Source organism: Toxotes jaculatrix, chromosome 2 (assembly GCF_017976425.1).
Source record: "Toxotes jaculatrix isolate fToxJac2 chromosome 2, fToxJac2.pri, whole genome shotgun sequence".
Classification (NCBI taxonomy): Eukaryota; Metazoa; Chordata; class Actinopteri; family Toxotidae; genus Toxotes; species Toxotes jaculatrix.
In genome coordinates, this window is record NC_054395.1 from 6,150,892 (window position 1) to 6,295,070 (window position 144,179).

General features: G+C 39.6%; 1 protein-coding gene and 1 long non-coding RNA gene across 2 annotated transcripts; both read left to right on the forward strand.

Annotated features, from left to right (window-relative positions):
* The first annotated feature begins 27,129 nt into the window (after nt 1-27,129).
* LOC121194853 lies at nt 27,130-53,165 on the forward strand. Its single transcript, XR_005895411.1, has 5 exons — nt 27,130-27,201; nt 28,109-28,193; nt 29,425-29,552; nt 52,210-52,264; nt 52,377-53,165. It is a non-coding gene; the product is annotated as an uncharacterized LOC121194853 (long non-coding RNA).
* Nucleotides 53,166-55,173: 2,008 nt separating this feature from the next.
* Nucleotides 55,174-98,995, forward strand: ntsr1 (neurotensin receptor 1 (high affinity)). Its single transcript, XM_041057931.1, has 5 exons — nt 55,174-56,337; nt 79,235-79,436; nt 88,585-88,669; nt 96,607-98,471; nt 98,519-98,995. Exons 1-4 carry the CDS (start codon nt 55,669-55,671, stop codon nt 96,860-96,862), a joined length of 1,212 nt encoding a protein of 403 aa, XP_040913865.1. The 5' UTR covers nt 55,174-55,668; the 3' UTR covers nt 96,863-98,471; nt 98,519-98,995.
* Nucleotides 98,996-144,179: the final 45,184 nt, after the last annotated feature.

Below are 144,179 nucleotides of genomic sequence, written 5' to 3' on the forward strand. Positions count from 1 at the left end.
GGCCATCAGCAGGAGGGTCCCCCCATTTGAGCCAGGTTCTGCTCAAGGTTTCTTCCTGTTAAAAGGGAGTTTTTTTCTTGCCGCTGTCGCTTTAAGTGCTGATCTGGGGTCAGGCTCTGGGTCTCTGTAAAGCGCTTTGAGACAATTTTGATTGTGGAAGGAGCTATATAAATAAAGTTGAATTGAATTGAATATGACATAACACAAGGCAGGAAAAACAAACAAAAACAAAATCTCAGGTGGCCAAGCATTGTTCAAACCCACACAACGGATTTACAATTTCTGGGTTCTTTCCTTCCTTCTTCCTCAAATCAAGAGCCGTAAGAAGCAGATACAGTATAAATAATGTTGTTACAGAATGTTAGCTGATATTTAAGGAGAATTTAAAGGAAAGATCAGGTTCAAGGAAGCTGCATTTGTTGAAACGTCTGTTAAAGCTGGATGCAATGTTCGACACTTTTATGGTCAGTCATTTTCTCACTCCTCCCCTTGTTCTTTTACCTGGATCGCTGACCAATGATTATTGCTTATACTGGCCCACAATATTGCTCTGTGCGCCACCAGTAAAGAACACTCAGAAACTGAAGACGACAGAGCGAAGAGGATGTGTTTCCATGACAACTGTCAAATCACGAACCGTCGAGTTCCACAATTGCTCCCCGAGTTCCTCGCTGACATGTTTTATGAAGCCTGCCTGCAACACACTCGCACACAGACCACTGAACACCACAAGCACACGGGCATCATTAAGCCACACACACTCGTGCTGCAGCTCATCAGAAAATAACCTACACAAAGTAAACATTTGGCCTGAACACAGTGCAAACAGATGAGACTGTTCTTCTACATGACAAGAGAAACAATAAAAAGGTTCATAGTCAGCTGCACATTAATGTTTTTACAGTGTCAAAGTCTCATTATCACAAACTCTGTTTATTCTTTCGTTTTATCAAGGTAATGCTGTATATACACAGGCATCACGAATTATATACTGTATATTGTAAACTCTTGGACAACAATTTGATTTCTTAAGCAGAAGCACAGAGTAAAGAAATTACAACTCCTGCATCTCACACTGATGACTTGCTATCTCCTAACTGCGAAGAAACTACTTCACAATAATGAGATCTTCTCTAGTAATTATGAGAACCAGATGTCTTAACTAGTCAAACCAAACTCTCAACTACAAGCAGATTTTTATGTACATGTTTTACAGTTACATCCCTGCAGTAATTAGTATGCTTTAATGAAATTGAAAACTACAAAAGTACAGAAAGTTTATGAAAAGCTATGTTATACTTCAACTGAATTGAATTGAATGATGACAGCTGTGGAGAAGAAAGAAAAAAATCCAAAGGAAGAGGCAGATGTTGAAGTACAAGCTCAGGCTGTATATACCTTTACAGACCCACATGTCACATATTACATATCAGAACCAATGTCAAAGGGTTGAGAGATGACTCATGACGGGAAATAAGAAAACACAAATGTGTGTCCATTCTGTTGTCTTTCCTCTAAGCTTTTTAGTGAAATATCATTTGAGATCATTTGATGTCTTCAGGCCTCCAACAGCTATTTAAACAAGCCCATGTGATAATTTTATTGTGTGTGTGTATCTCTGGTTGAACTGCTAACAACTTTATGACTGATCCCACACTAGAACAGTAATCTACCACGAGTTTAATCTAATTTAACATGTTATCTAAGAAAACATGTCAGAATAAACTATGTCACTTTAGTGGAGTAAAATGTACAAATTTTTTGTTTGAAACACAGGCGAGTATAAAGCATCACATGAAATAGAAACTACTCTAAATTGTAAAGAACTTACTGTAAATGTATTTATTCATTTTCCACCACAGAAGGTGTTTGGGACTCAGATCACTGATGTCATGTTCACATTCATGATGGAACAAGATAAAGATTTTAAATTGTAAAAAACTGTAGATATGATTCATGGTATGTGTCTTTGGTTTGTTTGTTTTTTTTAATATACATGTAGCTCATTGTCTTCACCTGTTATTGTCCAGTAATTGCAGTCACCCAGTCCTAACCACTAGGTGGTGGTAAGTCCCAGTGTTTCAGCAGCCACTGTCCCATCAGTGTATAATGCATCTCATTCCTCACAAAATGAAACCATTTCAAGTTGTTCAGAGGAAGTAAGAGAAAAAATTATAAACAAAGCAAAGGTGTCCAAAATGTGCTGAGCAACCTGCAGTGTGTACCTGCTGTATTGCCTCTGATGGTGCCATAGATCAAATGCTGCCGTTCAAAGGGCTGGAAAATCTGATGCGTGCTGTACAAACCCATGATGATGATGATGCATCTGTCATGAGTGGAGCAGTGAGACGTCTGCAAGCCCATTTTGGAAAAAGTCATCCTGAAGCATTATAAGTGCACTGCTATACACAAATCCTGTCCTTTCCAATGCATGATGTTTCTGAATCCACCACCTTTTTTGATCTGGAGACTCTTTATTCATTATTCAACGTTTCCACAAAATGCCAAAAATGCAAAGTGAAATTAAAAAACAAACAAAAAAGAAACAGCAAAATGAATAAATGACGTGGTTGTTTCCAGGGCTTGTTAAGATGCTCTCAGCCTTCTGTGAGTGGGAAGAAGGTACTCATTAATCAATGACCATTTCTCTGAGCGTTCGGGAAACATTTGATAACTTTAAGAAGGTCTGTAAAATGGATTTTAAAATCCGCTTAACCTTGAAAGAAGCGAGGCCCTGGTCTGTTGACTTCTCTTTGCTGCATTAGGATGAGATTTTGACAGGGTGAGGTTTTGGCCCATTTAAACCACAGTGGCCGAGGCCAGTCCTTCTTTTAGAGGAGCCAGTCAAACTAAATCCAAAGCCCTGGTCACATGAGGAAGTGTCACACCTACATTCTATATCTATAGTGTTGTGGCTCAAGTCCACACTACATAGTCATTTTAAGCAGAGTTTTAGTATGTAGTGAGTTGACACTGACAAAGCAGTCACATATAGTTAGTATGTGGTGTGGATTTTGGGACCAATCATCTCTCCTAACTATCTGGGATTTCACACAGTTTATTGAAGAGACAGAGTTGTACACTGACTCCATTTAAATTTTTTGTATCATTTACACTTGGACAGCTGAAGGTTAAATAAAAGTCAATGACGCAACACACCTCAGCAGTGAGTGCACTTGCGTATGAATGATGAAAATCTCTGAGAGAGAAAAACTAGGTCACGTTCATAGTTTCTCATGACAACAACAAGCCCTCTACTGTACTTTGTCCCTTTGTTTATTATTTTTCCTGCAAACCCAGCTGCTTTTACAGCCTCTTGAATAAGACCACAATAAAGCTGCTCATCATATTCACCAGCTTGCAGCGTGTTGAACTGTAGAGGGAAATACTGAGCCATTGTGAAGATAAGTTTGAAGTGGCTGGTGCTGTGCTGTTTTTTTCCTCCTGAGCCAAGTGGATTTGTAACTTCATATGCATCTTGGTGAGGGATGAGGGACAGTGAGGGACTGCTTTTAAGGAGAAAATGTATTATTATTATTATTATTATTATTATTATTATTATTATTATTATCATTATCATTATTATTATCATTATTATTATTACATCTTGCTTGGTTACACTGCATTTCAAACATCTGCAGCAGTATCTGCAACAGATAAATCTGTACTGGCTCAGTGTAATCACAATACTGTGTGCAGAACATTTTCCTTTGTCTGATCTCAGTGGTCCTTCACTGTATAGAGCAAAGAGATCCTCTTTACTGAGACTGTGAATTATTTCATCCGTCTCGGTTTGTGGAATGTCCTGTTCTAAAAGTTTCATTTTCAACTTGTCAAAGCAGGCGACCTGTTGTCAGGTAGCTCAGTGGCTGCCTGTTTGTTTTCTAGAAATATGCATGGCCTCTATAGTTTCTTTCCATCTCCAATGTGAATTCTCAAGTGAACAGACAAAGCTGAGAATCTGTCACAGAACATTATCCTTCATCCTTCAACTCTGCAAGCAAGAGAACCCCTAAACTGAGTTGTTTTTTTTTTTTTTATCTGTGGCTCACAGTGTCTGTGGTTTCTGTGCTTGTGGGATCTAAAATGCCCCCAGATTTTTAAAGGAAGTAGTGCGTTGTTCATTTCCACACACAAACCGATGCTTTTTCTCATGACTGCAGAATATTCTTAATTCTGAAGTACACAGGCTGCAAAACCTACACCTGTACATGCCTGCATGTGATCAGTTTTTTTGAGAGGTTGTAAAGTTGAACTTGTCATTAGAGGGTGGCTCCACAAGTGATGAGGGACTATGTGCTCCTAGTGGGCCCTGGGTCAGAGCTGCAGGTCCAGCTTCTACAGTTTCTTAGGTGTATTCCTCTCGTCTCTTCACGTCTCTTTGAGTTCACAGATTTTCTGGTCTCAGGTTGTTGTTTACATTTAAAACAATGAAATTTTGTATATATTTTTAAGCGCTTGCAATGAATTAATGTCCTTTTTTTTAATTGATGCTATATCTTGCAGTGGCCCAGTCCACATGTGGTTACGAGACACAGTCACAACAAGATAACTGCATGCTATGCATTAGTGATGCAGGCAGCACTTCTATTGTGGGAAGAACACATACTACAATAACTAAATCACACAATGGCACTTTGCTTGATACAGCTACTGCAGTTACTTCTTCATCTGCAGTAAACAGCAAAATACTGCAAATTCCCCTACACTGTAAAAAGGGATTTTGGAGGGTGGTACATATAATCCATGCACATTGTTTAAAGATGTCCTTACTAAACTAGACAAGTAAATTATAGTATTATGGGTAAACTGTACCTACACTACCCATTTCTAAACATTAAAAACTGCAACGTGCCAAAAAACTATAAATTGTACCCAAAAACCCTGTGCCTTGCACTGCAATGTGCGCATGCGTCAGGACTTTGAATCACTTAAACTTGGATGTTGGGAGTGTGCTCGATTTTGAACTGCAGCTATGAATGTAAGTAAAATGTGCACTTATTGAATGGTAAGATGTTTATAAGAGTTGCAGTCGGGACAGTAATATGCCGCGCATGCTGAAGCCTGATCAGCAGTTTGAATGGGTGACATCGGCGTCTCTTGGCTTCGTCGAGGACTTATATTAGGAGAGAAAACACATGAAGAAATATCATAGTCTTTGGGATTTCCGTCTAAAAAGGGAAATCAGTCTGTAAATTAGACTTACAGCAGAATTATATGCAGGTCGTTTCGAGTATTGGACAAGATGAAATGAACGTAAACTACTGAGCGCCGACTAATTGCTGGCGTTTAACGTCACTGACCCGGCCACAACGGCAAGGCGAATGTGTTTTATGACTCTTTTTAAACAATGGTGTTTTCTGGCCGAGGCCAGTTTTGTTTGAAGTGCACGCTATATTTAGGAAATTAAACTGGCACGTCTGTGTTGTTAAAAAAGATGGGGAAGTGAGTAGCGTTAACTTTAGTTCTAGGGAGGACACAGCAGTTTCAGGCCTCCCCAGCAAGTAGCCTTAGCCTTAGCTCTAGCTCGGACTGACTAACAAACACAGACTGGTACAGCTCACATCTACTGAAGGTAAAAAGTGTAAAAAGTTTGTTTCTGTCAGTGGAGTTTGGTTGCCGCTAGACAGCGCAGACAGCTTCATTTCAGTTAATAAAAACGCTGTCCTATAACCATGTTCCACAGATGACATGCACCTGAACCACTGTTATTTTTCCCTTTTTATTTCTTTGACATGGCATGGCGCTCCAATCTTGTCAGTTGAAAAGTAAGAGTAAATATGTTATGCACACAGGTAAAAGTATAAGTACGCAAAAGACTACTTAATTACAGAAAATTGATATTTATAATTAGATACTATATTAGTTACTTTTTTTTAGCATATATTTTTTTTAGCATATATTATGAAAAAACAGGGAAAATTATACCTTATACAGTAAGTGTTGCTCTTCACTGGAGCACATTGCAGATGTTGGACACACCTCTGGCTTTTGGGTATTCAAGTATTCAGAGAGAAAATACAAACTCTTTAAGACGACTTGGCTGAACTGAAGAGCCTGACCTGTGGAATTATATGGGAGTGCTACCTTGATGCAAATGAACTGGCTGTGCAAAAGATGTCATTTCACAACATCATTTCATCAATATTTGTCCAGGTATCACCCACAGACAACCAAGCCAGGCCGCCTCCTTTCCTTCACATGCCAAGTGTGTAATTCATGCTGTTTTGACACCAAAAGACAATATTTTAAGCACCTTGGTAGCCATTTAAAAAGTTTGAAACTGTGCCTTGTGTTTTTTGTGCCTGGTTTGTATTTTAAAGAATATTTTATAGCTGATGAGTTCAGGTCCTCTTTACTCAAATCATGGGGATGAAATTTACCCAAACAAAATTAATGCAAATTGTTACCTCAGATTTATTGGGTAGATTCTATAGGTTGTTTTTTCCAGTGTTTCTGCTGACTGATTAACAAGTATATGTCTTTTCTTTCTTCAACACACAAATTGAAATGTACACAAGATAAAGCATATTCATGCTGATTCCCTTATGGGATCGTTCCCTGCTTAATCTTTGCCTAACCTGGAAATTGTTCCAGTGTTCCCAAAGCATTACATTAATCTTAATATGTTTGTTTGTTTGTTTGTTTGTTTATTTATTCAGTAACTACCACTTGGTACAGTTTTTGTGATCAGAAAACTCAAACACCTTCAAATGTATTACAGTTATATTCCAACCCTTCATTCACATTCAGTGAAGTTTTGTCCTGTTTTTTTTACTTTTCTTTCCAAACACTTGTTTTTACAATAACCACTATTTGTGATCCGATCACGCTGGACAATCCTACATTCACGTCAGCTGTGTAGTTTACAATCATTATCACCATGTTTATTAAAACCTGTTTCTTACTTACCAGTTGTGATTATTACTAATCCATCACTCTTATTCTAGTGGTCAATCATCTCATTGGTTTCTCACAGTTTAAAATAATTTTCTTCTAATGTTTTTTTAGAATTTGTTTGGTTTTTCTTTTACATTAACCAAGATGTAACAACATCACAGGAGATCATATAAATTTATACTGATAATGTGAAATGAATGATAAAGCATATAAAGTAAGAGAAACTGTACTTCTCTTTAAGAGAAACAAGGTGCAACATTTGTCAACAACTTCTTTAAAAACTTGACTCTACAATTACAAGTTACTACGCAAGAAAGAAAATGATTTTTTGGGTTTTTTTATTTTTTTATTTTTTTTTGGGATGGGGGGGCAGGATTTAGAGTAGTCAATTAATGTGGATGTTTTGGGGATTGTGGGAGGAAACCGGAGCACCCGGAGAAAACCCACGCAGGCACAGGGTGACAGTGCAAAACACTGCACCACCATGCCTGCCCTTTTTTTTTTAGTTTTTTTCATTTTTGGGAGGGTGGTTATTTTAAATCTCCCCCTCACCCATGACATGACCTGACTTGATTTTCTTTTTTTTTTTTTTTTTTTAATAAATCAAGTCAGACCCAATATTCCCCCTGGAGCAAGCACTTGGCGACAGTGGCAAGGAAAAACTCCCTGTAACAGGAAGAAACCTTGAGCAGAACCGGGCTCTGGGTAGGCGGCCATCTGCCTCGACCGGCTGGGTTATCTATCATGTCATTAAATAGACATTTCTCACAGCAGAAAATTTTGGCTGTCATAGCTGGAAAAGCACACATGAACCTCTAGTGAACACATGTGCCTTTCTTGCCATGTCAACTTTACAGGTGTCCGCTGTGAAAAATATCAATTTAATTTTAGTGGGTGAGGGAGGGGGGGGGGGGGGGGGGGGGGGGCAGCTTAGTTGCTGCTGGTGGAAGCTGGCTCCTTCGACTTCTTGAACCTCTTTGGCTTTCTCAGACCTAAAAAGTGGCGAGTTCTCTTCCAGACTGAGGCTTTCTTTTTTGTCTCTGGCGCCCTAGTTTCATTTGGTTCAGGTTCGGGTTCAGGTTCGGGTTCAGGTTCGGGTTCAGGTTCGAGTTCGGGTTCAGGTTCGGGTTCAGGTTCAGGTTCGGGTTCGGGTTCAGGTTCGGGTTCAGGTTCGGGTTCAGGTTGAGGTTCAGGTTTGGCTTCAGGACAGGACTCCTCCTCCTCCTTGTGCACATCAGCGAGCTCATCCTTTTTTTCCTGATATTCTTCGCTGGTGTTTTCCTGGGGAGACTGGTTTTCTTCTTCCTCAGCCTTGAGCTTAGTGGAGAGCTCAAGGTTGAGAGAAAGCTGACGGCTGAGCTGAGTTTTCAGCTCCTCCAGTTCTCTCCGCAAAGCCATCTCTTTCTCAGCAGTGGTTTCCCGCACTAGTCTGAGCTCCTCTTCCATCTTCATATGTACAGTATCCTGCTCCGAGTTGAGAGAGAGCTGAACACTGAGCTGAGTTTTCAGCTCCTCCAGTTCTATCTTCAAAGCCATCTCTTGCTCGGCAGATTTTTCCTGCACTGTCCTGATCTCCTCTTCCATCTTCCTACGGAGGGTGTCCTGCTCCGCCCTCAAGTTCTCAATCAGGAGCAGGTTTTGTGACTCCCTCTCTGTGTGAGACTTGATTTCACTTTCAAGCTCACACAGAAGGTTGTCAGCCTGCTCCTTGACTTTGGGGACCTCAGCTTCAAAGTTCTGTTTTTCTTCCAGGTCAGAAGAAGCAGGCTGAAGGTTGTTAGCCAGTGAAGCTCTCAGCTCCTCAAGTTCCTCTTGAAGAACCTGGTTTTTCTTCTTCTCCTCCTCGAGCTCAGCTGTAAACTTCTCCTGGCTGGTGATAAAAGCCACCTTAAGTTCCTCATAATCTGTCTGAAGGAGCTTCTTCTTCTTCCTCTTTATGTCATTCCTAACCTGGGTGGAAATGCTTGTGGCGCTGAGGGTCTCTGCATTGCTGTACTTTTTCAAGTTCTCCAGCTCTGCCTTTACTTCTTTCTCCCTGTTGATGACCATTTCTTTCAGGGATTTCTGCTTCGCCAACTGTTGTTTAGTCTGCTCCAGCTGTTGTTGTGTCTCATTCAGCTGTTGACTCAGTTGGTATCTCCAATATCGCTCATTTGTGAGGGCAAGCCTCTCTTCACCCAACAGGGCTTGAGTGTTGAAAAGTTCCTGTTGGAGAGCTTCGTTGTTGACCTGATTCCTGCGTGGGCCACGTCTAGTGGCCGTCCTGTTTTGTGGCATAGGTGTTGAAGTTGCCATTTCTTCAGGGGTTAAAATCAGGTTGTTTAAAGTTTAAGCTTTTCTCTGATCAGATGTCGACTGGATCAGTGGTCTGCTTGCCTTAGACGCTGAGCTGTGGTCTTCCTTACAAAGGTGGATCGCTTGCTCAAAGGTGTGAAAGGTGTGTCTGCAGAGCTGCAGTGTGATTTATAGTGCAGGATGATGATGTCACTGATGGAATTCTTCCTTTGATGTTGGCTTTAATCTTGAGGACCAGTTTCTTGACTTCTTCCTCCTCTTGTCCTGTTGTTTACATTCAAAATCACAAACTGTGATTCAAATGTAAACTCGATGTCTGCCCCACTATCACCGTTCAGAACAGGTTTCAAAATTGCTTTTGATTCCAAACCGACTCACAGTCCTCACACAGGAGCAGCCTTTATGTTAATGATCAGCTGAGAACCACAAAATGCACCTTTTCCATCTAAAAGCATGTATTCACCTATTACAAGTCAAACTCCTGCACTGTGTTTAATGTGCACTGAAAATTGTTGATTTTCCAACATGTGCTCTCTGTCCTCTGGTGGAACTGTGCTCACTTGTGTGTGGCACACTACTGGTCTCTGTTGCCCAAAGCAGTCACATATAGTTAGTATGTGGTGTGGATTTTGGGACCAATCATCTCTCCTAACTATCTGGGATTTCACACAGTTTATTGAAGAGACAGAGTTGTACACTGACTCCATTTAAATTTTTTGTATCATTTACACTTGGACAGCTGAAGGTTAAATAAAAGTCAATGACGCAACACACCTCAGCAGTGAGTGCACTTGCGTATGAATGATGAAAATCTCTGAGAGAGAAAAACTAGGTCACGTTCATAGTTTCTCATGACAACAACAAGCCCTCTACTGTACTTTGTCCCTTTGTTTATTATTTTTCCTGCAAACCCAGCTGCTTTTACAGCCTCTTGAATAAGACCACAATAAAGCTGCTCATCATATTCACCAGCTTGCAGCGTGTTGAACTGTAGAGGGAAATACTGAGCCATTGTGAAGATAAGTTTGAAGTGGCTGGTGCTGTGCTGTTTTTTTCCTCCTGAGCCAAGTGGATTTGTAACTTCATATGCATCTTGGTGAGGGATGAGGGACAGTGAGGGACTGCTTTTAAGGAGAAAATGTATTATTATTATTATTATTATTATTATTATTATTATCATTATCATTATTATTATCATTATTATTATTACATCTTGCTTGGTTACACTGCATTTCAAACATCTGCAGCAGTATCTGCAACAGATAAATCTGTAATGGCTCAGTGTAATCACAATACTGTGTGCAGAACATTTTCCTTTGTCTGATCTCAGTGGTCCTTCACTGTATAGAGCAAAGAGATCCTCTTTACTGAGACTGTGAATTATTTCATCCGTCTCGGTTTGTGGAATGTCCTGTTCTAAAAGTTTCCTTTTCAACTTGTCAAAGCAGGCGACCTGTTGTCAGGTAGCTCAGTGGCTGCCTGTTTGTTTTCTAGAAATATGCATGGCCTCTACAGTTTCTTTCCATCTCTAATGTGAATTCTCAAGTGAACAGACAAAGCTGAGAATCTGTCACAGAACATTATCCTTCATCCTTCAACTCTGCAAGCAAGAGAACCCCTAAACTGAGTTGTTTTTTTTTTTTTTATCTGTGGCTCACAGTGTCTGTGGTTTCTGTGCTTGTGGGATCTAAAATGCCCCCAGATTTTTAAAGGAAGTAGTGCGTAGTTCATTTCCACACACAAACCGATGCTTTTTCTCATGACTGCAGAATATTCTTAATTCTGAAGTACACAGGCTGCAAAACCTACACCTGTACATGCCTGCATGTGATCAGTTTTTTTTGAGAGGTTGTAAAGTTGAACTTGTCATTAGAGGGTGGCTCCACAAGTGATGAGGGACTATGTGCTCCTAGTGGTCCCTGGGTCAGAGCTGCAGGTCCAGCTTCTACAGTTTCTTAGGTGTATTCCTCTCGTCTCTTCACGTCTCTTTGAGTTCACAGATTTTCTGGTCTCAGGTTGTTGTTTACATATAAAACAATGAAATTTTGTATATATTTTTAAGCGCTTGCAATGAATTAATGTCCTTTTTTTTAATTGATGCTATATCTTGCAGTGGCCCAGTCCACATGTGGTTACGAGACACAGTCACAACAAGATAACAACTGCATGCTATGCATTAGTGATGCAGGCAGCACTTCTATTGTGGGAAGAACACATACTACAATAATTAAATCACACAATGGCACTTTGCTTGATACAGCTACTGCAGTTACTTCTTCATCTGCAGTAAACAGCAGAATACTGCAAATTCCCCTACACTGTAAAAAGGGATTTTGGAGGGTGGTACATATAATCCATGCACATTGTTTAAAGATGTCCTTACTAAACTAGACAAGTAAATTATAGTATTATGGGTAAACTGTACCTACACTACCCATTTCTAAACATTAAAAACTGCAACATGCCAAAAAACTATAAATTGTACCCAAAAACCCTGTGCCTTGCACTGCAATGTGCGCATGCGTCAGGACTTTGAATCACTTAAACTTGGATGTTGGGAGTGTGCTCGATTTTGAACTGCAGCTATGAATGTAAGTAAAATGTGCACTTATTGAATGGTAAGATGTTTATAAGAGTTGCAGTCGGCACAGTAATATGCCGCGCATGCTGAAGCCTGATCAGCAGTTTGAATGGGTGACATCGGCGTCTCTTGGCTTCGTCGAGGACTTATATTAGGAGAGAAAACACATGAAGAAATATCATAGTCTCTGGGATTTCCGTCTAAAAAGGGAAATCAGTCTGTAAATTAGACTTACAGCAGAATTATATGCAGGTCGTTTCGAGTATTGGACAAGATGAAATGAACGTAAACTACTGAGCGCCGACTAATTGCTGGCGTTTAACGTCACTGACCCGGCCACAACGGCAAGGCGAATGTGTTTTATGACTCTTTTTAAACAATGGTGTTTTCTGGCCGAGGCCAGTTTTGTTTGAAGTGCACGCTATATTTAGGAAATTAAACTGGCACGTCTGTGTTGTTAAAAAAGATGGGGAAGTGAGTAGCGTTAACTTTAGTTCTAGGGAGGACACAGCAGTTTCAGGCCTCCCCAGCAAGTAGCCTTAGCCTTAGCTCTAGCTCGGACTGACTAACAAACACAGACTGGTACAGCTCACATCTACTGAAGGTAAAAAGTGTAAAAAGTTTGTTTCTGTCAGTGGAGTTTGGTTGCCGCTAGACAGCGCAGACAGCTTCATTTCAGTTAATAAAAACGCTGTCCTATAACCATGTTCCACAGATGACATGCACCTGAACCACTGTTATTTTTCCCTTTTTATTTCTTTGACATGGCATGGCGCTCCAATCTTGTCAGTTGAAAAGTAAGAGTAAATATGTTATGCACACAGGTAAAAGTATAAGTACGCAAAAGACTACTTAATTACAGAAAATTGATATTTATAATTAGATACTATATTAGTTACTTTTTTTTAGCATATATTTTTTTTAGCATATATTATGAAAAAACAGGGAAAATTATACCTTATACAGTAAGTGTTGCTCTTCACTGGAGCACATTGCAGATGTTGGACACACCTCTGGCTTTTGGGTATTCAAGTATTCAGAGAGAAAATACAAACTCTTTAAGACGACTTGGCTGAACTGAAGAGCCTGACCTGTGGAATTATATGGGAGTGCTACCTTGATGCAAATGAACTGGCTGTGCAAAAGATGTCATTTCACAACATCATTTCATCAATATTTGTCCAGGTATCACCCACAGACAACCAAGCCAGGCCGCCTCCTTTCCTTCACATGCCAAGTGTGTAATTCATGCTGTTTTGACACCGAAAGACAATATTTTAAGCACCTTGGTAGCCATTTAAAAAGTTTGAAACTGTGCCTTGTGTTTTTTGTGCCTGGTTTGTATTTTAAAGAATATTTTATAGCTGATGAGTTCAGGTCCTCTTTACTCAAATCATGGGGATGAAATTTACCCAAACAAAATTAATGCAAATTGTTACCTCAGATTTATTGGGTAGATTCTATAGGTTGTTTTTTCCAGTGTTTTTGCTGACTGATTAACAAGTATATGTCTTTTCTTTCTTCAACACACAAATTGAAATGTACACAAGATAAAGCATATTCATGCTGATTCCCTTATGGGATCGTTCCCTGCTTAATCTTTGCCTAACCTGGAAATTGTTCCAGTGTTCCCAAAGCATTACATTAATCTTAATATGTTTGTTTGTTTGTTTGTTTATTTATTCAGTAACTACCACTTGGTACAGTTTTTGTGATCAGAAAACTCAAACACCTTCAAATGTATTACAGTTATATTCCAACCCTTCATTCACATTCAGTGAAGTTTTGTCCTGTTTTTTTTACTTTTCTTTCCAAACACTTGTTTTTACAATAACCACTATTTGTGATCCGATCACGCTGGACAATCCTACATTCACGTCAGCTGTGTAGTTTACAATCATTATCACCATGTTTATTAAAACCTGTTTCTTACTTACCAGTTGTGATTATTACTAATCCATCACTCTTATTCTAGTGGTCAATCATCTCATTGGTTTCTCACAGTTTAAAATAATTTTCTTCTAATGTTTTTTTAGAATTTGTTTGGTTTTTCTTTTACATTAACCAAGATGTAACAACATCACAGGAGATCATATAAATTTATACTGATAATGTGAAATGAATGATAAAGCATATAAAGTAAGAGAAACTGTACTTCTCTTTAAGAGAAACAAGGTGCAACATTTGTCAACAACTTCTTTAAAAACTTGACTCTACAATTACAAGTTACTACGCAAGAAAGAAAATGATTTTTTGGGTTTTTTTATTTTTTTATTTTTTTTTGGGATGGGGGGGCAGGATTTAGAGTAGTCAATTAATGTGGGTGTTTTGGGGATTGTGGGAGGAAACCGGAGCACCCGGAGAAAACCCACGCAGGCACAGGGTGACAGTGCAAAACACTGCACCACCATGCCTGCCCTTTTTTTTTTAGTTTTTTTCATTTTTGGGGGGAGGTGGTATTTTAAATCCCCCCGTCACCCATGACATGACCTGACTTGATTTTCTTTTCTTTTTTTTAAATAAATCAAGTCAGACCCAATATTCCCCCTGGAGCAAGCACTTGGCGACAGTGGCAAGGAAAAACTCCCTGTAACAGGAAGAAACCTTGAGCAGAACCGGGCTCTGGGTAGGCGGCCATCTGCCTCGACCGGCTGGGTTATCTATCATGTCATTAAATAGACATTTCTCACAGCAGAAAATTTTGGCTGTCATAGTGGGAAAAGCACACATGAACCTCTAGTGAACACATGCGCCTTTCTTGCCATGTCAACTTTACAAGTGTCCGCTGTGAAAAATATCAATTTAATTTTAGTGGGTGAGGGGGGAGGCAGCTTAGTTGCTGCTGGTGGAAGCTGGCTCCTTCGACTTCTTGAACCTCTTTGGCTTTCTCAGACCTAAAAAGTGGCGAGTTCTCTTCCAGACTGAGGCTTTCTTTTTTGTCTCTGGCGCCCTAGTTTCCTTTGGTTCAGGTTCGGGTTCAGGTTCGAGTTCGGGTTCAGGTTCGGGTTCAGGTTCAGGTTCGGGTTCAGGTTCAGGTTCAGGTTCGGGTTCAGGTTCGGGTTCAGGTTGAGGTTCAGGTTTGGCTTCAGGACAGGACTCCTCCTCCTCCTTGTGCACATCAGCGAGCTCATCCTTTTTTTCCTGATATTCTTCGCTGGTGTTTTCCTGGGGAGACTGGTTTTCTTCTTCCTCAGCCTTGAGCTTAGTGGAGAGCTCAAGGTTGAGAGAAAGCTGACGGCTGAGCTGAGTTTTCAGCTCCTCCAGTTCTCTCCGCAAAGCCATCTCTTTCTCAGCAGTGGTTTCCCGCACTAGTCTGAGCTCCTCTTCCATCTTCATATGTACAGTATCCTGCTCCAAGTTGAGAGAGAGCTGAACACTGAGCTGAGTTTTCAGCTCCTCCAGTTCTATCTTCAAAGCCATCTCTTGCTCGGCAGATTTTTCCTGCACTGTCCTGATCTCCTCTTCCATCTTCCTACGGAGGGTGTCCTGCTCCGCCCTCAAGTTCTCAATCAGGAGCAGGTTTTGTGACTCCCTCTCTGTGTGAGACTTGATTTCACTTTCAAGCTCACACAGAAGGTTGTCAGCCTGCTCCTTGACTTTGGGGACCTCAGCTTCAAAGTTCTGTTTTTCTTCCAGGTCAGAAGAAGCAGGCTGAAGGTTGTTAGCCAGTGAAGCTCTCAGCTCCTCAAGTTCCTCTTGAAGAACCTGGTTTTTCTTCTTCTCCTCCTCGAGCTCAGCTGTAAACTTCTCCTGGCTGGTGATAAAAGCCACCTTAAGTTCCTCATAATCTGTCTGAAGGAGCTTCTTCTTCTTCCTCTTTATGTCATTCCTAACCTGGGTGGAAATGCTTGTGGCGCTGAGGGTCTCTGCATTGCTGTACTTTTTCAAGTTCTCCAGCTCTGCCTTTACTTCTTTCTCCCTGTTGATGACCATTTCTTTCAGGGATTTCTGCTTCGCCAACTGTTGTTTAGTCTGCTCCAGCTGTTGTTGTGTCTCATTCAGCTGTTGACTCAGTTGGTATCTCCAATATCGCTCATTTGTGAGGGCAAGCCTCTCTTCACCCAACAGGGCTTGAGTGTTGAAAAGTTCCTGTTGGAGAGCTTCGTTGTTGACCTGATTCCTGCGTGGGCCACGTCTAGTGGCCGTCCTGTTTTGTGGCATAGGTGTTGAAGTTGCCATTTCTTCAGGGGTTAAAATCAGGTTGTTTAAAGTTTAAGCTTTTCTCTGATCAGATGTCGACTGGATCAGTGGTCTGCTTGCCTTAGACGCTGAGCTGTGGTCTTCCTTACAAAGGTGGATCGCTTGCTCAAAGGTGTGAAAGGTGTGTCTGCAGAGCTGCAGTGTGATTTATAGTGCAGGATGATGATGTCACTGATGGAATTCTTCCTTTGATGTTGGCTTTAATCTTGAGGACCAGTTTCTTGACTTCTTCCTCCTCTTGTCCTGTTGTTTACATTCAAAATCACAAACTGTAATTCAAATGTAAACTCGATGTCTGCCCCACTATCACCGTTCAGAACAGGTTTCAAAATTGCTTTTGATTCCAAACCGACTCACAGTCCTCACAGAGGAGCAGCCTTTATGTTAATGATCAGCTGAGAACCACAAAATGCACCTTTTCCATCTAAAAGCATGTATTCACCTATTACAAGTCAAACTCCTGCACTGTGTTTAATGTGCACTGAAAATTGTTGATTTTCCAACATGTGCTCTCTGTCCTCTGGTGGAACTGTGCTCACTTGTGTGTGGCACACTACTGGTCTCTGTTGCCCATTTGGATAGATTACTTAGATTAATTACTAATTAATTAAAGCAATATGTTGTGGATTCTGTTATCTCTGTAGTGAATTAGGATTGAACATTTTTTTTGCAGATGATGAATTATTAAAATAAAGTATTAAATCTGTCAAATAAGTAATTTATTTGTATTTTTGTTCTATTTAACAGTTTTTCTCATCTAAACTCAAAGTGCTGCAGAACAAAACATAACTCCTTGGGGACATGTTTTCGTAAGTAACAATACACTTGTAAATAAGCCTCAACAGCATTTGACATAACAGCAAGGCAGATTGCTGTTATGTTATCATTGCTGCTTCCTCACATTATGTTGAATGTGTTGCTAAACAATTTCTTCTATATTGTACACAGATCAGATACAGGACAATGTTAATAAGTGTATGATTCCTATGATAAACTGATAATGTGGATATTACAGTCATGAACCATGAAAAAAAAAGTCTTATTGGGCGTTTTGCTGTCAGTAACTAGAAATCACAGCAAAGTATAACAGTGTATGATGACAACAGGACAATTGTTGCAGAAATTATTCTTAGGGTCAACAGCTACTTAGGTTTCATTATTTTATTTTGTCAACTCCTTGCTTGTCTTTTATTAAATACCTCTGCAACTCAGTTTGATTTTTCTTAGAAATAAATTCAGTATGGTAGTTAATTGGTATGGTAGTCAGCATTGAAAAAGACATGGTGTTCTAACAGCCAGTCATTCATTCTCTGTTTGCTGCTGCATCTCTCATCCACTGATCATCATCCACAGTTCATTCTGCAGAATCTCCCTCTGACTGTGAGAGTTGTTACGTGGAGGTCTACCTTTGACCAAACCTCTGTGACGCCCATTAAACACCTACAAATCCCCTGGTGGAGAGAAATGCGTGTTACAGTCCAAATAAAACCATTTAAAGCTTCAACATGTCTGTCTATCTCAATCTTTCTTTGTGTTTCTTTCTTTTATTATCTCTGGGTTCTACCAACACACACGCTGTTTACACATACTCACATTGAGAGTTTGCAGCTCTGCCCCAGATCAAGTCTTAACCACAAGCTGTGATCCTCTGATGGTTTCTCTGAAAGCTGCATCGATGGACATGTTTACTGTCACTCTCATGTTTAATACCAAGTTACAGCCACTGAAAAAAGTTGTGTGTGTGTCACAAACTGGCTCAAAGTCAGGAGATTTTTTTTGGCAAGAGACAAGAAAATTGACATCAGTCTCATGTCTGGAGGCCAAACATGAAGCGACCAGCAGCTAACTTCGCTTAGGAAAATGAAACAGGGAAACATCTGGCCTGACTCTGTTTAAAGATAACACAATCCTATTTTACATCACGTCTAAAGCTCAGAAATTAACATGTTGTATCTTGTTTGTTTAAATGGGTCTACACCAGTTGCTAGGTAGCGAGTGGATAGCTTGCTGAGCTAGGCTAACTGGTTGCTTCACCTTCATTGTACAGGCATGAGAGTGGTAACAGTCTTCTCATCTAACTCTTGACAAGAAAGCCACTAACTGGATTTACTGTGATCAACCGGGTGTTGTTCTTATACACGCCACAGCTCAGCACTGCAGCTTTGCCTGTCCGTCCATCACAAACTACCTCCCAGAAATGTAACACCCCCCATCTCTCCAGCCTCCTCCCATATTAATATTTAAGAGTGAATTTGGCATCTTTGTTTGTTAGAGGTCATGTTTATTTTATTGCTGTGTATATGAGACTTCAACCATTGAGGTTTGTGAGTCTGTGTCACAGGTTATGCCAGTCTTTCACGCCCTCAAAGCCACACTTCCTGGCTAGAACGTGTGGCTTTTTTTTTGTTTGTTTGTTTGTTTGTTTTTTTTTTGTTTGTTGTTTTTTTTTGCAACAAAAGGTTAATATCTTGATGAGTGTTCTGACTGAACCACAAGAATTTGCCCTTGAATCACCCACTTGCTGAGAGCAGAGGCACATTGTGCTACTTTCTTGAATGGGCTGAGGATCAGCCAAATACAAAATCAAATAAAAACTCAAATCAGTGTGAGAACTCTGCAGCAGAGACTTAAAGACATTGGTGTTAGCAAACCATCAAACATTTGTATAGTAATCGATGTATAGAAAGGTAGAGACACTGAACAGCAGAGGGAAAAAGCTTTTGTTTTACCTCAGATATTATGACTTTTCAAACATGTATCACTAATAACATTAACTGTCATCATTAATTGTATTAGTTCCACCTGTGCTTTTCTCTCTATGGTAGGCTGTGTGGAGGTGCCATTTACTGAAAATTTGAAAGACTTAAGCACAAAGGTGACAGAAAGTCCAGCAGCTTGTTTTCCTCTTTCAAACTGGACGTAACAGTTCATCTCAGAAAGCTGATAATGGAGAAATAGAGCTGGAAACACGAGCGCTATGTTGCATCAGTTTACTTGGATCAAAGGAAGGAAAGTCATCGTTTCCTTCTACTGGTCCTGTTCATGTTTACACTGGCTCTTTACTAACAAACCAAGAGCTGTGAACATGAATTTATACAGACTGACGGATCACACGGATTGGACAGTTTGGTTTCGTTTGGTTTAGGTGGAAGAAGCGAGATTTTTATAGACCAAGACTCTACAGATACAGTATGTTCTTATTTTAATCTTGTGTTAGTGTTTCACACCCGAAGTGTACTTTTGTGTTTCAAGTCTACTTTTGTGCATTTGATCTTCGATTCCTCTTTGACCTTTGTAATTGTGTTATAGGAAGGACTGTCACCACAACAACACATGGTATAATAGAGCAGAATTACTGCAGGGGTTGTAGTGGTTAATTTCACAGTGGTGTGACAGGAAAGAACAGAGGGCACACAGTTCTGTCTCTGGAGGGAACTTCCTCTTAGCCATTGTTCAGAGTGGCCAGTTCAAAGAAGTCAGCATCATATGAGATGCAATCACTTGCCTGTTACTCCTGCTAGATCTGACACAAAAACATAAAGACAAATGAGAGACATAAGAGGCAGAGGCAGTTGTGAGCATGTCCAGCTACCTTACTGTTTGCAGTAGTTATTTCCAAGGCCAAGGAGCACATCATCAGCTAATTACAGAAGGCTGTGGCGCTACAACCACCTGATATCCCAGTATCTGATACCCTGGATAATGTAATCTCTGTCAGATGCATCCAGTAGTCCTCATCCTGAAAGCCTTTTCTCTGGTGATGTTTAACGTGATACTGTACATATTGTTTGAAACTACAAACATGTAAGATAAACAGGGAAATAACCGGGAATAACAAGAACAGAGGTCCTCAGAGTTTCTATGTAACACACGCTCACGTATCTTTGACTTATTTTCAATGAACCAAACATTTTTTTTACGCAGCTGTGAACTTTTTTTTTTTTTTACTGATGATTTAATTGGGGGATTTCATGTCAAACCCAGCCATAGAAAAGCTCCAGCTGTGTGTTATGTGTCATTGTCAGTGAGGAAAAATATTGTCTAAAAAATTACTTCAGCCATCTGCCACTGTTATTGTTGTAAAACTGTATGTTTAGCTAAGAGTGGCAGGGCGTAACGATCATGTCAGGGTCATTTCCGACCTACAGCAATTTTACTAGCTCTTTTCAATGACACTACTCAACTCACCACCTGCTGAGCTCCTTGTTACTGAGGGAACATAGTGCGACTGTGGAATCCTGTGCGGGTCTCGAAGGTCAAGCTGAACTCCACAGTGGAAGAAGGACGAAAAGAAATTGAGAGGAAGAATAGTAGGGGGATGGGTGGAGGTAAAAAGTGAGAAACAAGAACAAGAAGTGTAGTGAGAATTAGGGAGGGGGCAAGCTGTTAGATTCCACTCACATATATTTTGTTCCTTTTTTTCCCCCTTTGTTTTTCTTCCAGCTTTGGTGAATCAACAAACAAGATGACTGTTATTATTTCTTTTATTTCTCACCAGCATCAGGTGAAATTACTTAGAGTGTCAGGAGCGGAGGCTTCTCTGAGAGTGCATTATGAGACTTATCACGACTTTCAGAGAGCCTCGCGGGCTAGGTTAAAAGTGATAGTTCATACCTGAGTGTAAAAAAAAAAAAGCAAAAATAATTACAATTCTACTCAGAGAGCAAAGGTTCAAAGGAACAGATTATTGCTTTCCTCCCAATTGATAAGAGGAGGAGGTCATTATTAAATTCAGCAGTGGGAATAAGGAAAATGGTTGTAGATAGTGTGCTGGAGATGTGTGATTTGTCACAACCTTGCAGGTAGCTCCCTGGGGTGAATGAGGCATCATTAGAGAAATATTACATTTGGTTATTATTACACACCACCTCAGAGTTGGCCTTCTGCAATTTCGTTAATAAGCCCTTTCAGACATTTAAAATTAAAGTTATTTTACAAATAAGGGGGCTGAAGAGCAGAGCACAGAGAAATTGTTGTAATATGTTCTTTTTTTTTGCGTCGCAGTGAAATGAAACAGCTCTGAGGAAATGAGCCTGCTGCATTAAACCTCATAAAACCTTATTAAAAATGGCTTAAGTAGATGAAACAAAGAAAAACATGATTTTGCGGCACTGCATTTGTCATTTTTAGCTATAATATTTTCATTTCAGTTATGATAACAAGAAGTACAAATGTTATGTTTTATGGAGTCTGTTCTCCACCCCTCTGCCAATGCTCAGCCAGAATGTGAAGGCTTCAGAGGTAAGACAACAAGCATGACGCATAATAGCGACTAACAGCCAATTTCACTGTCACAGTGAAGCCCTGACATCAATGCATCTGTCCAGCTCAAACTGAAGAGGACACTGGTCAGTGAAAATCCTTTGATGCTCGATCATATCAGCTCAGTTACTCTGTTTTACTCTGCAGACGAATAGATTGTGAATTTCCCAGGACACCTGGATTATGATTTTTATGAATGGAATTAGTTTTAGCTGATGTGTCTGCCAAGCTGCCAACTGTACATGCACAGGCTCAGCAACATTTTCACTGACAATGTACCATATTTCATTTGTTTCTTCTGCTTGTACTATTTAAAACATTAGTATTTTATATAGTGGTTTAGACACTCACACAGCAGATGGTTGAGGTTGGGAAAATTTTTAAATACCAAAAAAGGGTAGGGTTTAGTGTCAACAGTGAAATTAATTATAAATTGCATTTTTTAAATTTGCTGGTATAGCTACAATATAGCTTCTGGCCACAGGTGGCAGCACTGAGTGCTCTGCTGCAGAGCAGCACTACAGTGAACAACAAAGCAGTCCTTCACCATCTTTGATATCAGGTAGTTTACATTGACTTTTATGGAACAGACATGTCAAGCAACTTATGTCTTGCCGCAGGTAAGACATGAGTTACAGGACAGTGAGACATAGCGGCTCTGGATCAAAGCTAATGTACAATATTTCCTTTTACTGTGAAGTCAAGGTTTGACATTTTGGGAAATACATGTATCTGGTTTTTTTTTTTTCACTGGGAGTTAGAAGAGTACCACTCTGATATCTGTCCGTTAAGCATGAAGCTGGAGCCAGAAGACAGCTTAGAATAAAGACTGGAAGCAGGTTGCTCATCAGCCTGGAAGACTCCAGGAAGTCACTGCCTACAGCTAATAAGAAATAGTCTGGTGCTTCAGAGCAGGGAGTTTCAGATAAAGTGGTAATATCTGTGTGGATGGAACTGCTTTTGAGGACCCACTGTAAACTAACCAGGAAATTAACATTCTGAATATGTTTGTGCCAAATTTGAAGAAATTCACTCACAGTGTTCCTGAGACATCACATTCACAAGAACGGAATGGACGGAAGGAAAAACAACCTGAAAACACGCCTCTTGCCACAGCTGTTATAAATATATCAGCTGGCATAAAGATATCAGAAGAACAGACATCGGTGTGAGGTTCAGAGGGCCTTACAGGCCCCTTTAGACCAGATTCAGGCAGATTTACGTGCCTCAGAAATGGAGAAGCCCATTTCATAAGCCAGTCAAAATGGAGAGACAAGTCCACATAAGCCTGAGAGAGGAAGCCAGAGACAAGAAGACAGAACTTCCACAAGCCCACTCTACCACAGAGAATCCAGAGTGCTGGGAAGAATATGATAGTACCAGAAATGCTAAGAGGACACAGATGGCTGAGGAAATGGAACATACCTTGAATAAAAGAGTACGGTGCAGTTTATCATACAGAGCATAAAACTGATGTGCTGCTAATAATATAAAATATACAGCTTTCAGTCTCATTGAACCACAGTACACTACAGGTACAGAAATATAATCCAGCCCTTAACCTTTGTTGTGAAGGATTTTATGTCCGTAATTAATTTGATTTCAGTTGGTAATGTGTTCCAGAGTTGAGAGCTCTTTATGGAGGAAGCTGATTGTCTAAATTTAGATTTGCACTGTGGTACTTTACGGTTGCCATGCACCATGCTCCTAGTTGCTCTGTTACTGTCTTGTCTTTGGACATGTCTGGAAAGAGGCTCTGGGGCTAGACTGCCAAAACATTTGAAGACTAATTTGAGAAAACAAACATGGGTGAAGCTCTTCGAGCTAAGTAAATGTTATCTTTTCAGGATGTGACAGTGATGCCAGTGGACAGGCTATTTGTCCATAATTTTCAGAGCCTGATTGTATAAGGATGTGAGGTGTCTGATTGTAGATGGTGATGCTTGAGCCCATAAATATGAAAAATGAGAGAAAATCATAGAGTGCATAAAAACACGGTCGCCTGAGAGGCTCTGTAGTGTCTGATTAATATGTAACAATCCAGGTTGGTGTTTACTGTTCTTGAAATCCTCTTTACATGTTCATCAACTTTCAGTTGTGGATTTTTAAATTATTCCTAAGAACGTGAAATCATTCATCCCCTCTGTTTCATTCCATGTAAGTCCTGTTTTCTAATGGAAAACTGTTTTTTTTTTGTTGTTGTTTTTTTTATGTTGCAGCCACTGACAGACATCATCCAAGTATCTCTTCTAACTCCATATTAAATAGGTCCAAGAACAAAGTCCCCATACGTATGTGATCTTCAAAAACAAATCAAACAAAATTTGAATCCTTTGCAGTCTGACAGTATGTCAGTATGACAGCCTGAAGTCTCTGACCTACAGACATCAGCTGACGCTTTGTGTCTTCCCTGGTGATGCTCTCTCAGGCCTTCACTGCAGCAGCCCTCAGATCTTGCTTGTTGTGGGGTCTCTGCAACCTGGTCTCTCTTTTTGAATCTTGCAGGGGGATTCAGAGGTTATTGACAAACTGTTAAATTTGGTCCCAAAAGCAGAACGACAGCAGACAGCAGACAATTGACCTGAGACACAGCTAAACAGAGTTAAACGAGGTTCAGTCAAAACATGAGAAAAACAAAACATGAGAAAAGTATAAACTCAACCTCAGGTTTGGTCTCAGCATAAGTACAACTGAATCTGGTAAAGAGTGGAGGGTACAGCCAGCGAATAAATACTGCAGGAGCTTGATGAGCAACAATAATGATGTCATGTCATCATCTGCCACTTATCTGGGTCCAGGTCGCAGGGGCGACTCCCGCCCAGTCCACAATACACCAAAGCCCTTTTCCCACAGGTGGTGAGCCCATGGGAGGTGGTGCCGTCTAGAGTAGGGCTCAAACCCACGACCCTGAGAGATCAAGTCTCGTGCTCTACCAACTGAGCTAACCGGGTGGCACAATAATAATGATAATATTAATATTAATATTAATATTAATTTTAATAATAACAGTGGAAAACCTTTGGTTAGTTTTCCTGTGTGCACCTACTTTTCACCAAACTGATGATTTGGACAAACCATCTACCTTTGATATTTCTCTGTTAGATGTTTGCTTTTCTTTTAGCCTCATTATTATCTTCTTCACGTTCTTCCATCTTCCCCGTTTTGGTCTCTTCCTGTCAAATATTTCTTTTTGTAGCACAAAATCTCCCTCCTTAAAATTGTCCTCTTTCTTCTTTTGCACAATTTTTCTTGGCTTTTGTAAAGTGTTTTCTGTCACCCCATGGAATACAGATTGCTCTGAAAGCCTTCACACACCACGTCCCTGAGCAATATGTTATTGACTTTGACTTCTACAACCTGCCAGAAAACTCTGATTAAAGTGAAGAGGACATTGTTGGAATAACTGGAGATTGATCCAAATGTTTTTAATGATGAAAATGTTAGGGCATCTCACTTTGTGCTCCTTGAAAACAGTTTTTTTTATTTTTTTTGTAGCTGTTTGGTTTTTTTTTTTTCTGTGTGTGTGTGCAGAAACTAGATATGGAGGACTGAAGGAATATTTCCCAGTTTTTGGGGTCATCAGACATCAGTTTATTTAGGGACCTTAAATTACAGAATTGAAGAACAGACAGGCAGGATACAGATAGTTTGGGTTCTAATGTAGGACAGTGAAACCCATTTTCAGAAAGCATCATTACTGATACTTATTCGAAGCTATCAAATATTTCAATAATGAAAACAATCTCTATATAGTGCCTCTTAAATTCTCTGCAAGACCACTTTTTACAAGCCAGACCCTGAAATGTTTAGTTGGTCAAACAAAAAATAAGTGAGTACAGCCACTGTTGGGCTGTGTGTCATCCCTTCAGCCAAACTTTTCATTAAATGTGAAATGTATAAAAGGACAGTGATTGTGTATTTTCCTGTTTTCAGGATGATCTTATAAACTAAAAACCACTAGTCTTATTTCTGTTTTCCTGTTTTGTGGACGTCTTCACTGTGTATAATAGGAGCAGCAGTGTTTATGACGGGCAGTAACCTTTATTATCCATTTTACCAGTGTTGACAGACGGCCTCTAGCCTGTGTAATGATCATTCATTTACCAGAAACATCCGAAGTTACAGGCCGCGGTCTACGCTGTGATAATGAACCAACAACACAGAAAACTTACGGAAGTGTCCCATCACATAATGTTTTTGGGGGATGAGAGTTGTACCTCGTGCACAGCCTCTGTGTGGAGATCAGTGACATTTACATGCATTTGGTAAATCACAATATTTGCTTATTCCCAGAAGACTTCCTTCCTAAAATGATCCCCATGTGGACACTGCTAATACCGTGTGCAATTTAATCCCATAATCCTGTATTGTGTGGTATGTGATCATTATGCCGCCTATTTGACCCCCTCCACCCCTGATGAAGGTGAGGATGACCAGTAGTGGAGTTCAGGTGACATGATGAAGGACTCTGGATATCACACACTGAATCAGCAAAGGTTGACAGGCTTCCAGGGTTGATGATGCATTAATGATCTAATCTGATTAAATTACTGATGAAGCTGCTTTGGTGACCATGGCCACTAGATGTCGCAGTATGATGTGAAATTAAAGAGACAATTACAGAGACAAGAGTTTCATACACTATTTATTGAATTACAAACTGGACAGATCTGCATTGTGGTACATCACAGGATAACTGCAAACTCCCATGCTTAAAACACTTTGGTGAAGACAAAATATTTCATCCGTGTGGTTTAATAATTCAACACATTTGAATTATTAATTCAGGAAACCTTGAAAAGTTCGATTTATATTTCTGTGTGAGTCTATGTAGTTGCTCACTCCTATGTAACAGGTGACAGACTGTCATCACTGATGGACCTGACAGTTAAAGTTTTCCTTCCACTCTCTTTTAGCTCTGTTCCTGGCCTCCACTGTGGTCTCTGCCAAGTCCTGAGGGAACTATCTGGCTCTTTAGCTGCTAAATGCTCCACCGTGTTCACCAGCTGGTCTCTGACAGCGTCTGTCTGCTGTTTGCTGCTGAACAGGCAGTGTACAGTGGCTTTTTAGAGCTTCATGCTTCAGCTGAAAGCGACACTATGAGAGTGGTGAGAGAGAACCAAAACAGTACATTTACAGCCTGGACAGCTAAACAATGAGCTGAAATTCACTGTACGGCTTCGTAGAGTCAAGGGCAGCTGCAGATTCCAATATTTTGTCACATTGTTTTCAGTCTCTGTATGAAGTACAGTTTACCTGAGATGGTTCATCATATTGGATGAACAGGGAAACTGCCCCGGAGGAGACATGAGCGAGGGATACAGGAGACCGTCTTTTGCAGAGGTCCTTTATCAGATCCACACACTCCTTTATGTGAAATGAGTTAGTGACTGGACACTGCAGACACTGCAGATTAGACAAGAAAGGCGAAAAGGATGAGCCAGAAGTTAGTCCCACGTTTACAGTGTGGGAAGTTCCACTTCCTGGGATCATGACTTTACATAAGGTTTCAAGAGAAGGTGAAATAAAAGTTATTGTCCCATTGTGAGGTCGAAACAGATGATTAGTTAGTGTTAGACAGGTTTTCACATAAATGCCCTAATAATTAACCTGAATATTTATTCATGTTCCCGGGTGGTGATAAACACACAGTACATTTCCAGAGAAAAACCACTTAGGTTTATACTGTGTTCCCTGACAGTGTTTGTTTGTTCACCTATTTTGAATGTAACCTTATATAACCCTATATTATACATGAAAATGTAACGTTCAAGTGGCCTGCTGGCTTCAGGTGTTGTTACCAACTTTGGTCACAAGGTGGCAGTGTTATGTGAGAGTGTGGGTCTTTCGCCAAGAGTTCATCAGGTGACTCTCGGGCTGTAATTCCTTTTTTCTGTTCGCGGTGGGACAACGTGGGAGCTGCAGGAGGGACGGCGGTGGGGATCAGTTGTGTGTAATCATAGGTAAATACGCACACAACTTGTTGATAAATGTTGGATAAATACTCTTAAGAAGTTACCAGTCGATATTTTAACGAGACGGTGTAGTTTTGAAGCTGTTAGTAGGCCTGTGTCTGTGAGTGCTCCCTCTCCACGCTGTCCAACCTGTTGTTAGAGGAAAAAAAACGTGTCTGTAGAAATTGTATATGTATCATTTCACTGTATTTTGCTGCATTCTGGTTAAATATTGATGTTTCTGCCATATTTTTGTATTTTAATATTTTCTTATTTTCCTTTTTGAATTTTCTGGGTTTTGTAAAAGTTTTTTTTGTTGTTGTTGCCAGCTGTTAGCATTTTTGCTTTTGCCTAAGCCAGTAAATGAAGGCAAAAGAGGAAGTCCTCTTTTCATGATATTCTATACAAATAATTGTCTTTAAGGACATTAAAGTGCTGCAGGAATGCCAGTTATTGTGTCTTGTGTGACAGCTGATTCCCCCTGGGCTGCATTAGATAGATAGAGATAGAGATACTTTATTAATCCCCGTGGGGAAATTCGTTTGTAGCAGCAGTAACAAGGAGACAATAAATACACTCTATAAAGGAAAAAATAAATTTGTAAAAGAAATGCAATATATACAGGTACATTCAGGTTCTGCTCTGTATTTTCAAGGTATCTGCTGTTTGTGAATGTCATCCCTGATACCAGGCCTTTAATGCCAGTTAATGCTATAAAGTCAATAAATCTGATTGACAGTTTCATACATAATAATGTCAAGCGAGTTCATTTTTTTTTTTGTGTGTGTGTGTGCTGCAGTCTGGTGGTCCCTCCAGCTAATGCCATCCAGATACTCAGTCAACAGAGAAAATAAAAGTCACCCCACAGCCTCACCCCCACACTCAGCACACATCCTTTTTCCATTCTCATTCACAGTCCAACTGGCCATCAGGCGCACTGGAACAAATCATGGTGGGACCCTGCGTCATTGGACCGCTGGACTGTCAATACATCCATAAAGGTTCTACCTCTCAGTCTCCTTACACCCAATTTTGTATGAATTGAATGAGTTTTCATGATAGTGTAAAAATATTGTTGTGGTGGGAGGAGTATGTGGACATAGACACATCTCTAGGTTTTAACATGAAACCCCATTGATGGCAGATACAGATGTTTTACAAGTTAATCTGGGTATGTCACACTTTGCCACAACTTAGAGCTGTGTCCACACTGCATCATCCATTAAACTGCAGGCTGAACAGTTCTCAGACACTAACCTGTAACACCACCACCTTTAAAACCTGAGAGCTCATGTTGTCATCTGTGTTTTGGGCAGTTTTCCACCAACAGGGCTATTTTTCCTTTAACTGTGATGGTAAACCTGCTTAGAAATAAAAAAAAAAAAAAAGAAACTTCCTAATAACATTTTTGTTTTCTTCAGAATCAGAGTAATCCAGTGGTAGTTGTCAGTACATCCAATGGTACATAGCGTACAAGAACTGTTAGCAGCTAATTCAGTGAACTTCATTTTCAAAATGTGTCCAGATAGAGGCTAACAGATAGGACCCAAGTTGTAGCTACCTCACTGAATCCAACATTATTCCTCCTGTTTCTGTTTATTACAACAGCTGGGCTGCTTCAAGGGTCTGATTGGTCTGCTTTTTGTTGTGCTGTTGTGCTGCTGGTTTTGTGCTGTGCTGGTCAGCTGACCTGTAAGGTCACAGTTAATCCAATCCTTGAGGGAAAAAAAAGAAAAATACCTGTGTGCACATTCAAGCTTGAAGCTATTCTACAATATTACTTGACAGAGAATGTGAAAACAAATCGGCTCACGCAATTCCCCACCCTCAGAGTTTATGCTTGCAGTTGAGTGTAAGGGTCACTTCAGCATCAAGGACCACTCTAATAATGTTCTGAGCCATCCACACTTCCCCCCATTTCTCTTGTTGTTTTCACCCTCTCCTTTCATCTCTGTCTGTTGTTTTTTGTACATGGAGGAAAACCCGTGAATCTGCCTTGAGGGTAATCACAGGCTCTTTACCACCTGACGCTGATAGTTGACGCCACACACCAACGCAAACGAATTTTGAACCATGAGATTGAATGATCACAGACGGTTTATGTTCTCCCTCTTGTGTGACAGTTATCATTGCATCAGCCTACCTGATTTATTCTGCACTCCAGCTTTCATGTGAACACCCGAGATGCTTTTCAGGCTTGCGTGACCAAATGTCACTGTTCTTTCCACGCAGAGAGGACGCAGCGTCGAGGCACCGAGTCGACATCAGAGAGGATGAGAAATCAAGGTCTCGTCAGTCTGATCGTTGAACAGCTAACCATTACTGACGGCCTGGTAGTAGCACGCGCCTGAGGAATGATGGTAAGTCTTGAAATGACACAAACAAAAGCAGACGAACAAGAAACCCCTAAACAGAGTGGGTCAGAAACTTCAAGGTGACCTTTTCTTACTTAAATTACCTGTTTAGCTTTTGTTCTTTCAGTGCCACTAGATCTATAAGGTGCTATCCCCACTACTGTAATACTTCTTTCTGCTATTTTCTATTTCTACTACTTCCAGTATTCACCGTTGCCTTGCAACACCCCCTGACCACTAGTAATCAACTTGCTACCAATTTGAAGTTCTAAGTAATTTTGTTTTTCAGTAAAGCAGCACCAGCTCTTTCTAAGTGGGATATTTTGGTATTCTGGCCACACTTCAACAAGGCTAAGAGTGGGAGAAGAGAAGGAGAGCTTGATGGTTATGAGTGGTTTAAAAAAAAAAAAAAAAAAAAAAAACGTTAGGAAAAAATACCAGAAAGGACAAAAAACAATGTGATGGAAATGGAGATTTTGGAGCAGGCAGGAATGGTAAAGACAGAAAAGGTGGTTGAAGAAAGAGAAGCAGAGAAAACGAAGTGAAAGTCAAGTGATTTGTTGGGAGGATGGAGGGGGCATGAGAAGGGGAGGTTGAGCGGTTGAGAGTTTGCACTGGAGAGGTTGTTCATGTAAGTTCAATGAAGCTCTTAGTGTGTCAGAGGACGTTTCTCTGTACATTCATGGTGAGAAAGAAAAGGTTATCAAGACAAGTGAAGTGTGTTCTCTGAGCTCGGAGCCATTACTGGAAAACAGTAATTTGTCAAAATGTACAAATGTTTAGAAAGGATCACTGAAGAAATGTCTTAAATGCGTGTGACCGTGTTTTGTATACAGTGTGTGTGTGTGTGTGTGTGTGTGTGTGTGCGTGCGTGCGTGCGTGCGTGCGTGCGTGTGTGTGAGAGAGAGAGAGCGCTGACAGAGAGATTATGACATTTGGTAAGTTGTACAACACTGTACAAAACTAACATGAAATAAATGGAGAAAAAGGAAAATCAAGGACAGACAATGAATATAAGGAAGGAGAGAATGAGGGAGGCTCGAATGGAAAGAACACTTAACACTATTAATATAGTTTGTATCACACGCTGTGTCATTAATTGTGTATAATTCATCATTTTATTTGAACTTGTCACATCCACAGTGGTAGGGCACTCATGTATTTGATTGTGTGTCCAGCATGTTTCTGTATTTGGAATTAAAAAAGAAGGTTGAGGTAAAAATTTCTTCTCAGAAAGTGTTGTATATGGGATTTGTGAATAGTGTGTGATGTGGCTAATAAACATAGCTTGCACAGCATCAGACACATACAAGGACCAGAGGGAATACAAGAAGCTTTTGTCATCCTCAGAAGATGTGCCAGAGAACAAAGACAACACATGCAAGCCTCAGGAAACAGCACACAGAATACTTTTACATGCACTCAGCAAGGAAAGACTCAAACTGAAAGTCAAAACTTCAAAGATACGGAAAACTTCAAAGGAAAATAGGTTTTCTTTTACGCCGCACAAGTCCATGCTAAATTGTGCCTCCTCATATCTAATTCCTTTTTTGGCTTGAAGTATTACTGTTATTTAGCCCCCAGTTGACTACTGATGCTCCTGCTGTGTGGGTCAAATCAAACGACGTTGTGCTGTAGCGGCTGTGTACTGATGTTGACCAGGCAATTAGCAGGCTGCAACGCAAAGAGATCAAAAGCAGAGGCCAGACAGGAAGGACGGGTCTCGGATGGGGTGAAGCTCCATGGGTCTGGTCCAAGGCCAGCAGGAAAGAGAGGAAAGAGCTGGTGGTGACAAGGATGGAGGACAAGCGCTGTAAGATCAAGGCTGTAGCACAAGCTCGATGGGGGGCTGGACAACATGGGAATGAGTCGTTGGTATAAACATCAACATGGCAGATCTGTGGAAGATCCCACAGGAAAGGCTCAGTTTCCTTATCAGGGCAACATGCTACACACTCCCCTGCCCACTGAACCTGCAGCAGTGGTTTGGCCAGGAAGAGTGGTGCCCCCTCTGCAGCAGTCCAAGTCCACCGTATCTCGTCAAGTCCTGAACAGACCGACTGAGGTGCTGGAGGAACGGATGCAGGACACGAGCAGAGGTCGTCCTTCTCCAGCGAGTCATCACATTCAGTCGACTCTCATTCTTTGGTCCTGGGACCATATCCAGTTCCCCAGTGAGACCACCAACACAAACCTCCACCCTGATGTAGTGTTGTGGTCCAGTGGTGTGAAAAATGTGCTCCTCATTGAGCTAACTGTCCCAGGGGAAAGAGGGAATAGAAGCTGCCTTCAAGAGGAAGGGACTGAAGTACTCAGATACTGCTGAGTGCAAGGAGGCTGGATGGAGAATCATCATCTACTTCACCGAGATGATGAAGTAGGATGCTGCGGCTTTGGGAGTAACTGGAGAAAACCTAAGGAATGGCCTGAAAGATCTGGCTGAGGAGGTTGAGAAGAGCAGCTTTTGACTGTGATTGAAGAGTTAGAAGTAACACCCAAGCTGAGGTGTGCTTACAGGGAAGTGGCAAGCAAGTGGTCATACAGCCGTTGTGTGGCTGTGCTGTGCGTGTTAATGGAGACAAAATGTCTGACACGATGAAGCAAAGAATGGCCAATGCCATTGTCTTCTGGGGATATTTAGGTAGTTTAAGCAGTTTACGTGATTGGCCTGTGACTTTGTTTTGTGAGAATTAATTCAAGGCAGCAATGTGCACGAGAGACGCTGCTTTATGCACAGGGCTGTGAACCTTTCACAGACTAAACCCAGAGGTGTAAATTAAATGTGAATATGCTGGAATGGTGAATTAGATGGCAATGACCACTTCACGTTTAAGGTGATTATTGTAATGTGTACAACATAACTATGGAAAAAAAAAGTGCTTCCAGCCAAGGGCACTGAGCAGCACAGACCATGTGTAGGAGTTTTTAATTATTGGAACAGGAGCAGTGCAACATAAACGCTGTTTAAATAGGCTTTAGTGTATTGGGACGCAAACTTACAGACAACTTATAGGAATAAACATAACAGAGATAAAAGAGCTACAAGGCAGCTTATTATAAAGTATGGTGGTCTGTGTTCCAGGCCTTCATGCCCCTAAGGTCTACACATAATCACACTCTTGTAATTCCACAGGTTGCACACATCATCTGGATATTTATGTGTGAGGAATTTACCTGAGGATTTCTACCTGCTGCCTGAGGCAGGATAGAAAAGATTTCTGTAGTTCCTGCTGTTCTTCTCGGTGTTTTTCCCATGACATAGTGCCTGCAGTTGAGATTCCTGTTGAGAAACATAACCCTGAAGGCAAAACCCTGACTAAACATCCTCACACTGCACTGATAACTCTCAGCTGATTTACCTTAACAGAGGCCCAAGGCCTTTGTCTGACATCATTAAATAAACATGGCAAAGCGGAACAGGCTATATCTACCTATAAACACATTCATCACTCAGGTGGTTGTGATCTGCATGATTGAGAGGGAGTCTGCTCTCTACCAAAATTTGTATTGATATGTGCATCAGGGAAACCGAGACAAACAATTTGCACCTTATGTTAGCAGCCTTGAGCTCTCCTGCCCTGCCCTGTAACTGACCATGTCTGTGCATCAAAACACACTTCACACTTAGTTGTGCATATGTTGGTGCACTGTACACTTATTTGTCAATCTAAAAAAATATTTCCTGCACTTTTTCTCTTTGGAATCACAGCAATGGGCTGAACTGGCAGAAACATAAAATGTGTGTGACACAGACCACATGTTCTGTAGTATCAATGTGTGTGTGCTTTGCTTTTTATTGTCTTACCTGGTCCATGCAACCATCCATACAACCTAGTTTCATATATCTAGGCTTGTGCATGTACTGTAGCTACTGTGTACACTGATGTGTGTTTGATCAGTGACCCTTCATCTCTCGTTGTATTTGCTGTGAAAGTGATATTAGTTTATTTAAGGAATAGATTTTTGTCATTATTATGTAGATACAAGATTGTATGACGCGGTTTTGCCCTCCTGCACTGGGAGAACTGCTCTTCTGTGTGACGTGGAATGAGCTTGTCAGTGTGGTATGATATGTTTTACAGCTGTGGATGAGCAACACTTGGACAATGCCTATACCTGACTCACATTACTGGCCTAGTGAGTAGAAAGGCTTCAGCTGGCAATGCTCAACCATACATTTTCTAATCTTACGTTTTCTCGTGTGTGTGTATCCGTTGAAGTAGATATAAAATGTTTGCTCGTGTCAGGCTGGTTTTTATCGCAATATTAAAATTATTGTTGTTCGCTCAGATCTCAATCAAACAACAAAACCTTAACCGAATGCTTTTTTTTTTTTAAACAACCATTGTCTGCCATTCTGTTTACTAAAAAAACAGCAGTAGAACCCATATTTAAGCTTGTACAAACTGTGTACAAGCTGAAATACAATACAAAATACACACAACACAATTTAGAATATTAGAATTAATAATCCCTCAGTGAGTGGACAGGCCAGACCGCCCACAAGTCCCAGGCTTATTTGTCTTGAGAGGATGCAATGACTACAGATGTCTGCTCATAATGTAATGTATCAATGCTATTTTGTATTCACTGTAGCTTCTCAGTATTGCCTTTGCATTTTCAGACTGGAAACAGGAGGACCAATATTATTTTTCCTGTCATCTTTATGCTTTGGGGAACATAATATTTGCAGCCAGCCCATTTCCTGTACATGGATATAAACAAATCAGCGCAGTGCTATACTGTGCTGTTTCACAGAGAGGTGTGTCGTACTTAATGTTAAAAATCTTGTTTCATTTTGAATCTGTTGCATCTGATTTAATATTAACTTTGAGCACTACATAGGTTCTTTACTATATAGGTCATTTCATGAAAGAGAAATGATGCACAGTGTGGGTGAAATGAAAGCTTTAGAAAAACTAACAGTTTAAAATATTTTACCGGAAACTGCTGAACATCCTCTTACACTCAGCAGAGAGCTCAAATGTACACTGCTCAAAAAAATTAAAGGAACACTTCAAAAACACATCAGATCTCAATGGGAAAAAAATCATGCCAGATATCTATACTGATATGGGCTGGGTAATGTGTTAGGAACGAAAGGATACCACATCGTTGATGGAACTGAAAACACCTGTAAACCCATTCCTGTTTTGGGGGTTGTCTCATTGTTGCCCCTTTATTGCACCTGTTGTTAATTTCATTAACACCAAAGCAGCTGAAACTGATTAACAACCCCCTCTGCTACTTAACTGACCGGATCAATATCTCAGAAGTTTAAATGACTTGATGCTATACTCTGATTAAAAAGTGTTCCTTTAATTTTTTGAGCAGTGTATTTATCACCTACAAGCAAAACTGATGTGTAATCGTGCAACATTCAAAAATCTGGACAAGCTTGATTATGCTTGATGAGGAAGCTTGATAATATATAAAGAACACCATTAGAACTGAGCTGTCATTGACAGTCGTGGTCTGTTTCTTTAGAAAAGAACTGGCAGCTAATGTTAACTACGGAGCATATTACTGTTAGAGATTTTGCCAACTAAAAAAAAGACATGACATTCACACAGAAACTACTCATATGTTTGCTGTAGGACCTTATTAGGCACCCATGGCTGATGATGGTGGCAGACACAGGGAGGAGGATGAGGAGAAGGGGTGAGAGTGGAGGGAGAGGAGAACTTGTGGTAAGCAGAAGCTAATAAAGCTATTTTTTGGGTTATAGGGTGAATGTGTCCTTTTAGAACCTGGAAAAAATGTGCATGGGAGCCAGCTTTTTATGTGGGTACTGATGGACAGTATATAGAGATGAAAGTGAGACATCTATGGGTTTGTTTATTTCCTTTTACTTTTCGCACATCACTCTCAGGGAATCCAATAATTCTGGACCTGACTGTATCATTACGATAAAACTTCAGCCAACTGTGTCCCTCCTCATGTCAGTGTATCAGGAAGAGAGAGGAGATCAGAGAGCAGGAGAACATAGATTACTTTGCCTGTACTGAGCCTTCTATGTTACAGATATTTTTAGATTACCACATAGAAATCCAGTAGTGCAGAAGTTATTCACCTGTAAAGATGGCACCAGCAGGAAGTGGCTCTCATATTGCGAGGGACGTCATACATTGTTTTGTCTGGCATTTAGGAAGAGGACTGACACCAGCAAATTCATTACTGAAATGTCAGATTGGAGACATGTACGCCAGCATAGAGAGGAGCACAAAAACAGCATTATACACCAAACCTGTGCTGAGGCTTATTTCCTAAGGTGCTTGTGAGCAGATATTAGCAGCATGTTGGCCTGCTCATGGGTAACAAATGAGAAGGAGACATCCTGGTTTTGGAGCGTGTAGTGGATGTGGACAAATGCTTGAGAAGAAGGGGCTGAGCTACAGGCAGGTGGAGAATGAAGCAGCATAGATGCTGGTTTACAACATAATGGACCATGGAAACATTTTGGAGCTCTGCCTTTTGTTAGTAATTCATGATGTCTGCTGGAAAGAGATGGACACAACACAGGACTTAACCTGTCAGGATCAGTGTTCAGTAATCTAGACGTATTTTACTGAGGCTGTACTTTGTGAACTTTCTCTCAGAAGTCTTAAGAGTGTCTGAAACTGGACTGGGCCATGTGTGTAGGCAATGCAACAGATGGGGCATCTAATATGCAGGGCCAGTACAAAGGTTTGTCAGCACTGACCACCTCCCGGTCTCCCATGTGTGGTGCTGTGCTTGTGTGCTTAATCTTGTTCTAGCTGACACTACTTACACTGTCACTGAAAGTGAAGCGCTGTTCAGTCCTGATGTCCTGAATGACATAGCAGTGTTCATCAGGGAGTCCTATCAGAGGGTCAATCTTTGGCAGGCAAACCCAAGATAAAAGCCCCAGACGCCTCTCTCCAATTGGTGAGCCAAGCACGATGCTGTCAAAAAAGTGTTTAGACATTTTGGTGAACCGGAGAACGGCCTCCTCATCGATACAGAGCTCACACTGGCAGCCACAGAACAGCAGGCAACAGAAAGGCCAACTATACACAACTGCAAAGCTTAACTGGACAGTGGGACACACTTATAGCATCACATGAGGGGGAATACAAGACCAGAACGGTCACTGAGAAGAGTGAATTATTGAGACAGCTCTTGAATACTCTTTTAGCCTAATACGGTGTGATGAAATGATTAAAAGATAATGAAAATATTCATTGTAGTGTAGCGGCTGTCTATGTTTTCAGAAGATGTTGGTTAGCACTGGAAGATGTTAAAGAGAATACTGAAGAAATGCCAAAAAAAATTTTGACATTTACTGTCACCCCTAACCCTAACCAGATGTTTACATTGCTTCTCTTAGCTCCTGTGTGATATCTGTGGCCCCACCGACTGCCCACACTCCTGCAATTCAATTATGACTCATCATTCATGAGTTAAGTGTCTGAATGGTGCCCTTTTTATTCCTAAAACAATTTTCTGCTCACTGGGCGCATGCACCTAAATAATCCTCTGCCATGTTTCTGTGGGCTTCCTTGTGCTTCAGTGTGTTTGGGCCCACAGATCATGTGCACAGGTCCTTCTTCAGCAGAGCCAGTTGAACGCTTCTATGTCCGAGACTTCTGCTCGTCGAGCCATCTGACTTCCTGTTCGCTCCCTGTCCACGTGAATGGGATAAAATAATTTAATCATCCAGTGCACATCATGTGTGGAATGTGGAAGTTTGAATACCATATGTAGCCACTATGCCAAAATCCATTCATAGGCCAAGCTTTGTTCCAGGAGGCCTCATTCAGATCCTTGGTTTTGGATTTGTGAATTGGGTGTGTTCAAGCTAAAACTGGTTGTGTATTTGCTCATTAACAACAGCTACTTTCTAAACTAAATAGTTGTTACAGAAGCTGTGGGGAATCTTAACTTTTCGCGCTGTTGAACAACCAAAAATAACTTTCATCAGTGGACCTAGCGTAGATGAACTCTTATCTTTATTTTTAAATCAGTGATGAATAGTTGAAGAATAGTGTTTGGTTTTCAGATGTAGCAGGTAAATATGACAAAATCCGCCGTGTAATTTTCTTGGAAGCCTGTTCGCTGTCCTTTGACTTTCAAACGTGAAAAAATTTGGTTTGCCCACTGATCTCTCAAAAACTGTAATTTACTCTACTTTATCATAAGCAATCTGTACCCACTTTGCTTCCTTAGTGCAGTATTTTCCTAGAAACTATCATTGTTCCCTGGAAAGCTCAGTCCTTTCCAGCTTGACAGTAAAGAAAAGGAAATTGTTATTGGTCTCTCTGCAGCAGGAAATACATTATGCTCTTATTTAGCCTGTGGAGAAATATACAGGTCAGAAACCCTGTCTCCTACAAATTACATTTCAGTACAACTAAATGATAAGAACAAAAACATTGTTGTTAAAATCAATGAAAAATCCCTCTCTTTCATTTTACCCCCATCTGAAGTTATCCTTTCCTACCCCAGAAATCGCAAATAATCCATCTACCCGCTCTTTGCCTCTTCTGCTCCACCTGCAGCTACACTAGCTGGCTCAGGTCTCTCTATCAATTCATCTACCTGCTCAACTCCACCACTGATCCCCATTCCCTGCTTCTGTCATCTCATCACTCCACCATTCAAGTTTTCAAAAAGCTGCCTTTGAACTGCTTTTCTGGTTCCTGGTCTGAGGTCAAACTGTCAAAACACGAGGTCTCAAAGTGAATAACCAAGAACAAGATGAACTAAAAAGATCATAAGAGGAGAAATTGTTAACAAAGGTGACATACTGCTGCTCTGAGATAATCCAAAGAAAGACTAGAGATAAAACTTTTAATCACAGCAGCAAAGTTACCTATAACTACATGAGGAGGTTAGAAAGATCTGAGTGCACCTCGACATGAAGGACGCAGTGTTTATTTTGGTTCCTGGTTTTTAATGGTTCTGTCATTGTTCTCATTCCTGTTCAGCTCATGAGCTTAAAACACAGAAACAAAAGAAACAGTAATTATGAGGTGCTAAGCTTTGGGCAGCCTGCTGAGTCAGTACTTAGCAGTAGCATGTTGCGTAAAATGATAAATAAAAGTAACGCGATCAATGTGATGTTTTTCTTACTGTCAACAAAATCCCAAAACCAACAATTAAATATAAATAATCCAAACAAGTATTCACCGTGTGGGCGAAACCTGGTACAGCTTATTCCTCTGTGCCGTAGACTTCAGTGGTTGTTCAGAAACTTCAGTGAGGCACACGTAATTCTGCTTCATTACGATGAATGCAGGCACTGTTTTTTGTTTGGAGTCAATACCACAAACTCGTTCCTCCTGCTGTGAAAACTCAGAGCACCGAATGTGGATAAATCCACGGCTGAAAACATTCCCCAAAAATGACACATTTATCCATCTGAGTAACATTGGCTCAAAACTACAGTGCTCAGCTGTTCTAGGAAATTACTGAACATTAAAAAAAAAAAAGCTTGTGAACTCGTAAAGTGAAAAATCCTGGACGGACTCATGCATTGTTGCTGGTCTTTTTACTGGTTTGATTGACAATAATAAAAATATAGAATCACCAGCCTTATCCTTTAACAATTAATAAACCTGATCGCATCTGCTCTGAAACCTCTGCATAGGTTTCTCTAAAACATGCATTTGATTTGCTTTGTTTAGGTTGTGTTTTTAAATGGATTGTTGTAGTAACAGTGCTTTTTTTTGGTTAACGTCCTTTCCTTATGATCACAGTACACACATACACACACATACACACACATTAAGAATAAACATGATCAACATCTACCACATTTTTACATTACTTTGTTGCTATTGCTTCAGCAGGAATCAACTGAGGTTTCCCTTCTGATTACTGAAATCACACATTCATTTCTCATCACACAATCAGAACAAAAATCAACCACAAGTATTAACTTTTTTTTTCAAAATGACAGTTTTAATGAAAAACATTTTTGCTCTGATACTGACGTGTGCTATGCTGTTGTTGTTTCTCTGTTGAGACATGGAAGAGGTCTGCCTCTTAAACTGCTTGATCCATTTAGCCTGTTTGTTGTTGTTGTTGTTGCTCTTGTTATTCCAAGACCTGTGAATTCTCTGCTGTTGCATCAGTGGGCCTGTTGTCCTCCTGGCTCCATCAGTACTGTATTCCCTGAGATTACACAATCAATAGCATTATGAAAGCTCTCAGTGCTTCAACAAGGCAGACTCAGATGTAGATGGACTCTCATTATGGCAGTGTTCCACCATGTCTGTGAAATACAAAGACCTTTTTGAGCTAATGAAAGTATAATGACAACCCTCAAGCATCTTTTCAGTGGTTTGTTTATTGTTTATATTGACTATTGATTTCTATTTAAATTAGTCTTTTCTTTTTTTCAGGTGTATAAATAAAGCTTTTCATTATTCCAAGCAGTTCTTTTTCTTACTGGCTACAGCAAGTATTTAAATACAGAGACAGGATATATCTCTGTCTAGGTCTCAGGCTTATTATTTGCCGGTGAATGATAAAGTTCTCTCTCTCAGTGTCAGCTGTTTCTGCTCCTCACTTAATTAGGAAGAAATCATTGCCCATAAAGAAATGCTTATTTTCCATATTCAATTTGTTTGTTGCTCGAATGAGCAGCCTCTCGATTAACTGCTTCACCTTCATAACTTCAATTTATTCCGTCCCTCTCTGTACCCATCAAGGCTTCTGTCAGTACAAAGTGCAGGTCTAATACAGGCCCTGAGGCACATCAGTGCTGCTACAAAGAGCACACACAGGTGGTAATTCACAGAGCATGTTGATGGGTATAATCATCTACACAACACACAAACACAAGCACTCAGAAGGATCGATGTAATGACATACATGGTGTACATTCAGATAGGAGTCTTGACTCATGCCAGTAAACACAATTACTCACAAGGGCAAGGTGTAACAAATGAGCACTGAGCAAACAGCCGAGACATTAAGCTCATTAACACATACCATAGAAAACAAACCACAGAGACAGACAGAGGTATGGTGTGATAGCATGACTCGGGATACCAGAGCATAAAACTGATAAGCTCAAAGTTTACTCCCAAACCTTTTTTTTTTTTGCCCCCTGCTTCGGCAAGACACGCCAGCAGCATAGAAATCAAATTATGATAGTGTTTATGGCTCAGTAGATGTGTGCCTCTTACCTGGTAAACACTGAGAAATAATCGAAATGGAAAACCAAACTTAATAGAAGACTGTTTAATTAAAGGTGAGAGCTGAGATGGTAAGAAAATGAAGCTTTTAAAGGTGATAGGAATGGACAATAAGCCTTATGACATACTAGAGAGTGAGTGGTGGATGATGAATGTTGCTTGCCACATACACTCACCAGACTCTTTCTTAGGGACACCATATTCATTCCAGGTAGTTCCTCCCTTTGCTCTTAAAACAGCCTCAGTTCTTTGTGTCATTGATTCCACAAGATGTTGGAAACTTTCCTGTGAGACTCTGCTCCATGTTGACATGAGTAGTCTGGCTATTCTCCCCTGACCTCTCAACAAGGTATTTCTGTGATCCCCTGACTCTTCATGTCGAGCCAGCATGAGGTTGGCATTTTTGCTTTTAGTTAAATGTCTGTATCTGCCAAGCAGACTTATTGTGGAAAGCAAGATTTGTTCAAATGTTGACACTGAAAGTTTTGCAGAATCATCCAGTATCAACGTTCTTGCTCAGCAAAGGGGTAGCTAGAACTCAGGCTTCAGAACAGGGATTTCAGTTGTCTGAACCATTTGCAGCAATGTCTTTGATTCTCTCCTGTGTGACATAGCGATAGCTCTTTAACATTTTAGCCATATTTTTAGTTCTTGTTTGTTTCACGTGAATGCACCATTATTATGGTAACTTCTGCATACGGGCATGTCAAATGGGCACTCAAAAAAAAAAAAAAAAAGACCTAATGGAAATAGGTGAAAAGTTGATGAAAGAAACAGCGAAACAAAAGTAAAAAAAACTGTCGGTACTCCATTCCTGTTGTCTCCAGTAATAAAAAAAAAGCATAAAGTATCATAAATGGCATAAAGAAATCTGGCTAACCACATGTGCCTCCTTTTCTGTTGGGTCGTAGAATTGCCAGTCTGCAGTTAACAACGCTGCTTTCATTCCAGCCTATACTAACCATCTATGGCTTGAGCTATTGGCTCTCACTGAGACTTGGATCAAATCAGAAAACACTGCTACCCTAATTGTGCTCTACACTAATTACACATTCTCCCATACCTCCTGTCTGTCCGTGCGAGTAGGTGGGACTGGCATCCTTTCATTTGAAACTGTGCCATAGATGGTCATGCCTCTGCACCCCTCTGACCAATACTTCATTCACTTCACTGTATGCCTCCCAAACAGCCCTCTGATCCACCGCGTCTGGTCTTGTTCTGTCACAACCTCCACAACTTGTCTCCTACACACTTTTCCTCAGTGGTTACTCTTTGATTTGGGCATTTTGTGTCATGGAAAGAACAAAGGTCCATGTCCCACCATCTCTCCATAGGGGTGCCCCAAGGCGCAGTGCAGGTGGCCCTTCTCTTTGCAATATGAATTGGGTTGATTATCTGCTTACATGGCTTCTCTTATCACTGCTAGGCTCACAATACCCCACTACACCTGTCATTCCTGCCAGATGACCTCATGGTCTCCGCACAGAGCTCAGCTTGTCTCTCATACCAATCCACAAACTCCACCTTCAACTTAACCGATGACTGAACTCCACACCCCAGCCAATCAGTCTCTCCATCACAATATCATCCTCATTCTTTTCAGCTTTACCAGACTCAGTATGCCAACCAACTCTTGGTACTCACCTTAGTGAGTGGGGTGACTACACATTGACAATGTAGCAGCATTGACAATTGCAGTGGTATGTCTGGTTTTCGATAAGCCTAAAAGGCCACATGTCACTCAGCTGCTTATTGACCTCCACTTGCTACCTATGGCCACTCAAATCAAACTCAGGTCACTAAGGCTTGCCTACATTGACTTCTGGGTCTGCACCCATATACTAAACTCAATCACACAGGCTTATGCTCCTTCTCAACCTCTGATGTATGTGTGTGTCTGTGTCTGTGTGTGTCTGTGTGTGTGTGTCTGTCTATGCGTGTCTATGCGTGTCTATGCGTGTCTGTGTGTGTGTTCTGTTCTCAAATGTGGCAGGAGACTCTGAGAGCCAAGAACAGAAGTTGTAATTCATTTTCCTTATTTCCCACGGTCATCCTCTTGTCACATCTTTTAGGAATAATTTTTCATTATTTCCTCCACAGTTTTGTCCTTCACATGTGAACATCACAGCACAAAAAACATTGGCATTTTGTGTCTGTGTGGGTGTGATTGCATAGTCCTTTCATGGTACTTTTTCCTGTGACATTTAGACTTCACAGGTGTCTCAGTGGTATAGCATGTAGCAAAAATTTCAAATATTAAAAAATAAAAAAATAAATTGTGATAGACGTTTTAGTTAGACACTTCTGAAGTAGCCAGTAATCTGAAAGAATGAGACAAAAATAGACCTAATATGACAGAAATGCCAGTTCAGCAGATGCAACCCATTTGCTGGAGGAAATTAAAATGAAATTTCAAATTTTCTGGGCCTTGAACAGCACGTCTTATCAATTTTGCTGTATTAATGTGGTAATGATTTTTTTTTTCAGAGAAGGAAACTTGAAGGAAACAAGATCAGTTTTACACGAAAAATATTTGTTAGTTGAGGGGAAACGAGCAGTGTCAAAAAAGTTATTAATGGTTTAATATTAGAAACGGACAAATTGAGTTCTGGTCTGTTTATTCATCAGGATATGAGTGTTATAGATGTACAGTGATGATATAGTTATAGAGTGAAGATAAGTCACCGAAGTAGCTGAAGACACTGTAGTTGCATATCAGAAATGAAACTCTCACTCATATTTCTGTCTTTTTGATCATGAGACCAACCCATGAACTTAAAAACAAACAGAGGTAACTTCACCAGCATGATCTACTGTAAGAATTTCATCCACATCCTTATAGTGACCATGTACGAGCTAAAGCTGCAGAGCAATGACCAACCATTCAGTATTTTCCTGACCATGAAATTGGCTTTGCCCAGTCTGTGTTGCATTATGGTTCCACAGCACAGGTATGAGAGTCTTTCAAATGAAGTGGCTCAAAGCCAGTTGTTGGTATTTTTGTGGAAATTGGTCTTAGACGTTGATCGTTGTTAGATTTATTTTCAAGATGAGTCAGTGTGAGGTGGAGCAGGGTGGAAATAGCATCCTCCGTAGACTGTTTCGCTTTGTATGTGAACGGGAGACCTGACTTAATGTCGTTCATGACAAGTCTCTCAAAACATTTCATGGCTACAGGTGTCAGTGCTGCAGGGTGATTGTCATTCATACAGGCGGGGTTTGGTGTCTTGGGTACTGGTATTATGGTGGTGCGTTTGAGACAGAGTGGCTCTCTGGCTTGGCTAAGAGAGATATTAAAAACATCCATGAAGACATCCTTCAGCTGTTCTGCACAGTCGTGGCCTGTGGGGTCAGAGTCCATCTGTGTGCTGCTCTGTTTTCTGTGACCTCAAACTGTGATAAAAAGTTATTGAGGTTATGTGGTAGGGAGGGGTTGTTATATATATTGACCATACAATTGGCCTGTAGCCAATGGCTGTCTGGAATCCCTGCCATAAACGCTGTGTCCTTAGTATCAGTGAAGTGGCTTGTAAGCTCACGTCCATATAGCCTTTTAGCCTCCCTGATTCATTGTTTTAGGTTATTCCTTGCCATGTTGCATGCTTCAGTGTCACCACATCTAAAAGCAGCATCACAAAACCTCAGCAAGGAGCAGATCTCTCTCCAGTCAGCCAAGGCTTGTTGGTGGGACGTAGCTTAACAGTTAGCAGAGGGTGCCACCATGTTTGTCACCATAAGATTTGATGTTGTTTTGATCTGAGAAAAGACGTCTCAGAACCATGGCTGTTTGTGGAGCACTGTCACTCTACTGTCAATTTGGTTAAAGTCCATCCAGCTAACTCAGTCATCTATAATTATAATATAAGGTGCTGTCCACTGTGTTTGATTTCATTAAATCACATGCAGATGACATGGGTCTGTACCAGAAAATAACCACACAGTTCTACACACATTGTGGTTGGTTGTAAATCATTATTCAGCCTTTTTTATGTCAGAGACATCTGATTAGAGCAGCTCATTAAGTCTGCACATCCTTGCTCCTTTCTTTTGTGTGGCGTTTCATGTTTTATTCTTCAAATTCACTGCAGTGCAAACGCTTTTCTGTCACATTAATTACATTATTTATGACAGAGGTCTTCAACAGGGGGTCCGAGACCCCAAGGGGGTCCGTGGAGGTACTGCAGGGGGGGTCGTGAAATTTTTGGTTGATTAGACAATTTTTTAATCTATTTTTCTTCCCCCCATTTTTTCCCCCAAATTTTAATGTCTTTAAAAACACAGGGTTTTGGGGACCTCACTATTTATTTAGACAATCCAGTTTCTTGGAGGAGCATCTCTGTTGGTTAAGCCTCTGTTGTCACACTTAACTGTGATTTCTTCAGTTGTTTCAAAGCAATAAGATCAATGATGTGACTTGCTGAGAGTGAATTGATTAAACACCACACACTGATGCATATTGACCTTTTTCTTTTCCTTTGTGCTGCTGCACATAAATGAACCAAACTAACAGGCGCACATGGAAACACACACACAGCCCACGTGGCCAAGACTTGTCGCTCTGCACTGACCGTTGGTCTTACTCAGTTAATAAAATAACTAAGATTATATGACTAACAGCACCAGCTAAGTGGCACATTTAGGCAAAACGTCAGACAAACAGACAAAGAAAAATCCTAAACATGCTCTAAATAAATCACATACATCAACTTGAACATGTGTAATAATGTTGATAACATTTGAAGGTGACAATATCCTATAAGAACATAAAAACAAAGGATTCATTGATAAACTGATTGGTGATTGAATTTGACAACTAATCACCAATCTGTCCTAAAAAAAAAGCAATCGTGAAGAAATGAACCCAGTACCCAGCATTTCAGTAGGAGTACTGACCGTACATTCATCTGATTTTGTTTAAATCAGGATAGTGAATAAGTGCTTACAGTGTAGACGCTGTGTGATTCACACACATTTTGCCTGGATGTCTAACTGTTGATCAAACAGACATAGCTCACAATGTGAGTTTTACATTATTGAGTGAAGTACTTAAGGAACTAGACCAGACCGAGGATTTCTCCCCATCCTGATGTTACTTTTGCTGCTTTCATAATTTCCTGTGCCTCCCAGAATCTGTTTGTTTTTCATCCAAATTAACTCAGGAATCTACTGCTGAAGTATAATCTACACTGTTGATGTATATATTAACAAATGACCCTTAACCCTAACCTTTCTGTATGTGTCAAGTCCAACTTTGACATTTCTTTAAACCTCTTCAGCCGCTCTGCCTCATCCAATTTCACAGCGTTACTTGAATCAATAGCCCGCAACCTCAGGGTGTTCCCTGTGCAACATGTATGAAATATGAAACCCCTCATTCAGGACACACACAACTCTACTGTTGGCCAAATCAATAGTGCAAAAGCACTGTGGGGATAGAAAGACGTGCTCTCATGAGGGGTAAATTGGAGCACTTTCTCAGTTGGGGCTCTCTCAGCAGCACTACTCATTTCTTTAGAGGAATCCACCCACCAGACAGTCCATGGTCAATCATTCATGTAGCAGTGGGACCTTTCATAATGCTGAAATGTCAAGTGAATGTTACTGAGGCACTTATTGAAGGCATATCAGCAATAACCTCGCCATTTCACATAAAGAGACCGTTTGCTACTGATACTGTGCTGGACGTTTCTCAGATTCAAGATTAAACTCGCTTTAGAGAACAGTTCCTTCATTGTTTCATAATTTGTTCTTTCTTTCTGTGTGTCATCCTTTCACCTATGATTTGATCTAGTTGATTTAAAATAATTTAAAAGAGTTTGTTGTTCTGGTTTTTGTTGATGTCAGAAATGGAAAATTTGTGTGTTGAGATGCAAAAGTGACTTAGAGTTCTGTTGCAGCAGCAACAGAACTTTTGGTTTGGGTGTTTTTCTTCTACGTTGAAGTGATGGGGAAGCCGTTACATGTGTGTGCCCACAGGCCCTGAATCAGCTGAAACAGCTTTGTTGTTACAACAAAACAAAGCACACAGCGCAGAACACAGAGGCAGACAGGTGAACTGATATTTTCCTGCAGCACGATGAGATTATTTGCTGGACTGTGCTGGTTTGGTATCTTGGTCACGCGTCCTGATCAGAGGCGAGGTGCCAAAGAGAGCGTAGGGATGCAGATTCAGTGGCATACTGTAGTTTTGGTGCCAGGAATCAATGCGTTTGGTGCAGTGTGTCTGCCTTCTTTGATCAGGTCAGCTTACTTACACCCATATAAACCCTAACATCCCATATTCTGATTTTTCCTGTTTTTCCACTTTTATTTTACATTTTTCAAGCTGACATGATCACTCAGACACAAAAGTTTAGCCAGTGCTAATGTCAGACAGGCAGAATAAAGACTGATGAGTGATTCTTATCAGCTTTGTAATCCACAGCAGTTAGTAGACAGTCTTTACTGAGGGGCCTTTTCCTTACTCTGGTAAGTCTCCTTACAGCCGTCTGAAGGCAGCAGGTATCTGTTCCATGGCCTCTAACAGGAGTGATGCTGTGAACTGTGGCTGGTTACATTTTGTACAACAAATGACTTTTGCAAAATAACCACAGAAACCTCAGCGTTTATGTGCACATCAAACTATTCAAGTCTGGCCAAAGTGAAACCTGGAGCTCTGCATTTTCATCACAGTACAGGGAGGCGTGTCGCTGCAATCAGCAGCATGATGTGACAGAGAGATTCATACCAGAATCACATTTTTAAGTCATAATATGAAGATGAAGCAAGCAACTTTTACCAGTTTGTCAGGGATCACTTTCCATTTAAAACAGGCAAATCTGGACTGAATTAAACATTAAAAATCATTAAACATGAAACAAGCAGACAGCATTTTTAATTCTACTTTCATGGTACATGTGGGTCTACAGTGGTATTTAACAGCAGATGGTTATGCATCAGTGTGTGATTCATAAAAAATAATTAGGCCTAACATCAATTCAACTTAAAAGACACATCATCTGCTCTTGGTATAATTGAGCCGCTGTGTTCATATTTAGAAACTCTGTATGTTACGAACGGAGACACATGTACCATGTTGTGTATTTCCCCTTTGTGTGGATGTACTATATTAACTTAATTTACTGTTTCAAATGACCTAAATGTTTCTCTGTGATTCTGTGTACTCCTGTGAGGTGCACACACTGAACATGTGTTTGATGAAGAAATGCAGAACACAGCAAAATAACCGACCGTCTCAGGGTGAAAATGGGAAAACATTTGTAATATTTCCATCATTGTTTTTTCTTTTCTTTTATTTATTTATTCATTTATTTTTATTACATAGACCCCATGTAATGATTCTGGTGTTCTCTGAATTGTGTCTACGCTCATCACCCTCCCCCGCCTGATGACAGGTAATAGATGCCAACAGAACCGTGGGCATGCTGCTGTTTCAGAGTCACGGCCTCCTCAGTAGCACTGGGATGGATGGCTTGTTGTTGGACTCACAGTCCTGGCATTTCTAAAAGATCTGGAGGTCACTGACCTCTCAGACAGAAGGCTCAGTGTTTCCACTACTGTTTGTGCAACTGCTGCATACATAATGAATAACCACAGTGAGATACCATCTCCAGTGATTAAAATAGCTTACCCTTTCCCTGCTCAAACTTTCAAATTGAAGGATGAAGCTTTAATGAACTTTGCAGGTGACAGTCTGACCTTGATTTGTTAATTAGTGGATTGTAACTTCTTAGAGAAAAATGAAAACCGTTGGCGTGTGGAAAAATGCTTCAGGTTGTTAAGCAGTCTGGTTGGCTGGTGTCTGCTGGCTTGTTCAAAGGCAGTCTCTTCCCTAATGGAATTAGAGAATTTTCCATTTCAAATGAAATTGAATGCATTTTTGCTTCAGGCATGTAGAGGATTGTAGGTTGGTATATTATCCTTCCTCCACATTAGGACATGTAATATTTGTGCAAGTAAAAAAAAAAACCTCTGTGTCTATTTCGTTCGACAGCATACTGTACATACTGTTGTATCTACATGTGTATACTGAACTGAACACGCAGATGCTAATGCACTCTGAATTTGAGTCTGAGTATTTTGGGGGACTCTTAATTATGCAGACTTTTGAGAAAGAGTAGTCAAGTCACTACAACTAATTGCAGGTAGCTGTGGCTCTGTCCTACTCTGTAAATGCCACACTCCATTTCCTTCTTGGAAATAGACACATTGAAACTAAACATTTTGAAGAATTACAGCCCAATTTCGAAACTCAAAAGATCCTAGAAAAACTTGCTGATCAGTTGACTGCTAGTATAAAGATTACAGAGCTGGCCTCATTACTGAAACTGCTTTTAGCTGTTTGTTGTGGTGATTCATCAGTCTTTTTTCTCCTTAATCTCAGTGCTGCATTTGGCATTGTTGATCTTTCAATGCATCTTCAGTCCCATCGTCTTAAACACTATGTGGACATCAGTTGTTTCGGATGCAACATTTTTCTCTCAGACTGAAGACTAGGACAGGTTCCTATTCTTTGAGTGGACGGTTACAGGCTCAGCAGTTCCCTCCTCTCATCATTTGCTTGCTCCCATTGTCTCAGGGTCTGGGTCATAATCTGTGTTGTCTTCCACTTGTGATGCCTCCTCTTCTTATGCATCTTCACTGTCACTTTCATCCTGTCCTCCCTCCTCCTCACCAGTGTCACGATCAAAGATCTGACCAAGAGCCTCATGCAGAGTCAATCACTGGGTCATTGTGGTGCCACAGAGTGAAATGTAGGCAATGTCCCAAAGAAGCTTCATATACCACAGCTGTGAAGAAGATACTCTGTATGACTGAAGGTGAGAAGGACAATATCCCTGTGATCTATGGGTGTAATATTTTCTCTGCCAGGTGTAGTTCCTATGGGGTGAACACAACAGACGGGTTAGAAAACTGAAGGAGAAATCAACACAATGAGCTGTTTTTGTGCCATAAATTGCATGTATCACAAAAATAATGCCTGCAAGTAAAAACCTATTTTAAGGTTCTTTGTGTTTAAGGCTGTTTAACGATGACGTTTGTCAGATTGTTGGCTGCTGTATAATCAAGTCAATTTGATGTAAATTTAGTCTCAGTGACGGATTCTGTGGCTGCTGATAGAAGAGGCAGACTCAAGGCTTTGGGGTGGAAAATGCATCATGTTGCTGACATGAAAACATTATAAACAGGTGTGCATGGTTTCTTGACAGGATTCTGTGTGGCTGAAAAATAATCAGTCGTTTGTCTCTCCATCCCGACACAACCCGCAGGCTGGTTTGAGTATTTCTGAAGCTGCTGATCTGAGATTTTCACCCACAGCAGAATCCAGAGTTTAGTTCAAATGGTGCGAAAAGCTGACAAATCTGCAGAAATGATGTGATGCAATCATGTCAACATGGAGCAGAGTTTCCAACATCTTGTAGAATCTATATCATGAACTGAGTTTTGAGAGCAAAGGGAGGAACTACCCACTCTCAGTGGGGTTTCTATTAAAGTACAGTGAGTGTAATTTACTGCAATGCATTTTTTAATATGAGAACAATCTGAACAAAACTTATTAAACCCTGTTCTGATAGCAGGTTTTGTGATAATGTAACGTCTCACACATCCAGCATGGTGGACATTTTTATGGGTAATAGCAGGATGTTCATACCTGCTGGTGTTACGAATGTCATTTCAAGAATGAAGGGGCTTCTGCAAAAGACAAACAGCAGGAATTTTATATATGCTATTGTTTCTCACCAGAATTTCATTTGTCATGTTAGCTGGCTAGAACTGACAGATGTCTGCCAGAGTGTGTTACGTAGTAAAAAAAAAGGGAAAAGAAAAAAAGATTTGGAAATGTGAGGACAAGTATTTTATCTATTCTATCATATTCTATCATATCTATTTTCAATGAGTGACTCAATATAAACTATAATGTTATATATAATATTGTGGCATTGTGTTTTCTACCCCCCTGCTGCATTCACATCCTCCGCTGTTTGCAAAGTATCCAGATCTTTTATTTAAGTACTAATAACAAGCTCTAAAAACACTGTCTAACCAGTAAAGGTCCTGTATTTAAAATGTTCCTGAAATAAAACTAAGTAAGTCTCATCAGGTGTTTAGTAGAAGTGCTCAGTGCAGAAAAGGTCTTTCAGCTGCTTCAGTTTCTGGGTGCTGGTCTCACTGCCACACTGTCATGTCTAACTGGGACAATTGAATAGAACAGAGCCATCATTAATGTTATTGTAACACCTATGATTTTCCCACAGTGACAAAGCAAAATGTCTGTGGTGAAAAAGGCCTATTCACTGCTGGATGAACCGCGACCTTGAAACCTGTCATTCATTCATTTATCACATCCTGTCTCTGCTTGTGTAATGCTCACAGCGCACACTGAAATGGAAATGCTGCATTTCTTCACTGGCCACTACTGAGCATCAGAAAAGATTTTATGACTTTATTGATACATTTTATGACCCAGCTTGTACTTTCATGATAAACCTCTTAACTCCATATAAGCCAGTTATCTGTCTGAGATGTGTAGATGATGGTTAGGCCTTTGCCTGTAGCTTTAAATTTCCTGAGGAGATCAGGCTGCCACAATCCCTGTCATCTCACTAAATTTTTATGGGCTGTTATGCACAGATATATGCTCGTGTTATATGTTTATTTATTTATGTATTTATTTTTACCTTTTTTTTTAACTGATTTTTTCTTTTATATTTGTATATTCTCACTGTATATGTCATCTAATGTGCATCTATCAGGTTTTGTCTTAAATTTATAAACACTTTGTGAAGATTGTTGAAGAAGGGTGCTACATAAATACATTTTTTGCCACAGGACTCATTGTTAGAAATGATAAAAAGGAAAAGGGTACACAAGTTTCTTTAGCTCCAAAGTTCCTTTTTTCTTCCCCTCAAGTTCATGATCTGAGAATTGTGGTCCTGCAGCAGACAGGAGAATAAAAACAGTTTCCTGGCAGTACTGGTCACCTTTATCTCTGGTCACCTTTGTCTCTTAAAGAAGAAATGGCCGAGAGAAAATTCTGGGTGGCAGACTAACCTATTTGTTCACAAAGAAAGATTTGTTCACAAAGTGTCATGCCCTTTTGTTCCCTCCTCCGGACCTACGAAAGGAAAATATATTTCCATATATATTGACTGTCAATATATTAAAGTATTTTCCCATATACAAATACATTCATTCATTTTCTACTGTAAGGGTCGCGGGGGAGCTGGAGCCTATCCCAGCTGACTGTGGGCAAGAGGCAGGGTACACCCTGGACTGGTCGCCAGTCAATCACAGACAACCACACGTGCACACACTCACACCTACGGACAATTTAGAGTAGCCAATTAACCTAACCCATCAACCTAACATGTGGCAGAAGCGTTGTTATGAATAGACAAGGTCTTAGAGGGAAACAATAAATCATTTGGTGTTTGAAAGACACACATTTAATAAAACTGAGCATTGTTTCTTATTGTTTATATCCTCAATTACAGGAAATGAGTGACAAAGGCCAACAGCATTGAGATTCATCAGCCAATCCTGGATCTGGTGTGTGATGAACGATATATCTTCAGATTAATCACTTCATAATATTTTAGTTTTTACATAGAAAGTGTTTGGGACATAATATGTGAGAGATTTGTCTTTTTTAAATGTTTAGCCAAACTTCCACGATGGTTCTGAGATCTGGAGTCCCCCAAGTGGACTATGTTCACAAAATCTACCAGGAACTACACAAGAAGTTGATGTAAATTACAGCCGCTTAATTTCTTTTAGTGCAACTTTTGTCTTCATTGCAATATTTTTTTTTTTTAGTTTTATCAATGTACCGGGCATACATGCTCCATGCATATATTTCAGAATATTGAAAAATATAACGACTAGTTGCCCATATATGGAAATGTATTGTTTAATATATTACATAATATTTTACAATATGTTGCCATATAGTTTTGTTTTGTAAGGGAGCTGCCATCCCCTCCTGCCTAGTTTCCGCTAGGTACAGTCACCTGTCATATTCAAGCCACCCACCAGATGTCCCCGGACTTTCCTGTCTCCATATCCAACTGCTCACCTGTTTTCCAGTCACTGGAACATCGCTACCTGTCTACACACCTGTTCCATATGCCCCACATCTGATCCCCTGGATTTGTACCAGCCCTGCTTCCCCAGTCCCGCTTCCCCAGCCCCGTTTGCTATTGTCTCTGTGTGTTTCCCATTTGGCTGCTCATACTGTGGACCCCCTACTGGTGTGTTTTTACCTGATGTCTTTACCTGCCTGTCCATCTGTCTGTCTGTAAGACTGGTCCACCTCATTTCTTCTATTAGAGTTCCTTCGCTGCATCATTCTGCCTGTGTGTGTCTGCACTTGGGTCCTCCCTGACTGTGCTCCCATGACAAACAAGGTACATTTGTGACAGCCAAGTGTTACTGATGGCTACAGTCATGGAGGTCACAGGCTTCTTTAAGAGGAGGGGAGGGCTGGTATGTCTAAAGAAAAACAAAAAGCCTCACACAGGTCACTCAGGATCTCCACACTCCACCAGTTTTTTTTTTTTTTTGTGTTTTTTTTTTGTTTTGTTTTTTTACATTCTCATCAGACTCAGCTGATGAGAATGTCAGTTGTAGTTTGTAGTTTTGTAGTTTTGCAGGTATTTTATCATAAACCAAAGTACTGGTGCCAAGTCAGAGGATCACCAGTTCATTCTGACGGCGACACACTGGATAAGTGTAAATTTTACCATCCAGTCTGTCTACTGCACATTCCTTTATCGATCAGAAAATATAAATATAAATCTGTATAGCTTGTATTATTTCTTTATTTACTGGGCAGAACTGGGCTATTTTTGTTTAATCCCAGTCAGTCATTTGGCTTTCGGCTCATGTAGTTTCCTCTTCATTCTGGGTTTTCCTCTCAGATGTGTACATTAACTGTACATGTGCTGGGGCCGGCCATGTTTCCTTTAAGCTGCAGAGGAAATGACCGCAACTGAGGAATTCAGATTAGATTTCAGATCTTCAATCTTTTCACCAAAGAACAGTTTATCTTAAATTGCTGCTGTCAGGTACAAACCAAGTAAAGTAATGGCATTTTCATTGTTAGTCTCACGATCCACTTATATGTGGACTTCAGTACCGCCCAAACTGCAGCTGCTTAGTTCATATATTTTTTTTTTAACCATTATATTTCATAGTGACAGATTCATATAAAATTAGAGCACATCAACGGGAAAATACACATTCTGTTATTTCTTCAAGAAAAAAAAATGGGGTGAGGTTTGTTTTGTTTAACGGCACTGAAACTGACTTTGTATTTTTGAAGCCAGGTCTACGGGACCATTATGGGATGTGGAAAGGATGACACCATGTGACCGATCACAACCATCTCACAACCAAATATGGACCAAACATACTAGTGATTAGAGAAAGAAACAGACACTTCCATATTTTGTTGTCTTACCTTAACCTGTTGGACCAGATACAGAGCATCACTGTCCACTGACCAATGTGTGCTGGGTTATTATAGAATTAATTTGTGAGCTCCATACATTGTTAACAATTACACGTTTGTTATTCTTGTTTTTATTTGTGGATCATGAAACTCATTTGCCACTAATATGTTTAAAGGTTCTTGCAACAATTTAACTTGAATTTAATCAAACAGCATTTCCAGCCTAAGCATCCAGCAACCTATCGACCCCTGAGGGAAGTGGGTGAGATAAGGAAGAAAAAAGACATCCTCTCCCACAGTAAACATCATATTTAAGGCACTGCAGAGATTAGGTACTGTATGTACTGTACATCCTCTTATCCTCGTCTGCAACTGGAAACAAGCCAAACAGTGACCAGTTGACAGTTATTATAAGTAACGCTATATGTCTTTATTCCTCTGTGACGGTCTGTCAGCCAAACACATTGAACCCTGTAAGAGACATTGGCCCCGGGGGCCGGAAACGTGAAGAGATTTCCTATTTCAGAGGAAGGTCATTTCCTCTGAAGAACGTTAGCAGCAGGTTGTTGATGCTATGCAGAATCCCTCAGCAGACAGACAGTATTACACTATAGTACATAAACACACACACATTTTAATCTGTCGAGGGGGACTGTGTGTCTGTGCATGCGACACATGATTGATAAGGAGCTCTGAGGCAGGGATGAATGCTCACTAAAAGAATTGAAATGTGAACATTAGCTTCTTTAAATGACCTGCTGGGTGTTAAACTATGTGTAAAGAGCTGCTCTGTTTGTGTGTGTGTGTGTGTGTGTGTGTGTGTGTGTGTGTGTGTGTGTGTGTGTGTGTGTGTGTGCGTGTGCGTGTCAGTGAGAGAGTGAGACCTGCTTTGCTACATTGCTCCTTGCAGAGGCAGCTGTTGTGAAGTAACCATTAGAGTGACATTTCCTCTCTGCCTGTCCAGTGATAACACTTCTCCACACTGAGACTGGATCATTAGCACTAAAGACACAATCTTAACTGCAGCCTTCAGCACGATTTAATATACTGTAGTGGGGTCTCCAGCTGTCGCCTAACATTATTTCTTTGCAGTTGTGCGTCTGAGGGGGAGAGGAGGAAACAGGGATGTCTGGTGCACACAGAGAACGAGAGAGAGAGAGAGAGAGAGAGAGAGAGAGATCAGGGTCTGAACAAAAATCAGAAAATGTCCTTAAGAAAGCGCATTTGAAATGTTCCAATTGTTGGTCCTTCACGTTATTTTTGGTCTCCAAGGTGAAACATGAACGGACAGAATGATAAGGGCTCCACTCACTGAATGGCTGTGCGTCATCGCAGTAGCGAGCACGCCTCCTGCCGTGCCAAGTATTAAAGCTGCTCTCCTCCGACTTCCAGAGACTGAACCCGTTTCACTCCGGGTGATGACCAAGTGAAAGTCAACAAATGTCGGCTCAGTTTGAACAGTCTAGTTTATTTTTCCTGTGCTTTCACACATAAAGGCGCAATGGATTTAAACTTCACACTCCCGGAGCGTGATTTGGCAGGCTGGGGCGCGCTGGCGCAGAGACTCTTTGGGAATAACTCACTGTCTCCAATTGATAACAGCACTGCCGCTTCTAAAACGGAGGAGGAGGACTTGGAAGTCAACACGGACGTTTACTCCAAGGTGATTGTCACTGTAATCTACGTGGCTCTGTTCGCTGTGGGCTCTCTGGGGAACTCCATCACCCTGTACACGCTGCTGACCAAAAAAACCCTGCAGAACCTCCAGAGCACCGTGCACTACCACCTGGCTAGCCTCGCCGTGTCCGACCTGCTGATCCTGGTCCTCTCCATGCCCATCGAGCTCTACAACTTCATCTGGTTCCACCACCCGTGGGTTTTCGGGGACGCAGTGTGCAGGGGTTACTACTTCCTCCGGGACAGCTGCTCCTATGCCACCGCGCTAAACATCGCCAGTCTGAGCGTGGAGCGCTACATGGCCATCTGCCACCCGTTCAAAGCCAAAAGCATCATGTCCCGCAGCCGCACCAAGAAGCTTATCAGTGCCATGTGGCTCGCGTCCTTCGCGCTGGCCACGCCGATGCTCTTCATCATGGGCCAGATGATGCGTAAAGGAGAGAAGATATGCACCGCTATCGTCTCCCCTGTCACCATGAAGACTGTTCTACAGGTGGGTGTCAGAGAAGTGTCATGGGGCTGGTTTGTTTAGAGGCTTTACGCACACGTCTCCACAGTTGGTTTTTGCGCACCGACATTAATTAAAGTGGAAAATGTTAACATGACTCTGGAGTCCCAGTAATAAGTAGAATAATGTGGGTGTTAGTGGAGATGTTTTTTTTGTTGTTTGTTTTTGTTTTTTGTTTTTTCTTTTTCTTTTTCTTTTACAATGTACGTGTGTGCCATAGCGCTGGACAAACTCACGCGCGAATGTCTCCAAAATTCCTGTGCATATCTGTTGATTTTTCATTGGAAACTACAAAAAGGAGCTAAATCATAGCCCACGCTGAAATAACGTTGATTTTATTTAGACATTCAGGCTTTAACTAGTATATTAAAATAAATTTAGCCGGCGGGATGTCAGTAATTCCGTTTCATTGCAGGAAATGAACAGGACAGACTCGCACCAACATCAACAACATGACTTGTTTCTCTTATAAAGTAATCAGACATCTAAACGCACGGGAAATGATCAGGTCCTCCCTGTGGTGGGTGAAAATCGCTGAAAGATCATAAACAGCCAGAAAAGAACTTCCAGCAGCAGGCAGAGCGCTACAGGTGAGATGGTTTCTGAAGCGGTGTCCTCTGCGCTCAGTTCCTTTATATGTGAGGTGCATGTAGAGTTGAATGACTGGTGTTGAATCCATTAGTGGATTGACATAAAAATGAATCTGTTTTGATCATCGATTGGTTATTGAATATACTTTTCATGAAAAAAAGCCAAAGATTTGATGGTTCCATCTTTTTAAATGTGAGGATTTGTGCCTTTTTTCTTTTGTTGCTATAGTAAAGTGAATATGTTTGTATTTTGGGCTGTTGGTCAGAGAGTTACAACGGACCCTTGCTGCAGGTTATTCCTTTTCTGTTAATAATTGGATCTACATTTGCTTACAGAGCAAAGCATCTGATTTTCTGAAAAAGAAATACCAAACAGTCATTGAAAAAGTCAGAAGGTCATTTGAGAATATTTACCACTGGTCTGAAGATCCTTCCAGAGTCCTCAAAGACTCTTCTAAACATCTGAATGAAAAAAAATGTCTCTTGTACAATTAAAAAAGAAAAGTCACAGGTTTCCTGCTTTCTGGTGGCCAGAAATAACACACCTCCTTGTTCAAGGAGTAAGTATTCTTGTTATTAGAAATTCTCTGCAATTTTACAGACTAAATAATGGGTGATTTAATTGAGAAAATAATTAGTAATGAAAATAATTACTAGTTGCAGCACTATGTGCATGTTAAGGGGAGATGTGGCTCAATGTAAAGAGCCCATGAGTCATCAGCGAGTGTGTGGGTGAGAAACAAAGAGACAGACCCACATAACACTCTCAGAGCAGCAGCCCCCTCTAACAAAGAAAAGGCTATTTCTCAAGGCTGTCCCCACTGCTCCCCAAGATAAATGGTGTTGTTCTGCAGGTCGTAGGTCGTATAAATGATTGGGTCAATCTCCCCGGCTTTGTTTGCAATGCACATACTTGGCGTTGACTCCGAAGGCCAACTGAGCTCTCGGTGTTGTGATTTGCACTGTGAGAAATTAGAAATGATTAGGTGAGTTGTTCTGTGGACACTTGGCACGAGACAAAAGCAAAAGGGAATGTGACTTCAGCTGGTGTGTCTCTGTGAGTGTCTGTCTTCAGCTTTTGTGGAATCATTATGATCACCATCATCGCTTTTGTCTGCTGCAGCCTCCCTGTCTGGTTTTAATCTCTCCTGCTTTTTTGACATCACGCTGATTTTTGTCCCGGTCTGTTTTTCTTGCTTCTTGTTTGTCCTTGCATGTCTCTTCTTCATTCTGTTTTTCTTCCTCCTCTATTCATCACTCCTCCATGACAATAACTAACTGTAGCAGTACCAAGGTTAGCAATTCTTATCTTGCGATGCTTTCTTTGAGGATATTGGCATTCGTGAGCTGCAGATAGTCTGGAGACATTTTCCCACAGCAGAGTTCTAACTCTATACAAATCACAGAGGACTCTGTGTTATTTTTTCCACTTATGTAAAGACCAGAACAATAAATACTCTGGGACCGAGCCTGGAGACATTATATGACGCACACTGGCAAAGAGGAAATGATCACATTTTTTTTGTTTGTTTGTTTATGAATATACTGTACTCTATATGTGTGTGTGTGTGTGTGGAAGATGCAGTAGAAGCTAGTTCAGGAGGTGTCCTGCTGCTGTGGAGGGTCCCCAAACACTCTGGCTGCTTTGACAACAGTGAGTGACAATGAAGGGAGAGAAGGTGTGTGTGTACTTGTGTGTACTTGTGTGTACTTGTGTGCGAAAATTGAAGTGAAGGGGAAAGATGAGGGGGTCAGAGAGCGAGGGGGGAGAAGAAGGGGGGCGGGGGGCTGATCATGTGTAGATTAATAGGAGGAGCATGGCACTAACACTGCCTGGGTTAGGGGTTCAGTTCCCGCTGCAGTTATCCAGCAGTCTTAAATTCAGCTGCACTGCTGTGAGTAAAGCTGTGTCTCTAAATGGCAAATATAAACAATGCAAAACATCTGCAGACTGTTCTGATCCTCTTAAAACCTTCCAATCCAGACTCTCTGGGGTTGCATAAATGCTTGAACGGTTTTTGAGTTCTTTTAGTTTGAAGTCAGATTATGTAACTATACATCAGAACAGCTTTACACTGACTGACTGAGGCTGATGTTACAATCCACATCATCTTCACACACACTGTGGTACACAGCTATGTTGATAACTTACTCTTTGTTCTTATGGTTTATTGTAGCTGGCAAGCTATCATCTCCTGCTGCTGTGGAGTATATGCTGTGAAGTCATTGGTGGTTTACATCTGAATCTTTGTTCACACATTGTTCATTTGGGACACACATATGACAGTTTCTCTCAGCCTTGCTGCATCTGGTCTCACCTGCAGGATTTAGGGGCTGGATACACTATTTTTATTACCTTTTTCTACATTTAAAAGTGACTTAGTTTAGTTTTAAAGTTAAAATTCACAGGATTTCAGCCCAGTTGTTGAACCACAATTGAGATTTAATTCTACAAGTTACAGGTTGAGCAGCTGCTTTGTCAGACATACAACAGAAAGCAACAGGTGTATCTGTTTACAGCGCAGCCAGACACACTCGCATTGTTTAAATAGATCAGTCAGTCATTACTCATTACTTTTGCCATCATGCCTGGCACGAGTAGTTTTCCACACAACCACAGGGACACAGAGGAGCTGGTTATCATGCTGCTCACTGTGGCTGCTCCCTGTCATTCAGTTACTGCTGCAATATTTAACATTGATCTGCTTTTACAAAATTTCAGAGACCATTGTTTTGTGTTGCATTTCTGAGAAAAGATCATTATCAGTTTCACACAGGAAAGAAACAACACTCTCCTGTTTTGTTTTTTTGTTTTTTTTGTTGACCCATCCATCCACTCCCCCCATTCTCCACATAGCATGGACTGGTGAACTAGCATGCTGCTCTTTATACTAGCTAAGTCTACTAAGTCACATGACTTCCTAGAGGTCGCCTAACAACAAAACGTAACAATGAGTTGTAATATGCTGTTTGCACAGATGACCTTTTTTACAGGAGGACAGTTACAGATTGCACACACTGCAAGAATGTCCATCTAACCAAGTCATTTTTGTCTGTTATTGACCCTGAATGTCTGTTAACTGACTCTGAATTTTTGTCTTCTTATAACAAGTGAAAAAGTTTACCAGTGTACTGAGATAATTTCAACTTGTTTCCAACAGATATCAACTGGTTTCATTAATGTTTTGTCTTAATTCTTTAAAGGTTCTCACACTGATTTCTAGAGAAATTCTTGAAAGAAGTTCTATTGACCAGCTTCCACCACAGATTAAGAAAAACCTCTTAAAAATGTGTGTAAAAAAACAAACAACAAAAAAAAAAACATATCTACTGAGACACAGGAGGAGTGTACCGAGGAGGAAGAGAGGGTGTGACTGAGAGAGAGGCTTAAAGGACTTAATGAGCAAGAGGATTTGGATTTGTGTTTAATTTCTTCAAAGTTGCAGGATTTGGGCAAACTGAAAGTGAAGTAAACTCGCTGCAGCTGACAGTCAGCTGAGATATTTCCTGTACTTTTACATTTTACATGCTGTGGGTTTAGGCCGGTGCCGCTGTGTGCACTTACCTTTGCCTGTATACCTGTGAGCTTGTTTGTTGTTGCTGCACTGAGTGGTCTCCTGCTGTGCTGGACTCTCTACTCGGGTTGCACAGGGTCATGTTGTTGATGAGTTTAAACTGCAAGCTGACCAATTCATGCAGGGGGAGAAGGACTTTTACAATATTACTTCTCTGATAGGTTGAAATATTGTTTTTGCTGTGCACTGCAAACGTCTTGCCCTCTCTCCTGGCATATACATTTATTTATGTTTGACCATCTGAACACTGTTATTTGCATCTGCATGATGCAGTATTTTACAAACTGCAGGCAGGGTCCTTCGCTTTGGGTTGAGCTACTGATGGCACAAACCACACATGAACAGTTTTTGAATTAAAAGCAAGTCATGCATCATTAGTATCATTAGGAATGTTAATATCTTTCCTTCATGCAGCTGTATGTTATTAAGAGTTAATCCAGAATAATCCAGATTCTGTATTTGTGATGTCAGATAATTATCATTTAGTTTACACCAGTGGGGTCAGTAATGATGGGCCACAGTGCAAGATTTCACAAATACACAAACACAGACACAATACGCACACAGATCTTTGATTCGAAAATGTCAGACTTTCAAAAAGACCATAAAATTAACTGGAAAAATAAGGATCTGTAATACTGTAAAAAAAAAAAAAACATATCTACTGAGACACAGGAGGAGTGTACCGAGGAGGAAGAGAGGGTGTGACTGAGAGAGAGGCTTAAAGGACTTAATGAGCAAGAGGATTTGGATTTGTGTTTAATTTCTTCAAAGTTGCAGGATTTGGGCAAACTGAAAGTGAAGTAAACTCGCTGCAGCTGACAGTCAGCTGAGATATTTCCTGTACTTTTACATTTTACATGCTGTGGGTTTAGGCCGGTGCCGCTGTGTGCACTTACCTTTGCCTGTATACCTGTGAGCTTGTTTGTTGTTGCTGCACTGAGTGGTCTCCTGCTGTGCTGGACTCTCTACTCGGGTTGCACAGGGTCATGTTGTTGATGAGTTTAAACTGCAAGCTGACCAATTCATGCAGGGGGAGAAGGACTTTTACAATATTACTTCTCTGATAGGTTGAAATATTGTTTTTGCTGTGCACTGCAAACGTCTTGCCCTCTCTCCTGGCATATACATTTATTTATGTTTGACCATCTGAACACTGTTATTTGCATCTGCATGATGCAGTATTTTACAAACTGCAGGCAGGGTCCTTCGCTTTGGGTTGAGCTACTGATGGCACAAACCACACATGAACAGTTTTTGAATTAAAAGCAAGTCATGCATCATTAGTATCATTAGGAATGTTAATATCTTTCCTTCATGCAGCTGTATGTTATTAAGAGTTAATCCAGAATAATCCAGATTCTGTATTTGTGATGTCAGATAATTATCATTTAGTTTACACCAGTGGGGTCAGTAATGATGGGCCACAGTGCAAGATTTCACAAATACACAAACACAGACACAATACGCACACAGATCTTTGATTCGAAAATGTCAGACTTTCAAAAAGACCATAAAATTAACTGGAAAAATAAGGATCTGTAATACTGTAAAAAAAAAAAAAAACAGATTGAAGCTGTATGAACTGAGATATGAGCTGTTTTATTTTTTCATCCCTTAGGCATTGTGAGAACTGAGAGGACTTTAGGACAATGCAGCCATGATCAAAGTTCAAACTAGACAGTTTTTTCCAAACTGGTCCAAAGATTGTGAGGCTGTGCAGCAGGCACACACAGTAACATTAAAATGGAACATTATGAGAATTTCATAGGCTAATGACGCCAAACCACGATCTCGCCTAGGGCACCAAAATGGCTACAGTCAGAGGATCACCAAAGGTACTGTGAGTGGACCAGTTTTAGTAGGTAACAAAAGCGCACTGTGTATAATTCTGAAATGTGGGGTTTGGCCATGGTGGGGTCGTCATTTTCAACACCATGACAGGTCCATGTACCAGAGTTATCAGGTCTGTATTTTCACATCTATAAACCCAGGCCCCCACATCTTAGTCCCACATACAGTATACATTAAGCCACATGCCCCCCTAACTATTTCTGTCAAGGACTCAGATTGACAACTATTAAAATGCACACAGGCACCCTCGGTGCTTGAGGCTGACTCCAGAACTCAACATACAAACATGCTGCCCACAGGAACTTAAATTCTAGAAATTCAGAACTCAGTCTGAAGATTGTACCAGGTGCCTTCAGCAGCTCAGCAGGCGAAATGACAACTGATGTGTCTTTCTGTGTGTGTGTGTGTGTGTGTGTGTGTGTGTGTGTGTGTGTGTGTGTGTGTGTGTGTGTGTGTGTGTGTGTGTGTGTGTGTGTGTGTGTGTGTGTGAGAAAAAGAGAGTATGAGCACAACTTGTTCAGCAATGTGGTGTACATGTCAATGCAACGTCAGGTCACTTCAATTAAAGCTGAAGGATTGGAGCAGAATGTGTAGCTGGGATTTTCCTGACAATATTGGGAGAGTAATTGCAATTAGTTCTTATGGCCGATGGTGGCTCAGGCAGACAGGCTGCAACTTCGGTGGTAGCCCACGCTCTGTGGAGCGCATTGTGCTTCCACCTTGAATGAAATGTGTTATTTAAATGTAGTTTTGCTTTCTTGCTTTGCTCATCTTCACCCACCTTGGATCTGGACTTGCAGGCCGTTGCAAGCTTAGCGTCCAAGGCAAAGCGGTCCAGTCTCGTTACAACAGGAAAAGCTACCCAGTAGTTAGGCTACCCAAAGTGAAGAGAATGGGCAAACAGCTTCTGGAAATTTTCCCTGACCTTCTCAAGAATTTTGCAATTTCCTGGCACAGCAAGCTATATAGAGAAAAACATCCTGTGGCAGGCAGCTCCATTCTTGTGTAGGAAGAATGAGGGAATGGAGAACAGTTTCCACGAGATGCCCCGGGTGGAGCACCCAAAGACATCCTTGCCCCGCCTTTCCATCCCATGTGGATTGTTTTCAGTCCAGCCTGATAGGTCGCCAGGGCCTCTTCGGAGTGGCTGTCACTTCAGTGCAAAAAAAAAAAAAAAGTGTGAGGAAAGAAAACGTTTATGGAAGACATTTATGGGAATGATGAGCAGGGTTCAGTTCACTGTAACCCAGTTCAGTCACAGGGAAATTTCGTCTCTGTTAGCAAAATGAAGGATAAAAATAATCTCTCACACAAACACAGTCCATTCTACTCAAGACATTTCTTGCTCCCAGTTACACTTCCAGGCTCCAAAGCAAGCCTTTCAGAAAATACAAATCCAGAATGTTAAAGGCCCTTTGAGGCTGTTTAGACCTATTTTGCAGAGCGAATATGGTTTCTTTCAGGCTCTGCCAAAGGTTGTTAGGGTTAATAGCCTCAGCCCTGGTAGTGATTTGCCTGTATACGAAGGGCGTAAAACACTTGGTGGGCTCTCGCAAGCTGGACCCACAATGCCTTGGCTCAGTCAGTCTCAGCGGTCTGCATAGCAGCATTGCACTCCTGGAGAAAGGTGGTCTTATGAGGATTGTGTAATGCAGGAAAGTGGTCACAGCAGACAGTTGGGGGAGGCATCGTCAAAGGGACAGCAGTGAATGGGACCAGGGACCCACACACACACTGACCCTACATAAATTGCCTGGGGACTATTGACTGTTCATCTAACACCAAAACAGTATTTCACAATGTGAGACAGTGACAAGGCTTCTCATAAACCCTTTTACCTCTTGCTGTCATAGAGCATGTCCCTGCCAGTCACTGTATTTGCTGAGGAGAGTATGTTGAAGGTGATTTTTCCATCAGCCTTCTCATTTGACTGAGTGATTACAGCCAGCTACTCTTGAAGTGAACATGGTGATTTATTGAATTTAAAGTGTTATATTGTGCCAGTTTCATGACAAAAAAAAATAGAGGTGCTAGACTGAAGCTCGAGGAAAGAGGTGGTTGATAAGCTGTACCCTAAAAACTCTGCCTAGTGAGTCAATAAACATTTGAAAAACTTAAAACAACAACATCTTGGTGCCTGCTACAGCTCAGTGTTGTTTTATATGTAACTTTATGATGTGACAGTCAGGACTTCTCTTCTAAACATCCTTCTTGGCTACAGTAGATCCGGTCTCCCACTGACTGGTTTCCCTCTTCAAAGGAACCAGTCCAGACCTTGTTGGGTCACAGGCAGAACGGAGCCTCTGTTATGTTTCATGTTTACATCCCCAGAGCCGCAGTAGCTGAGCTCAATGACAAATGGAGCTTTGGCCTCACAGACAAAATCTCTACCAGCCTACTGGAGAGTCACTGTAGTAATGTGCTGCCTTGAAGCTTCTTCATTTGATGACAACTGTTCTAAAAAGACCTCTCTACAAAACTAGTGTGCAGGAAAACACTCACTGAGTCCTCACCTCTTATAGTTGTTCTTAGTGAGTTAGGTTGGCTATTTATTTGCAGTAGAAAAGGCTATTTTTAAAAAAAATGTATTTTATGATTATATACAAGAAACAGCAGCATAGAGCTGCAAATTCTAGTTTTGGCAATGCTTGTTTCAGCTGAGAGATCCATTACCAGGACTCAGGGCAGAGGACTTTTCTTCACACTGTACAGGCAAACTTCTGATGTGTAACTCGTCAGTTGTTGTGAATGACTATAGAAAATTTTTCAAATATAACAACTACTTAGTGTGACTTTGAAGAGGAAAAAAAAATCAACACTTGTGTCAGTAAAAACGTGTTGGGTGTGTATTCTGTAGAAACATTCAAGTTACAGTAGAAATAAGCACTTCACAGTGACAATGAATGGATGGCATCTCGTGTGTTCAGTGTAAGATGGCATCTCTCTGCAGGTGCTACAGGTACTCCAACATGGTTGGTTGCTGTCTTTTGTGGAGGAGGGCCGCGGTGCAGCATTGTGTGAATGACCACATTTCAGTTGCTTCAAATATTGTTAAGATTCAGTGAAACTAAAAATCTTAATGCAACACATAGTGCAGTCAAAAACTATGATTGATCTGAGGCTATGAAGTGCTGACTTTCAGCTCTAATTACACGAATTAGAAGCTGTTTATGTCCACAGTGTGAGAGCAGTGGAGCATATCATGGGGCTTACATTAGCCTTATCTAATGTAAGCCTTATCTAATGAATATTATCAAGATGATATTCATTATCATGATATTATCATGTCATGATAATGAAACATTATCATGACATGATAATGTTTCAGCGTGGGAAAATTCCTGACTTCTCAGAATCTGTAGGTTTACTGTAAGGTTGGGACATCAGCTCATGAGACTAGAACTATTCTTGCATCTGCTGACACACAGCAACCTGAAATCTCATGTAATTCATTCTGTTGACTTCAGTATGATTGCGATCTATGATTTTCTCCTGCTCTGCGGACGTCAGAGATGACACGAGACAAGAGCCAGTTGTGTTTACATTGTTTTTCTTAGTGATTATTAAACACCACAAGACACGTGGCACAAAGCCTGCACAGAGACCTTGGTCTAAACAGTGTCAGCATGATGCAAATATTTGGATTTTTCCCTGCTGGAAGTGAGATAGATGATATACGGAACCGGGTCATTGCAATTATGAGAGCAGCGTGCCGGACGACAAGATAAATAGGTCCTCTACTGGTTGTAAACAGCATGCAAATACTCACTGATTGCACTCAGTTATTTAAGGGTCATAATTCTAATACATTTCATTCAAGGACATACAGCCCATTTGGTTGTTGAGTTTTTAAATTAAAGTCACTTTCAAGGATATTTAAGTTCATGCCCTGAAACATGGTTAGAATTTTAATTGGATTTAATCAGGATGTTAAAGTGACATGTTCTCTGTGTTTTCCAAATCACTCACACCCCTCCTGCCCACCAGGCGCCCAGTCTTTTCTTTCCTTGCACACTTGTTGCTTTTCACCTCATCAGCCCTGACACTCTGCCTGCCTCCACAGCTGCACCTCTCTGACTCATTAGTCTTTGTATATTCAGCCGGGGCACATCACAGTTCCCTTATTTTGATCGTTCCTCGCTCATCGTGCGACTGAGAAATCGGTCTGGTCTCGTTCCAGTGCTCTCATTTCTGCCTTGAGTAGCGGGGGTTGAAGAGAGATCTTCAAGGAGGCTTGAGCGAGGATAGAGGAGATCAGCCTTTACACATCTCTTATCAGTCCAACACACACCTTTATCGGAAACCTGTCAGCGAATGGGACGCAGCTGCAGCTGATCAGGCTGTTTCATACAGGGACAAATAACAGAACTCAGGTGCAACATTACCACCACCATTTGGATTGGATTTGTTTCTGCATCAGAAGTTACATGATGTGTGTTAACTGCAGATCTGATCAACAAATGAATCACAAAACAACTTTGGTTCATTCATCACAAAGATTTTAGTTTCATGATCAGTCAAATTATGGCCTGGAAGAGCAGGAGAGTCTCAGAGGTATTCAACAAGAAACATGCTGTAATTATTTATTGCTTTCCATTCAGTCACATTTGACTCAAATTGTATTTTGAGGTGAGGTCTGTATTAAAATTATGAAGACGTTCCACTCATAACCCCGATTATTAAATAATGAATTTACCAACAGAATTACAATAAATGCAGACGTAAACAATAAATTAAAAACTGCCAGTAGAAACATGTGCAGTGACCATCTGAGTGGTGATGTGCATCTAATACTGTTTCTGAGGCTGGATTGATCAGTTCACTGTATAAATACAGAATAAGGTTTTTGTCTGCAGCTGAGGATGTTTGTCAAACATTTCATTTTAAAAGGAAACATGCAAAGACTAATATTCCATGTTCTCTTTTGGCATGTAAAAATGAAGAGTGCTGGCCGTGGTAACTGTGCACCCTCATTGGATATTTGGACATGTGTGCAAATAGAAACTACAGGACATGAGATGCACTACGCAGCTGCCAAAGTTGAGTGAAAGCTCAGTCCAGCTGTGGTCCAGCTGTGCATTCGTCATCAGAGACTAACTTTGCCTTTTGGTTTAGGTTAAAGGTCTCATCTCACTAACAACGTGTTTCCTCCATTCCTCTTTCCTCACATCTCTTCCTGCAGCTCTGCCCCTCTTCCCGGTGGGAGGTACAAAGACGAAAGTGAGGAAAACATGGATGCAATTAGTGGAATTTAGATGCACCGCTGGTGTTTTCCTTTTGTAACTTATTTCTATTTTCTCTCATAATTTCCCTCTCCTCTTATCTTCACGTCTCCAGTCTCTCCCAATTTTAGAGGTGAGACAGATGCAGGAATGTGAGGAAGGGGTAATCAAAGCCAAATATATTTTGTGGAATGAGACTTGCTTTTGAATTGCTCATCAAAAGCAAGTTTATGCTGTCATTTGTTTATTGGTGTACCGCAGCAGTTTAAGATTGCACTTCCATAAAATCTGTAAGAAAATTGTTAATCAAAAAAGTGGTAAAAATCAGTGCAGCAGAGAACCCCCCCCCCCCCCCTCCCCAGTTTGAGTCATTCTCCAAAAATCCTGGCTCTCCCTCTTCCCATAATGCAAAGATAATGAGAGCATCTTTGACTTTACCTGGCTGAGAAATATCTTTCAAATTCCACACCCCCAACACAGGTTTTGTTTTATAGACATTTAGTCATAGTAAATATGTTTTACCTGTTTTCATGCACTTAAATAAAAACCCGGGTGGAAACATTGTTTTCCGCATCGTTTTCATTCTTTTGAGATTTAACCTGCTCTCTTTTAAGGGAGTCATCTTGTTGCACTGTCTTCTTCTTCGATGGTTTAATGGCATCCCACTGGAGACTTTGCACCACCAGCTGTTTATCTTGATGAACCAACTCTTAATATTCACATAACAGCAGCGGATTGAAAGCTGCATAATTTGTGGAAAAGATGTGGCGAGAGAGGTGTGGACTGAGACGTCCATTCCCCGTCAGTCTTCTAACGCGATGTCAGCTTCTGATGGCAGAGGCATGACAGGATCAGCTGTCACCGTGCTTGAACAACTGTGTGTAGGGGCCCGTAATGCCTTCATTCTGCCTTTTTTTATTTGCACAGATAATGTCATGTTATGTCCAAATAATAACAAGGCAGCACAGTTAACCCTTTGTTTTCTTAACTCATGTCCTCCCACATAACAAAACAGAATGTGGCATATTAGTATCTGCATGTTTAATCTGAAAATACATTTTATAAGCATTTGCACATTAACACACAAAAACTGTAACATGTTTTTACACTAATATATTACTACTTGCAGCCTGTTTTTTTAAATTAATTTATTTATTTATTTTTTTGATTTATTTTTTGCATCTGCATTTATTGTTGTGTCTAATTTGTAGGAAATAATGTAGTTGCCTAAAAGTCTTAGGAGAACAATATAAATGTGTCTCACATCACATAGTTTCTGCCCAACATACTGGGATTTTCGGCATCACTGGGACTGAAATGACACTGAGAGACGGTTCAAAGCTCCTCCTGACTGTAATATTATCTATGACACAGCAACAGCTGCCAGGTCCATTCACTAACAGGTTTCCAGTAAAGACTCCTGTGAAGGATAGTCTTGTGTAAATGTGCTCAGGCCTCCTACAGCATCGCTCCTTGCTCCTTGATCCTTTAAGCTGAAATAAAAGCTTTGAACTGTCCTTCATGATAGTTGAAGTGGTCTATGAGTGGTGATTGATAAGTTTTGGGTAATTGACACATCAGCTTTCATGCAGTCATCTGCTACTTCAGTCTTAAGAGCTTATCACTCATGGAGGTCCTGGGCCTAATTTGATCTGATTTGGGCCCTCAGTCTACTGCCTCTCCCCCAAGATGAAGAAGTAGCTCAGTGGTCGCCATTTTGACAATAAATAAGACGTCATCTTTGCTGTGGACCACTTTATGGAGGTCCAAGACGATGACTTCTAAAAGAAGTTCAGCAGTCGTGGACTTCTTTGTAAACGTGGGAGGGGATTGTTATTAAAAATAAATGTGCTGGGTTTTCAACCATTGACTCTTGAGGCCACAAACTAATCAATCACCGCTTGTAGATCACACTGAACACAGGGTTGACTTTGTAAGAAACAAAAAAAATCTATTCTTGTCAGACTGAGAACGAGGTTTTGAGTGAACATGTCAGTGGTGGTTAATTTAATGCTTCTCAGCCAGTTGGGTGTAAATTGGCTTTGTGTTTTCCCTTTTCTGTTCCTATTTGATAGAAAGGTGAAGAGTGCAGTGGTCTCATTGCATCACCATGGCCGTTCCAATTTAATGTCTACAAAGAAGACAGAGAAACAGATGACAGACGGATGACAAAGAAAAGACTGTATATAACCATGGAGATCGGATATAAAAGTGTTAAGGTACTATTATGTAAGCAAGGAGAGAACAGATGTGTGAGGAATGCACAACATGTCCTTTAAGCTAAATGACTGCCATCAATACAACAGTATTATAGAGCAATAGCACTGAGTCCAGAAGCATGACAAAATGTGTGGTTACAGACTAAATGACACACAATATGAGGTTCTGCTAAACTAAAGATAGTTAGAGATAGCTGAATTGAATATTATTGTAGAGATGGAAAAACTCAAACTTTTGGACTTGTATTTGGTTTCTGCCAGTTTTTCTATGGCAGAAACCAAGTAATAAATTATTTAACAATGGCAGGCAGAGCTTGTGGGAGCATGTGTTAAAAACTGTTGTTAAAGATGGACAGCATTGCACTGCCAACAAGTTAGTCCTTTGTCTATATAGTAAGACACATAATGAGGAAATGACTCACTTGTTTTGGAAATCACACTTATATACTTGTATGTAATTAGAAAATCAGCACACTCTCTCAGAGGGATAATGATACTGTCATCTGCACTATTACTACTGCCAACATGTTTTGCTCTCTTTCTCAGAAGAATCTCAGTGCAGTTCTGCATTAAGTTATAACGGCTGGGTGTTTATAGCTTTAGCTTTCTACACGTTAACTGTGTAACGTTGCCTTACAAAAGGTTTTTGGATTTCTGATGGTGATACCAACATTTGGGAGTTTTCATTTAACATGAACATACTGTTTTGCCACGTATGGGCTGTGCAAAACGCTGTGAACACCTCTGTATGTCTGTAAGAACTTCAGAGCTGGTGATGGTCAGATCTGTCAGGTTACACACAGTCATTTGATCCAATGAGCTAACGAGCTTCCTAACAGTTATTTAGGACACTTGTTAGCTTGGTCACTATCAAGACAATAAATTCACACAGTTTGTTCAAAAGATGTATTTAAAACTGACTGCAAACCATTCATCTGCGGAGCAGCTCATTCTCTGACAGAGGTTACATTAAACAACATTAGTGACGTAAAGTTAATGGTCCAACATGGCTCTCCATCTTTCTAGTTATTCAGTGGTCAGCACTGTCAAGATGGCTTGCTATTAGCCAACTGTTGATCTAAGTTCACCTAAAGTGAAACAAAAACAAATCTGATTTACTGATTTACGCCAATACATCAATCAACAAAAGTCGATGCTGACGTACTGACAAAGGATAACATATATAAATGAACAAGTGAACAATTGTGAACTTTTTTTTCCCCACTGCTTGTTAGTTTTTGAGCTGAGACACTGCGTATCCCCGGTGCTTCACATTTGAAGGTTTCTAAAAAGAAAAAAATTCTCAAGCATCATTCACACTGTGATTTCCATCTGTATAAACATAATTCTGATTTTGACTGACCAGGTGGCCTTTAAGAACGTGGAGCAAATTATAAAAATATACAATATAGAAAAATAACTACACCTTATTTTACAAATGCATTATGGCTGTTTCCACACTATATTCCCACTGCACCACAGTCAACTTTTATTTAACTTTTATTTTCTTTCACCACGGTTATATTTAAATTTGTACTCTAGACATCTGTCATTGTTTGGTGTATGAGCTCAGTAATGTGTGCTGGGAAAGGCAGGCTGACCTCATAGCTCACTGTGTATTCACAGACCATTCAAGACAAACTGCGGCTGATAAATAAATATTAACGCTGCCCTATTTACACGGACAGCTCACAGGCATGAAAGCAAATCTGTTTACACCGACCAAAACGTCCAGCGTCTCCCATGAGAGTTGTCAGAATGATCGAAGGTGAAAGCTGAGCCGAGCGGGGGCAACATCTAAAGAAGGTGTGAAGCACAGTGATCAAAACACAGCATATGAAGGGCAGGTGGAGCTTTGGCCTCTCACTGTTTTTGTCAGTGAACTTGTGCATGATGCAATCAGCTCTGTGTTTGTCTGTGTTGTCAAATACAGCACATGTGTGTATATGCCAGCTAACAACTGAGCGAAATGTTGGCGTGACTGAACGGCAAAGTCAAGACGTACACAAGGAAATACAAACAAACATACAGGTTTGTCTGTCTTCCTCGTCTCCCTCCTCCAGACTAACAAGACTGAAAGACTGAGTTCAGAAATTGAAAAGTCTGCGGGGCATGAAGGCTGAGGCAAGAAATCGTTTCAGACATTATAGGTTGTTTGCTCTCATCTCCTGTAATTGTTGGGTCTGGTGCTGCATCATTAAGTGACAGAGCTGTGTTGGTCTGTATGCTCTGCTCCACTGTGTCATTCATCTTTCCATCTTAATCAAGTATTCCCTAATCTTTAGAGCAATGCAGCAGCTGCCAGCAGGGTGTATGTAAGTCTGTGCTTGTGTGTATGTGATGATACTGGTGTTGACACTTCAGTTTGGATTCACCAAGGTTCTGAAGGTTTTGATGGTATGTAAAAAGAAAGACAAAACTTGAAATGAGAATAATTTTATTGCTTCCGGTGTTTGAATTTGCTGTCCCCAATGAGTACACAAGTACCTTTGTTTTTTATTCCTAATTACCTGCTTTAATGGATATTCCAGGTGAACCTTCAGTGTTTCAGTGTCAGTGCTGGCTGTTCATCATGTGAGCTGCAAAAGCATTAGTGCTTGTTTGTTGTGAGATGCAGCTCCCACACACCCCTTCAGCAGTCAAATCACGTTTCCAGTTGCAGACCCTCTGGGTTTACACCCACACATTCAGATCTGAGCAGAGCATAGGACAAAATATCTGCTGCTGTGTTACAGCTGGGGCGACATATCCACTTTTTAAAGTATATTGATACTTCAAACGATTTGATTTCAAACGACGAATTGATTTTCAAACGCGATATATAATGAGGTAGCGCTGTTAACATCAGCATAGTTTGATGTTGCATTACATAACTCGTTTCTTACATAAAAACTGTGCCAGTGTTTGCTTCTCGCCTCTCTCACACTCTCTCTGCGAACCCAGCCATAACCCATATACAGAATTGAGTTAAGGTACAAGCCCTCTCATCTACATGCAGCAGCAGCCTGAGCTCTTTCCTGGAAACAACTTTTGTCTTAGTGTAAACGCAAATTCCTTTGTTCTTGCAGTATTTTGCTTGACATGCTAGATGCTAAGTTAGAGTGATTGTAGTTGTTGTACAACGTGTTACACTTGATAAACTTAGATATATTTTTTTCAGTGTATTAAGCTTAATGTATAGAAGTAAGACATCCTCCATCCTCCATTGCCTAGACCAGATACCACCTGTTTATCCTAGCCCTATCGCACAAACACTACAATAAACCACACTTGGTTTAGACTGGATTTCTCCTAATGTTTCATTGTGCCTGACCGCACACCCACAGTGTCCAGCATGTTACCTGGAAATTGGCATTCCCTCATACAGTGATTCATATCAAGTATTTTCTACACCATGAGTCTCTGCACACACAGAGGCTTTAGGGTTGACACACTCTCTGATCAGGAATCACTGAATTACAAATTGTAATTCCTTTATACTTCTCGTTACTGAAAAAGTGTCAGCATGTTTCTGGCTACCTAGTATGTACCAGCTGCAGTAGTTTCCAGCTAGGTCTGCAAGTTTTCACTGAGTTCTCAGGATACTAGAACCACACATTTCTCAAAGACACAGCGATACTGTTCTACTTTCTGATGTGAATTTGGCTTTTGTATTCATTATTTCATCTGACATAAAAACATCTCCAAACAAAATGTATTTTGTGTATAAACATTTGAAGGTAAAATAAGTAATTCTCAAAGCTAATAATTTATTCTGGCCTTTCTACATGGAAGTCTAAATGCCAGTGTGGTAGGTTCTTTTATGCAAATGAAATCAAGAGGTCAGATAAACATTGCAAATGACTGTAAAATGACAAAAACAAATGCATGTGGCTGAGGTTGCTAGGTGACAGGTTAATGTTGGCATACAGCAGCCTGACCAGAACTGATGAAAATACATTAGGGGGAGCCTCACTGTGTTTAACTTTACATATCTGAATGGTCAGTTTGTTTATTAAAGTACGGTGATGGTGAAGGAAGGTGTTTGAGGAATGTACAATTTAAGCAGAGAGCATGTTGGAGTTTGTATGATGTGAAAGTTTCTAGCTTAATGGACACACTCAAAGGCAGGCAGCGGGGAGGGGGGGTCACGGCCAATGATCAAACATGTCCCCACCTTACCAATGAAAGTTACAACCTTTCTTGAGGGGCGCTTTTATCATATGTTTTTGTGTGTTTAAGTGTATTTAGTTCTACAATATCAATTTGTTGCGATTGCTGTAATGTTAAAAATATGATTAAATAAAGGCACTTCATGGAGGTTAAGAGAAAACCAGAACGATGGCTAGAAAAAAAAAAAAAAAAATCCAGTATGTGTTGGTAGGGGCTGGCACTGCATTTCCATTAAACATTGGCACTGGACTCCATAATGACCCAGTATGAATCTCATTCTCAGGAGAATGAGCTCGATCCCTCCAAAACAGTCTGTAAATTGTGGAAGTCCAAAGTGAGCCAACGCTCAGACTGGAGGCAGTACGGTACAGAAGCACTGCACAGTCCCCTGCACCTCATACATTAAGAAAATGAGTGGCCCACTGATGGCTCACTTTCTCAAGCAGCGTGCTCTCTCACAGGACACCGTTAATCTATTAGGGATGGAAGGCTCCTCCATAAATCAAACACTCTCCTCAGTACAGTGTGTAGCTGCACTGCAATTCTAGCTTTTTTAGATGACACAAAATCCAGCTCAAGTTCTATCTATATCCTCTTATATTTTGTTTTCCTTTTGTTGTTGTGTTTTTTTTTCCACCAAATACAAATAATTCTGCTGATTGAACAAATGCTGTTCTTGTCTACCTAGAGCTAGGTATCCACATATATGCTGACGTATTCATTGTAAACGGAACAAACTGGGAAATGGACCAATGTATTGGACAGATTGAAATTTTCAGTGAAGAATAGCACTGGGTTAAAAGTCAAGGGATCACCAATGTCAGTATGATTCATCCACTGCAGAGCATCAATGCCTGTACAAAATTTCATGGCAATTTATCCAGTAGTTGTTGAGATATTTCAGTCTGGAGCACAGTTGTGCTTTCTATTAAAATTAGGAAAGAGAGATTAATAATGTTGCCCCTCCTCCCCACAGTTGGGATTATGGTATTTGACACATTTGACATTGCTTAAAAGATTTTAGACACAGAGAAGATATGATACTACTACAAAGAATCACCCTAAATCCCCTATGCACCTCACAGTATGTGCTCAAAAACTAGTGTACTTGTATGCATACAAATGGAGGGTGTTCAGAACTGCACTTCAAGTTCAAGTTGCTTCAATCCTCTCTCTGATAGCTCTGCACCCATTTCAGTGATGAATCATTTCTAAACCTATCTGTCTAGCACACCTATCTTGTTTGTTTGTTTGTTTGTTTCCAAGTTTCCAGGGGAAAAAAAGGAAAAAATGACAAAGAGAAAACATGTTTCTAGAAAGTTTTTGCAAATTTATTAAAAATAAAACACTGAAATTTCTCATCTAGAAAAGTATTCAGAAGTATTCCCATAATTCCATGGTTTGTAGAAGCTCTTCTGGCAGTCCCTGTAAACTTTGCACACCTGGATTTGAGACGTTTAGGCCATTCTTTCTGGCAGATCCTCTCAAGCTCCATCAGATTAGACGATGTGCATCTGTGAGCTGCCATATTTAGGTCTCTCCTTCTAAGTTCTGGTGAGTTTAAAACTGGGCTTTGTCTAGGCCAGTCAGGGACAGCCAGGGACTTGTCCTGAAGCCACTCCAGCATTGGGCTGAAAGGTGAACCATCACCACAGTCTCAGGTTACATACACCCTGGAGCTGATTTTTTTTTGAAGGCCATGGCTATATTTGGCTGCATTCACTCTTGCCTCAATTCTGTCCAGTCTTCCTGTCCCTGCTGCTGAGAAGACCCCTACAGTATGATTCAGCGTAGGGATGGTACCCAGGTGAGGAGCAGTGCCTGGTGTTCGCTGGACACACTGTCGTTCTGCCAAAGGGTTCAAAAATGATCAGAACAGAGATTAGAGGCTATGATCTGCTTTTTCCTTTTACTTATGCCTGATTGATGGAGAACTGCTGGAACCTGCTGAAAGAATGACTGAGATGGTCGTCCTTCCAGCAGAGGACTTCTAAAGCTGCGTTAGAGTGACTGTTAGGTTCTTGGTCACCTCCCTGACCAAGTCCTTTCTTACTCTCTTACTCAACTCCAAAAGATTCCCGGTGGTTCCAGTGTGTCAAATGAAGGTGTCCTTCCACTTGACGCTTCTCGTACATAGGCACCGCAAGCTAAAATGTAATCTAAAATACTAAATCTATTCAAGTTCCTCTGAAGGCTGCTCAAAAGGTCAAATTACTACTTCAATCTTTCCTGTGAAAATAAGATGGGGTGCAGTCTTTTCAGTCTGTTCTAACACCTGTACTAGCAGAGTCTTTGATACCAAAATCCTGTATATTCAATGACAATAAGCAACTGTAATATGTCATCTTTAATCTTAAACCTATAATCTGTGTGTATGGATAAAGGAGGCTGTGTGTTTAGCAGCTACAGCAAATCTTTGATGTTTGAAAAACCAGGGGGAACATGATGATAGCTTGATCATTTTCTCATTTTCATTGTTTTATGTCATTACTTTTACCCGCGCTCCCTGGGGATGGAAATGTCAGTCAGTGTGTTCACCACTTTGATCCAGTCTGAAATATCTCAGACAATTTAGCAAATGTCAGTATGCTAACACGCTAAACTGGAAAAGATGGTGAACATGCTGAACATCATATCGGCTAAACATCAGTATGTCACTGAGATCACGTTAGCATGTATTTAGCGTTAAGCATTTAAGTACGACTATGCCCACAGTGAGCACAGCCTCACAGAGCCAGCATGGCTGTAGACTGTTATCAAGGTATATTCTTCAGAGTTGTAATCATGATTTTAGCAAATAACATTTTGGCAAATTCACACCACTTTTTGCAGAGGCACGAACCTTACTGTATTGATTTCTGATTTGTAACGATCGAAGACATTTTGACATATGTCTGCTGTTGTTGCTGCATTATATACACGCCCCCTGTACACGTTTCCCTGTGCAAACCTTTAGCAAATCTGTGTGTTCATGTAAACCCCAGTGTTCTCAGCAAGCACTATGATGTTGAACTTTGTTGAACAAACATGGCAAGATGGATTTTTTCTCAGTTAAACTCAAGTACCAAATGAAAAAACAGCTTCTCATTTCACTTTAAATCTATTAGTGTTTTTTTCGGGGTGGGAAGTCACCAGAAAATAGACTCACCACCCACTCTCAGTCACATCCCTCAAAAAAGACAAGTGCTACAGACAATTAGCTGTAAATCTCCAGTGGCAAGGACATAAATTGGAAAAACGGGTTCTCAGCACTTGATAAAAATTATATATTGTACACAGCTGAAGCTGTGGCAGCTGTCAGTGAGGGGAGCCTCCCGTAGTCCTGCAGTTCATGAAAGCCTACAACATATTAATTTTATTTATTTTTTTAACCTTACACCTTCTGTGTATATCAAAATGTCAAACTAAGATACTTCAAAACGTCACTTATAATTTTCACAGTTATGTTCTCTGCGTCTCACCCTTTTCCCCTCCAGTCCTTTTCCCTAATATCTCAATTTCCTTGTATTTCAGTCCCAATTATCAACATTAGCTCTGCCAGTTTTTTGGCTGCTTTTCACATTTTTTTTCTTTCCACCTGAGCTGGGGTTTCAGCCATCAATGTCTAGAAGGCAGGGGAACCCTCAGAAGTCAGCCAGCCTGTTCATTAAAGCCATTAACATTTTCATCTGTGATTATTATCCGTTAGAAAAACAACAGCACTGCATCTGTGTGTGTGTAGTAGTAGTAGGTGGAGGGGGAGCACTGTAGGGAGAAACTGATGTAAAAGCTGTTGCAGTTCCATTGATTAAGAAAATATCTACACAAATGAGCACCTCACACATCCATGCACGTTTCCTCTCTTTGCCTCTCAGACAGGCTCCACACAGTTACAGTGGCTGTAGTAAGAAGTCAGCTGTCATAGCTGATGTCTAGCAGCTTCCCTCTCTTTCTTCTTTTTGTCTTTCCATTCTCGCTCCATTGTTCTCTCTCATTAATCTTCACCGCTCCCTTTATTTTCTCTCATTTATGTTTGAGGCAGCACAAAGTGAAGAAAATGATTTGCACAAAACTTTCCATTCCAACTTTGGTCAAAGTTGGCCCTCATAAAATGTAATTTCATCAAGTGTTTCTCAATGGAACTTTTGAATTGCTAAAAAAAAAAAAAAAGAAAAAAGAAAAAAAGACCAGGAAGTCAATATGTTTTTGTGATTTCTTTGCCAGGGAAAATAAAGCGAGTCCAGAACCATTGCTTCATGTGTCTGCTAAATGAATTTGATGAAAGCAGGACTGCATTACATTGGTTGCAAAAAAAAAATCACAAAAAGTGGCCCACTCAATTTGTTTTGCTGCACTGCTAATTTTCTCTCTTACCTGTTTGTGATTCATCCTACTGTCACCCAGTTCACTTTCCCCTCTCATGCCCTCTCTCCTCACACTCCTCCACCACTGTTTTTATGACCTGTCTGTCATCCCTCTCTCTCTCTGGGTGTCTGGTCTCGCTTCACACTTGTCCTTTTCTAGTAGTCTTACATTTTCTAATGGATTTTCCATGATTTGACACATTGGTTGCTTTCAAGTAATAATGCACAATATTTGCAGATAATTACCTTTGTTTTGAGATGAGAATAATCATTTTCTCCAACTTAAAAAGATGAAGTGGAAAGAGAAAGAAAAAGTTGTGAGAACTATGACATGAAACAACATTTTTATTTTTATTAATGCAGAATCAAAAACAGGACATCGTGGCTTCTAGCAGTCTAGAAGTGAGCTGAAATGATCGGTTCAATCGAGAGAAAATCAGTTAATCATTTATTCATTTGAGTCACTTTTTCAACAAAGTTCTGTCTTTTCAATGGTGAAGATCGTTGTGTATCTTTGGGTTTTGGATTGTGAGTTAGAGAAAACAGACAATCTGAATATATCAGTTTAGGGGGTCTGGGGAACTGTTATCACACATTTTCAGATTAAGAAATTAATTGGTAGATTAGTGAATAATAACAATAAGGGTTAGTTGTAGAGCTGCCTTTCATCCTTTGTCACAGGCTGCATCGTAAACGGCTGCATTTATCTAACACTTTGAGCCAAAGTGGTTTTGCCTCTCATTTACCCATTCACACACACACACACACCAGTGGCATTTAGTGTAAATCCAAAAAAATATCATTTTGCATTTTGCATCTTTTTTTCTTTCTATGCTTATAATCATCTTGTGATCCCTCAGACCTTCACCAGAGTGTCAGCTCTAAAATCTAACCAGTGTTTATCCTCCAACTTTCCTCCCTGAACAGGTAAACGCATTTCTGTCCTTCGTGGTACCCATGGTGGCCATATCTGTCCTGAACGGGGTTATAGCCAATCATCTGCTGCGGATGTTCCGGGAGGCAGAGCAAGACAACCGTGTCTGCATCATCGGGGGAAATCCCACCATGCTGAATGTCACAGTGGAGCCAAACCGTGCTCAGTCACTTCGCCATGGAGTCCTTGTTCTCCGTAAGTGAACACTGCCCCCCTCCCCACTTTGCATGCACACACTCGCACACACGCCCACAGACTCATATTTTCTTTGCTGTCGATCACTGGATTAGCCTTGTCCAGCTCAATGTCCAGAATGTTGTGTATCCGTGTTTCATTGGAAACAAAGATGCAGGAATTCTTCATGTCCCACTGGATCGTCCATTCTCGTCTGCCAGTCTCCAGAGGATCTTGGAAGCTGAAGCTGAGTTTTGCCTCAGAAAAGTTTCACCTTTTATGAAACATGTAATTGAAGTATCTGGTGTGCGAGAAACTGATGCATCTGCACAGGCTGCCATGGCAACCAAATAATTCATATTACGTTTGCATTATCTCAAGCTGAAACCTTCCTGATTTTAAATACCCGATGCCAGTATTTTGTGTGTCTGCCAGCGATAGTTTGTTTGATAGCCTGTGTGTTGTTGTCTGCAGCTGTAAATGTTGCTGTTTTAAATACAGGTATGAACAGACCTTGACAATGTAGCAGTAAATTGCCTTTTAACGCGTCCTCAACCTTTTGTGTCTGTTCTCGAGTCCACACCACTGTGCAGCAGGAGAAGCAGACACCTCACTCAGTGAGAATTTACTAACACACACATTCACGCACACACACTTTAAAGATATCAAAACCTTTATACTTTAACTTTGCTCCATCAGCCTGTCAGTGTTCTGTGCATCATTCATTCCAACCGAGCAAATGCTCCAAAACCAATGTATTCATCGCTGTTATCTAGTCAGTGATGTGGTGGGAAATCAAATGTGGATAAACTATGAGCTTTTTTTTTTTTTTAAGTTATTTTCTTCTTTTCTATCTTTTTTTTTGCCCAAATAATACAGTCTACCAACTTCTCGTTATAATTTTGAGTCAAATCTTACTCTTACAATTACGTTTGAGATAATTTTGTTTAGAATTTTTTTTCATCATTACAAAATGTTAAGCCATAATTATGACAATTTCTTGGCACACAGCATGCCTAAAAGACTAAATGTCATTTAATCTGTTGCACTTGGAGATCCACTAATACTCAAATCATAAAACATTACAGTTATATTATTCACATGTGGCATATTTACAGATACAAATTTCAGAACTGTCATCAAGAGTAGTGAAGGTGTCAGGGGAAAAACAACTAATAAACACCAGGTGAGCCAGTTGATTGCTCAGGTGCATCAGGCTGTTGATGTCACAGACCTACACTGCTTTTGAAGATAGGGCAGTTTATTTTAAAATTTCACATCAGCCTCAAATGTGTTTTGTGTTTACTGCTAATTAGCAAAGGTTAGCGTGTTAACATGGTAAAACATGGATATCTTGCTAACATCAGTAGGGCCCTATGATTTCCGCAATCACTGAATCGCGGAATTGGCCAACTAGAGCGGAGTCTATTTTTTGACGCGGAATATCGCGGAATTTGACATAATTTGTCAAGTTGTGTCTGGTTCCGCGATGTTCCGCGTTAAAGAGTGGATTCCATTTTGGTAGGCCGATTCGGTGATCGCGGAAATCATAGGGCCCTACATCAGCATGTTAAGATCATCAGTAACATTAACCTCTATCTCATATCAGGGCTGTGCCTCAGTACAGCATCACAGAGCCACTGGCATGGCTATGGGCCTGTTCCAAAGCTACACAAATGCTATTTCTAAGCACGTTTCAGTATGTACTGTAGTGTGTTAACAATAATGACAGTATGTACAGTTTAGCATTATAAAATTAGTTTGTACAAGGGGTGATTGAAAATTTTGTGGTAGGAGACATCACAGTCCCCTCCTACATTTACACACTTAGTCCAGCAGTCATGGAGCATACAGGTCCCTGCTTTGTAGTCGTCTTGGACCTCCAGGAAATGATCCACAGCAGCAATGACGTCATATTTACTGTCAAAATGGCGACCACTGAGCTCCTTCTTCATCTCGGGGAAGAGGTAGTAGCCTGAGGTGCCAAATCAGGTCAAATCAGGCCAAGGACCTCCTTGACTTGATTTGGCTTTAGCAAAAGAATAATTGAAACCAAACATTACAAGGACAAGTCAAGTTCAGGGTCAGTTTGCTGAGCAATAAATAAAATGATATCTTGCCAAAACAGTTATCTCATGAATGAGGACAGATCTAAAATAAATAATCTGAATCTTCAGGGCACAATTCATTTGTTTATCGTATCAGCAATCAAAACTTTAGACACTTTACACAGTAAATTCAGGATTTAAGACCAGAAATGAGATTATCCAAGTAAGATACTAGACATGAAACAGACAGACATGCACACCAGACGGGATTGCATCAGACACTGTAGTAGAGGTAGTGTAGTGGTATATTTATGTAAAATTTGAGAGGAAACCATAAGTGAACCATGGCAATTAAGGGGCTGATAACCACATATAGTTTATGTTCAAACAAGTTCTTATAATAATAATTATTTGTTCTTGTACAAACTGTCTCTGTTGCTGCAGATATCATATCTTGAGGGAGAAGCATTTGCTTATGAAAATTAGACAATTTTACGAGCGTTTTAATTAGGAGAAACTCTGCTTTTAATCTGTGTCTTTTCAACTGTAACAAGTCATAGCAGAGTTTTATTTTTCTGTATTTCTGGCTCTGATCTCTTGGTGTAATCAAAGGACATGTGTGATAAATTCACAGATCTGTGTCCTGCACTTCTGGGTTTTGTAATAAAACACATAATATCTTTCTATAATGATTTCACACTCATTGTTCTGACCTATGTCATCATATCACAGATTGAATTTAAAGCTTAATTGGATCAAGGTGAACGTGGAGGCCAGATGGGTCCAGTTTGGTCTGTAATAGTCCCACTTACAGCACTGATTGCTAAGATCTGTCCTGATGCACAGTGAGTAGTGTTGCACTTTAGTGACAGACCAATTGGTTTGATAATGCCAAGCATTTTTAATTATGGAAAGAGCATTCTGAAATGATTTCTGATCCTGCTCTGACTGTGAGTGCCATCTTTATCACACAGAGACAGTCTAATCTTCACTTTAATGTGCCTCACGTTCTGTATTCATCAATTATGAAAGCGGAGTGAGATATTGACCAGAATGGAGCACAGATTAATTTCACCTTTTCCCCTCTCTGCCCCCACCAACTCGGTCTCTCTTTGTCTGTAACTTAATTACACCTGCTCTGTGTGTGTGTGTGTGTGTGTGTGTGTGTGTGTGTGTGTGTGTGTGTGTGTGTGTGTGTGTGTGTGTGTGTGTGTGTGTGTGTGTGTGTGTCATAATCCCACTTCATTGGGTCCCAATTCAAAACCCAGTTTGTCATAATTAGCCTGTCTTTGTCCAACTGTTTCATCATTTGACAATCCAACATCAGCTTTTAATAATCACTCCCTTGCACTATAAAACCATAGATCTAGCCAACATTAATTAAAGCTGTCCGCAGTGAGTCATGGTTTCTAGAAATAGCCACAGACTTCAAGAAAATAGCTACCCCACACGCTTTTCTTCTTTAGTGGTCATTTAGTGTGTTTAACACCAGCTGTGTGCTGCCGGGAAGTCTGTTCACTGTGGAGCATTTGGTCAAAACTCTGGTTGATTCTCATTAATGCACAATGACCCCTTCCTGCCAAAAATGTCTTCCTTTTCTTCTTAAAGGTTTACCTCATCCTGGGCAAAGTCCAGAGTCGATGCATTTCTCATACATATAAAAATCAATCGGGGAAAGACTCTTGTTCCTTTAAAGCCATGTCCTTTAAAATGGTTTACATGAGTGCAGGTATGTCTTAAAGGTTAGAGCATTTATGTAATTTAGTGCACAGCAGGTGGAATAAGAACATCTCTTTTTTTATTGATTACATAGTGGTTGTAGACTGTAAAACCAAAAATATTCCACATGTAGGTACAGTAACAGGTTTTTAAAGGTCAGGCTTTATGATTAAAGCCATTTCCTCTTCCTGCGTCAGACAGAGGAGTGGTACAAAGGTTTTATTAGCCTAAATTTCACGATGCTGCGTAAAATGCATCCCATCCCACCTGACCTGTGTTGTAGGTCATCTCCATTTTAACAGGTGGAACATTTTCCACATCTTTTCACCACTGACAAACACCACAAACCACTGAGAGGACACACACGAGAAAACACACTTCTCAATTTCAAGGCAACAAACTGTAAAAAAAAAAAAAAAAAAAATTGGACAGTTAAACAAGTTTGACCGTTTAACTTGGATAGTTGGTAATTTTGGGAAATACGTTTGCCAACGAACACAGACATAAAATTCCCTCAGCATTTCATGCAGTGAATCCTCACAGGTTTGCTACAGTGTGTTTCTTCTTTCCTTTTCATTCAAGGAAATCCATGAATATTTTGTTATCTAATATTTTTAATATGTGACTTTGTGGTGTTTTTCTCAGGTTTATTCTCCTCTGTTTTACTGATCTCTTCCTGTGTCCTTTCTTTGTGGCGTTTCTCTTGTTTCCATCTCTCTTGCTCATGAGCAGTGAGCCATTCTTCAAAAGCTGCATGTGTATCATAGAGGGGAAATAAGATGTTCTGGTATTTTGTGTTGTAAGAGCTGTTTTGTGTTACAGAGCCAGGTAAAATGAAGCCCCTTTGATAAACCTTGATGAAGCTCCTCCAGTACTGTTGCCATGGGAATGTACAGTGTAACACAGGAGATTCACTTTATAACTGCTAACAAAAATGTGGTTCAATAGGTGTCCAGTTATATAGTCTGGAAACAAAAATCCATCCCTTCCAACCAATCAGAATCAAGAATTTTCTGTGGACATTTTATGGTAAAACACAACTTTCTCACTTGGTAATGATATACATCCAAAGATTCTATGTTTTCAGAACTCTGCAGACAACTTCTATTTCTTTTATATGCAAAATAACATAAGTTGGTGTTTTAAAGTGCATAGTTCCTTTTTAATTCAAACAGAACTGGGCACAGTCATGTTATTTTGTTGTGAAATTGTGTGACGTGGTGCTTATTATAAATTCAAATTTAAAGTTGGGTGCTAGTCCATGGCCATATACTTTGTGTGTGCTTCTCCTCTCTGTCTGACCAAATTACTCTGTGTTTGGGACTGAGCTGAGGAGTTGAAGTTGTGGTTTCAGTCATTATGAGATTTATGAAACCATATATTCAAAGAGCAGTGGCAACAGAGGAGAGATCACCCTGGTTTCAGAATATCTGTTGCTGATAAATGTGTGTACAGTGTGTGTGTACAGTGTGAGTGTGGGTGTGTGTGTGTGTGTGTGTGTGTGTGTGAGATGACCGACTGACTAATTGGGACCCGCTGACAGTGACAAATAGCAATAGGCAGAGAGCTGAGGACGGAGCTGCCATGCTGGAATAGACTCCAGACAAATGAGAGCCTCGTCTGCTGCTGACTTATTGATGGACTACAGGGGGGCAACTCAAAAACACAACCACACACCTTTTAACACATTCAGACCTCATGCTGGCTCCATCCTCTCCCACTGGGTTTGGAAATTGAGTCTGTCTGTCTATTTAAGCATTCCTGTACTGTATCTGTAACTGCTGAGGTTCTTTGATAGTTCAAGGTAACAGATGGAGAGGCAATTGCTCTTTTAAGATGTGTTGGCATTTCAGCAAATAGTGCGCATTAGTATGTCCACCACGGAATTGAAAACAATCTGCTAACATTGTTGGCTGAGGGTGTTTCTTGACTAGCCCCAAAGTGTTGCCTGAAGAATACCTGAGCTGTACTTCAGCACCTGTAGAAAATCACCACAGAGATACGAGAGACAAGAAGAGGAAATGTACATTAGACCCTGATGTAATCTCTCCTGACAGGCAAACAAACTGGCACTCAAATATCTGTTCGATCTCTCTTGTGTGGCAGGCTTATCGTGCTGTGATAAGTGCCCCCCTCAAAGCACCGGATGAGTTTCCTGCCATGTCTAAGATTGAACTTGATCCCAAAATAGCAACATCCAAGTGAACTAAGACGGTGGTAAAGTCATTTTTCTGAATAGCTCTGTGGTGACTGGACAATGGAGGTGCACATTTTGCCTGAAGTTTTCTGCAGTATACTTGCAAAAAGTTAGCAAGGGCCACAAAGGTTACCAGCAGCCACAAATCACATCAGTAACCATCTGACTGTTCAAACACATTGGGACTGAGAGGAAATACATGTTCATCTACCATGTTAGGGTGTGTAAACATACTTTACTGCAGGTCACAATGTCTAAGCTAAGATATGTCTAATTGTAAAAGATAAATGGCTGTGTCGCCACATTGTCATGTGGAAATGAGACAGTTGTGGCCTGAATTCTTACACTTCACTACATGTTGATAACAAGTGAAACATCTTTAAACCAAACTTGTGTGGTGAATGTGGTGAGATCAGTGTTTTGTGAGGCTGGTATCAGGGCTATGTTACTCAGTTATTTCAGACTTGACCGAGAATCCAGTTGACCTTTTTAGCCATGTTAGCAGCATGGTCCTTGCTATGTCAGTTGGACAGTCGGTCTGTGGGTCCACCACCTTGGTCCATATAAATATCTACAACACATACACACAGATGTTCATGATCCCCAGATGATGAATCTTATGACTCTGGTGATTTAATAACTTTTCCTCTGGAACCACCATGAAGTTGACATTTATGGTTTTGAGTGAAGTGTCTCAATAATTATTAGATGGACTGCCATTAAACCACTGGATTACCTTGATACTGAAGAGAACTTAAAAACATGATGATTCTCAGGCAGGTTTGGGAGTTACAAGGAGCTTCTGTTTTTTTCTGGGATTTCAAAGCAGATTCATTCAGGATTATTTGCGATGGACTTTTTAACCCTTAACTGCCTCCATAAGCTGTGTGCCACAGATACCGCTGCAATTCCAAGTGCTGACTTTGTCCCTGTCAACCGCCTCTGAAATGTCAAATGCATTATACTGAGGTAGTAGGAGTGTTAAGATTCCATATTTTCTAATAATGAATGGACTGTAAATATGATAATGTCTATGTGGAGATGTGAGGCTTAATAGTCAAAATGCATTGCCCACAGACCCTACTCCACTCCTTCTCTAAGAGACTTTGTTAAAACTTCTGGACACCTCCTCCCCCTCCTGTCCTCTGTGACTGACTTCAGTTTTACTTTTCCTTAATTTAAATTTCTGTATGTATCCCATGGTTTTATTGACATCTTAATGCCTTTTGGATATTTGGAGTGGCCAGGAAACAGCTGATGTATTTCAAAACTGTGTCTTCATTAAATTTGAGCCTGTGGCAGTGGAGATATATAGTCTGGCTGATTGCTGACTCTGCAACCTGAAATAGTTGATTTGCTTACATTTCAGAATGTTTTTCTTACACAGCAGGTAACCTGGACTAATTTACCTTTGCACTGACTTCTGTTCAGTTACAAATACTGCCGAAGATACAATCCAAGACAGACAACATGAGGGTTTGATACAGATAGTCGGATATTTAGGGACTCACTGTGAGAATTCAGTCTGTTTTTCACTCAGTATCATTCACCTTCACACCTCAGAGACTTGTTGGTCGGACACTTTGCCAAAGAGCCCTTTGTCGTTGTTTTCACACACAGAGGTGATGCAGATTTCAGAGCCGTGATATTCACAGCTGCTGTGGAGAGTGTTCACATCAGTAAATTCACACTGTTTTCAAGACATTAAAAGCCACTGAATGACACAACACCACAGCACAGGTTTCAAACAAGTGTTAAAGAATGTATTAAATAATGGAAACCAACTGAACTCCAGCTGAATTGTTTTGTGCCCATTCTGGCCAAGGCAATTTGAATCCAATGTAGCCACAGAAAATATACTGAAGCTAGTGACAAGTGCAGTTTGGATGATATTGTGTTGAAGGAACAAGGAGGACGGAGCTCAGGTTGAAACGACTACAAAACCCTCAGCTGGACAGTTTGAGCTGCAGCTCTCTGAGGCAGTGCATCACATTGTCATTCAATCACAGCAGTATGGATTCAAACCCAGAAGAGGAAGATGGGAGAAAAAAAGGAAGAGGAGAAGAGAAAAGAATAAAGCGCCTGAATAAATCTTGTTAAAAAAAAAAACAGCACAGCTGTTTGAATGAACCATTGATTTGCACCATTCTCAACTCAAACTGCTCATTCTGCCTCCATGAAAAGAGTTGCTATTTTTAACTCTTTGGAAACACAGGTCAGGTCTGACAGGTCTAATGCATCTTGTGAGCAATTTTCTGCTGTTATAGATTTTTGTCTAAGATACGCTCTATTTTAATGAGGAATGCAGTCATGCACATGGGTATCTACTCTGAAATTAAACAAATACTAATTCATTATTGTCATATGGACAAATAACAATGTCTGATTGTTTTGTCAGCTGATTGACTGATTGATTATCTCCTCAGAAGAAGTGGTGACTTCTGATCAGGTCTGATAACCATCAGATTCAGACATATTTATCAAAAGTAATCCAGGTAGCTATCAGGCAAGACTGCATGGCTTCTCATGATGTAGTTTTACAGGCACAAAACACGGAGGTGTGAAGTTCAAAATTCAGACATTCAGAGAGACTCATTCTTAACTTTTCATTATTTTCAGCAATTTTGTTGTTAAATGATGAAGTTAATGAGTAGACGTTTGAGACCATCTCAGAAGAGCATCTGGATCATCTGGACAATCCTCAAATTATAAATTCCTTTTGTGACTTCTCAGCTCAAACACGTGTCCCAGGAAGTCACAGCATGGAGCCAGCAGCACAATAAGGACCCTGCAAGGAGTCAAATTTTCTATACACTGAAATACAATTCAGAGCCATTTCCCTGTTGATATTCTGGGTAATTTATGCACATTGTCACTGGGATGTTGAGCATGATTGAATGGCGGCGAATCACTTCTAGGTCCTCTCAATCAAACACTTCAAGATGTTACTATTCTCTTTATTCTAGTGTCCACAATAAAAATCTCCACTGATGGTTTACATTTTAAATGTATGTACACATATTAATAAATAAGCTGTCGAGATTTACGTTACAATCATCTGAACATTCTGAACAACTTACAAATATGGCTTTTCACTTCTGCATCAGTTTTATGCTCTGAGTATAGATTTGCACTTTTACGGATCTGTCAATGTTTGGCTTTATCTCAGTTTCTGATGCCATCTCTCTGTCCCCCTTGTGTCCAGGAGCTGTGGTCATAGCCTTTGTGGTCTGCTGGCTGCCCTATCACGCTCGCCGCCTCATGTTTTGCTACGTCTCCGAGTGGTCTGAGTGAGTAATGATTCTTCTCAGCCTCTCATGAGAGGGAACCTCCTGGAGTTTGTTCGCTCGCTTGATCTCTGCAGAAACACACACACACACACACATGCAGCATATAAACACACATATACCTTCACATGCATGGTAATTTACACACACATTCACGCACATATGCACAAACCCCAGTATGCACACAGACAAATATGGGCAATAGGCGTCATTTGGAGGGCCATCAGTTAAGAGCGCCTGACAAAGAGGAGCAGGACAGATACATCTTCCTGATTAGATTGCCTTCATTTAACATTCTCATCCTCTCTCCCCTGACATGCTCTCTCCCTCTCCCTTTCTCTCTCTCTCTCTCTTTATTAACAATTAGCTCTTCCAAAAATATATATTGTTTCCCTTATTGGATCAAACATACACCATTTCAGTAAATGAATGTACATGCCTGGAAAGCCTGTTTCTTTGACTCTGTTTGGAGGATGGGTGAACCACATTTAAAAGCATGGACAGAAATTCATAAATCCTCAGTAAACACATGGTTACTGTAAACACTGCCTGTTCAGTCAATCATTTCTCATTCCCTGCTCCAAAGACTCTGCTGATTCCAAGCTGGAAGCAGTAATTCATTATGATGGCTCAGATTCACATAAGACATATTTCTCATTTTGAAACCAAAATACATTTAAATTACATCATTGATATCTTGACATGCACTTATATGATCAAACTTTTAGTGTTTGAACCTGAAAATTATCATGTAATGTGTGGAGTGCTGAAGTTACAGGACTAAATCATCCAGTTGTGTGTTTTGACAGTCTGGTCATTTGTATTCATCATAACTGGACTCATGGAAAAGAGCTAAGGCTAGTTAGTTCCCGTCCTCTGTAGCGTGTGGGGTGAACACAGCACTGTGGAGACAGCCGTATCTCACCAAATAATGTATGAATAACACCAGTTTCCTTAATCCATTTTGTATGTCATCACTACACATTTCTTGCTTTTTGTATAACAAGCTTTGCACACCTGGATTTGGGGATTTTCTGCCACTCTGCTCTGTTAATACCTCAATACAGTTCTACAGCACAGAGAAAAATGCAGTAAATCTGTGCAAAAAAACTTTAAAATGTAAAAAGTATAATCCTGAAAGACACAGAACTGCTGTGAGCTATTCTCCCTCCAAAATAAGATATTTTGCATCATGAATAATGATGATGATTTTGCATAATCATGCAAGAACTTCTAGTTCAGATGTTGAAAACTACATGAAATGATCCCTTCAGAATTTATGCTGTTTTTCCCTTTAATTTGAGTCTGTTGCCCAACTAAAGGCTTCAAGCAGCTCTGGTCAGAATATCTAGAGAGTCAGTGTAGTCAGTGAAGTAACACCAACAGCTTGCAAAGCTAACACTGGTCAGATTGCACGCTGATTGCTGGTGGTAGTGCTAGCTCAGCTACCCAATCAGTTACATAATCCTCACCTTGCAGGTAGTAGCAGTCAACTGTCAAACTGTTGACAGGGCACCTTAAACTGCAAACAGGTCAATTATTACTCTTTACATTATGTATTTTAAACCATTTAGCTTTTATATTTGTGCATCTTTTCCAGGGACTATAAACCTAACTGTATGTGTGTGACATCATCACAATGTAAAGTCTAAAGGCGCAGCAGTAACATGTGGACAGGGTCATCAGGAGAGACACTGATGCACATGTGCAGTGGGCCACACGACGCAGACCTAATCAAGAAGCAGGAATGCTTTTCAGTGATTATCAGTCATCTAAATAAGTTCCATCTTTGGAGTCTGGTATCCAGTTCTTCTGAGACATCCATGATCGAGAGTCTCCCCAAATGTCAGTCTACTGCCACAAACCCAAATATGTCCATAACTAGTATTTTATCCTCTTCTGAAAAAATGGAAAATATGCAGAATAAAATAAGTGAGGAGTAATTAAATATAAGGTCGACTTTAACAGACTTTATGAGCAGCTTTAATTGGTAGCTGGTTTTGATTTGGTCATATGTCAAATTTTAGTCATTTGATTTTTGTTAGATTTAGTCAACAAAAACCAAAGACCTTTAAGTCTCGTTTTAGTCATTAACATGTTTGTCTCATTTTTAATCATACATTTTAAATTTTTATGTCCTGAATTTATTTTGAGGCCACAGTTGTCACTGTATTTGTGTGCAGTTACTATGGTTACAGGTGTCTCGTGCTAGATGTCTTGCTCTGCAGTAGTACAGACTGACTCACCTCAGTGAATCCAGTTAAGATTTCCAAACTCTGTCTGTCTAATCTGGTACAGTTGCTCCTGCTAACCCAGCATTACTGCGGCTACCTGTGCTGTTCGGCACATCTGGAACATCCGGAGTGCGATGTAGATTGGTGACATTAATCCTGGGACTATCCTCCTTTATAGTTACATCAGTCTCGGCTGTTTTGTTGTCACCTCTTGTTTAATTCTGTGGACTGCAGATGGATTTAGTCCATGAATCTATTTCTTGCAAGAACAGGTAACATCAAATAACATTACTGACAGGCATACAACTTTGCAAGGTGTGTCTTATGCATAGTAATACAACAGGCCAAGCAGCTAAATACTGCTCACCTGCCTCCAACTGTAGATAAAAGCTTCTCTTAGTTTTTTATGAGCTTCTGTATATTTGTGCACAGCCTTTTTATATTTTTGCAGGGAAGGAGTTGTGATCTTTTTTTTATTGAATTACACTGTTAGAAACTTTGAAAGCTATTTTTTTTATAACATCCTTTGAGCTTCAGTTTCTGATTTGCCTGGGAGGCGACAAAATTCGGATATTACTCAAATTACTTACAATTAGTTACATTATTTATTCATAAGAAGTGTGTTGTATCACATCCCTAAGCAGGTGGTTGCCATCCAACACTGGTTGTAAAAATGTGAGCAGCCATTTGTCTTTAAAATGAGTAAATTATGCTAATCCTGTACTGGTGTGTTGGTGTGTTTTCCACATCATTCCTGCAGTGGAGGCATCATTGAGAGAAAAGCCCTGTTATTATTCTCTCAGTAGGTTGTTTTGCTACAGGCACCCAAAAAACCACAGGGCACGGTATCAGCGTAGCTGTCATAAAGACAGCGTGAGTCAACTCTCCTGCAATAATAAAGGACAGCCTTCCTCAGCTTCGCTACATTTCAGATCTGAGGGGTTGTCATTTTGGAAATATTTTGGTTCTGCATGGTAAAAGGCAGCGATAAAATAAGGTCACTCAGTTAAAGTCAGCTGGAAAAGATATACAGAAAAAAATAGAAGTTTTTCATCTCTTCTGCTCACCTGTAGAGTTGTCCTTAGCTATCAATTTAGACACTTATGGAGACTGAAAACAGACAGAGACAGTGACAGTGAAGGAGTGGTGGGGGTGTGTGACTAGGGCAGCATTCTGTATCTTGTTTTAAGTTTTTTTTTTTTTTCCACAGTGAGTTTTTTGCACTGGATACTACAGATGCAAATTTCAAGTAATCACTAAAATATGATGGAAAAAATAAAATGCATGTTTTTTTTTAAATATATAATAGCACTGTTTTTAAATTAATGCAAAATGGTAGCATATAAATAAAGTACATGAGCAATACACTGAATAAACAGTTTAAATTATAATGACAAAATAATGCCCTTCAGTTAAATTTGTGGCGCTGCAATTTCTTTTAACTGCTTATCATTAAATGACAAGACAAATTCAAGTTATTAAATGTCACAAATAATGCTGTACAACTTCCAGGGCAGAAATTAGATGTGCTACATGTGCTGTGCATTTTAGCACCTAAACCCGTTTGTATCTACAGTTATGACTGGCTTTAAAGAGCTGTTATCAGGTAAATATAAGATAGGTCACACCAATCTCCAGGCATCATACGTCAGTCTTCCAAAGTCTTTCAGTCTTTCAAAAAAGGGAGGACGTCGATTACCAAGTTTGTGACTTTTGTTTTGATGTTGATGGGAAGGACTGCTGTAATGTCCCCAGAGTTCGCATTTTAACTAACACTGTGCAAATGGTGCTAACGAGCAGTGAAAGGGGCTGCTTGTTTATTCTATGTGTGCAGCCTCTAAGTACACACACCTGTAATGCAGCAAAACAGCAGAACATTTTCTGACAGATTACACCACACGTCCCAGTGCAGATGGATGTGGACTGGGACCAGGAGGGATCAGTGAGTGCTGTAAGGGGCTGGCAGCCAGTCGCAACCAGTCAAATAATTTGCTTTTCTTTCCTAGTAACAGACGTTCTATTTGGTAAATTCATGACAGCCAGATTGGTCCTGAGTGAATCTGCCACAAGAGGAAACCGGCTGATGTGCGTGAAGCACAGAATCACCACCTCTGAAAATTGTGCACCTGTAGCCCACGGTTTGTCCAACGCTGTGCGTAATTTTAATGAAAAATGTCTGGTGCTTGAGGGATTTCTATCAAAGTCCAAATTCTACCTGAGCAAGGTCTAAGACCCGCTCATGGCTCATGTGTCATCCTCCATTACATAAACAGATCCCTCAGAATTACCTGAGTATATATAATGAAAAGGTCATGTTCAATCCTATCCTCGCTGTCCCTTTCAATCCTGTCCTCATTTATCTTTAATGGTGTCCCTGTATGCAGACAGACACACACATCATTGACTTTCTGCACACTTCAGTGACCCTTGTCCACTGCGAGAGCAGAACAGATCAATACACCAGATTCTAGTAACTGGCATGACGCTCAGGAGTATCTACACTATGTGTTGGGACATATTGATATGTTATGACTCATAACCTTTTGCTTTACCTTTACTGTCTGTTGTTTTGCATGTGTCATCGTATCTCATCCCCTTGATTCTCTGTTATATACCTTCTGTTTAGTGTCCATTCATAGCTGTTTTCACTGGGCGCAGAAAGAAATACAATACAGCATGTTCTCATGAGAACATGAGAACATGAACACCAAGGGCACATCTACTCTCTGTTGCCTGGGAAATCATTTTCTCTGGTCCTACAACAAAGTAACTTCAATATCAGTTTACACTGTAAATCCTCGGTGTCTGCTTCTTGACTTATTTAATCAAACTTGTAATTATCAAAAAGAGATTTTTCAATCCGTGTACATTTGTGCTCTCCGGGGCGGGGGGGGAGTTTTGGTTCCGAATGACAACATCTGAACTGCAGTCTGATTGGTGCAATGTCTGTGTGACCAGGAACACAGTATTCGATCAGCTGGAGGCTAATGTTGTCAGTAATTGCTTAGTCCAATAAGTACTAACTGCGTTACTCTGTGGCTCCATGTGTCGCTGAGGTTACTGTAATACCAGCTTAGAGACCTACTCCTCTCTGTAATGCAAAATGACCACAGCACTGTGTGCAGGAGCTGCAATTATCAAGTTTGCATCCAAATTTAGAATAAACTTTAACAGTATTTTCAGAATTTCTGGCCAAAAAAACTAAATGATCGACAACTGTTTTGCAAATACTAGGAGCTGAGCAGAAGAAGAAGAGGGTGCAAAGAAAAGACCTGATTAAAAGACCATCAGACCTCAAACACTGAAAAGTCAAGTGAAAAGTATTATTGGTTATTGCCTTTACAAATTTAAAGAACATTGCAGTCTTCTCTTCACAGACGCTTTCTTTCACTACCATTTTTTGCATTCTGTAACAAATGATGTTTAGGTCACATGATTCATGTATGTCATGATTTTTTTCCACTGTCTGTTTCCACGGCTCCTTGTTCATTTTGTTTGTATCCATACACCAACTTTTCCATCTCAGCCAATATTGCAATATTTCAACTATTTCAATTCTAGTTGGGGCTTTTATACTCAAATTGAAAAGCTCATAATAACCGATGGATGAAAACAAACTAAATGACCAAGCAGATGTTAAAATGAGATTAACAAAATGTAATGTCTGGTGGCTAACAGTGCTAACATCAGGTCCACTGTTTCAGTGGGCTATAGTAAGCCGAGCTTGTTAGCTTCCACTTTCCAACTTCATAACAAGATGGGTCCTCTCAAATGTTCAGTGTGGTAAAGAAACAGACACTTAAATCATTAATGGTTGGTCACTAACACTGTGTGGGCTTGTTAAAAAAGAGGAAGTCAATGCTGTGTGTCAACATTCCTACACTGAACACTGATGTACTTGCGTTTGTATACAGTATGTTCTGGTCCTTTCTCCTCTTTGTCTTCCATTTCTTTCCTTCCATCCTCTCTCAGTACCCCTCCAGACTCGTGTCGCATTATATGTTTGTATATGCTTAATGTCCCTCTCTCCTGCTGTGTAGCTTAATCTCCCTCTTCCTTCATCTCTGCAACAGCAATTACTGAGACAGAGTAAGCTGAGTGTGTTAAAAACAGAGGTTTATACCTCACTTGTGTAGTGTAGAACATACAATAACATTTTTAAATTAAATTGGATTTAATAACCTCATGGAAATAAAATGACTTTGTATTTTTTATAGTTTATAGCCTAATACATTCCAATTCCTTATTAAACCACAAATATTATGGATATCTTGCTTTTACTGAGGATTTAAGCCCATTTGCAGAAGTGCTGTTTATGGTTGTCCATGCAAAAAAAGAATCTGATTTAATGTGCTGTTTTCAGACAGCTAAAGATTAAATCTGTACTACAAGGACTTCAAAAGCTCATCTTACTCCTCACTACGTCTATTTAATTCCAGCATAGGAAATGCTTCTTCTCCCCTTCCTCACTTTGACAGCATTAATAAAGTCAGAGGCTGGCAGAAGCCCTATGGCACAACCTTGGAGACGCTTCCTTAATGGCTGATCTGTTGATGGCGTTGGAGGCATTTCTGGTAGTGGACCAGTGAGGCCTAAAATGAGCAGTGACATCCAAAGAGAAGATTACTGGGTTAGTGTAATACGTGCTCACCAGCCATTAGTACGCACCAGGCATCACTCTCTCTGGTTGGCTGAATAAATCTTCTTAGCCTGTCGATTCTCAACAGAAAAATTCTAAAGTATCTGCCCAGTGGAATGAAGCGAGGTACGATTTCCACTCTCATTATAGGGTACATTTTTTACACTTAAACGGGGACAGTGTTGTTCTTAGCCTTTTTGCAACACTTGGTGAGATCTTTGCTTTACGGCATCCCATCTATATCTTAACCAACTTTAAAGTGTAGCCCTGGATTACATCAGCTGAAGCTGAAAGTGTTTTAATCACTTTTTGGAGTCAGCCCTGAGCGTGTACATTGGACAGCTTTGCTGTCAAAGACTTGTAACTACGTAAAGCTACGATGACATAAGATGAAATAAGGCCCAAGATGAAAAGTCACTGAATAATCCTTTAAAACAGATTCAATAAATCCTGGGTGACCACAGGGTCAGTATTTATTACCGTCGGCGACGGCGTGGCTGGTATTGTTTTCACCTTGTGAGTCTGTGTGTGTCATCATGGTATATGACACCACCACGTGAGCGGTTCAATGTCCTTTTAAAAAATATATAATAATCTATATCAAACTTGCTTTAGACATCAGCAGTTGTATATGTGACGGTGTTTTGATATGAAATGAAATAAAATAGGATATGATGAGATGATATGAAATAAATCAATTCTAAAGGCTTGGTCAGACCATGAAGTGGCACTTCTGCAGATGTCATCTAAACGCTAACACCATAGGCAGCCAGAAAAGTGAGTAACAGCAGCACAGTGATGGAGCTAACTACCTTGCTAAGTGACAGCAGGCACGCTCTGTAGCTTGGTCACTAAGACAACAGTTTAATAGCAGTTTGATCATGAAATGGATCCCATAAACATCTATAAACTGCACCTCCTTTGTGGCAAAATGTCTCTATATAACTTGATAATATTGCATTGATGTTTAATATGCCACATATTTATAATGAACTGAACTGGTCCAACATCAGTATGTTAAACATGCCACACTTAACAATAGTTCGCCTTCTTGTGTTTTCTCACAGTGACTTGTATGACTTCTACCACTATTTCTACATGCTGACCAACGTCCTGTTCTACGTCAGCTCAGCCATCAACCCCATCCTCTACAACCTGGTGTCAGCTACCTACCGCCAGATCTTCTTCTCCACGCTGCGCTACTTCTGCATGCCCTGCCGACACGCACCCAGGAGGCATCCCCACCCCCTGACCCGCCACTCCATTAGCATCTCCAGCAACCACACCCTCTCCACCAACATCATCAAAGAGACGGCATACTGATCGAGCTGCAGTGGAATCCACTTTCTCACACTAAAAATCCATTCCATTGCCGCTCTGTGATTACTGGTCCAACATCATAAAGGAAATTCTGGTACTGGATTGCAGACTGTTGTAGCAGAGGTTAATCCAGCACTGAGGTCACCATTATTGTCATGTGGGGTCAAGTGCCCACTCTGAGGCCTCTTTGGTTCCATTACAGATGCACATTTTACCATGCGTTACTGTATCTTTATTCAGCATAACATTTTTGTGAAATAAAAAAAATACATAAAATAAAATAATATAAAATATGACAGTGGAAGAATGAAAAAAGAAAGGAAAGGTGGAGATAAACAGAGTTAATCCTTAAAATAAAAATTGATGTGTAAATGTTTTATACAATATATTTCTATGTACATGTTTTTATTGGACCAATCATTCACACTTGCTTGGTGCTATACAGTATAAATGACTCTGCTGTTTCAATGTTTTTAAGCATCAGCTTCTAAAACCCCTGAAAGTACTTTCTCTGTACAAAAAAAAAAGAAAAAATAATAATAACAATAATGAATGGCCTCTGGTAATACTTTCACCTCTACAAAAATCCTGATGTAAGCCTCCTTTGTGCTACTTTGGGTGAGCATCTGTGGATAAACGTGGCTTTGATGTTCGAAAAAAGGGATGTGAAGAGAGGGTATTTCTCCTTCTTGGATCTGAGTTGCACTAACAGCAGTGTCGGAAGAATCTCTTGCATCATTGCCATTCGCTTCTCTTGCTTTTTAACAAAAGGTGTGTCCACATGACGCTAGTATGAAGACAGTCTGGCAGAGTGGAGGGGTCTTTGTCACACTGTTCAGACTCTAAAATATGAATGCAGTGGGATTTGAGAATAGTGCAGACACTATGATTACCTCTGGCAATAGATGTCTGCATTCATAAAAGCCTTTTGAAAAAGTGGGGTAAGTGGGTAGACAGAGGATAAGTGGCTGTAATTGATTATTTGAAGTATTTGTACACAACGGTAGTAACCATGTGGAGCAAATAATCCATGGTAGTGATGAATTGATGCAGAGACACAAGCATGCTTACCTGGAGCATAATGTTGGGCCTGTGGGAGCAGATAAAGGAGCACTTCAACAGCCACAGAGCCTGCACTCTAATGGTTTCCCACCAGCAGCTGCTTGAGAAATCAGAGGCAGGCAGAGATCTGGGGACTCCAAGTTTTCCATTAGAAGGAATACGAGGATGTGAAACAATCTGGACTCTTCTTCAGCTAAGGCACAGAAAGATTGCTATGGAGGATTAGAGAAATGCAACTGCATATCACCATGTGCCAGCAACAGCATTTTGAAAGGCCAAAATTTAATTGGGTTGCACAAGATGCTTTGATGGTCTTTTTCTGGTGTAAAATTTCAACCTGAAGTGCATTTCTTCTTCTTCTTCTTCTACCCTTCTACAAATCATTATTAGCGCACCATCGCAGTAACCCTAGGAATTATGTACATTTCCGCCCCTCAACATTTATGTCCAGTGCCAGTGTTCAGTGCCACTGCAAGAAGTTCTGTGCCGTTTATTTAGTGAGACAAAGTAAACGTGTGGATATTAAGGTGTCCACAGACCTGCAGTTAATGTTTTTATAAACCGATCTTTCCCTAACCCTAACCAAGTGTTGGTAAGTTTGCCTAAACTTACCAAAAAAAAGTGACTTTATTTTTCACAACCATGGCCGCTCACCAACCTTAATCATACCCTAACCTTCACCTTGACCAAGTGTTTTAGTTGCTTAAAGTTTTAGTCGATTAAAGTCTATTAATCAAATACAGATAATGGTGGACATAGGAAGGACAAAGCATAGTGTATCTGTGTAAAGATAAAAAAAAAAACAGAGAGAGGTAGTCAAACACCTCAGACTGTCGGTTACAGAGAGTCACAGAAAGATGTGGAGGGTGGAAGTTTCAGACATTTTTCAACGATCACCTCAGCTGAAGCACACTGTCGCCTTAACCATAAACAAACCTCAACCAGTGTTTATTTGCCATGATCGCAATCTTTCCATCACCTTAACCATGCCGTACTTGTTATGTGCAGATGTTGTATAAAATAAGAACTCTGAAAACCTTAGCAATGCAACTTCGAGCTGCTGTGTAATACAAATTTAAGCTACTGTATAGGCAAACTTAAGCAGTACCTGATTATACACACAAAATGCCACTGAGAACAGGTAATGTACTTATGAGCGGGATCTGTTGTATTGGCAAGCTAAACTGATTCTTGTCCAGTAATGTGACGTGTTGCATGTGTTGTCAGTGTTCTGAGGCATAGGTGTACACAGTATGTAGAGTGCGAGGATAATGCTTTCTCTATATGTTCCTACATGTATATTCCACACAGAGTATATGTAACTTACAATTTAGGTTACTTGTGGATTTGCTTCTGCACAGGTCACTTATTCTGTGTTTCTTGCTTTAATACAAACAGATGGATCGATGAATCAATAGCACTTGACCGTTTTATTCACCAGAGGTTGTTTTCAGCTGGTACTGATTGAACCCAGGCTATTTACACCGATTTTAATATGCTACAAAGAGATATCAATGGATTTCATTTTAAAAGTCTATACTAATGATACAGTGCCACAGTCACAGCTGCTGAATCGTTGAGTGTTTGCACTGCTTATGCTACTGAAGTCCTGCATTTCAATGTGTTTTTATGTTTGCCAACTTAAAGACCAAAGATTGTGTACATTTACCATGAGTGTAAACAGAGTCCCAAGAAGGAGTGCAGGAAGTTGACATCACTTAGGTCTTTAACCAAAGTAATGGACAAGGTGGACAGTTTTGACCTGATGATGGCATTAGATGAGAATCCATGGGATAACCAGGGTTATTACAGTTCAACCTGAGGGGAACATGAAGGTCTGTACAATTCTTCATGGTAATCCATCCAATAGCTATCGAGATATTTCAGCCTGGACCAAAGCGGTGGATCAACCAACAGACAGAGTCATCCATAGAGCCAGCTGCTAGCATGAATGATGAATTAAATCAAACTTTTACATCAAAACACAGTTGTTGTGTAAAAAGATTACCAACAATTCCACTTATGTATATTCATCATTTACCACCTCAATGCATTAGAATAACGTTTGCTTGCTAACCCTACAATATGCCCCTGTACCTTTGTTATACTGTAGTAAATACTAAACACTCCTGCCACTTTCTCAATGCATGTCAAAGCAGTAAATTGCCAAAAAATAAAAGCTCATCCTTTGTGTATTATTTTTATTCTATCATAACTTCTAGTTTTTAATATCTTATAATGTACATAGTTATCATTGGTGACAGTTACTCACAGTGCTTTGTATTGGTTGATATGACTCTGTGTTCCTGTACAGTAAATGTGTTGTTGAATCTGTGGAGGCTTTGGCCGCTTTACTGTATATATGCTCCAATAAAACTTCATCCAGGCCAAAACATCAGATTCCTTTTCCCGCAGGTTCATCAGACAGCCTCAGTGAATATGGAAAAAATACTGTACATCCCTTTAAATTGACAAACTATTCAGTCTGCACATGCAGCAGCAGTTTTCTGTACTCTGGACTTTGCAGTACAGACCATGGATGTATTATAACTTGAATGTGTCTTGGCCCAGTGTTCATTGTATTTAAATCAATGGAGTATTTTGCCTATTTTACGTGATGATTAAGATCAGCTATGTTTAACTGTGTATCACCTGTATCTCCAGCAGAATGTTATTTCATTTCATTATTAAAAGAAAAAATAAAAGTGCAGAGATATATAAAATATATAAAACTGATGCACTGACTTTGCTGTTTACAGGTTTTGTCTCCACTGTCTTATTGCTCCCACACAGTCTAACTCACAGGTATGTAAGGCTATACAATGAGAAGCACACACATACACACATGCATGCGTGCACATGCGCGCACACACACACACACACACACACACACACGCACACTCCCCACTTAGCAGAGCAGCGTTTGACCTTTTCTAAAGTACACTCATGACAATTAATAGCTGTAGGCTTAAAGAATGTCACTCAGAAAGCACATGCATCCAAGCCCAGAGGGTTGTTGCCTTTTTAAACAAGCCATATGTCTTACTGGAGACAATAACTGAGGAATAACATGGGACATTGTCATGTTGTCCCCTGTGAATTAGGTAATCGAAGCCCCTAAACAAAGCGAACAGAAAATATCAGCTTTTATGGCTGACACTGTTTCTTTCTCTCTGTTGTCCAATGGGATGAGGGCAGCAGCAGGCCTGGCAAAGAAAAACCAGCTAAATAACTAGAATGGTGTGAACGGTTGCTAAATCTCCTGGGACAGGATTATAAGACAGTGTTGTATATAGTGGATAAGTGGTGGCATAGACCTCCTCCTCCGTTGAGGGATGGGTTCTCTACTTTAAATTAAATAGCCAGTTTTCCACCAGCACTTAAACGCAGAATTTTCATTTGTAAATGAGTTGAGATGGAAACGGTCACATGGTCATTTTTGGACACTTATAAACACAGGAAGCTTTTCGAAAGCAAAAATGACCAAATCTATGAAGCTAACCCTAACCCTAACCATAACCCATATTTATGAATTGATTTTGCATGTGTTTAGATTGCTTGGTGTTTGTGATCACTGTATCCCAGGATCAATCACTCCCGTCCACTGTAAGACATGAAGTAAAACTACAGACCATCTTGCAGTGGGTTCACACCAGCTGCAGTGCTAGTCAACATGAGTACTCAGTAGTTATTACTACATTCTTAAATCAGTTCTCACTACTCATGGGTCGGACCACAGCCATCTTTGAACTCATCCTATATTCTAATCTCACACACTTGATAAGTTTTGTTATTGCACAGCTGTGATGTTACCATAGTGACAAAATTTGTCCACAGACAGACAGACAGACAGACGGAAGCCGTTTTCACATAGGAACTATGGTCAATGTCCAGAGAATCAGGTCTGGATGTTATACAGACTTTGTAATAGGGAGCTGGCAGGGTAAAGTTCATTTTATGTGCAGTTCAACTGATCCTGTTTGCGTTCTCACATTGCTTTCAGGGCTGCAGTGCATGTGTGAAAGCAGACAGACAGACACATATAAACACCTGCCAAACAACTGAAAATCATCTCAGTGGTAAGTCCCGCTACAAACATCCTACATTCACAACTAAACATGTTTAATGCAGTAACATAGGTTTAAAATTGACCCTGCGAGGACAGTGAGGACTGTTGAATAAATCTGGCAGAGTTCACCTGTTTTGCTTTTGTGTTACATTCCATTGTACAGTACACACTGATTTGGCGTTGTGGCTGGTGTGATGCCATCACAACATCTCATCATCTCTAGTTTAGAAATTTTAATAAAAACTGTGCTTTTAATTTGTTTCCTTATAAATAACAATGTTCTGTTGTAAATGCGAGTTATACATTTATATTTATTCTGGGATTGTTTATTTTTTCAGTACATGAGCTAAATAAAGTAAATGTTAATGTTTGCCCATAAGATATCTAAATGCATCTTAAATTTCTGCAATATTTCACAATCTTACTTTAAATTTCTCATTTACTCTCACTGTAGAGCCTCTCTCCATCCAGTTTGATAAATGAGCTTCCTCCCCCCGTTTTGCCATGAGGAGCTGGACGTGAAATTACAATTCTCTTCCTTGTCCATCCCTGTCCACTCTGTTCCATTCTGCCAAATGGAAATTTAAACACATGACAGACCACAACAAACCAGTCTATATATCACCCCTGAGTGGGAGAATGCTTTCCTTAATGACTAGCCGTGGAATTCAAGAGGCAGCATTTGGATTGGTTTATCACAGCAGGATGACATTCACACATACATACGCACACACTTAACTTGAGAAAGCGAGAAAAACTTTCCATTATGTCCATTAAAACAGGGACACTAATCAAACCATTTGGTCCATCTGAAAAACAGCTTCTCATTCTTCATGTTGTTGTCTTTTGCTTTCTTTTTTCAATTTCTTTTGTTTAACTCTCATGGTTACCCTGTGTTTTCAGACTTATTTTAATTTGATATAATTAAATGTACCATAGGAATCTGCATTGAATATAAATATATTCAATTGTATATATAGCCTATTATATTTGTGCATTTGCAGTCGGCAGAAATGTGTACTATGTACCCTGTGTGTATGTGAGTTCTTGAGCGTATGCAAGTTAAACAAAGATACTCTGCTTCAAAAATTTACAAAAGGCCACAGCTGATAAGAGTTTCCTCATATTTCTGTTGCTTGTTTTGCATCATGAAAGGAGCGAAGAGGAGAGTTCACTTTTCCCAACAGAACCCAACTCCTGTAGCATAAATTCCACCTAGCTCCCTGGAAATTATCATTCCTGGGGGTAATTGGAAAATACCACGAATAAGAAGTGGATCTAAGCTTCGAGTCGTTGGGAACAACCTGTTCCTTAGATAGAAGGAACCATAATCCCTCCATTCTTTGTCACTCAGTCCTACTTACCCAGCTCCAGGAAAGACCTTTACTCATTCCTGCACTAAGCTGCTGTACAGTAGAGACTTGTGTTAGGGTTGCTGGTCAGAATGAATGGCATGACAGTTTACAAAGCAGCCTTGCAGGCAGCGAGGTGATGCACTGCCGTTTGTAGCCCATCTGACACTAAGGCGTGACGCTCATGATGATGCATTGCAGCCTGCGAGGCAGAGGGTGTTGTCGCTCACTGACACTAATCCATCCAAGTACCACAGAAAATTCACATGAAAGAAAAGAGTCGCAGACGCTTTTATTTTCCCCTTCTCTCATGTAATTAATCTCCTGCAGTGGATTAGTACATTTTTTTTATACTCAACATCTATTTTTCAAAATCCAAAAGCTGAAACACAAAGGCTACTTTTGTGCTTATTTACACTGAAAATTGCAGGCATATATTAGGTTAATTCTTGTAGGGGAGTTGCGGTTTAAGTAGAAACATTTGAAAGATTTAAAGTGTCAGATGAAGTGTCATGCTGAAAGCAGCAGAAAGCATGGGGAATTTCCATTCAAGCTTTATATGGAGCTGAATTGTCATTTTTGCATGTTGAAGTGAAAATGGCAAATAGTTGGTATGCAACAGTAATGACAGTGAAAATGTCAGCTGTAGAGTAAAAGTTAATGTCCATTGATCTGTAGAGACTGAAGTCAGCTGAAGTGTAGAAAATGAAAGTAGCTGTCAGCAGAAGAATAAAAAACTGTTCAAGAGTTAGTTGATGTGTAGGGGCAGCTGAAGTGTTAATTGAAATGTACATGTGTAGATGAAAGCAACTGAACTGTCAGTTGATAAAAGGAACTGGATTCCAGCAAGCTAAATCAACAGAGAAAGTTGAAGTGTGTGCACTGAAAATATTTAGGTCCCAGTTGGTACATAAGGGGTAACAGCAGTTAAAATGCAGAACTGAAGTTGAATTGATTGAAGTTGAAGAGCTAGTGTGTCTATCTATATCTATACACACACACACACACACACACACACACACACACACATATATATGTAGGCTTATATATATATATATGTGTGTGTGTGTGTGTGTGTGTGTGTGTGTGTGTGTGTGTGTGTGTGTATATATATATATACACACACACACACACACATATATATATATATACATATACATATGCAGTGACATTTCAGTCAGCTTGTAGGGTTCTGATTAGGGTGTGCTGTGCAATGAATGTAGTTGAAATGTCATTTGATGAGATTTAACAAGATTAAAGTGTTGATTTGTAGAGAGTGAAAGCAGCTGAAATGTCAAAGTGTAACCACTGATAGCAGTTAAAACGTCTGCTTAACTCTTACCACCAGCTGCATCACACTCTGGCTGCTCTCCGGCTCATTCGTGGTTCTATTTTCATGTCCACTGGAAATGTTTTGGGATTGGAGAGTCTTGTTCTTCAGCAGTCACATTTCTAATGTAGTTCAGATTTGCTTTGCCGACATTCTTCTTCTTCTACAAGCTACTGAATACACGTTTGCAGTTTATTTAGGTGCTAACAGATGCTTGTTGTTGTACTTGATTACAACAACCCTCTGTTGCCTCTAACCTTCTAATGAAGTAATGACTTCATCTGCAGTGCAACATTTTGGTATCAAGCAATATTTATGAACTGTGATCAAATTTCATACCAGTTAATGCAGTACTCAGTAGTGGTACTAATGTAGCAGTTTGTGCAGTTAGCTGAAGAATAACATCAGTTCAAGTGTCAGTTAAAGCAACTGAAGTGTCAAAGTGTAACTAGCTAAATAAAATCAGAAGTTATGAGAAATGAATGAAACTGTCCACACAGATTCCACACAGTACAGGACTCATCCAGCTACAACCTCCTCCCTCCTGAGTGCTTCAGTTTCACCGGTAACCACTGAAGTCTAATCCAAGCCTTTGGTTTTGCTTTGTGTGAAGTCTCTCTTTCTACCTGTCAGTGTAGCAGTCTCCCAGCCTTTTGTTGTTTTTCTGTGTTGTTTTTCTCCTGCCTTAAAGGAGAGGTTCATTAATAACATCCTGACTGTTAAATCAGGAAAAAAAAAATTTCTCTGAGGGGCTGCGCATCCTTCATAGGTTTGTTCCTCCTGTCCATATTATTGTGCCCCATTTAATAGATTATCACATTACCAAATAATTATGTATTGTCAGTCTACAGTAATTACTCAAGGTTTCCAAAGCCAAATACTTTGTCATTTTACAAGCAGTGTAGGAGGTTTGGAGTTTGATTTAGATGCAAAGACTATGCAGCACAGTTGAGGTGGATAAATGAATGATCCTGTCATTCAGGTTACTAAAAAACATCAGAATAATGGACCTGAATCCAACTAAGGCTGCATATTTAGCCATAAATGCATTCAGTGTGAGGAGAGTCAGCCAAATGTCATGTTTCTTGATTTCCTATTAATTTGCCTCACTAGCTGAGTGAATGAGCCATGACTCTCCTCTTCATCCCCGAGGGTAGACTTCTCTACAGTGAAGAAAACCACCCAAATAAAAATACTAATTAAAGCAGAAAAACTTAAATATAAAGATGCATGACAAAGGATGTACAGAAGAGGGAAGGAGGAGGAAAAAAGAGCCTGTGAAACAGGAAAGACAGCTGGACAACCTGAGAGGAAGAGATCCAGACAGAGAGAGAGAGAGAGAGAGAGAGAGAGAGAGAGAGAGAGAGAGAGAGAGAGAGAGAGATTTGGTCAAGCGTATGAACAGCATGTTACTGCCCAGTCACTGGAGGTAGGTAAATCAACACAGGAGGTTTCCAAATCCAACCTCTGGGAATTTGCACAGCAAATTGTTTTTAGAGCCAACACAGGAGCTTAGAGATGGCTTTCCCACAGGTTTCCATGAGGGAGCCGTCGCTCTCATTAGCCGCAGTTGGACAGAGGAGGGAAAGCAGTCAAATAGAATGGCCGGGTCACGGACCAAAGACTCACTAACATTCCTCACTATTCTTTTTACACTTCACTGTTTCTCTGTCGGCCTACAGGGTTTCCACAAATTGCTTAAACTTAAGGCTGGAAAATAATTTACATCTGCTACAGAATATCAGAAAATAACAGACTATGCCAAATGTAAAGTATCTGCTGCATATAAAACTTACTGCAATGTAAAATTGGATTTTAGCCTATTATTGTTATTATTTTATATAGTTTTTCCATCTATACTGTGTAAATGTAGGAATAATTGTAGGAATTATTGGACATGTGAAGACTTGATGTTTCTACTAATCAACATCCATTTAGGGAGACCAGAGGTTTTTCTTCCCCCCTTTCCAAATGGCAATACGAATCCAGCCTGGCCTCACATAGTTGTCATACTTTCTATTTTCTGTGGTTTAAATAAACATCCAGGCTGTGCAGAGTTGGTGTTAGAATAAAATATCCAAGGGGGCATGAGGCGTATAGCGGGGGGGCAAATTACTGGCAAGTGGCAGTCATGCACAGTGAAACCATCCGGTGGTATGCTCCCCGGGAGAGCATTTTAGGGGAAAAAAATCATAAACACAGTGCACTCTGCTTCTCTGACAAAAAACTGAAACAAAATTTTTGTGTGCAGGTGAGGGAGAACAGTGAATGAAGTGCAGGGGCACGAGGGGCCCACGATGCCCGCTGCATGGTTTCCTGTGAATCCCACATGCATGTGAAGGTATGCAAGTGAATCCAATGCAGGAACTAGAGAGAGGCAACTAACAAATGTAAATACTCAAAAATGAGGTCTGACTTTGTGAAAATCTTATACATTATAACATAAAATACATTTATGTTGTGACTATCAAACAGTATAGAAATTCAATTTATATAATATTGTAATTAATGATTTGCTGACACTAACAAAAACACACTTTAATGGGAAAAAACTTTGGATAAGGGCTTATTGCCAGCAGTGGAATCAATACTATAATTGAGAATGTTTTTTGTATTGTTCCAATCAAGGAAGTCAAACATTATAATGATGCAAAGAAAATTTGATTGGATGTGAACAAGTACATTTATCATTTCAGTTCAGAGGTAACACTCTTGTCTGTGATGAAATAGAGCCGAGTTTGTTTCTTAGTCTCCACCACAGACTTTTGCATGAATCCCCCTCTTTTGTTCTCACTGTATTAAATTTACCTTTATTTAAATGACCTCGCATTCATACCCGCATACACGCACACACACCTACATGTTGCATGGTTTCAATAATGTCTGTAAGAGTCTGAATTATGGTCTGTGCACAGACGCTTTTATTCATGAAACAATCCATAAAATCTCATACTTCAGTAATATTTTCAATCTTATACTCTGTACGATGGGGTTATTCACAGGTTCAGTAACAGCCCTCAGAGAAGAGGCGGTGCCACGGTGTTCCTTATACAGCCTACAGCTGTAAGGTAATTGAAATTGACTGCTGGATAAATGCCATTTTATATTCAACTGGTCTGTACTTAAAACGTTTCAGTACAGACCAGTGATATTTAAGGCAAAATGATAAGAATAAAAAGTACCAAACAGTTTCTTAAAACAGAAGTTTCATCACATCATTGAATCTAATGGAGAGAACATGAAACCAGTTCCTTAAATCCCACAGTATCATTATAATGTGAACATTTGCAACCTGCCAAACGTTGTCTCAGCTTTAGGAGATAAGTCTGCACAAATGTCTCTCTGAAAAGTATGAAGTTGGTGACTCAGCAAGTATTCAACATGAAATCCTTTTTAGGATAACACAGGCATATTTAAAGGTATTCAAACCCACAGTTATATTTACAGTCAGTGTTTCACACTGCTCTATCCCTGAAGCCTAGTAAAAGTGCTGAATGTATTTCACATAAAACATTGATTTTTAGAAGAATCTGAAATCTTTCATCATTTGAATCCATGTTTGCTTGGTTTCTCTGTTGCCTCTGTTGGCTCACAGCAAAAACTCCACAGGATACCTCAAAACAATATGTTTTGAGCCACAGAATTTTTTCTGTCTTGGGATCTGGCTTTATGGTGCACATCACTCAGTACATAGTGCACACCTCTTCCTTTTACAGACTAGAAGCAAACAGACAAAAGCCCCAGATGTGCCACAACCTCTGGTTTATCTCCAGGTTTTTCAGTCAGATGTCTCAGGTTGATTCCATAAATGCACAGACAAGAGCTCTACGTTTCGAGCCACTTGTGAGCAGCAGAAGCTGTGAAACTGTAAACACAAGTTTGACATATCATCACCTTAAAAAGTTGTTGTTAGTGTGTCAACTAACATGTTAACAGTTGTGTATTTCAGCTGACAAAGAGCATTCATTTGGAGTATTTGTATCCACCCATGAACATAAGTCTAGTATCTAGTATTCACTGTCTGTTGAGAGGTGAACCAAAACTGCAGCTAAAAGACACTATAAAGCTCCACAGAGCTGAGGGAAACACATGGTCAAGTGATAAGTCTAAGTGCATTCATCACTACGAGCAGCCCCTTTCACATTACACATGGTCAGTTCTATCATTGTTAATGTTAGAGTTAAAGAGTAGTGCAGCCTTAAGGTTTATATCAGGCCACAGGTATATTTTCAAACTTACAAAAAAGTCAAATTAATAGGAGCTAAGAGAAAATGACTAACTTTATCTCTGGAAGGTGAAGTACTTTTCATTCGCCCACCCTGATATGAAATCCCAAAACATCGGTACAATATTACATTTCTTGAACACATAAACCAGTTGTAAAAAGGATGTAGCAGCTTTAATATATCATGAGCTGACTGATAAGGGAGTTTATCAGTAGAGTTGGAGCTGGCAACATATTGGTAGCAGAGAGCACAGGTGCCACATTCTCCAAGGACTTCAACATTTTCTTCAACACTTCTTTAATTTCTTCCAGAGTCCAGAGGGTGAGACGTTCACTTGTTCATGGTCACTTGTTCATAGTCTGTGGCTGCAATACAACAGTACCAACAGAAATCCAATGTAAGTTATGAATCTGTCTGTAAGTTGTTTTCCTTTATTATTTTCTCAATATACTTTTCTGCTATCTCCCCGCTCTCCTGCTCCTGCTTTGTAGGATATATCCCGTGAGAAACATCAGCTCAGCAAGATGCCGCGTAGCTCATTGTCTCACCTGGAGGTTTCAGGAAGGAGTGTTTGCAGCAATACGAGATACAGGAAGCTCATGCGTCAGGGCTAATTAACGCCTTTTAGCTTGCTGAAGACACTTCATTAACGCACACATTAAACAGCTCTCACAGACAAATTTCTAAAATACACACATGCTCACATCCGCACACAGGTTATTAATCTCAAGCGGAGGTTCCTTCTCATCTACTAAGACTGCAGTACAGGCATACACATGAACATCAGCAGTTACAGTAAAATACCAAGAAATCCTCATGTAATCGAAGTCTCAATACACTGTTTGAATACTCCAAATCCTTTGACCCAACATATGATAGTGAAGTTAATAAAATTAACTTAAAGCAGTGCACTCGTGGCTCTGGTTTAGAGGTAGCATGGTCCTCATGACTAATTACACTCCAGTGGAAATCAGCATGTGTCACCCCGACTCAGAGCTTGGGCAACAAGAGCTATTTCATCAAGAGATTTTGCTTCCAGATCATTACATTCACACTGCATGCTTTGTAGAGGAGCGTGGCTGTTTCATCAATTAGAAAGAAATTCAGAAGTCAATACAGCCTAAAGACTCCCTTCAGTCAAAGAGAAAAGTGTAAGAATCCAAAATGAGAAAAAACAGGTCCTCCATATTAAACAATAAGATGCTTTGTATATTGTATTAACTTAGTTTGTTAAGGCCAGCAGACCCTTGTCAGCATTTTTAAATAAATAAAATACTAATTACTTGGTTACATTTTTGAATCTGCCAATAAGTCCAGATGATCTAGATTTAGATTAGATAGAGATAGTAGATTTAATGCTATATTGTGTTTTGCATTGGGAGTTTCACAGCTCTCATTGTGTAACGTTGTAACTCACCACTCGTTTGCAAAAACATGACACAGATTACGAATTTGAGAGCACGGTCTGTCAGCTGTACGCATGTTAATTTGTGCTAAAATATAAGTTATACATAAATCATTGTGCAAACTGTTTGACAGTTACATGAAGTACGTAATACAGATTAAGTATAAATGTGTTGAAAGAGAGACCTCACGAACTGAAATGATGTGAAATTACAAGAAAAGCTCACATGCAATCCAAAATAAAGATAGAAGAAATTGCTATTCTCAGAAAAGCATGTGTGACATAAGAGAGAGACAAAGCGAATGTGTGACAGAGTGTAGGATGTAAAATATGATTACACATTTTTCAGGAATTAATTATATGGTAATAGCAACAGATGGAATATACGGCAGGACTGATTTGACTGGTACTGACTGCTCTGTTCTGTAATGAGACATTTATGAAACAGAAATCTTTTTTTTCCTCTAAATTCATCTGGTTCAAAACAGAAAAGACAAGAAAGATTAACAGGCCAGCTCTGTGATTATCACAGCGCTTATCAAAACTGCCCTGCCAGGTCCATTTGTAGAACACAATAAGGGGTGATTGTTTGCCACACAACCGATCAGTCATCCAGTGTCCACAAACACAGACAGACATGACATCAATGGACATAACTTTTGGTGTTGACATGGCAGGAATGAAAGCGGTCACCACAGGTCTTTGTAATCTGACATCTAACCGACACCTGCCAGCCCTGCATTTGTTTGTGTTTTCATATACACTTTTTGCACTTGTGTTTTCTCAGTGTGCATGAGAAATGTAAAGACATGAACACAGATTGGAAATGTTGAAACTGGGGCAAGGGAAAAAAACAGTTTCATAATCAGTGTGGATAAGATAAACAGGGAAATGTATATACCTGGCTGGTACTGTATAGTCACATATACATTCTCCCAGGTGTTTTCCAGCATCTTGTAAGTAAACCAAAGCCATCACCACTTATCTTGGCAAGTAAAGTGACCAGGACAGGTTTGCCCTCCTTTCAGCTAAGATCAGTGCTGTTGTTGAATACCCTGCTCCCATAACCAAATGTTAGTTGCACTGGTTTCTGGTGTTAGCTGGTTACTATCAGCTATTTTGTTGTGACTACATGCCATTGTTTCTGGTTGGTGCCGGACTTGAGATGTGAGCGGGTGAATGCAGTTCTCTGCTCGCAGCTAACCAGTTACTGCTGCCCCCAGTTTAGCTGATCTTTGCAGGCTTCACTTAAATTCCTGTCCCAGGCCTTGACCACCATATCTGCTATTACTATCATTTTCCAGCCTCCATACAATTCATTGTTTTGCTTTATTTCCACCTTCATCACATTTCCCCTGTACTAACACCGACTAGTGTGGGTTATCACCCCTTCCCACCTTTCCCCTGTCGACCAGTTACCTCCTGCTCCCACATCTGTCCCTCATCGTCTCATCAGCCCCTCAGTATCTGTGCCTGCTCATCTGCTCTTTATCTTTACAGTGCTTACTATGCCATATGATAGTTCTTTCTTGCAGCCTGTTATTGTCCCTTGAACCCTTGAGTTTTCTTTTAACATACATTTAACAGCAACCAGAGAGAGATATACTATAGTAAGTACTGCATGTTGAATTTTGAAAATTTTGCCTTGTGTTCAGATATGCTTGGTGTTTAAAGTAACTTGTAATACTGCACTTCAACTCAGATTGCTCAGAGCAAATAATCTGAGCTTCAAGGTCAGCTGCTCAGGGACAGCGTCAAACCCCTTTGCACAATCTGCCTTTTCATTGAAGGCCATTATAGAATGTAACAAGTTCCCTGATTTCTGTACTTTTACCCATGATACAAAAAAATTGACTTTAAACAACTAGACACAGACACAGTATCTGTGATTATATGTATAGACTGTATATATAGTTTTTTGTTCTTATCCATCATTCTTATCTCATCCATCAGTCCACTGGTGATTACTGCACAGTGCAGGCTGGTCAGATTTCTGTCCGTCTTGATCCTGATTTGCTGTGATGTTGCACAAATGTAGGAAGTGAAAACTTCACAAGATCAAGGCAGCTGCAGTTTTTGGAGCCTGGCTCTGCAGTTTTTTTTTTTTTCTTGTTTTTGTTTTTTTGTTTTTTTGCTTTCCTCTCGCTGTGTATTCTCACTCACTTTTAAGTTGTGTTTTGAATGTCTATAGTTTGAGACAGACTGGTCCAGCAATCGAGTCTGGGCAGCCAATTTATACACAGTGGCCACAGCAGTGCTGATTGATTTCTCAGATCTACATATCTGTGGGCAGTAGCAGCAGTTATCTGTCAAGCAGTCTCTCTCAGTCTTTTCCCTTTGTGTCTCCTGTGCTCTTTCTTTCAGCTTCTTTTCTGTCACTACCTGCTCATCTCCTCTTGTCTCTCTGTCCGTTGTCTACGCTTTGTTCTCTCTTGGTCTTTGTATTCACTTCCTGTCCCTTTCTGTCTTCTCACTTGTCTCTCCTGTCAAACTGTATCAAAAATAATACATACACCCTCTCAGAAACATGTCTCAAACATTACATAAAGAAAAATGTGTTCTATACAATACTAGATTTATACAATAATATACAACCAAATTATAACACTATAATCATGTAGTGTTTCTGTTAAATTGAGCCTGTAGATTCCTGTAATTAGCAAAGACCATATATCCGTGTGGTAATTAGGCCTCCATTGTCTGAATGTGATCAGCTCAGTCCGGTTTTGTTTTTGTTGAACAGCACAGGGACATAATGCTTATCCCGTCCTGGGCACAGTGGACAGCACCTGCTCATCCTCTCTCACTTCCATCACCTTCTCTCTTTCTTTTTATCTGTCTCCTCATCTTGTCTCTTCCCTTCCACAAAGCTGAGTTTTGACTGATGCAGTCTTTTCATTTTCGTCAGTCAGTGAAGACGTAAACACATGGCCAATTGATATTTTTATGCCAATGTTCCCTGCTTGTGGTAGAATAAACTTACATTGAAAATAAAAATGAAAACTGAAAAGAAAAGTATTTCAACTTTCTTTGAAAGTTTATCCATCTGACAATGTATGGATGAAATAAACAACTGTCTTGATCCAGCTTTTTGTCCCTGTAAGTTGTACAGTAAAAAGCTAATTAATTAATAATATTAAAATGGAAACAAATTATCCCTAAAACTCCAACTGGATCTGGCCTTTAGCTTCTCCTACGCAGAAGCGACACCAGCTGCAGCAGGATTTAACGTGTCAAATAAGCCTTACTCTGACTCTGTTAATTCAGTATTGATTTGACCTTTGCACCTCATTTAATTTTAAATTGTTCAGGACAGTCCCTGTCGTGCACTTTTCCCCTGAGGTGACTCCATATTTATGGACATTTTAAATATATGTAAACTGAAACTCTCTGTGACGCTGTCTACACTGCTACACTTCATGCACCATATGAGCACATTAATACAAAGCATGACTCACTCAAAATGTAAGGTAACCTTTATTTAATCCCTACAATTAGAGTCAAAGAAGGTTCTGTAACTTTTATCCAAAGTTATGATGACAGGCGATATGAGGCATTAGTAAAGTGGGTGTTTCCACATTTGGCTTTGTTCCTGACATTTCCTGGAAGTCACTCAGCCCTCACCAGATTGTTAGGCAGACCTGAACCTGACAAGGCATGCAATCAAAGAAACATGCTGATACTTTCAACCCTTGTTTAGTGGGGTTCTTCGTAAAATAAACGTGCGTGAGTTATTTTCTAGGCTTTTTTTTTTCTTTAATTCTGTCCAGGTGGCTGTCATGCGGGCTCTTTCTTTTTTATTATTTGTTTTCAAGCCATGTTGCGCTAAGGTTTTTCTGTCAGTGTTTCAGGCACAGATGTGATGCATTCTGGCCCAAACACACGTGCTGTACAGTCAGCCGCAGTCGCAGCAGGCTGCATGTCATTTAAGTGTCTGAAGTGAGCATCTCACTCCCTGTTGCATGTGCATTTCAGAGGAGATGCCGCAAACAATAAGCGGATACATGTTAACCAAGTCACTTTTGCAGGGAAAATTCTCCACCTCTGAAGAAGAGATGTTAACTCCCCGCAGATGGAATTTTCAAGAGTTATAAGCAAGGTTGTAGAGGCAGAAATAAATCTGCATTAAGTAAAGGCTTATATAGAACTAAAGCCTCAATATTAGAAACAAAAAAGAGAGGAATTGTGAACAAACCTGAATTTGATCTTAACCATCAATGAAGTAAAATCACTATAGATTGATTATTGATTATTTGTCTTGTTGACATGTTTAGATGAGATTTTAACAGCATTTGCCTCAACATTAACATCCACATGAACACCAGCTCCACCTGCATAGGATGTTTTACCAAATGTCATAGGTCAATAATTGTGAATTTGTGTTTAGTAGGTGTCTCCAGGATCACATTTTGTCATGATGACACCTACACAAGCACACAGGCTCACAAGGTGAAAACAATTCAAGGATTCAAGGATTTAAGGAGGTTTATTGTCATTTCTATTCCACATTTAAATGAGAATAAAAATGAAATTTGGTACTGAAGGGCCGGTAAAGCCAACAAGAACAAGTAATCAGTAAATACACCTCAAATGTTATAAGTACAACAAGAAAGTAGCAATAAAAATTTAATAAAAGTAATAAAAATATAAATATAAAAATATAGGAGGCAAAAAAAGATACAAAAGTAACCCTTTCACACATGTAGTAGAGTATTGTGCAAAGAATAGTGCAAGCAAAATTGGAGCTGGTAAAGCACTACAGCATGATTTGTTCTATAAATAAGAAAATCTCAAAACACAGCAAGTCATGATGACATAGACATAGCGTAAGCCCAGGAACATGCTTTATTTTTCTGAGAACGTCTAAACAAAGAAATGCTGAAGGACAGATTTAGGTGAGTTACAGAAGCCAGTGGAACAAAGGCTGGTCCAGACCTGACATCATGACTTCAGCTCTATAACCGTTCACATCCATTCCTCATTTTAGTTTGGATAACACTATCGCTGTGTTACAGCGATAGTAACACATTGGGTTTCTTAGTGTCCCAGTGGTTTGCCACCCGCCTCATATTGGGTCACTTGTAACCCTGCTACTTTGAGCGTGGAGCAACAGATACAAAGGCACTGAGCATGACATAAATCACAATCAGTCAGGTGCAGTCAAACTGAGCAACAACAGCCATTCTAACTGTGGAGACGGGAGCAATGCAAAGGTTGGGTAGGCAGAGAAACAGATGGAAGAAGACTGACGAAGCAATAAACCATCAATCAATTACAGAGGCCCATTCACGCCAAGTCTTGTCTAACCCTTGGATATGAAATGCCTGGTTGACCTTCACTATCTCGGCCTGTCTCACATTCATATGGCACTAATGAGACAGCGAATGGGTGTGATGGATTGTGTGCCATCGTACTGTGTTCACAAATCAGGCAACATGCAAAGAAAAGAAACTGTTTAGCTGAGCAGAAACATGCAGTAAAAACAACAAAGGCAGATTCACAAATGAATGAACAGAGGAAGGTAAACAGCATTCAGTGTGTGGCATGAGTCAAAACAGTGAATGAAAAATTAATGTTTGCATCAAGTGGGTGATAGCTGTGTACACAAGCAGGAGAGGAGAGTCAGTAATAAAAGTTGAATTCCTGAAGCAGCAGTGTCACATTTTCCTTCACATCTCATCAGGTTAAAAAGTAGATGAACACTCGGTGGCACAAAATGAATCCGTTGTCAAAACTGATAATCTACACTGCTGAGCAGGGAAGCCTCCAGTAACACTAGGGGGAATAATTGGTTATCAATCAGTCATAAAATGGTCACAGACGCTGTGGAAGATTTATTCGGTTCAAATAAAAGTAAAAATCATTTACTTTTACAAGTAAATGATTTTACTTGTAAACAAGATTGCACTGTAATTTTTGAGTAAGTCATTTAAAGTTTTCAAACAAGACGTTACAGATTGCTTTACAGGAAAAAGAAAAGAGAGGGAGATAAAAGAGGCAGAAAAAATATAAAAAGAAGAAGAAAAAGAAAAGAAGAAAGAAGTGTACAACCCACAAAGTAAAGGTTATAAAATCAAGAAAAAATCTAAAGAAAACAAATTTTCTTTTTTGGCCTTTGTGGGAGACTGTTCCACATATTAAAGGCCTGAGACTCCTCCTGACGTCAGAAGGCTCAACACCCTCTTTAAATACAGACGATGTCATGTCTTGCATGTCAAAAGTAACATTTTTAAATCAAACCTACAAGAGACAAGAATAAAGTGGTAATGAGCTGAAGTTGGACTGGTGTAACGTGATCAACATTTCTGGTCCAGATAGAGATGAGATAGTAAGAAACTGTCTGAGAATGATGAACAGGATGTTACAGTAGTTGAGGAGCATTGTAGTAAAAAATGCCTAAGGCTGAAGGAATGGAATCCCAACCATGGAATTTTATTCCATGGTTGGGAAGAGCAAGAATGAACCAGAAATCACAAAGATCTGAAAGTTAAGGAAAGAAAAGAAGCCCATGATTTTCTTTATACTAGATTTAACATTTTGGGCAAATATGACAACTATATTTGAGCAACTGTGCATGAGAAGAATTTCTGTTTTGTCACAGCTATGTTGTAAAAAATGTTGAGATATGACATCCATTACAATGACACAGTTTATTCAAAATACGTACCTTCAACCCCTGCGTCATGATCGCCAGAACTGTTTTCAGACTGTTCATTTTACAGTTATTACAAATAAATGGTGTAACACAGCTAATAAGCTATAAGAGCGTTATTTTGGACTCTTGAATGATTTCAAATGCTTGTTTCTGAATCTGAAATAAAGTCACTGCCTGTCATTATGTCTGTGACTGCACGGTACACAGTAGTGGAAAGAAACTGTGTTTGTAGACATGTTAGTTGACAGATAGACACTGCATTCTTTTTTATCTTTGGATATTTACCTCTGGATTATTCATTCACAGTTGTGACTTTTTCTCTCAGTTATCATCATAGTGTCGGATCATAGCGGGTCAAAGTTGTTAACGGCTGGTGGGTCACACATTTATGCGATACATGAAAGCAGCTGTTCCAATTCTCTTTTCCTCTGTTTCCTGATTTCATTCACTTTCCTCCCTTCCTTTCCTCATTTTCGCCCTGTAACCTAAAAGGGTAGGCAGTTGAGGGGAAGAATTGGAGGAAAAGAACAAAAAGGAAAGACAAACATAGAGCAGTGAGGTAATCCCTACAGCCATGCCTGGAGTCTAGGTCATTTTGGTGGAAGACAGGAAAGCCACATGCTTTCACTGAACCAGCAAAGTCAAACCCCCTTTCTTGGCTCTCAGCCCAGACAAATGCATACATTCCCACACCTCCAAAGAGGCACGGCTGATCCTCCATCAGGCGAGCGTATCATACATTTTGTCAGCCTGTTCTGACTTTCTAATCTCCCTCACCATAATTAACAGATAACATATTTGAGCAAAAACAGTATCAGTGACGTTCAAACTGCACAGCTGTTCACCCACAGCATAAAAGCAATATAAAATGTGTGGCTATGCGTAAATTCACACAAACACATGCACGCGTGCACACACACACACACACACACAAGCTATTATGTGCTATCTCAGTCATCTCCTATGGTGCGTCCATCATGGAGACAGCTTAATTATCTTTATGTGCAAGCCCTGTTGCTTCAATCGTTTTCAAAGTCTCAGTTGGTATGTCAGGATTTTTTTTACTTATTAATGATAAGAAGGACTAATTATTTATAGCAATTTTCTTTTCAAGTGCACTTGAGAATTTTACTTGGTGAACAGAAAAACGTTTTTACAAATGCCATTCATGGCCAATTTTCCACCATTTATATTTATATAACCAAAATGTAATTGTAAATGAAACTAGACAATTCCCCTGTGGGTGGTGCAGTGTGCTGTGCTGTCCCGTTCATTGTCTGTTCTGCTATGCACCGCACCACTAAATATGCTACTGCAACTAGAAATAGATCCATTTTAAATGCAATGTGACTTGTTCATGCACTGTAAACAAATGTGTTTTGTCAGTAATCTATAAGCTAATTTATGGGTTTCACTGTTGGTGTAAAATAATCACACAACAGTGAAAGCTGAATGGTTGGTTGATCACAGACAGTCTGGGTGAATGTTCAGTCTCTAAACAATGGTTCAGACTTGGCTCTGACACAGACTTTGGGAATAAACTAATGAAATTGTACTGTCTTTGTCCAGCCTCCACAATCTAGATGTGATAATAATAAATACATAAAAATATCAAACATTTGTCGAAGTGGAATTTGAGCCAAGAAACATGCCACGATTAGCCAGCTAGCAGGATGTCACCCAGCCTGCAGCTCCCTGCAGGCAACAACAACCTTACCACACACCTGTGTATGCAGACTCATCTTTAGCAGTGAACTGAAGTAACATTATAAAACACATTTTACTTAGTTTACTGGTGGGGCAGCTGATGACAGTACACAACAGTCTGTATGGTTTTAGTGAATTGCAGGTGACAACCACTCCACTAAAACTGTGCTCAGTTTGTCTGTTGCTCACATGAGAATCTTTGTGTCTCTGGCATTTTCGATGACTACAGTTTCAACGTTTAAATGTTTCCATAGCAGAGGCCTGCCGACTGTGAAGCAGAGTTTGAGATGGGAGAGGGATTTGTTGAGAAAAGACACACACAGCTCATGGAGGCAATTAAGGTACTTCAGAGGCTTGGTGCCTGATTGCTGCAATTTGTGTATAAAATGATATTCTTCTCAGAGTCATAACTCAGTCAGATCTCAATACACAGACATAATAACACGTTTTAGATTCAGTGCGACTTATGTTTTCCAAGGATATCATCAACGTCTCAGATTTCCACCAAACACAGTGGTAACCATGGGTGAATAGACAAAAAGACACCACCTTAAGCAACATTAATTGTATGGAAGAGGTACTTACAAATAATGAAGCATCACCTGATTGTTTATACAGTATAACTTTTATGACATTTTGAAGAACATGAAGTATTCTGCCGAAATGACTCTGTGCAAAATGCAAATATCTGAGCAGTAGTTATCAGCAGACTGTTGAACACACTGCTGTACTGACAGTATAAATGGTGTGTGTATGTTAATTTATCACTTTTCCCTCAGATCCCAAGAGAGCAACGCAGCATACTCACAATTACATACACACGCACACTCACTCATGCACACACTCACTCATGCACACATAGACTGCCTCACAAAATGATTAGAATTAGCACAGGCAACATAAAGAAGTAGGAGTGTTGCTCAGCTCTCACACTCTGAAATCACACTTTAGCAACTGACATCATAAGTGGTTGTCATGGGTATTTGTAAACATGCACGCACTTGATTGTAATTATCTGGCATTATCATTCATTGCTAATTAGAATTATACAGCATTCACATTTCACTTGAGTGAACATGAAGGAAAATGAAATGGAAAAAGAATGAATGAGCTGTGGGTGGAGAACAAGGGAGCCCATAAGATGAGATGCTGAGCTGATCACAGACAGATCTGAACAACAATACGGGTTCCGACTTTGTTCCCTTGAGGACATCTTGAAAAGTAGAACATGGAGAATGTGCTATGATGATAATTTCAGGTGGCAGTAAAGGTCTTAAAAACAAATGGCCGTGGTTACCACCTGAAAGGTCTCTTGCAGTTCTTTAGGTTTCTCTTACACCTCCAGTGTCATGATCCCTTGAGAGCTTAGATTTACCACCCAGATGATAAAGGATCATTTGTTTAATGCACCTCATGTAGCTACTTAGCCGTAGCTACAATTTGAGAAAAGCATACATCAGTGTTTTAGATAGATAGTTGTAGACAGTTGTTATAGATAGTTACTCTATTTATTTATTCACTGTTTAGGACTTTTTTATTTATTTATTTATTTATTTATTTTGGAGCCTCAGTTGTGATGCACTGAATGTGTTCTGTGTCTTCCATCGACCTCTCTTTGTTTCTTGAAGTATTCCGTATCCTTTCTGGCTAAAGAGGATGCCTTGCTGTGTGATGTTCTGTCTCCTGAACCAGATGAGGTGAAGCTCTCAGGTGTGTGGCAGGGAGCTTCCTCTTACCACAGTCTAATTTTACATCTCTCAGCCATCTCAGATTGCATTAAGCGCTGTTTACAGTGATGAATCTTTCCATGACTGCTCTGAAAGTCGTTATTTCTGACTGTGGTGCTGTGCCTGAAATACTTGTGTAACTATGACAACAGGCAGCCATCATCAACCCATCATCACCAGTCATAGCAGTGATTTAGACCTTTATCTGCTGTTTTGATATGTTAGAAAATGTAATATGAAAATGTAATTAGTGGTGTGGGGTGTAGCACCACTATTGTTATTCTATTTTTTCTTACACCTAGAATTTCGGTTCATAACTCATCCCACACTGTTGAGTGCACACCAACAAATTATACATCAAAATGTGTGGCTCGATCAGATGTTTTTCTCCAGAATATTCAGGTTTCACGACATAATGAAAAACTGCAAAAAATTTCCCATAGAGAATGAATGGAACAAGGTCAAAAAAGTGTCAGAAAAGTCACAATTTTTCAGTGTTTTTCAAACATCAACTACTCTTAACTTTTCCTCCTACAGAATTTGTTCTTGTCCATCCATCCAACCTGGCTGCTGTCCGTCCAAGAGTCTTCAAGAGGTATGTGGTATCTGGTGTTTGCTCGGCCACCATACCATCACTTTACCTTGTGTCGGCTGCTGTGCCAGTCTCTGTCCTTCTGTCTCTCTCTGTCTCACTCACACATACACTCACACCTCTGTTTCTTTCCCTCCCTCTAATCAGCCTACTAGGGGTTGATCTGGGGGCCCAGCATTGGAGTTGTTTAGGGCCTCTCTCTCTCGATTTTGGCCTCTCCCCATCCCCATTAGGACCAAGACTTTGATAATGACTTGCCTATATTTTGACTGGTCTGAATGGAATTATTGATAGAACATTGCTATTCTGATCTTGTTGTAAATGTGTTTCTGATGTTGGCTTTCTCAATCAGTTATTCAGCCCATGGATGATGTCATCTGAAGGCATTTAAAATCTATATTGGCATCTGAGATCATCAGAAAATCATTGTTAGGTCAGTAAGTTGGTAAGTTTTGCATCAGTAAATGGTGGAGGTACACAGGCAGGTCTGATGTCGATCGAATGGGGATCCTCCAAAGTAAGTAACCCAAATTTTGATAGAAGCTTTATTGTACAGGGAGGGTGAGTTGATTTTGAGGGTGAGTTTTTTTTTTGGCATCGGCACAAAGGGAGGCCTCCCGACAGGGGAATATTTCCCGCCCCTCTAAAGCTCTACACACGATAAATCACGGACAAGGTTCACTGCAGTATCAAGTGGTGTGGGTTTTTTTTGGTCAGGTTTAAGTGTAGGTGGATTTGTACTTTTTCCTTTTTCCTTTTTTTTCTTTTTTTTTCTTATTGCGTGGTGGACAGGGTAAGGGAAGGAAGCTTGGCAGAGAGATGACTCAGATAGCTCAGACGACTGTAAAGATGCACCCAGTTTGGATATATTTGCTTAATTTTCCATCTAGTGGTGATGATGAACGCAGTGACCACTGTGAAAACCTAATAGATGTGTCAAGTTTACCAGGTTGAACAATGATGATATTTTGCTCCTTCTGAGCTAGGTTCTGTTGACATAATGTGAAATGAGACATTGTCATGGGCTGAATTGAAGAGAAGGTCTTAAGGATAACAGGCTTTGTCTTGAAGTAGAACTGCTAATCTTTATAAAGAAATATGAACAGAGTGACAGCCATTTCAGAAGGCAAACCTGAAAAGATGTTTACAGATGGTAGAGAAACCTTTCACTATGTTTTAGAAACTATGTCAAAAACACTGGAGGGGAAAACACAGTTAAGGCGTCGTTCCAGTGGTTAAAGAAACAGAGTGAGGAAGACATGTTTGGGCAGAGCATAAATTCTGCTTAAATGATTCTGTAGCTGCTGTAGTTCGATTATGAGTGAACTGAGGCCTCAGTCTGTGGCTGAACTTCCAGTGATGGTATTACTCTCTTTATCCATGCTGTTTACTTTTACATGGTCTGTTGCACACATTGCTCCCAAATTGTCAGTTTTCTGTCTTTTAGCACCTTTTTCATATACTTATCATGTTATTTATTTTAGTTTGACTTTACATATTTGTGTTTTTTTTCTTTTGTTTTCATGGTTATCCTTTTTCTTAAATTTCTTTGTTATTGTGAATTTATTTAACTTTGTCACTTGAATGAAGAAAGCCTTGTACTCTGTAGTGCTTGATCATTTGTGTTTTTTCTTTTTTATTTCTTGCTTTACATTTGGACTTTTCTGTCTCTGAGCCCAAGACATGGAGCTGTCAACCTGTTGATGTGATTATTCTGCAAAAGGTGTAAAGTGCAGTAGGAGACAATAGTGTCTTCTCAGACTGTCTCCACGTACGTCAGGACATTAGATTTTGTAATTACTGCTGAGCCTCTGTGGAAGGGTTTGCAACGATCACAAGACCACGGCAGAACACGGTTTGCTTTTTACTTATTGCTAATGATTGTTTTTCTTTGTTTGACTCATATATCTAACCTTAAGGAAGGCTGGAAGGGGAATGTTGTGGCCTGCCCTGATCCACCATGCCCTGGACACCACCTAGATCTCCGGACCTCACCTCTGAAGGACTGTTGCTGCCCACATTGCACAAGTCTGCAAGATGCTCTTCAAACTACAGGACACAACCAGGAAGTAAGTCTGCTCCATCTAGGAGGTGGATGGGCTGATTTTCTGCATAGTGAAGCTCAAGTGCTGATTAAGCATTAAGACTGTGACCATTTATTATCTCTGTTGTTGGAAAATAAGTTTTACCAGCTCTTCACTTGTGATGCTAATGACATACTTGAAGTTGAACACTTGAATCCAAACCCTGACCTACGGACTTGAAAATCGGTACACAGATGCATCACGTCGAGACGAGAAAAAAAGCCTCTTCGGAGAAAAATTCCATGATGTACAGGAAGTCGGCCATTTTGGAAAGTCTGCACCATTTTGCCTTTCGCACTCGCCGTACTTTGACGAACTCCTCATATTGCTCACAAGGCATTAGGGACAAAAAGTTATCAAATGTTTTGATGTGTGTTTCACATTCTGCCTGTGGCGCTGCCACGAAAATGACCCTTCACCAAAACATAGGAAATGGATGTATTTGTGGCTGATTCTCGCACATATTTCATCCAATGTCGAACAATCTTTACAATCAGGATGACATTCAAACTCTCAACTGATTTGTATGCTCATTTGATGATACACTCATAGCGCCTCCTGCTAGGAGGGGCCCATATCTTTTCTATTGCTATATATTGCTGTGCTTCTCTGGGGAGAAGAGCAGAAGAGAGTAGAGGACATAATCTGATACATTTGAAATGTTTTGCCGTGGTTCAAAAGACATTGATGAGTATAAGTTATCGGGTAAAAGTTATCAGGTGTTTCTCCCATTTGAAGCCTTACGATACTATGACGTTTTTTGAGGTCATACTAAAGTATGACTTTTTTTGGCCGATTTTGACGCCTTACTATACAATGACTTTTTTGGCCGATTTTGACGCCTTACTATACTATGACCATTTTCATGACATTTTGAGGCTAAAAAAAAAATTGACTTTTCTTGGCCGATTTTGACGCCTTACTATACTATGACCATTTTTATGACATTTTGAGGCAAAAAAAAAAATTGACTTTTTTTGGCCGATTTTGACGCCTTACTGTACTATGACCATTTTTATGACATTTTGAGGTTAAAAAAAAAAATTGACTTTTTTTGGCCGATTTTGACGCCTTACTATACTATGACCATTTTTATGACATTTTGAGGTTAAAAAAAAAAATTGACTTTTTTTGGCCGATTTTGATGCCTTACTATACTATGACCATTTTTATGAAATTTTGAGGCTAAAAAAAAATTTGACTTTTTTTGGCCGATTTTGACGCCTTACTATACTATGACCATTTTTATGACATTCTGAGGCAAAAAAAAAAATTGACTTTTTTTGGCCGATTTTGACGCCTTACTATACTATGACCATTTTTATGACATTTTGGGGATAAAAAAAAATTGACTTTTTTTGGCCGATTTTGACGCCTTACTATACTATGACCATTTTTATGACATTTTGAGGCCGTTCTAAAAAATTGACTTTTTTTGGCCGATTTTGACGCCAAAAAAAGTCAATGAAATTTTGAGGCTAAAAAAAAAATTGACTTTTTTTGGCAGATTTTGACGCCTTACTATACTATGACCATTTTTATGACATTTTGAGGCCGTTCTAAAAAATGACTTTTTTTGGCCGATTTTGACGCCTTACTATACTATGACCATTTTTATGACATTTTGAGGCTAAAAAAAAATTTGACTTTTTTTGGCCGATTTTGACGCCTTACTATACTATGACCATTTTTATGGCATTTTGAGGCTAAAAAAAAATTAGACTTTTTTTGGCCGATTTTGACGCCTTACTATACTATGACCATTTTTATGACATTTTGAGGCCGTTCTAAAAAATGACTTTTTTTGGCCGATTTTGACGCCTTACTATACTATGACCATTTTTATGACATTTTGAGGCTAAAAAAAAATTTGACTTTTTTTGGCCGATTTTGACGCCTTACTATACTATGACCATTTTCATGACATTTTGAGGCTAAAAAAAATTTTGACTTTTTTTGGCCAATTTTGACGCCTTACTATACTATGACCATTTTTATGACATTTTGAGGCTAAAAAAAAAATTGACTTTTTTTGGCCGATTTTGACGCCTTACTATACTATGACCATTTTTATGTCATTTTGAAGCTAAAAAAAAATTTGACTTTTTTTGGCCGATTTTGACGCCTTACTATACTATGACCATTTTTATGACATTTTGAGGCCGTTCTAAAAAATGACTTTTTTTGGCCGATTTTGACGCCTTACTATACTATGACCATTTTTATGACATTTTGAGGCTAAAAAAAAATTTGACTTTTTTTGGCCGATTTTGACGCCTTACTATACTATGACCATTTTTATGACATTTTGAGGCTAAAAAAAAATTAGACTTTTTTTGGCCGATTTTGACGCCTTACTATACTATGACCATTTTTATGACATTTTGAGGCCGTTCTAAAAAATGACTTTTTTTGGCCGATTTTGACGCCTTACTATACTATGACCATTTTTATGACATTTTGAGGCTAAAAAAAAATTTGACTTTTTTTGGCCGATTTTGACGCCTTACTATACTATGACCATTTTTATGACATTTTGAGGCCGTTCTAAAAAATGACTTTTTTTGGCCGATTTTGACGCCTTACTATACTATGACCATTTTTATGACATTTTGAGGCCGTTCTAAAAAATGACTTTTTTTGGCCGATTTTGACGCCTTACTATACTATGACCATTTTTATGACATTTTGAGGCTAAAAAAAAATTTGACTTTTTTTGGCCGATTTTGACGCCTTACTATACTATGACCATTTTTATGACATTTTGAGGCTAAAAAAAAATTTGACTTTTTTTGGCCTATTTTGACGCCTTACTATACTATGACCATTTTTATGACATTTTGAGGCAAAAAAAAAATTAGATTTTTTTTGGCCGATTTTGACGCCTTACTATACTATGACCATTTTTATGACATTTTCAGGCCGTTCTAAAAAATGACTTTTTTTGGCCGATTTTGACGCCTTACTATACTATGACCATTTTTATGACATTTTGAGGCCGTTCTAAAAAATGACTTTTTTTGGCCGATTTTGACGCCTTACTATACTATGACCATTTTTATGACATTTTAAGGCTAAAAAAAAATTTGACTTTTTTTGGCCGATTTTGACGCCTTACTATACTATGACCATTTTTATGACATTTTGAGGCTAAAAAAAAAATTTGACTTTTTTTGGCCTATTTTGACGCCTTACTATACTATGACCATTTTTATGACATTTTGAGGCAAAAAAAAAATTTGATTTTTTTTGGCCGATTTTGACGCCTTACTATACTATGACCATTTTTATGTCATTTTGAAGCTAAAAAAAAATTTGACTTTTTTTGGCCGATTTTGACGCCTTACTATACTATGACCATTTTTATGACATTTTGAGGCCGTTCTAAAAAATGACTTTTTTTGGCCGATTTTGACGCCTTACTATACTATGACCATTTTTATGACATTTTGAGGCTAAAAAAAAATTTGACTTTTTTTGGCCGATTTTGACGCCTTACTATACTATGACCATTTTTATGACATTTTGAGGCTAAAAAAAAATTAGACTTTTTTTGGCCTATTTTGACGCCTTACTATACTATGACCATTTTTATGACATTTTGAGGCAAAAAAAAAATTAGATTTTTTTTGGCCGATTTTGACGCCTTACTATACTATGACCATTTTTATGACATTTTGAGGCTAAAAAAAAAATGACTTTTTTTGGCCGATTTTGACGCCTTACTATACTATGACCATTTTTATGACATTTTGAGGCAAAAAAAAAAATTGACTTTTTTTGGCCGATTTTGACGCCTTACTATACTATGACCATTTTTATGACATTTTGAGGCTAAAAAAAAATGTGACTTTTTTTGGCCGATTTTGACGCCTTACTGTACTATGACCATTTTTATGACATTTTGAGGTTAAAAAAAAAAATTGACTTTTTTTGGCCGATTTTGACGCCTTACTATACTATGACCATTTTTATGACATTTTGAGGTTAAAAAAAAAAATTGACTTTTTTTGGCCGATTTTGATGCCTTACTATACTATGACCATTTTTATGAAATTTTGAGGCTAAAAAAAAATTTGACTTTTTTTGGCCGATTTTGACGCCTTACTATACTATGACCATTTTTATGACATTCTGAGGCAAAAAAAAAAATTGACTTTTTTTGGCCGATTTTGACGCCTTACTATACTATGACCATTTTTATGACATTTTGGGGATAAAAAAAAATTGACTTTTTTTGGCCGATTTTGACGCCTTACTATACTATGACCATTTTTATGACATTTTGAGGCCGTTCTAAAAAATTGACTTTTTTTGGCCGATTTTGACGCCAAAAAAAGTCAATGAAATTTTGAGGCTAAAAAAAAAATTGACTTTTTTTGGCAGATTTTGACGCCTTACTATACTATGACCATTTTTATGACATTTTGAGGCCGTTCTAAAAAATGACTTTTTTTGGCCGATTTTGACGCCTTACTATACTATGACCATTTTTATGACATTTTGAGGCTAAAAAAAAATTTGACTTTTTTTGGCCGATTTTGACGCCTTACTATACTATGACCATTTTTATGGCATTTTGAGGCTAAAAAAAAATTAGACTTTTTTTGGCCGATTTTGACGCCTTACTATACTATGACCATTTTTATGACATTTTGAGGCCGTTCTAAAAAATGACTTTTTTTGGCCGATTTTGACGCCTTACTATACTATGACCATTTTTATGACATTTTGAGGCTAAAAAAAAATTTGACTTTTTTTGGCCGATTTTGACGCCTTACTATACTATGACCATTTTCATGACATTTTGAGGCTAAAAAAAATTTTGACTTTTTTTGGCCAATTTTGACGCCTTACTATACTATGACCATTTTTATGACATTTTGAGGCTAAAAAAAAAATTGACTTTTTTTGGCCGATTTTGACGCCTTACTATACTATGACCATTTTTATGTCATTTTGAAGCTAAAAAAAAATTTGACTTTTTTTGGCCGATTTTGACGCCTTACTATACTATGACCATTTTTATGACATTTTGAGGCCGTTCTAAAAAATGACTTTTTTTGGCCGATTTTGACGCCTTACTATACTATGACCATTTTTATGACATTTTGAGGCTAAAAAAAAATTTGACTTTTTTTGGCCGATTTTGACGCCTTACTATACTATGACCATTTTTATGACATTTTGAGGCTAAAAAAAAATTAGACTTTTTTTGGCCGATTTTGACGCCTTACTATACTATGACCATTTTTATGACATTTTGAGGCCGTTCTAAAAAATGACTTTTTTTGGCCGATTTTGACGCCTTACTATACTATGACCATTTTTATGACATTTTGAGGCTAAAAAAAAATTTGACTTTTTTTGGCCGATTTTGACGCCTTACTATACTATGACCATTTTTATGACATTTTGAGGCCGTTCTAAAAAATGACTTTTTTTGGCCGATTTTGACGCCTTACTATACTATGACCATTTTTATGACATTTTGAGGCCGTTCTAAAAAATGACTTTTTTTGGCCGATTTTGACGCCTTACTATACTATGACCATTTTTATGACATTTTGAGGCTAAAAAAAAATTTGACTTTTTTTGGCCGATTTTGACGCCTTACTATACTATGACCATTTTTATGACATTTTGAGGCTAAAAAAAAATTTGACTTTTTTTGGCCTATTTTGACGCCTTACTATACTATGACCATTTTTATGACATTTTGAGGCAAAAAAAAAATTAGATTTTTTTTGGCCGATTTTGACGCCTTACTATACTATGACCATTTTTATGACATTTTCAGGCCGTTCTAAAAAATGACTTTTTTTGGCCGATTTTGACGCCTTACTATACTATGACCATTTTTATGACATTTTGAGGCCGTTCTAAAAAATGACTTTTTTTGGCCGATTTTGACGCCTTACTATACTATGACCATTTTTATGACATTTTAAGGCTAAAAAAAAATTTGACTTTTTTTGGCCGATTTTGACGCCTTACTATACTATGACCATTTTTATGACATTTTGAGGCTAAAAAAAAAATTTGACTTTTTTTGGCCTATTTTGACGCCTTACTATACTATGACCATTTTTATGACATTTTGAGGCAAAAAAAAAATTTGATTTTTTTTGGCCGATTTTGACGCCTTACTATACTATGACCATTTTTATGTCATTTTGAAGCTAAAAAAAAATTTGACTTTTTTTGGCCGATTTTGACGCCTTACTATACTATGACCATTTTTATGACATTTTGAGGCCGTTCTAAAAAATGACTTTTTTTGGCCGATTTTGACGCCTTACTATACTATGACCATTTTTATGACATTTTGAGGCTAAAAAAAAATTTGACTTTTTTTGGCCGATTTTGACGCCTTACTATACTATGACCATTTTTATGACATTTTGAGGCTAAAAAAAAATTAGACTTTTTTTGGCCTATTTTGACGCCTTACTATACTATGACCATTTTTATGACATTTTGAGGCAAAAAAAAAATTAGATTTTTTTTGGCCGATTTTGACGCCTTACTATACTATGACCATTTTTATGACATTTTGAGGCTAAAAAAAAAATGACTTTTTTTGGCCGATTTTGACGCCTTACTATACTATGACCATTTTTATGACATTTTGAGGCAAAAAAAAAAATTGACTTTTTTTGGCCGATTTTGACGCCTTACTATACTATGACCATTTTTATGACATTTTGAGGCTAAAAAAAAATGTGACTTTTTTTGGCCGATTTTGACGCCTTACTATACTATGACCATTTTTATGACATTTTGAGGCTAAAAAAAAAATTGACTTTTTTTGGCCGATTTTGACGCCTTACTATACTATGACCATTTTTATGTCATTTTGAAGCTAAAAAAAAATTTGACTTTTTTTGGCCGATTTTGACGCCTTACTATACTATGACCATTTTTATGACATTTTGAGGCTAAAAAAAAATTTGACTTTTTTTGGCCGATTTTGACGCCTTACTATACTATGACCATTTTCATGACATTTTGAAGAAAAAAAAAAATAGACTTTTTTTGGCCGATTTTGACGCCTTACTATACTATGACCATTTTTATGACATTTTGAGGCTAAAAAAAAAATTGACTTTTTTTGGCCGATTTTGACGCCTTACTATACTATGACCATTTTTATGTCATTTTGAAGCTAAAAAAAAATTTGACTTTTTTTGGCCGATTTTGACGCCTTACTATACTATGACCATTTTTATGACATTTTGAGGCCGTTCTAAAAAATGACTTTTTTTGGCCGATTTTGACGCCTTACTATACTATGACCATTTTTATGACATTTTGAGGCCGTTCTAAAAAATGACTTTTTTTGGCCGATTTTGACGCCTTACTATACTATGACCATTTTTATGACATTTTGAGGCTAAAAAAAATTTTGACTTTTTTTGGCCAATTTTGACGCCTTACTATACTATGACCATTTTCATGACATTTTGAAGAAAAAAAAAATAGACTTTTTTTGGCCGATTTTGACGCCTTACTATACTATGACCATTTTTATGACATTTTGAGGCTAAAAAAAAAATTGACTTTTTTTGGCCGATTTTGACGCCTTACTATACTATGACCATTTTTATGTCATTTTGAAGCTAAAAAAAAATTTGACTTTTTTTGGCCGATTTTGACGCCTTACTATACTATGACCATTTTTATGACATTTTGAGGCCGTTCTAAAAAATGACTTTTTTTGGCCGATTTTGACGCCTTACTATACTATGACCATTTTTATGACATTTTGAGGCTAAAAAAAAATTTGACTTTTTTTGGCCGATTTTGACGCCTTATTATACTATGACCATTTTTATGACATTTTGAGGCTAAAAAAAAAATTAGACTTTTTTTGGCCGATTTTGACGCCTTACTATACTATGACCATTTTTATGACATTTTGAGGCTAAAAAAAATTTTGACTTTTTTTGGTCGATTTTGACGCCTTACTATAGACCCTTTTACTGTTTGTACACAATGATGACGTAAAACGTATGCGCGCGCATGTTGGCAACGGAAGTATGGCAGGAATCAGTAGTTTGTCAACCTACGCGAGTGGATTATCCATCAAAGATCGCGAATGTTACTTTAACAAGCTGACTTTGTCAAATGGTATCCGGCTACCAGATCCGTGTGCAATAGTGGAGTGGGTAGAAGATGTTAGTAAGTGGCCGAATATACAGTGGCCAGACATTTATACGTATTTGGTTGAGAAACCGAGCGTGTACACCAGAGAGAAATTACGAGCTTACAAGTCACTGGATGCTTATGAATACGTACTCTGTGGTCATGTACAGAACGTCAAATATCATGAAATAGACTCGGAGTTTTGTGTGTTGAAATCCGAGGTTCTACCTAGTCAAAGACAAGGACACAAGACAACCATGTATGAGGCTTGGGTTATAATCAACCAACAACAAAACTACGTCCTCACAGCGAACTGCACCTGTATGGCGGGGTAAGTAGTAGCTTATTTTGGTGTTGTGGGCTTGTAGCTAACATACTTCAGAGCTCTATACGTAGCTGACATGCAAAGGCAAATTATGCTTCTGTGTTACTGTCCTTTCAGATTTAAGCTAGGCTATACTCTCCTTTCCATATCAAAAAGTCGTATGCCTTGCCTCTGAGACATTCTCATAACCAGGGTTTGAAACAATATTTTAATGAAATACACAGTGGCAACAGGTTCAAAATTCAACAGTTCAATTCAAACAATTCAAAATCAACCAGTATGTATGTTCTTGTGAATTTTCAGGCTTGGGTCATGCTGCAGTCACATACAAACACACGTACACACGTTTGTTTACTAGCCAAATTTTTATTTTCATTCATATCTGACAGTGTTCATCAAACTTTAGCCGATTTGATATGGTACATCGTAAAGACAATCACTAATGTAAAACAGGATTACAAGAGTCCAATGACGCCTCATCCGCAAACACACGCGTTTGTTTACTAGCGAAATTTAACACCAGCATATGAAACTCTAACTGCATGCGATCAAATTTAGGTAGCATTGATGGACAGACTACTACTACAAGAGTAGGTAGATAAACTTACCTGATATAAAGTGGGCGCTGCAGACACGAGCATTTTTGATTATTTCCTCATTCCAATCAGCCCGTTTAATCGCCTGCAGCCACAGGCGCCGCCGGTTCTTCTGAAACGGCCGTGATCCTGTCGGAATCCTATAAAACTTCAGCCCACCTGTGGAGTATCGATTAGTGCAACCGTAAACGCAACAACCAGACATTTTGATGCTGGGAAACAACTGGCTGCGTTGTCAGAGCGACTGGTGAACAACACCGCTTCCGTTGCCAAAATGCGCGCGCAACTATTTGATCACGTGGGCTGTAAAAGGGTCTATACTATGACCATTTTCATGACATTTTGAAGAAAAAAAAAAATAGACTTTTTTTGGCCGATTTTGACGCCTTACTATACTATGACCATTTTTATGACATTTTGAGGCTAAAAAAAAAATTGACTTTTTTTGGCCGATTTTGACGCCTTACTATACTATGACCATTTTTATGTCATTTTGAAGCTAAAAAAAAATTTGACTTTTTTTGGCCGATTTTGACGCCTTACTATACTATGACCATTTTTATGACATTTTGAGGCCGTTCTAAAAAATGACTTTTTTTGGCCGATTTTGACGCCTTACTATACTATGACCATTTTTATGACATTTTGAGGCCGTTCTAAAAAATGACTTTTTTTGGCCGATTTTGACGCCTTACTATACTATGACCATTTTTATGACATTTTGAGGCCGTTCTAAAAAATGACTTTTTTTGGCCGATTTTGACGCCTTACTATACTATGACCATTTTTATGACATTTTGAGGCTAAAAAAAAATTTGACTTTTTTTGGCCGATTTTGACGCCTTACTATACTATGACCATTTTCATGACATTTTGAAGAAAAAAAAAATATATACTTTTTTTGGCCGATTTTGACGCCTTACTATACTATGACCATTTTTATGACATTTTGAGGCCGTTCTAAAAAATGACTTTTTTTGGCCGATTTTGACGCCTTACTATACTATGACCATTTTTATGACATTTTGAGGCCGTTCTAAAAAATGACTTTTTTTGGCCGATTTTGACGCCTTACTATACTATGACCATTTTTATGACATTTTGAGGCTAAAAAAAAATTTGACTTTTTTTGGCCGATTTTGACGCCTTACTATACTATGACCATTTTTATGACATTTTGAGGCTAAAAAAAAATTTGACTTTTTTTGGCCTATTTTGACGCCTTACTATACTATGACCATTTTTATGGCATTTTGAGGCAAAAAAAAAATTTGACTTTTTTTGGCCGATTATGACGCCTTACTATACTATGACCATTTTTATGACATTTTGAGGCTAAAAAAAAAATGACTTTTTTTGGCCGATTTTGACGCCTTACTATACTATGACCATTTTTATGACATTTTGAGGCAAAAAAAAAAATTGACTTTTTTTGGCCGATTTTGACGCCTTACTATACTATGACCATTTTTATGACATTTTGAGGCTAAAAAAAATTTTGACTTTTTTTGGCCGATTTTGACGCCTTACTATACTATGACCATTTTCATGACATTTTGAAGAAAAAAAAAATAGACTTTTTTTGGCCGATTTTGACGCCTTACTATACTATGACCATTTTTATGACATTTTGAGGCTAAAAAAAAAATTGACTTTTTTTGGCCGATTTTGACGCCTTACTATACTATGACCATTTTAATGTCATTTTGAAGCTAAAAAAAAATTTGACTTTTTTTGGCCGATTTTGACGCCTTACTATACTATGACCATTTTTATGACATTTTGAGGCCGTTCTAAAAAATGACTTTTTTTGGCCGATTTTGACGCCTTACTATACTATGACCATTTTTATGACATTTTGAGGCTAAAAAAAAATTTGATTTTTTTTGGCCGATTTTGACGCCTTACTATACTATGACCATTTTTATGACATTTTGAGGCTAAAAAAAATGTGACTTTTTTTGGCCGATTTTGACGCCTTACTATACTATAAGAATAAGAATAAGAATAAGAAATCCTTTATTAGTCCCTCAGTGGGGAAATTGCATTTAGCAACAGCAAGATTACAGTCCAGTAAGTGAAAGTAAAATATAAGTAAGACCAATATGGCCAAAACAAGATACTAAACTAAGAGAACAGCTGCTGTAAAAAGTAAATATACATACATAGATAAATAAGTAAAATAAATATGGGCTGGAGGTTGTTGAGTGACTTCCATACACAATAATATTGCACACTAATAACTGAGTTATTGCACATAGGTATTGCACTTAGAGTTGCATGGAGTTGGAATCAGTATGTGTGTTAACAATGGTCATTATAGAGTCTGACAGCAGCAGGAAGGAAAGATCTTCTAAATCTCTCCTTCGCACACCGCGGGTGGAGCAGTCTGTCACTGAAGCTGCTCTGCAGAGCTGACAGGACGTCCTGCAGGGGGTGGGACTCATGGTCCAGCATAGATGACAGTTTTGCTAGGACCCTTCTGTCTCCTACCTCTCGCACTGAGTCCAGAGGACAGCCCAGGACAGAGCTGGACCTCCTGATGACTTTGTCCAGCTTCTTCCTCTCCTTCTCGGTTATGCTGCTGCTCCAGCAGACTACACCGTACAGGATGGCTGAAGCCACCACAGAGTCGTAGAAGGTCTTTAGGAGTGTCCCCTTCACACCAAAAGACCGCAGTCTCCTCAGGAGGTAGAGCCTGCTCTGCCCCTTCCTGTACAGTGCGTCTGTGTTGTTAGTCCAGTCCATTTTGTGGTTTAAGTGAACACCCAGGTACTTGTAAGAGTCCACTCTCTCAATGTCCATTCCCTGGATGTTCACCGGTGAGGGGGCAGACCGGTGTCTGCGGAAATCCACCACCATCTCCTTGGTTTTCCCTGCGTTGATGAGGAGGTGGTTTGGCCGACACCAGTCCACAAAGTCCTGCGTCACTCCTCTGTACTCTGCATCATCGTCATCGCTGATCAGGCCGACGATAGCAGAGTCGTCAGAGAACTTGAGCAGGACACAGCCGTCTGTGTTGTGTCTGAAGTCTGCAGTGTAGAGGGTGAAGAGGAAGGGCGCAAGCACCGTGCCCTGGGGAACACCCACACTGCAGGTCAGGGGGTCAGACACACAGTCCCGAGCTCTCACAAACTGAGGCCTGTTTGTGAGGTAGTCCAGGACCCACTCTGCCAGCTGTGAGTCCACTCCAGACCGCACCAGCTTGTCTCTCAGAAGCACAGGCTGAATGGTGTTGAATGCGCTGGAGAAATCAAAGAATAGAATCCTCACAGCGCTGCCAGGCTTCTCCAGATGAGTCAGAGCACGGTGCAGCAGGAAGATCACAGCGTCCTCCGCTCCGATCCCGGGTCGGTAGGCGAACTGCAGTGGATCCATCGCTGAGCTCACCTCAGCCCGGAGGTGGCCCAGGACCAGTCTCTCCAGTGTCTTCATCAGATGTGATGTGAGAGCCACCGGCCTGAAGCTGCTAGGATCCCTAGCATGTGGTGTTTTGGGTACTGGTACCACACAGGAGGTCTTCCATAGCTGTGGTACCATCCTCAGCTTTAGGCTCAGGTTAAAGACTTGCCCCATGATCCCACACAGTTCCTCTGCACAGGATTTCAGGAGCCTGGAGCTGATGCCGTCTGGTCCAGCTGCCTTCCGTGCCTTGATCCTCCTCAGCTCTCTCCTCACCTGGGCAGGTGTGAAGGACAGGGGTGGGCTGGGGGGGTTACTGAGTCCATGGGGTGGTGGGGAAATAGTGAGGTGTGAGCAAGAGGTGTGGGGGGCTGTAGGAGTGGGGCATTGTTCAGTTGAGCTGGAGGTGTGAAGGGCTGCGGGTGTGGGGCACTGTCCAATTGACAAGGTGTGGGGCAGCTGTGTGGGGGGAGTAGTGGGTGGCTGGTCAAACCGATTGAAGTGTTGGTTCAAGTCGTTCACCCACTGCAGGCCCCCCTCAGCCTGGGAGTGGGGTGTTTTGAAGCCTGAGATGGTCTTTAGGCTCCTCCACACCCCACTGATATTTTGCTGCTTCAGCTGCTCCTCCATCTTCCTCTTGTACCTGGCCTTGCCCTCCCTGATCTTCCTTCTCAGCTCTTTCTGTGCAGCCTTGAGCTCCTCCTTGTCCCCTGACCTGAAGGCTCTCTTCTTCTCCTTCAGTAGAGCTTTAATGTCAGGGGTAATCCACGGTTTGTTGTTTGTGAAACATCGTACCCTTTTGGAGGGCACAGTGTTTTCACAGCAGAAGTTTATATAGTCTGTTATGGTGTCAGTAATGGCGTTGAGGTCCTCCCCGTGGGGGTCAACAAGCTCAGCCCACACAGTGGTGTTGAAGCAGTCCCTCAGAGCCTCCTCGCTCTCAGTGGTCCACCTCTTCACCACACGGGGCTCCACAGGCAGTCTGTGTACTATGGGTTTGTACACAGTCTGTAGGTGAACAATGTTGTGGTCAGCCCTGCCAAGGGGGGGGAGGGGGGTTGCAGAATATGCATCCTTTGTGTTGGCATAAAATAAGTCTAGAGTCTTGTTGTCTCGGGTCGGGCAGTTGACATACTGTGTAAATGTTGGTAACACAGAGGAGGGTGGAGCGTGGTTAAAGTCACCTGAGATGAGGAAGAGGGCCTGTGGATGCTGTGTCTGCAGTTTGCTGGTAACTGAGAGAAGTGTGTCACAGGCGATGTCAGAGTTAGCAGAGGGGGGAACGTACACAGCTATCACGATAGCATGTGTGAACTCCCGTGGCAGATAGAATGGCCTCATGCTAACAGCTAACAGTTCAATGTCTCTGTTGCACAGTTCCATTTTCACCACACAATGTCCTGGTTTACACCATCTCTCATTCACAAACACAGCAAGGCCCCCTCCCTTCCTCTTACCACTGTCCTTCGTCCTGTCTGCCCGCAGCAGATGAAAAGACTCCAATGCAATGATGGAGTCCGGGGTATGAGGGGTTAACCAGGTCTCCGTGAAAACCATGACGCTACACTCTCTGAACTCCCGCTGGTGCCGGGTCAGAGCCGCCAGTTCGTCCATCTTATTGGGGAGAGATCTCACATTTCCCATGATGACGGAGGGGAGAACAGGCCTGTAGCGTCTTTTCTTTTCCCGGAGTTTCCTTCCTGAACGGCGTCCTCGTCGAGTCTTACGAAGCAGCTCCGCTGGGATCATGTGTTTGTCCCCCGAGGCGCTCCGCAGCGCGATCAGCTGTTCTCTGCTGTAAACAAGACGCGCTCCGACTCCGACACACATTGTTAATAAAATAGGTGTCCAGGCAAGTGAAACTGGTAAAAAAAATAGTCGGGTTGTTGAGTGCTGCTATTAAATAAGCTATATACAAAAGTTGACTAAGAAATAGAGGGTTTAAGAACTAAAATTTAGAAAAGAAGAAAGAAAAAGGATAGAGCTGTTGCAACCAGCAGCCAGCCTCCACCAGCGCCGGAAGGAAAAAAAAAAAAAAAAAAAAAAAAAAATGACCATTTTTATGACATTTTGAGGCAAAAAAAAAATTAGACTTTTTTTGGCCGATTTTGACGCCTTACTATACTATGACCATTTTCATGACATTTTGAAGAAAAAAAAAATTTGACTTTTTTTGGCCGATTTTGACGCCTTACTATACTATGACCATTTTTATGACATTTTGAAGCTAAAAAAAAATTGACTTTTTTTGGCCGATTTTGACGCCTTACTATACTATGACCATTTTTATGACATTTTGAGGCAAAAAAAAAAATTGACTTTTTTTGGCCGATTTTGACGCCTTACTATACTATGACCATTTTTATGACATTTTGAGGCTAAAAAAAAATTTGACTTTTTTTGGCCGATTTTGACGCCTTACTATACTATGACCATTTTTATGTCATTTTGAAGCTAAAAAAAAATATGACTTTTTTTGGCCGATTTTGACGCCTTACTATACTATGACCATTTTTATGACATTTTGAGGCTAAAAAAAAATTAGACTTTTTTTGGCCGATTTTGACGCCTTACTATACTATGACCATTTTTATGTCATTTTGAAGCTAAAAAAAAATATGACTTTTTTTGGCCGATTTTGACGCCTTACTATACTATGACCATTTTTATGACATTTTGAGGCCGTTCTAAAAAATGACTTTTTTTGGCCGATTTTGACGCCTTACTATACTATGACCATTTTTATGACATTTTGAGGCCGTTCTAAAAAATGACTTTTTTTGGCCTATTTTGACGCCTTACTATACTATGACCATTTTTATGACATTTTGAGGCAAAAAAAAAATTAGACTTTTTTTGGCCGATTTTGACGCCTTACTATACTATGACCATTTTTATGACATTTTGAGGCTAAAAAAAAATTTGACTTTTTTTGGCTGATTTTGACGCCTTACTATACTATGACCATTTTTATGACATTTTGAGGCAAAAAAAAAATTTGACTTTTTTTGGCCGATTTTGACGCCTTACTATACTATGACCATTTTTATGACATTTTGAGGCTAAAAAAAAATTTGACTTTTTTTGGCCGATTTTGACGCCTTACTATACTATGACCATTTTTATGACATTTTGAGGCCGTTCTAAAAAATGACTTTTTTTGGCCTATTTTGACGCCTTACTATACTATGACCATTTTTATGACATTTTGAAGCAAAAAAAAAATTAGACTTTTTTTGGCCGATTTTGACGCCTTACTATACTATGACCATTTTTATGACATTTTGAGGCTAAAAAAAAATTTGACTTTTTTTGGCTGATTTTGACGCCTTACTATACTATGACCATTTTCATGACATTTTGAAGAAAAAAAAAATAGACTTTTTTTGGCCGATTTTGACGCCTTACTATACTATGACCATTTTTATGACATTTTGAGGCTAAAAAAAAAAATGACTTTTTTTGGCCGATTTTGACGCCTTACTATACTATGACCATTTTTATGACATTTTGAGGCAAAAAAAAATTTTGACTTTTTTTGGCCGATTTTGACGCCTTACTATACTATGACCATTTTTATGACATTTTGAGGCAAAAAAAAAATTAGACTTTTTTTGGCCGATTTTGACGCCTTACTATACTATGACCATTTTTATGTCATTTTGAAGCTAAAAAAAAATATGACTTTTTTTGGCCGATTTTGACGCCTTACTATACTATGACCATTTTTATGACATTTTGAGGCCGTTCTAAAAAATGACTTTTTTTGGCCGATTTTGACGCCTTACTATACTATGACCATTTTTATGACATTTTGAGGCCGTTCTAAAAAATGACTTTTTTTGGCCTATTTTGACGCCTTACTATACTATGACCATTTTTATGACATTTTGAGGCAAAAAAAAAATTAGACTTTTTTTGGCCGATTTTGACGCCTTACTATACTATGACCATTTTTATGACATTTTGAGGCTAAAAAAAAATTTGACTTTTTTTGGCTGATTTTGACGCCTTACTATACTATGACCATTTTCATGACATTTTGAAGAAACAAAAAAATAGACTTTTTTTGGCCGATTTTGACGCCTTACTATACTATGACCATTTTTATGACATTTTGAGGCCGTTCTAAAAAATGACTTTTTTTGGCCTATTTTGACGCCTTACTATACTATGACCATTTTTATGACATTTTGAGGCAAAAAAAAAATTAGACTTTTTTTGGCCGATTTTGACGCCTTACTATACTATGACCATTTTTATGACATTTTGAGGCTAAAAAAAAATTTGACTTTTTTTGGCCGATTTTGACGCCTTACTATACTATGACCATTTTTATGACATTTTGAGGCTAAAAAAAATGTGACTTTTTTTGGCCGATTTTGACGCCTTACTATACTATGACCATTTTTATGACATTTTGAGGCAAAAAAAAAATTAGACTTTTTTTGGCCGATTTTGACGCCTTACTATACTATGACCATTTTTATGACATTTTGAGGCTAAAAAAAAATGTGACTTTTTTTGGCCGATTTTGACGCCTTACTATACTATGACCATTTTCATGACATTTTGAAGAAAAAAAAATGTGACTTTTTTTGGCCGATTTTGACGCCTTACTATACTATGACCATTTTTATGACATTTTGAGGCTAAAAAAAAAATGACTTTTTTTGGCCGATTTTGACGCCTTACTATACTATGACCATTTTTATGACATTTTGAGGCCGTTCTAAAAAATGACTTTTTTTGGCCGATTTTGACGCCTTACTATACTATGACCATTTTTATGACATTTTGAGGCCGTTCTAAAAAATGACTTTTTTTGGCCGATTTTGACACTTACTATACTATGACCATTTTTATGACATTTTGAGGCTAAAAAAAAATTTGACTTTTTTTGGCCGATTTTGACACTTACTATACTATGACCATTTTTATGACATTTTGAGGCTAAAAAAAAATTTGACTTTTTTTGGCCGATTTTGACGCCTTACTATACTATGACCATTTTTATGACATTTTGAGGCTAAAAAAAAATTAGACTTTTTTTGGCCGATTTTGACGCCTTACTATACTATGACCATTTTTATGACATTTTGAGGCTAAAAAAAAAATGACTTTTTTTGGCCGATTTTGACGCCTTACTATACTATGACCATTTTTATGACATTTTGAGGCCGTTCTAAAAAATGACTTTTTTTGGCCGATTTTGACGCCTTACTATACTATGACCATTTTTATGTCATTTTGAAGCTAAAAAAAAATTTGACTTTTTTTGGCCGATTTTGACGCCTTACTATATTATGACCATTTTTATGACATTTTGAGGCCGTTCTAAAAAATGACTTTTTTTGGCCGATTTTGACGCCTTACTATACTATGACCATTTTTATGACATTTTGAGGCAAAAAAAAAATTAGACTTTTTTTGGCCGATTTTGACGCCTTACTATACTATTACCATTTTTATGACATTTTGAGGCTAAAAAAAAATTTGACTTTTTTTGGCCGATTTTGACGCCTTACTATACTATGACCATTTTTATGACATTTTGAAGCTAAAAAAAAATGTGACTTTTTTTGGCCGATTTTGACGCCTTACTATACTATGACCATTTTTATGACATTTTGAGGCTAAAAAAAAATTTGACTTTTTTTGGCCTATTTTGACGCCTTACTATACTATGACCATTTTTATGACATTTTGAGGCCGTTCTAAAAAATGACTTTTTTTGGCCGATTTTGACGCCTTACTATACTATGACGCCTTACCATACTATGACCATTTCAGTTCCCAAGGATGAAATTCATTCGAAGCCCTATTGTAATTGAAGGGATTATTATTAATCTCCTCCCCTTTTTTTCCACCTTTTCTTTGTTGGCTAATTTAACCCCTTGAACATGCTCAAAAACTCACCAAACTTTGCCCAGAATTTTACCCCGATTAAAGTTCTCTTTTGACACTTTCCGTGTGACCGAGCACGGCCAAATGGATGTTTAGCGCCCCTTATAGTTTGAAAATATTCCAAGTAAGACCCACGGACTTGAAATTCAGTACACAGATTATAGCAACGTTCTACGATATACAGGAAGTCCGCCATTTCTAAAAAAGGCCGCCATTCTGCGTTTCGCACAGCTTGTACTTTATCGAACTTATCCCAGTAGAATGGTCCAGTCATGCTGAAAATTGCTCTGTTTGCTCTTAAGGCCTTCATGACTAAAAGTTGTGAAAAGCTTTGGTCTTATACATATACATATATACATATACATATACATATACATATACATATATATACATATATATTTATATACATATACAGTTTTTAAAATAATTATATGGTTATTATTATTAAAGTATAAAAGTCTAAATAGTTACGTTACAGTATATACAGAATATACAGAGAACAGAATATATTATATATATATGTTTATATTATTATAATAATTGCACATATCCAGGGTGAGATAAATAAATATAGATATGGTCCCTGAGAGAAGTATTGCACATTGTATGGAGCAGCTGTACAGAGAAGTCGTACAATATTAAAAATTGTGTCCTGTTGGAAGGTTACAGAGCATTCAGGAGTCTGATAGCCTGTGGAATGAAGGAGTTGCGGAACCTGGTTGTTCTGCTTCTGATACTGCAGTACCTTCCTTCCAGAGGCCAGAAGGGAGAACAGTCTGTGATGCGGGTGTGAGTTGTCTCTGGTCCCGAGACGCTCACACCCGCATCACAGACTGTTCTCCCTTCTGGCCAGGTTTGTGTCCAGTGACCTGGACCAAAGGAAGAGAGGTCCCGATGATTTTCTCCGCTGTCCTCACCACCCTCTGGAGGCTTTTCCAGTCTTATATTAAAAGTAATGTAATCACAATGCTGAAATTGTTACAAAGGAAGCCAAGTGTCATGCTTTGCACATGGTCAAAAAGACCTGTTGACAACAGGCAATTCAAATGTGAGATCAGCCTCTCCTCCTCTCCCTGACAGATATGATAAAGAGTAAATGGGAAAATAAAAGAATCTCCTAATGAATAAAGACAGTTTTTTATTTTATTTTTTTAAGTCAGAGCTGCTTTTTTTACCTACATGGTGAACCACAAAAACAAATATTATCTTAGAAATATTATCTCTAAATATTATTGGCTGTACTAATTGTATTTGGTATGGGGGAAAAAAAGTAACTGCACAGGTGCTGTGTTATCAGAGCAGCCTGCTGGTTAACAGCATCCAGTCACTAACAGATTTCCTATAAAAGGGTGTGCCAGCCTGTACACAATCACAAGCTCGGATTCATCTACCAGAATAGTTACATTTGACTTAATTAGTAATTAATTTATATTTTTTTAAATACCAATAAAATTTGATATTGTGCTGTTTCTCTCAGTGTGGTTTCTGTGGTTGCCATGGTCGCACAGAACATTATAAGAGTGGCAGCTGCCATGCTTTTGTGCTTGAACTGGAAACAATGGAGCTGACAGCTATTGCTCACTGACTGAAAGCACTGTCAAATGCAAATAAAATCCCAATTCCCTGGGCTGGTTTAAGTCCTATTTATCAGATCAGCCTCAGTCAGTGCACGCTTACAATGAATCCTCCATGTATGCAAACGGTAGACATAGAGTTCCACAAGGTTTTGTGCTTGGACCAGTTCTGTGCACCTTATATTTACTTCTTTTCAGCAATATTATCAGGACGCGCTCAGTAAACTTCTGTTGTTATGCAGATACCCACTGAAGACAGAAGAAACCAGTCAGTAAGATAAACTTCAAACATGCCTCAAGGACATAAAGACCAATTATTTTCTGCTATTAAACTCAGAGTTGGCCCAAAGCACCAGTGTGAGGTTTGGCTCTGACCAAAAAGCCAAGAACACAAGCCATAAAATGATATTTTAATTATGTCTTACTGAGTCAGTTAACGCCCAGCTTCAGCAACAGTGAAATGTTCACGTGTGACAGTTTGTTTGTTGTTTAGGTTTAATCTTAATGGGTCTTTTTGCCCCAAACATAGCCCACAGTGTCACACCTTCTGTGATTATGTGTTTTTTCTGTTAATATTGTAATATTTTTTATTTAACGCTTGTGGCCATAACCCTGTTCAGTCTTATTAGTTATCCTCTTCCCCGATCCCTTACGCCCCCTCTCCTGTTCCCGCTGTCTTATTGCCTTACCACCCCATGGTCTTTGACACTCTCTGCCCCCATGTCAGATGTAACAAATTGTAAACATTAGAGTTCATAGATCATGTAGTTCATAGTTCTCAGTTATTATAGCTAATATCACTGTGCTTCTCCAAGAGCATCACTTATTTGGAGAGAGGTTTTTACTGGGGCAAATTCACATTCAGATACTTACTCAGGATGTTGTCCCCTTTCATAGAGACCTAAACCAAGAAACTGCTAACATGAATAGACCTCAGAACTGCTTCTGAGAGCCTGCTATGTATAAACTGTCTCACACACGGGGACTCATGATGAATAATGGCTTCAGGACTTTTTGCCCCTTAACTCCATTTCTTACAGACTGCTGCAAAAGCTTTTTCAAACATGCATTACAGCCACCATACAGACTCAGTTATGCTCACTTTAATTGCAAAGGCAGTTTGGACTTTACTCATACAGTGTACAGACTTCTGCACCAA

Excerpts from the sequence above, each read along its gene's own strand:
- ntsr1 (XM_041057931.1), top strand. The coding sequence starts at position 55,669 with ATGGATTTAAACTTCACACTCCCGGAGCGTGATTTGGCAGGCTGGGGC. Across the intron at positions 79,437-88,584 it reads CCATGGAGTCCTTGTTCTCC|GAGCTGTGGTCATAGCCTTT; the intron begins GTAAGTGAACAC and ends CCTTGTGTCCAG. Across the intron at positions 88,670-96,606 it reads TACGTCTCCGAGTGGTCTGA|TGACTTGTATGACTTCTACC; the intron begins GTGAGTAATGAT and ends GTTTTCTCACAG.